General features: G+C 40.3%; 10 protein-coding genes, 1 long non-coding RNA gene and 1 pseudogene across 14 annotated transcripts; 4 read left to right on the top strand and 8 right to left on the bottom strand.

Moving 5' to 3' along the window:
- The first annotated feature begins 1723 nt into the window (after window positions 1-1723).
- pdcd7 (programmed cell death 7) lies at window positions 1724-7587 on the top strand. Its single transcript, XM_022212558.2, has 5 exons — window positions 1724-2873; window positions 3345-3483; window positions 4486-4713; window positions 5748-5835; window positions 6426-7587. The coding sequence occupies exons 1-5, from the start codon at window positions 1875-1877 to the stop codon at window positions 6568-6570; spliced, it is 1599 nt and encodes a 532-aa protein (XP_022068250.2). The 5' UTR covers window positions 1724-1874; the 3' UTR covers window positions 6571-7587.
- Window positions 7588-12755: 5168 nt separating this feature from the next.
- Window positions 12756-19251, top strand: ubap1lb (ubiquitin associated protein 1-like b). Of its 2 annotated transcripts, none has more exons than XM_022212563.2 (5): window positions 12756-12995; window positions 14574-15167; window positions 16875-17048; window positions 18490-18591; window positions 18709-19251. In XM_022212563.2, exons 1-5 carry the CDS (start codon window positions 12888-12890, stop codon window positions 18841-18843), a joined length of 1113 nt encoding a protein of 370 aa, XP_022068255.1. In that variant the 5' UTR covers window positions 12756-12887; the 3' UTR covers window positions 18844-19251. The 2 variants fall into 2 exon arrangements, with proteins under 2 accessions (XP_022068255.1, XP_022068254.1); XM_022212562.2 differs by having other exon boundaries at window positions 16872-17048.
- A 616-nt stretch (window positions 19252-19867) lies between these two features.
- kbtbd13a (kelch repeat and BTB domain containing 13a) lies at window positions 19868-21367 on the bottom strand. Its single transcript, XM_022212557.2, has one exon. The coding sequence runs from the start codon at window positions 21332-21334 to the stop codon at window positions 19868-19870; it is 1467 nt and encodes a 488-aa protein (XP_022068249.1). The 5' UTR covers window positions 21335-21367.
- A 1807-nt stretch (window positions 21368-23174) lies between these two features.
- si:cabz01068815.1 (solute carrier family 51 subunit beta) lies at window positions 23175-29194 on the bottom strand. 2 transcript variants are annotated; one of them, XM_022212552.2, is made up of 7 exons: window positions 29119-29194; window positions 28276-28350; window positions 28037-28078; window positions 27573-27956; window positions 24306-24428; window positions 23870-23960; window positions 23175-23766 (listed from the first exon to the last, which is right to left on the bottom strand). In XM_022212552.2, the coding sequence occupies exons 3-7, from the start codon at window positions 28074-28076 to the stop codon at window positions 23445-23447; spliced, it is 960 nt and encodes a 319-aa protein (XP_022068244.2). In that variant the 5' UTR covers window positions 28077-28078; window positions 28276-28350; window positions 29119-29194; the 3' UTR covers window positions 23175-23444. The 2 variants fall into 2 exon arrangements, with proteins under 2 accessions (XP_022068244.2, XP_051793691.1); XM_051937731.1 differs by having other exon boundaries at window positions 28037-28115; window positions 29119-29183.
- Window positions 29195-32228: 3034 nt separating this feature from the next.
- On the bottom strand, window positions 32229-40029 carry c2h16orf87 (chromosome 2 C16orf87 homolog). Its single transcript, XM_022212559.2, has 4 exons — window positions 39626-40029; window positions 36589-36688; window positions 33117-33296; window positions 32229-32998 (listed from the first exon to the last, which is right to left on the bottom strand). The coding sequence occupies exons 1-4, from the start codon at window positions 39689-39691 to the stop codon at window positions 32880-32882; spliced, it is 465 nt and encodes a 154-aa protein (XP_022068251.1). The 5' UTR covers window positions 39692-40029; the 3' UTR covers window positions 32229-32879.
- Window positions 40030-45325: 5296 nt separating this feature from the next.
- On the bottom strand, window positions 45326-64251 carry vps35 (VPS35 retromer complex component). Its single transcript, XM_022212560.2, has 17 exons — window positions 64119-64251; window positions 61588-61686; window positions 59090-59186; window positions 57828-57951; window positions 57040-57222; window positions 56465-56684; window positions 55171-55254; window positions 54500-54609; window positions 53684-53780; window positions 52243-52391; window positions 51593-51800; window positions 51182-51337; window positions 50821-50943; window positions 50557-50736; window positions 50081-50320; window positions 48257-48400; window positions 45326-46908 (listed from the first exon to the last, which is right to left on the bottom strand). The coding sequence occupies exons 1-17, from the start codon at window positions 64119-64121 to the stop codon at window positions 46729-46731; spliced, it is 2397 nt and encodes a 798-aa protein (XP_022068252.1). The 5' UTR covers window positions 64122-64251; the 3' UTR covers window positions 45326-46728.
- Window positions 64252-69336: 5085 nt separating this feature from the next.
- tollip (toll interacting protein) lies at window positions 69337-78324 on the top strand. Its single transcript, XM_022212551.2, has 6 exons — window positions 69337-69536; window positions 71484-71633; window positions 74305-74487; window positions 75461-75613; window positions 76285-76369; window positions 76516-78324. The coding sequence occupies exons 1-6, from the start codon at window positions 69504-69506 to the stop codon at window positions 76737-76739; spliced, it is 828 nt and encodes a 275-aa protein (XP_022068243.1). The 5' UTR covers window positions 69337-69503; the 3' UTR covers window positions 76740-78324.
- Window positions 78325-78387: 63 nt separating this feature from the next.
- Window positions 78388-100382, bottom strand: LOC110963996 (intestinal mucin-like protein; the record flags this gene model as incomplete). Its single annotated transcript, XM_051944880.1, has 20 exons — window positions 78388-78765; window positions 79692-79812; window positions 79901-79940; window positions 80033-80161; window positions 80493-80591; window positions 81264-81500; window positions 81944-81984; window positions 82650-82748; window positions 84492-84660; window positions 84746-84777; window positions 84889-85001; window positions 85290-85359; window positions 85445-85617; window positions 87043-87262; window positions 87768-87951; window positions 88103-88350; window positions 90086-90257; window positions 90780-91054; window positions 93035-94421; window positions 100197-100382. Coding segments are annotated over 20 exons (4197 nt in total), but the record flags the coding sequence as incomplete, so codon positions are not given.
- On the top strand, window positions 95003-97894 carry LOC127531502 (uncharacterized). Of its 2 annotated transcripts, none has more exons than XR_007938597.1 (3): window positions 95003-95203; window positions 96002-96117; window positions 97777-97894. It is a non-coding gene; the product is annotated as an uncharacterized LOC127531502 (long non-coding RNA). The 2 variants fall into 2 exon arrangements; XR_007938595.1 differs by lacking the exon at window positions 97777-97894 and adding an exon at window positions 96355-96472.
- Window positions 100383-101570: 1188 nt separating the features above from the next.
- Window positions 101571-104939, bottom strand: LOC127532959 (mucin-2-like; the record flags this gene model as incomplete). Its single annotated transcript, XM_051944879.1, has 2 exons — window positions 101571-102503; window positions 104637-104939. Coding segments are annotated over 2 exons (1236 nt in total), but the record flags the coding sequence as incomplete, so codon positions are not given.
- Window positions 104940-106214: 1275 nt separating this feature from the next.
- LOC127532958 (mucin-2-like) lies at window positions 106215-110840 on the bottom strand (the record flags this gene model as incomplete). Its single annotated transcript, XM_051944878.1, has 3 exons — window positions 108578-110840; window positions 106767-107865; window positions 106215-106292 (listed from the first exon to the last, which is right to left on the bottom strand). Coding segments are annotated over exons 1-3 (2559 nt in total), but the record flags the coding sequence as incomplete, so codon positions are not given.
- A 3227-nt stretch (window positions 110841-114067) lies between these two features.
- LOC110963995 (mucin-5B-like) lies at window positions 114068-135053 on the bottom strand (annotated as a pseudogene).
- Between the last annotated feature and the right edge of the window lie 7860 nt (window positions 135054-142913).

Genomic DNA, 142913 nt, shown 5'->3' with positions numbered 1-142913 from the left:
AAAATGATCTGATGTTTTTTTTGTTCTTTTAATCACTGCTCAACCAGAAGGAAGAACATGCCTCCAGTCTCTGGTTCATTTGAACTATCCATTAATATAAATGTCTTGTGTCAGTGTTGCTTCATATGATTCTGTGCTAATTTCCACTTTGTTACCACTTTAAGTTTCTATTTCATTTTTACTGCAGGATTCTAGCTAATGATGATGGCATGATCACCTCCAAGGAGGTATGACTAATAATTGAACAGTGAGGCATAGTTTTGGATTGCATAGGTTTAAACTTTGCATCTTAACCATTTCCTGTCCACCCAAAATTGTAAATAAATAAGTAAATAAATAAAAATCAATTACTTAACAAAAATGAAAACGATTCATTATAGTCCAAACAGTCCTGTTAAATGACTTATGTAGGTTGTGATCTACTATGTCCTTACAGATTAAACCAAGACATCAACATAAGATTGACTCCTAATTTTAAATGAGCATTTGGCCCATTTCAACCTTCCATGTTCCTAGTCATTTCAAGATTTGTAAAGTAGCATATGAGCGCTACATTGCCTTAAAATTCAGATAGATTTTTAAAAACAGCCACCTGTTTCCAGAAACCAAGTTTACTCTATGACAGCAGGTCACTTCAGAGTGTTACTCAGTCAATATGAGGGCAGTCTGATGTTGAACTTCAAAACCAAAGCCCTATAAAATGTATCCTCATTGTCATCCAGAGACATACTATTTTCATACATATCCCTTTGTTATCATAGGAGCTTTAGTAGAAATCAAATGTACAGTCTTGTAGGTTCTTAAAGACATTCCACCTCTCATCCAAGAGGCTTCTTCAGTTCTGACTAATGGAGAGTCACAGAATGCATACTCCTGCTCACATGTCTTACTGTCCCTGATTCACATCCTGGCCTAGGGTCTTTCTGTGTGGAGTTTGCATGTTGTCTTTGTTTAAACAGGGTTCTCCTTCCGCAGATATGCTCAGGTTAGTGGGTGATTCTAAATTGTCCGTAGGTGTGAATGTGAATGTGCTTGGTTGTCTGTCTCTCTGGTGTCGCTTCCATTCATCCTAAAACAGCTGGGATAGACTCCAGCCCCCATGTGACCCTACAGAGGATTAAGCGGTGTATAGAGGTGTGTTTTCTATAGACAAATCACACTAAAGTAAGTGCTGAGGAATAGTAATGGTAAAAATAATCCATCCATCCATTCTCTATACACCGCTTTATCCTCACTAGGGTCATGGGGGGTGCTGGAGTCTATCCCAGCTGACTCGGGCGAAGGCAGGGGACACCCTGGACAGGTCGCCAGTCTGTCGCAGGGCTACATATACAGACAAACAATCACACTCACATTCCCACCTACAGGCAATTTAGAGTGATCAATTAACCTCAGCATATTTTTGGACTGTGGGAGGAAGCCGGAGTGCCCGGAGAAAACCCACGCATGCACAGGGAGAACATGCAAACTCCATGCAGAAAGATCCCAGGCCCAGGCTGGGATTTGAAGTGCGGATCTTCTTGCTGCAAGGCGAAAGTGCTAACCACTACACCACTGTGCAGCCCCCGTAAAAATAATTAATGTTTTAAAAAAATGTACCTATATATTTTTATTTTAAAGAGAAGAGAAGGTAAATTATGCAATCTTCTAATTTATTTCCAAACTGAAATAACTGAGAATTGAGTTCCTCCACACAGAGCGCAGGGCTTCCGTCCAGCAGGTGGCGCTAGTGCATCTTTAAGTTGCGTGTCAAACGCCGTCAAGGAAGAATGACGTCACAGGAACATGGCGGTTATGGCTGTCAACATGTAATCACAGGACCAACTTTTCGCAGACGTCGCTGTACGGTGGGTTCAATGATTTGAAGATACAGCATGGACGGCACGTATCACCACGACCTGTCAGAAGCTCAGCAGCCCCCTGGCTTCAGCGGCGGCTACATGCCGACACCCTACCCCGCTAACAGACCGAGCGAACAGACACAGCTGGAACACACTGCTCTACCGTGGACACCTTCACCGGCGTTTGGCGGTCAGTCCTACGGAACTGTGCGCAATTTTCCCGCACCACCTCAACCAGGAGCGGGTTTCGGAGGGCCTATTTTTGACCCTCCGTACGAGTTTGACCCTTCCACCCCCCCTCCGGCTTTCGGCTTCCCGTTCCCCCAACACTTTTCTGGCAGGGTCCTCCCCCCTCCGGTAAACGCATACGGTAGCCCTAGAGTCTCAACGTTACAGGATTTCTCTCAGTGCAGAGCCGGACCTCCGCCTTCCTTTTCTGACTGTAACCAGAAACGATATGAGGACCGCAGTGAGGCAGGAGTCCACCTCAGCGGCCCCCTTGGTCCTCCCCCGCGACAGGACTGTGACGGCAGTCCGGGAGCAACAGTAGCACAGCTGGAGGGTGACAGCAACCCGCAGAGGAGACAAGACATTCAGTGGCTCCGGCGGTTCTTACCGAGCAGGAGGAAACCCCCCAGAAGCCCCCAGATCCAGCAGCCGCACCTCAGCTCTGTCCCCGTCCTCAGAGCGACTCTGTACAGGGCGGTTCAGTTGGTCTCACAGCTGGAAAAGTCTTGTCTCTCTCTGAAACAAAATCTGCACAACGACGGTGTGTGGAGCGTCTCCTATGAAACGGCTTTACATGTGAGGAGGGAGCTGCAGGACAACATGAAGCTCCTCAGTGACGCCGTGTGGTTAGATCGTCTGAAAGTGAAGTTGTCCCGTATTGTCCGGAGAAGGACCCGGCAAATGAGAGCCAGGAGAGAACTTCAGATGGAGCAGAAACATGCAGAGGAACTTAGCTCTGACAAAGATGCTGCCATAGATGTATGGAGGATGAAGAAGATCCGGCAGGTGGAGGAGAAGAAGAAGGTAAGAGCGTCTGATGACCACAAGCCAGTTGACACAGAAAAGTGTTTCTCCTGGGATGATTTCTAGATTTGGTACAAATATGCGGGTGCTCTCTGAAAAAAAAAACTACAGTTTTTTGCAGAAATGTGCTGCTTCCCGACGCCACAGATTACTGTTTGATACCCAATATTCACTCTTTTTATGTTTAAAAGTAAATCTTGATGTTGCCTAAATTTTTTGGATGTGGCCCCAGTATTTTGTCCCAAAAGGGCAGTTTACATTCAGGTAATACTGTGTTGCTTTTGTCATTCGGTTACAAAATATCATGTTAATGGCGTTTCTCCAATGTCTCCATCTTGCTAAACCATAATGATCCAAATGGCTTCTCTCATAACACCGCATACTGTGTGCATTATTGTTACGGGATAGTCGTGAAGCGCACTGTGAGGAGATAATGATGAAGATGCTTTTCTTCCCTCTGTGGTGACCCAGGAGCAGGAGCTGAAACTTGCTGCAGACTCTGTACTGTGTGAGGTGAGGAAGAAGCAGGCAGATGTGAAAAGGATGCAGGATGTCCTCAGATCCCTGGAGAAGCTCCGCAAGCTCAGGAAAGAGGCAGCATCAAGGAAAGGTGAGAGTCTCAGCTGTATTCAGCTGCCGGCTTCCTGTCTTGAGCCACACAGTTGCCGGTCTATCATGAAGGCATTTTACAAAACATGGCAGGGTTTATGCGTCAACAGAAGAAAAGTTTCAGATGTTCTCATAGTGAGGAAGAAGATGCGTTCTCTTTTCTGTCAGACTGCACCACTGAGGGATTCTTAAATGCTAAGTTGGGGCTGACTGCTGTTATAGTTCACATGCTGTGTGGATGGTAGGGATGGTTTGTATATTGTTTGTTTCTTTTTATTCACACAGTGGGCATGATTCTATACTAAAACTACGTAGAGACTGTTGGTCTGACTATTATGGTTTAAGAGTGTTTTCAACTTCTTGTGCACTGTACGTGGACAAGTGGTTTGAACAGACTGATAGATAATGCACAACAAAAGTACAATTAAAGGGGAACTTCGTTTTTTTTCAACCTGGGGTCTGTTTTCATATGTCATTTCATACATGTGAGTGATGGAGAAATGAATTTTTGACATAGCTCCAGTATTTAGCCAGGCAGGCAGCTTCGCAGCTCAGCTAGCGAAAAGTATGGGGCAGCTTGCCACCCCTGCGTCAAAGTCTGCCCTCACGTGCTTTTTTCCCACACTGACCGGCTTGGATAGTCTCAATGAGTGTCCCACAACATACTAGAGATGAGAAGTGAACGAAAACCTCCACATTACCTGGCGATCGCTATTTGTTGTGGTCTGTATCCAAATCTCAGGACGCTAGAAAGCAAATCTTGTTCCGAAATCGCGCGATAGCTCGCCCAGTTTTGGCATGAGCTATCGCGCCAAAACTGGGCGCTTTTAATAAATCATTAACAGTTTCCACCTGTTCACTCGTATACCTTCAACAAAGGCATAGTCTCTGGCCCAGGAATTTGGTGTAGAACTGATGATGTCAGAGCTTGTCGACCCTCTGGTCTTTAATATCGTGTAATGCCTGGTTTTGGTACCCATGCTTATCTCCCTGTGTGTGTCAGGTGTTGTCACTGAGCAGTGTGACCAAGTGTTTAGCGACAGACTGCTGCAGCTGAGGTCTGTCATGAAGAGGAGGACAGCAGTTTACTCAGCAGAGGAGAAAGCCCTGATGGTGATGCTTGAAGGAGAGCAGGAGGAGGAGAGGAGGAGAGAGCAGGGGAGACGTCTGAAGAAGGAGAAAGAAAGACAGCTGCAGAGGAAACGCAGTGTGGAGTCCATGCTGTTTGGAGGTAACAGATTGTCTAGTGCAGGGGTGTCAAACATGTGGCCCGCCAAAACCGGTCAGCTAGAGGGTCTAATCTGGCCCATGGGACGACCTTACAGTGTAAAAATTACAGAGAAGACATTAACTGCAAATTTGTAAATCTATAAATTTTAAATAATTTCCAGAATTTGACAAGTTGTTTTGATCATAATGTAAGATACTAGATTGCCCGTTGTTCTTTTGTTAGTGTCTCATTTTTGTAATATTTTGTCTTTTTTTTGTCTTTTGTGTGACTTTTGCTGTTTGTCTCATGTTTTAGTTGTTTTGTTTCCTTTTCATCTCTCTTGTTTGTCTTATTTTTGTCATTTTGTATTTCACTTTATTCATTGTTTTGTGTATCATTTTTGTTTTCTGTCTCGCTTGTGTTGTTAGTCTATTTTTTGTCATTTTGTTTCTCGCTTTTGTCTTTTTTGCCTAATTTTTGTCCTTTGTCCATTTTTTTGTTACTTTCTTTGTGTAGTTTTGTCTCTTTGTTTTGTTATCTGTCTCTTGTTTCATTTTTTTTGTCATTTTGTGTCACATTTTTGCAGTATTTTTGTGTTGTTTTTGTCTTCTTTTAGTCTGGCTTGTGTTGATCATAAAGTAAAATACTATATCAATCAATTTCAGATACCTGTGACTGAATGTTTCATTTCTTTGTAGACACTGTGATCTGTAAGTTTTAATGTGTAAATGATAAACTGAGGCATAATGTTGTTGAAATTGAATTTATTTTTCTCAAGAAATATTAGGTTGTTCATATTCTTTTGTATGATGATAATTCCTTAAATGTGAGCATTTTTAGAATGTACTTTTTTGCACTAAAACAAAAGTTGGCGGTGTGATTATTTATAGGTTATTATGCTGTGATTTTCCTGATCCTGCCCACTTTGGATCAATTTGGGCTGAATATGGTCCCTGAACTAAAATGACTTTGACAGTCCTGGTCCAGTGCGACTAAATAGCAGTGATGTATTATGCAACACTGGTACTGATTTGCTTTTTCCATTTCTTTTACAGAGGAGCTTCCAGCTGGTTGTGTCCTGCAGCCGTTCACAGAGTATTACAGCCAGGCTGAGCACTCCGAGTACGCTTTGATACAAGTCAGGTGTGTCTTCATTTTACTTGGTCATCGGGCAGCTACATCAGACTCAGTGATGCACATTTTTAGTTAGGGCTCCAAAAAATGGATCCACAGGAACCCTGTTTTAATTGTCAATGTTTTTTGCCATTATATTCTTACGTTTCTCCATAAATAAAATCCTTATGACAAGAAAGACAAAAAACAAGTGGACTGGTGGGATACAGATTCCACCAACTGCTCAGACACGTAAATAGACACGCTTTGACTTCACATTTGCACAAGTTCACGTTTGTATAAATATGTCTTCTGTCATTTTAATCTCTCCATTCATCTGAAACATTATTTCACTTCTCTTTGGCTCCAAAAGTTAACTTTTGCAACTTTTTTTAGTTTCATAAAATCTTATTTGCGACATCTTGTCAGAAACTGCTGGACCAGTCATCCACTCAGTCGCAATTATCTGCAGATTTTCCGAATCTTAAATTGTTAAAGAAATATCAATAAGACAAATCCTTTTCTCAGTTGTTTTTAATAAGACAAGTCTATTTTCAAATATATGCAGTGCTTAATTGAAACAGGCTCCTGGATACAAATGCCATGTGTCTTTCTTTTAGGAGAGAATGGGACATGTTTGTGGTTGCAGCAGATCATCCTGATGGTTCCTCCGTTCCTCAGAGCTGGATCCTGCCAGACCCCCCATCCAGCCGGGCCTGGGCCTGTGCCCTGCAGACTGCCGACACTGACCGTTCCAGCCTCTGACTTGTGTACTCTCTGTTAGCTGAAATACACTTGCTGTAAATAATACACCTTTTTATATAAACCCAGCTCTAGATGAACACCTTTACTGGCACTGGAAGTTTGTACACTGAACACACAGAAAGCACATTTCTATTTTGACTCACTGTATGTGGATTGCAGGTTTAAGCCTGCCATGAGCCAGCATTTCATGTGGCTTTCTCCTCCCTTTTTGCTATCTGTGTGAAGTCACAGTCTGTTTTACTTCACAAAACAATCTCCAAGCTATAACCTATAAGATGAAAATTTCATGCCTTGCTGATCAGTTAGACTGTGCAGTAAGACATTCCAAATAGGCCAAAATAGTCATATCAATGACAGCGCTCATCTCTCTGTTTGCAAATGTTCCACCAAAGCAATCCTCTGTCACTGTTCTGTAGGGGCACTGATGTGGCATCCTTGATTTTTCCCAGCATAAGATGATTGATTCATTGAAAGAAAAACAAAACACACGGCAAAGCTTTTTGTTTTCCTTTTTAGCAGAATGTGCTGCAGAATAGACTGGGGATGAAGACTAGAAGAGACAAAAGAACAAGCCCTTCTCCTGCAGTGCAACAGACCTGAAGAGTTTAGCATTTCAGTGTAAAAGCTTTGACACTGAATTTAAAACTTAGTTTTGCTCTCCACAGGATGTTAAGTTTGTGATCTGATCTGTTAAACTTGGTATAGTTTCTATTTAAAGGGCAGTTGCACACAACTAATTTAAATGGTTTCCAAGAATATTCAATGACCATCCATCCCCTGACATACTTTTCAGTAACTCTTTTCACAAAGTTGCTTGGAGTGTATTTTTTGTATCCATGATGCAGTTATAGTCAGGAGTACTGATTCACCAGTGACTCAACCTTTCAGATACAGGTTTATTTATACACCTACAATTACTTGAACACATTTATCACTCTAATTAATTCACTAAATGCATGACTTCCTGCTCCATTTTATACTTCTAATAAATTGGCATGATTTTGTAGAAAGATTTCACATTGATATCAAAGAGTCTTTTTTGTATATTCTTGTCCAAAAAGCCTACTTAAATGGACCACTATTCAGTGTTGAAAAGCAGTAAAAGGGGAAAGCTTCTAAGGGTGTAAATACTTGATTTGGTTTATTTAATTTTCACACACAAAGTTAAACAAACAATTCGCATTTCTTACATTAAAAATGTGAAGGAAGGTTGCCAAAAAACCCTCAAGGGGTTTGAAAGAAGACAACCTCCAAAAAAAAAATAAAAACCTTCTCAGGTAGACCATTATATAAATACATAAAAATATGACAAGTAACATGCCAACAGTTCATAAAGTTATACACAGGGTAAATATTACCTCTATAAAACATGCTTCTTGTAGACACTGCACCTGTACAAGTTTGTCATGACAGTAGGGACGATGTACCAATATGTCAATGCACCAACTTGCAACTTAATGAGCTGAAGCTGTTTTATACCTTATTAAATTCAGACTAATACTCTCTCTTTTAGCTCTGTTTTAAGTCTCCACAGGCTCCTGAGGAAAATATCTGTTTTGGCTAAATGCTGTCTTCTGCCCGTGATTGTCTGCTGATAATTGCGGAGAAGGTAGTGTGCTGGGGCTTTCAGAAAAACTATTAACAGATTAGACAAATTCATAGACAAACTACTTTCTGATGGTCAGTAAGGACTCAGTTCAAACAGCTCAACATTGCTGACATTAATAGAATCAACTGAGGAAATTACAAACGCAATAGATGACAAACAGTATGCAGTAGCAGTATTTATCAATCTCACAAAAGCTTTTGACAACAAACCATGACATTTTAATCAGTAAACTAGAACGGTATGGGATCAGGGGGGAGGTATTGCACTGAGTGAAAAGTTATTTAATGGACAGTAAACAATTTGTGAAGTTGGGGCAGAATTCATCATCGTGCTTGGACATTGCTTGTGGTGTCCATCGGTCAGTATTGGGTCCAAAACTGTTTTCAATATACATAGATGACATTTGCAAAATATCAGAGGCATTAAAATGAGTTTTCTTCGCAGATGACACATATTTTTTGATTTGGGGGGTGATTTACAGAAGGTACTGGGAATTGTGGAATGTCCAAACTGAAAAAGTGGCTTAGCATGATTATATTATCATCAAACTTAAGTAAAACTAAAGCCCTCTTTTTTGGCTACGGTAAAAGGGATACATATGCACGGATAAAGGTAGATGGTGTGGAAATTGAGAGTTCATGAAAGTAAGTTTCTTACATCAAACAGCTCCATCCGTCTTTCGGTCTATGGCCGAATGACAGAGTTGAACCCTTTCAAGGTGAACATCAGAGTTTAACTTTCAAGTTGAACTCTGATGTTCCTTTGCATGTCATGATGTTGTTGAAATGACTTGAGATGCCACAGGGTGCCTTGCTGTGAAAGCAGCTTTACAGTCTTCTGTCTATGTTGACGTCTTGGCTGCGTGGACAGACAGCTGCTAGGGTCACTGCAGGTCTCTGGATTAGTGTCCAGGTGGTTCTCTAAAGAACCTGCAGATTCAGACTGACTGCAGCTCCGACAGCACACAGGTACGCTCTTTAATTCTTATATTCCACCAGTTAGTTCTGACAGAAAAATATGAGTGATTGAATGAGAGTGTGATCCACAATTATTAAAAGTTTATTCGGTACACACAGTTGTAATGCTATGTAAAAGAGAAATGCCAACAAATAAAATACAATTTAGTAATTCAAAATCGTGCAAATATTAGCAGTAGTCTATAACACTGTTCACTGACCCAAAGCTCAAGAGCTTTCTGTTTAACTAGTCCTTAGAAAATATCTGATATTTGCTTGTACACTTATTCTGGCTGTGCGTTCTGCCGAGTCCCTTTCTACTTTTAAGAGACAATTGAAGACTCAATTGTTCAGAGAACACCTAGGCACTTAATCTGACTCCACCTTAGGGGTAGAATAAGTCAGGTGATCCAAAACCCAGCACTTATTTAGCGCTGACAAAGTTGAAAAAACAAAAAAAAGGGGGGGGGGGGGGGGGTTGGCAATTCTTCTGCAACTTGATGGCAACACCTTTGACCAATCGCACTTGAAGCACTTTTGCACTTACTACAGGTATTTCCTTATGTCTGAATTCTTGCTTGTGTTGTATGTCGCTTTGGACAAAAGCGTCTGCTAAATGAAATTGTAGAATTGTAGAAACGTTTAAAATTAATGACAAAACAATTTTACAAAGAAGAGGCTAACTTGAAACATTCACACCATCAAATATAATCCAGTAAATATAAATACAGTGGAAAAATGCAGAGTGAAAAGCTCAATGTACAAGAAAACAAGTTAAAAACATTAACATGATCAAATAAAGTGTGGTAAAAGAGGGAACACAAGATGAAGCTAACATGAATAAAAAAGTGATTTCAAGGATGCTGGTGATTCTGCAGGCTCATATATTCATACTCAGTATCATGTGCTGGTTTTCAACTGCTCTTTCCACATTTGATGTCACTGTATTTGTTCAGTGGCATTACTGTGTAAACATGCTTCAGAGAAAACAGGGTGAGATTAGGGAGCATCTGTCCTCTGTGCTGCCAGACATCTTGGACCATCTGTCTGCTTGTTGTTCCTTATATATATATATATATATATATATATATATATATATATATATATATATATATATATATATATATATATATATATATATATATATATATATATAGTTTGCTACTTAATGTTTATAGATAGCAAATACTGCATGGGAGCAACACCACATGTTGTGGCCTGCAATGTAATCATTATATATATATATATATATATATACATTAAACAGAAAAGATTAAAAAGTCAGAAGAATGTGACATATAGACCATGGTTTGAGAATTAGTTGTGTAGTGGCTATGTCCTCTGCTTAGCCCTACTGGTTGTGGATAGCTGGTCGAGAGTTTTGACGTGCACTCAGTTTTAAATAAACAAACAAATTCTTAAGAGTTGAAATAATCCCAATTTTTTATTGTCGATCTTACCCGTAACTAAAACTTGTTCATAAACAAAATAATAAAACGCAACAAGTCGAGCACAGTCGAAAACTGCATGCCTCTCTTTCTGTCCAACAACACCTGAACCAAATCACACAATCAAGTATCTTCATTCTGCCCAGGCCATCAGCCTCAGGTAAAGCCCCCTGGGGTCTTAGATGAGAAATTACAAAAACAAAAATAAAATGAAATATGGCTCCTACAAGTAGTGTGACTCACCAGATGTAGGATGCAGTTGTAATTCTGCCATCTGGCTTTGTTCTTACCTTGCACTATCTGAGAATTGTTTTTTTTAAGTTTGTTTTTTAACTGTGTGGTCCATTTATTATAGGCTTTTAGGTTCTTTCATAATTTAATTATTTGTCATAAATCTGGCTTAGTGATTATACTGCATAATGTTATTTCTTCTGTACGCTGAGCTGGGTACTGAATTCCATTCCTTCATGTTTTTAACATTTCTGAATGACGATAAACTGAATTGAACTGAAACAGCATCAACCTCCGAGCAGCAGTCTTCACCCCACAACTATCAAGTTTGGAGAGGATTACACAGCCCTACAATTTCATTTTGGTGGATTGTCCATTTTGATGACAGAGCTGGTTTGCTACTGCAAATGTTCCACTAAAACAATTCCACTCATCATTTTTTTAGGTAACATCCAAGCCACATTCTTCACTTTGCCTTGCCCATCTTCACTGATTGCTTTAAAGAAATACGAACAAGCCAGAGCCCCCTATAGCAGCTTGTCAGTGTGGTACAGAAGGTCACTCCGTTCTACAGAGCAGGCTGGCAAAGCAAGAGTAAGGAATTAGTGATTAATGAACAAGCTAGAGCCTGTTAAAGGGATACTTTGGTTTTTGTAAGCAGGGTTGAGTGAGTGTAATATCTACAGCTAATTGCAGGCAGCACATTCTCTTTTCAGTGAACCCGAGAAGATTTGGAAATGCAGTGCTTTAAGCTGGGTCACAGCATAGCTTATTTTAACCACATAAAAAAACGGTCCACCTAAAACATTAGTATTTGTTTAAGAGTACACTATAATTAGAATATTTTCACTGCTTTACCTTGCTCTCAGACAGCCCCTTTCCTTTGAAACTGTATTGCTTGTTGTATATTAGTTTGTCTTACTCAGATCATCTGTGTTGGTCTTGGTCCCAATGGTACAAGACCGACTTTGGCTAAATGTTCTGCATTTACACAGCACTTTTCTACCTTAGTGGTCCTCAAAGCTAGCCTAGCCACGCTAGACCCAGCTCTTAAGACACAAGGGTCTAGGAACGCTTGACAGGGAGGGAGGCGGGCTAAAAGTTTGTCTTTCAAATCACTCTGCAGCAATTGGGTAGGTATACAACCAATCACCGCAACGAATAGGCTCTTAGAGCACTGGATTGTGGCTAAGTCCCATTCGCTTCCCAACCAGCGGAGCCAACTGGTATATTAAGGATTTGCCATATCCCGTCGGCATAAGTCCAAATACGTCTTTCTTCTCAATGAAACACTTCAGTGCCGTCCTTTGTTTATCTTTCAAGTTGAATTTTAGCTTCAAATCTTTAAGGGCTGTGGCCAAAGCCGAGTCGAAAGATAACTGTTTATTGTGCGCCGGTTGTTTCTGTCAGAATCGTCGCGCCTCTGTCGTCACTTAGTTACGCCCGCCTTCTGACTCTACACTTCATGGTGATTCATCCGGCCAGTTTTAGGAGCATCCAACCTCGAGCCTTATGGAGGGTAACTAGACCCACCCTGGCAGAGAATTAAATTCGTTGCCGTGGGTTATATAGCGCAGCTAGGCTACCTCAAAGCGCTTTACAGAATTTCCTATTCACACACCAGTGGTGACAGAGTTGCCATACAGCGTTCTTGCCTGCCATTGGGAGCAACCTGGAGTTCAGTGCCTTGTCCAAGGACACTTGACCATGCAGAGGGGCCAGGCATCGCCAACTATATGCTGGACCACCTGAGCCCCAGTACTTGGTACAACCTGACTTAAAATAAACCGAAACTATCCCTTTGAAATGTCTCTTCCTTTCTTTAACATTGAGTGAAAAACCACTATCAAAAGGTCAGCTCCAGTCACCTCCAGCCCACTGCAGCTTGTTGACTGTGCTCAAACAGGGATCAACAATCTCTGTTTGATCATGGAAGCCCACAGTACAGCTCCACACCAGAGAGTTTTCTCTCAGCTGAAGTAGTCAGACTGCTGACATAATAAATCAAATGTTTTCCATCTGAGAGTTTGCCAACACTTTCTCAACTGTGTATTTGTCAGTGGACTGAGCAATATGGAGGGTGTCCCTCTGAAGTCCACACAAGCTGCTGTCCAACAAGAAGTCAAAGACGACATCACGGTGACTGTCCCCGATTACCTCACCATCCTGCGGGAGACAGAGGTGAGTGTACTGTCCCGTGTGTCTCCACAACTCCTTTCACACTCCATTCTGTTAATCTCACAGGAATTTCACATCCTGGTCACGTTTCTGTAGAAGTCACACTGGCAATGTAGTTAGGTCAGACCTAGTAACCTAATCTGAGTTTTTCCCCACAAGATGTTGACAGGAGAATTCTTCCAGCTGTTTAGAACTGTTCTCTCTGAGCTTGTTAAAAACCTACAGCATCAGACAGCAGCAGGATCCAAATGTGCTGGAGCTGAGAGAGTTGTGTGTATTCACACATCGAACAATGTCATTGGTAACTTTATGAAATTCTTAGAATTATAAATTAGCACTGAGAGAGAATGGAGAGCAGATCAATTCAGACCAAGACCTAATAAGACCTATAAGACGGAGTAGCTCTACACGTCTTTACATCAGACAGGTGAGCTGTGACTCAAAGAATCACAGTTCAGTTTACAGCTGTTTAGGACTATTTCTTTGTAGGTCATTACAAACTTGCAACATCAGACAACAATAGGATCCACGAGTGTCTCCAGAGAGAGAGAGCTTAGATGAAGAACAAGAAAGCAGACACAGTCAGCCTATGGCAAAAGATAATGAATTCAGAGTGTTGCTGATCTTGCCTCTGCCAGCAGCTGGTGTGCAGTAAAGGAAATCTCTGGACTTACTTGACACCATTTTTAACCGTGTCAAAATCCATCCCAGCAGCTTCCTTTGGTGTTCACTGCTAATCAACTTAACTAGCTATGTTGAGAAAGTGCTTGCATTGCTATTTTTGTTGTTCAGATTTGTATTCATATGCTATTGCTGAGCATGTGGTGATTTTAAACTGGTGGTATCAAGATGAAAATATTATTTGACTCTATCATTACAGAAGAATAAAGCTGGGTGTAAGGCTCTTTATTACAAGATACAGATTGAAGCTAGACATTGAAAATGAGCTAAGAGTGACGGTCTCACATCTGCAGCCTCGATCTGAGAAAATCTGCAGCCCAAGCAAGCCCACACCAGTCACGAAAAGAATTGTGAGATTTGAAGTGTTATTCGAAATGTTGTTTTTGCAGAGAATGTTTGCATGTTTCTGTTTATTACCAAAGACTTGCCATTTTTGTGCAGAGACTACATTTTGTGTCTGTTGAAAGGAACTGAAACTGATAGTAAAAATATAAGATTCATGTTCCAGAGTCACTGCTTCCACTCCAGTGCCTTATTCATTTATTTTAATTTTTTTTAGGAAGATTTCATGTTTTGCAGTTTCCTCAGTTCAGTTAAAATACAAATTTGAGAGATATATGCTGCAAAATCCCTTTTAATGCTTCCACTCTTAAAAATGATGTGTTCCTTTGAAGAGTTTTCAGTAAGGTGTCACAAACTAAACTTCATATAAATTCTACAGGAGTTTGCAAGCAAAAGATGTGTCTGAGAGTGTGTTTACGTTGCTGCATGGACGTAGGATTGGGCAGAAAATATTTTCTTCTGCCAAAGGGGGCTCTGCAGAAAAAGTTTGGGAACCACTGGTGTAAGGACATAAGGGAGTTGTTCATGTGACTAACATATTGTTTGTCCATGTGATAGTATGAATTCAATCTGGAGAACTGGGTGATAACTGGGTTGCAGAGTGGCTTCATCAACCAACAGCGGCCTCAGCCCTCCTCTTCATTAGGACTGCTGCCATCTTGTCCACCGTACTGGATGATGTTCTGCAGCCCACAGCAGAGCCGCATGGCCAGCCGCCACTGCTCTGACTACTGGGAACCCAACCCTCGACAGCGTTCTCACAGCCTCAATCCCGCTGTCCTGCGCACCAAGTTGTCATACTCTGACGATGAAGGAGAGGGCACTTCACAGAAAACCAAGACATGTGTGCCAGTGGGGGAGGAGCACCCTCCTGCTCCACATCAGCAAAGTCAGAGGAAAGCGCAGAGAGCTTTTGTCCCTGACCTGCTGAACCCGCCAGCCTGTCTGAGTAGCCTCCCACACCAACGCAGGAAAAACCTGCGTCAATGTTCCCTCTCTGTGCTCAACGTGTCCACGCAACGAGATCCAAACACAGACAGCCAGTCCAAGAGCCCTTCATTAAACAGAAGCTCTGACAGGAGAAGTCCCAACATCAGAGCCAACACTGTCGACAGGCTCCCCACCATCAACAACCACAACACAGCATGTAAGGTAGGGGGACGGACATGTTAATGTCAGGGAACAAGCTGTAATCCAAGCAGCAGACTTATAGCTTTAATCAGCAGTTGGACAATTTGGAGAGGATCACTGAGATCCAAACTAGATTCAAAACAGTTGATGAAAGAGTTTTGCTGTTTGTTTACGTCTATACTTTTGACTGAAACACATGTCAAACTGCATTCTCCCACATAAAACCCAGACAAACACAAATCCAAAGCAGACTGGTAGAAGTAAAGGAGTTTATTATGATAAGGATTTACCTCAAATTAAAGCGTATAAACAACCAAAATAGCAGGATTAACTAGATAATATATTAACTAACAAAGAGATTAGGGATGGAGATTGGAGGCTAATGGAATGATGGAAACTGAACAAATCACAAGGCTTGTGGACCAAAGCCTGAGCTAAAACAAAGTCACACACACACACACAAAAAACAGGAAAGCAGAAAAGAAACTTCAGACTGTGTGAACGTCAATAGGCTTATCACTGCCAAATTATTAGAAGTAGTAGTGATGAAAAAATTAACATAAAAAATGATTCAAAGTGCCAAGTAGGCTGACTCTCATATTGTACAGAGGGTTATAAAGTAGATGTGTACATTTTTATGTATTTCTCACCAAAAAGACAAACTAATTCTGAACCAATATGCAGAAATTCAAATATTTTGAACCTAAAAGCAACACAGCTGCTGCAGCTAAAGTCAGGATGGAAAACTGCAAAACATAATTATAACGAGCATCATGCATCACAAGATCATAGCATGAAATTACAGATGCCACCATTTTATGCTACTCACACAGAAAATGATTCAACAATACACAATCAAGTAATAAAAACTGTTGAGAATTCAGTAATCGCAGCTGCTTAGTGGTTTTAAATGCTTTTGTTAGTAGGAAAAAACAACAGAATGAAGATATGATAGCTGGGGGTCTGACCAGTATGAATTAATTAAAGAGTGATACATTCTGCAGAGTTTAGCTGTTCTTCAGCACACTGTATTTAGAAACAGTCAGTTGCATGTTCTCATCATTCTGATTCACAGCATGCTTTAGAGGCCTTTGGAATCTTCATTCATATGACCTCATGATTTGGAGGATCCAGTTAAAGGAGAGTTTCTGCTGTGCTGTCTGCAGTATAGATAGCTCCCACTCTGCTTCGCGGGAGAGACTATGAATACAGTGTAAAGCTCAGGGTATTACCTTCTCCTGATAAACCTGCACATCTAACCAGGAACAGACACACTCACCATAAATCCCCTCACTGAGTAACACAGCACTTTGACTATTTTTATTCACATTAGTATAAATTTAATCACTGAGGGCTCAGTTTCTCTCATGTCTTTAAATATCCTTAAGTTCTTGTATGAGAGTCAACACTGGATTGTTGGAAGTGGAAATCAATACAGACCATCTAGTTTTTTTCAGATCACATTTCCAAAATGTTTTCAGAGATCATCACTTTAAAAATAAGCTGTGTAAAGTCTGCCCCCCGAATCCAGACAGGTTATAAGAGGTTCATCAGGATTAGTGTGAGTGTTCTGTTTTTCGCAGGAAAAGTGCATGTCAGGACTTCAATGTTCCAACCTGCTGTTAGCGTTCCAGAGAATCTGAGCCATTAAAAACACATTAAGAGCCTTCTTTTTATTTTCAATAATCACACACTGTACACTCACTGCAGTCTTTTTCTTCTTAGAAGTCTCTCAGACCAGACTCCGGCACAAACATCCCTAGTGTGGACTCATCTGTAGAGCTCCTATCAGCTCTGAGCCCAGAGGAGAGAGAGCTACTGGGGGCCGTCACTGCTCGGGGCTATACCCTCCATACTGCCATTATTGCCTTACAAAGGACAGGACAGCAGACCCCAGATCAGGTCGGTGTCACAGAAATACACTATTCTAAGCCACCTTAAGCCAGACTGCAAATAGAGCTAAGACCTCCAGAGCTTACTGTGTTTTCCCATGACAGGGCTTTCTGTATGCTCAGAACCCAACAAATGTCAAACTACAGCTACGGCATTTGCCGCAGCACTAACATGTCGTCCTTATTCTGACAAATAGTGCTTATAGTCTGACTTCAGATCTGTCTCTCTGTCTTTCCCTCCTTGTCCGTCAAGATAAGCTGATCTGTCAGCAAAGTAATCACTGTAATATTAAATACTGACTAATAGAATGTATTAATGTACGTCCTGTCCGTTCACTATAAGTCAGTGTACTTTGAGCCTACTGGAGTCATCTCAGGGAGAAAACTAGACAGCGGACTAAAAGAAATTGATATTAAAGCTGTAATGCTGTACAGAGAAATATCCACAGGGTAAAATGCTTTTCAGTGCTCAGAGGACAGTGATGGAAAGTAGCCAAGAATAAGGATTTTCTTTTCAGTCCACTTTAAACTTCCACTCTATTACATTTCACTTAGGAATATTTTTTCTCTATCGATGGACTGCTTTCATCAGACGTTTCTATATATAATATCTTATGAATTCAGATTTTATGAATTAAAGTATAAAATATGTTTTTTATTACACTTTTTTCTTTGGAGAAATGCTTTGATTTCCTAAAAATACTCCAAAACGTGTGAAAATTTGCACACATACCAGGACCAGTGAAAAATTTGATATTTTAGGGGAATGGCACATGTGTGTGCCAAAATGGCTCGATAGCGCCCCCTGGAATATTATGAAAATTCAGCCCCCAGACCGCATTTCACCTAAAGCTACGAAATTTGATACACATATTTAACTCGTCAGGATACACAAAAAAGCCTCTTGCACCAATACCCAAAATCCAACAGGAAGTCGGCCATTTTGAATTATGATTCATGTTTTGGACAATTTTGTGTCATTTGTGGACATTTTTTAAAAGCTAAAACTCAAATAGGCTAACCCTGAGAGAGCTGAAAATTGCCCAGGATGTACACCAGGCACAGGTGATCAAAGGTTATCAAAATGCTTTGAAAAAGTCTGAGGGAATGAAAATGCCAACCCACGGAATGCGGCCATTTTGAAATATGATTCATACTCTGGATGATTTTGTGTCATTTTTACACTTACTGTTACTTAAAGAAACATTTTAAAATCAGGAGTTGTAATGGAGTGTTTTTACAGTATGGTAAAAAAAAAAAAAAAAAACATTTTTAAATACTTCTTTCATCACTGCCAGAAGGGTTAGTGGCCCAAGTCAGTATTATCTTTAACCTCAAAAAGTCAGTTTGTTAGCTGTATATTTCCAGTCCATTGGTAATAGATACATTTAATTTGTCCACTGTTCTCCTTTTGTTCCTGTATGAATGAATATTTCTGTGTGTGTCTGCAGATCTTGAGCTACCTGGTGGCATGTGACCACCTGTGTCAGCTTGGTTATGACATGGCTCAGGTCGAAGAGGCTCTGGAAATGTTTCAAAATTGTGAAACCAAGGTAAGACACGCAGCGAGCTACAACTTCACGTGAGCCTTTATTCTTCTCACTTTTCCTCTGATAAATCCACTTCAATCAAAAGAATGTATAAAGATGCAATGCTTTCCTCCTGTTGAGGCGGAGGAGTTCCTTCAGCTGCTGAATCAGTTCAATGAGATGGGCTTCCAGCAGAACGCCATTAAGGAGGTGCTGCTGGTCCACGAAAACCACAGAGAACGGGCCCTTGAGGAGCTCATGATGCGTATGGGCTGACAGCACATCATCACAACACAAAATATACACACAAACACACACACTATTTACCTTTATCACTGAATTACTGCAGACAATCTGACTGCAACCGAAAGTGTGTTTTTACGACAGAAACATTAGATGTCCAGGATGAAACCATATGAAAATACACATCGTTACAGCTGGAGGCAGAGAATGGTGGCGTTTTGCCCATGATGATGATGATAGCAATGATGTGACCATATTGCACATCTTTATTTATGTGTTAAATAATATTTTACTCATTACTGACCTAAAAGTGCTCATTACATTCATATTTTGTTTGAATACAAAAACATTGGACCAAACTCATGTTATCTGTATAGCTGAAGTGATGTGATTAGCTGTTGTAAATGTGAACAGATTCATTAAAGCTGTGATATGAATTCATGCCGAGGCAGTGTTTTGTTTTTTTATGTTAACAGCATGAATCCAAATATTGCTTTCCATGAAAATAGGAACAGTATCCATCGGGACCTGGTAACCAAAAATACAAAGCTTTAGTAAATATCATGTTAACCTGAACTCTTCACATCACTAGAATAGATCATTCTGGTTTGTCGCAACTTATTTTCACAGTTGTGTCTCTCATTTCTATCAGCTAACCAAAAACTGATGTGATCTACAAACACTGTGAGATGTATGATCTGACAGACAATCAGAAATAGATCATGACCAGCTAACATTTCAGGTAGATTAAATCTCTTCTCTGGAGTGTAAATCTTCAAGTGAAGCAGCTGCAATGTGGCCAGCAAATGCAGCTTGTACAGGAGAGCTAGTCAGTACAGCAGGCCATTGGACAAAGTAATTGGTTTGGGTAATAATTTTTTTAAATCATTTTTTGATTTATTTTTTGTATTGTTCTGTTTTTTCCCCATATATAGCTGTCTAATCTGGGCTTTTATTTAAACTTCTATAATGTTTCTCTTTGGACTTTGAAACACATCCGACACAATGGAATTGATGTGTAAGTAACAGCAAAACGTTCCCACAGATTATAAGAGCATTACAATGAAATTCTGGTACAGACACTGAACTCTCTGAGATTTTGGTTCTGATTCACATCCTGATAATTCCCCATGAGGGACACAGTGACTTTAGGCAGCCTCATTAGAAATGTATATATAGAGCCAATCCTGCCAAAACCTTTCATCTCGTGCTTTGGTTTCCATTTGTGACTCTCGATGGTGTACTCTGTGGTCACGTGCCTGCTGAGAGTGAACACCGAGTCTCCTCTGACCACAGCAGTCAACAGAGAGCCTTTGTTGTTCCCATACTGACCAGACATAGCTGTCCACTGACCTGAGCTCAGATTGTAACAGTCCATTAAACACAGTAAGAAATCATCACAAGGTCCATTGCGCAAAACATACAAATTATCCTTGTGGGCTACCATATAAATACCGTAACTGTGTTGGCGTATGAGCGTAGTGACCAGAAGCCAGCGGCCATGTTCAGGCACATACTCGTGTATATCTGTGGCCCCACTCCCTCTCCAGAGACATATAAAGATTCTGCTCATAGCTACAGCAGACACCACTGAGGCTGCAGGACAGGGAAGGGGAGAGACAAAGCTCCAGTTCCTGTCAAACGGCCCATACCTCTCTACAGACGATAGGGCTATCATATTGTACTCCCCTCCGACCGCATACAAGCTGCCCTCATGACCAATTAAAGTGAAATTGTAGCGTAGCTGCTTGGGGCCACAGATGGTTGACCATGAGTTAGCTGCAGGGTTGTAACAGAATCCATTCTCTACCACCTTCTTACTTACATCACGCACTCCTCCAATAATGTACAGTTTGTTGTCGAGGACGGCTACGCCTGCCATTGTGGTGCTGGTGCACACAGGCAGGTGTGTCAGGACCCTCCACTCTCTGTGTTCTTCATCCAGGTAGCAGACTGTCCTCTGGACGTCCTGCAGCAGCTCTGTGGACGGAGAGTGACTGCACATTGCCATGTAGCTACTCGGGAGGAGAGACTCGATGTAGTCTACCAAGTGGCAGGGTAAGGTGTGAACGTCCTCCCTCAGGTCAGCGTACATGTCTCTGATGAATAAGGCTGAACTGTGGAACAGGTCCAACACTCCGTAGGTTGCAGCCGTGTGGTACATGAGTAGACAGTTTTCAGAATTGATAATATTGATCAAGTGCTTGGTGAGAGCTGGTACCTGTAGAAAAGCTGTGCACTCTATTGCTTCCACGAGCTGGTCACTGTTGAGCATGGGTTGTTCCCCGTCCAGAACCTGCAACAAGACCGTAAACCCCAGAACGCCCACACATTGCAGCTGGATCTCCTCCTGTCTGCAATCTCTCATTCCTGACTGGAACAATGCTCTGAAGTACTCACAGTTGTCAGCTACAATGGCTTTATCCACAGTGAAAACACTTCCGTTAATGTTGACCCTCAGGGTGTCCGCTGCCTTACAGTGGTCTGACTGTTGGCTCAGGGCTGAACAGCTGCTGAACTCCATTACCTCCTGCTATAGATCTTCACTGTAGCTCCAGCTGAACTGCAAGCTCACTCCAAGAGAGGTTTGATCCACACCATGCACTGTGTTTCACTGCCAGTAAGAGTGCCTCCCATCCACAGCAGATTGTATCGGGCAGGGTATTAACTATTTGTTTTCAAAGCTCTAAGAACAGACTATACATAGCAGCCGGACATCTGATGCAGCTCAGGGGCGCTTTGATGACATGCAGCCGGAGCAGAAAGAGGAGCTGGATAATGGCATGGTAGCTGTATATGTGCTGATGATTCACTCTTTGTTTGTGGCTGCCAGCTGGGAACAGCTGAAGATTTGCCCTTGAGAACCAGGCGCAGACAATTCAAATGACATTTTATGCATGCTACAACTTCAGCCGTCATCGAAAATCTGAATGTGGGAAATGCAAGATACTTGTAACTGAGAACTTCTACAGCTACTGTGATTGCACACAAAATCTACAGTCTGCTTTAGGTGCCAATACAGTCCACTATAAGGTCTGAATAAGTGTGTAAAACTGTGTGCAAAATTTCACTGTCAAATTTTATTTATTGTTTGAAACACAAAATTACAGTGCAAACTATAATCCGTCCACCACCTATACATTGTTTGATCCTCATTAAGATCATGGGGAGCTGGAGTCTATCCCAGCTGACTTAGGGTGAAGGCAGGAGACACGCTGGACAGGTCGCTAGTCTATCACAGGACTACATAGAGAGAGAAGCAATCACACTCACATTCACATCTACTGACAGTTTAGAATCACCAGTTAACCTCAGCATGTTTTTGGACTGTGGGAGGAAGCTGGAGTACCCGGAGAAAATCCACGCATGCACAGAACATGCAAACTCAGAAACGCAGAAAGATCCCAGGCCCAGGCCAGGATGCAAACCAGTGATCCTCTAGCTGCAAGGCAACAGTGCTAACCACTACCCACTGTGCATCCCTTATTTAACATTTAAGCAATAGTGATAATTTCTAGGTATATTTTCTAATTGATTTACAGAATAAATGATCAAAACATTCAAGGGCTACAAATGTAGCTCTGAGGTGGACTTGGATCGATGTTCTAGAACTTGCCTGGGAAGTAGTCCAGTAATAGTTGTTTGCACATCCATAATACACCACAAAAGATTCTGCTACTTTTAATAAGACAGTTTCACGAAATTCATAGAAACGCTTTTTTTTTTTTTTTTTTTTAAATGGTTTTGATTTTGTCTTGCTGCTGTGTACTGTATGATACAGAGTTGATGAGATGGTATAAACTAGCCTGGTGTCTTGGATATAGGAATCTGTTTTGGTCCAGAGAAAAATTTAGACCCAAAGAGTGTCCTATGGAGCAGGTTTGACATAGCCAGGCTTTTCAAAACCTAAAATCCCAGTCAGAGATAATGTCACAATCTTTGGCTCTTGTTTTTTTTTTTTTTTTCATTTCTTATGTCTGTGTTTCCTCTTTTACACACACAGAGAGACACACAGACACATTTTAAAATGATTGAAACCCTGTGAGAGGCTCTATTCATTAGAAAGGTAATGTAAAGAAAAACTAAATGGAAAAAAATGTCAGCAGTTATTGCACTGTTCCAAAAAATAAAACTGAGAGAAAGCAAGAGTATCTCTTTAAGTTAAATCTTGGATTTAAATTGCTCCAGTGTGGCAAGAGGCATGAAAATAAAGACGTTCTTCCTCACAACTGAAGCCCTCTGATGCCTTCACATGCTGATTATAGAGAACTGGGTTTTAGGTTCAATGTCCATCAATCACAACAGAGATTAGGGTTCTAGAAAGACAATGATGTCGCCAAAGGAAACTAGAAACACTGACTGAGGCACTTTGAAATTATTTATTGATCTATGGACATTTGAGGCAACATTTGAGACTTCAAACAGTAACAAATTATTTTTATTCATGTATTTATTATTTGATTGATGTATTTACTTGTGAACTCAGTTAGTATTAGACCACATCAGAACATCTGACATATTCTTTCTGAGCGAGCTTTGTTTAATGATCTCATTCGCTGTTGTGTAGTGTAACTTTCCAGCCCATCAAAGTTGAGGTTTTTAGAAACACCTCAAGCAAAGCATCATACTCTGGGTTACAGGCTGAGGTCACTACTCTTTATCGCGTCCAGCTCAGCAGCCAACACCTCCTCCTGTTCCTCCTTCACTTCCTCCTCCTGCTCCTCCTCCTCTGTATTGGAGTACAGGCAAGAGGTGTTGCCATCTTTCCATGTGACTACAATGTCTCCTGATTTTGCGTCCCTGTTGGACATTGGGGACTGGTTTGGCTGCAGTCGCCTGTCTGATCGTGGAGATGCACTGTTGTCTGTGAGGGATGAAATGACTTGCAGTTCTTCACCGTCACTTTTCTGAGCCAGAGATGCTGCTGCCTTGTACTTAGCGATCTTCTTTCTGCTCCTGTGGTAGTTAAGAGTGGAAAGGATGTCATTCAGAAACATTTGAAATACATATGCCGCGTTCATTTTCACATCAAATGAAGTTGTTTAACTTCAGGTCATACTTGTTGGCCATGGCTCCCATTCCCAGCAGCAGAAAACCAATAAGAAGGCAGACGAACGCCAATCCCAGCAGCACAAACTTCCATATAGTTGCTAAACAGGGCACAGACAGCACAATAGTAAACATTTAGCACTTAATAACTGATATACTGTAAATATGATAGACTAGATCACAACACTCTGCTAGGAAAGAATTTGGGAATAAACAAAAAGTTAGTGAGTGACTAATGGTTTGGTCCACCATAATTAGGAAAAGATGATGTTGCAGTAAAAAAAACTTCCTCTAAAAGGCAAAACAAAGGTGACTATACTTTATCAGATGTGTTTTCAAAAGGTGTGTTTCGGTTTTATAAATTGAATAGAAATGGAACATACAGATAGTATTTCCTGAAATCACTTCACTTTTAGAAAAAGGATTTTAAGATCAGCAGCACGTACGGTCCTCTGTGCGGTAGAACCAGCGGAGATACTCCCTCTGCTCCTCCGTCATGGCCGGCTCATCTTCTGCTTGCTCTTCTGCGGGATCAAACTCTTCTACATCATCTGCTGCCCTCCTGAGCCCTGGATAAGAACACACAGCTGTTAAAGATCACAGTAAACATTCACCTGACTGTTCATCGTCATCAGCTTTATGCTCAGTAGTGTCTGCTACGTAATGTGTTTTTCCACGTTTGAAACATTATTTCAATTTAGTCCTAAGGCTGGTAAATCAGAGGGTTTTTGTTTGTTGAAGACCATGTTCACACTTAAGGGATTAAAACCAAAGTCACATCACAAGCAATTATCATACACTGTATTTCTGATGAAACAAAAATGTACCTTGAGCCACTACTTTTTGTCAGGTATATAAATGGCACATTTGTCATGGTTGTCAAAGCCACATTAATTCATCTTTTTGCCTCATTAGGAGAAAATAGGTAAACCAGTGATATCACCTAACAAAGTCCAGCAGACATAAACATGCAATAATAGCAATGAACTCAAAGATACTAAAATAAACAGTTTAGAGGATGCTCATAGCTCATAGTTCTCTGTGGGTTCAGCACTAAAACTTGTCCATCTTATGTAACAATTGATGCACTAATTTAAAAACATTTATTGGTGTTACCAGTGAATAGTAAAAAGTGTCTATCACTGCTGATGCATTGGCACACTCAAGGATCAAAATTACAACAAGAGAAGGCTTGAAATATTTCACTTAATGTGTAATTAATTTCGAACATATTAAAATTTGACTTTCTTATTTAAATAACGGAAAATATTAAATGTTTCATGATGTCAAACTCTTTTAAAGATGGACTGTGAATGAGGTCAATGCTTGTCTTCTCCCCTGACAGGCAGCACCACAGTCTCTATTGTATTGGAATTTAATTTTCTATTATATTGCTTTTGAGTCCGCTTGGAAGAACATCTTGTCTCGGGGTGATGCTAATCTCTCTTTTTTTTCTGTGCACACAAATGTTAAAAGGTGTGTTTTTTTGTCACATTTTATAACTTTTTGCGCAAATAGTTTATAGAGAGTTGTGGGGTGTGTTAAAGTTTGCATTATTTTGTTCTTAATCTGCAGGTCAAGAAGTAAACCTTGCTTTCCATAAAATTATTTGAAGCATTATTAATTCAAAAACCATGCTTTTTCTATCTATCTATCAGATCTGACTCTATTTCTAAAATAAAATGATAAAAAAAAGACTTGCTCCGAGCCGGAGACTGTATTGGAGGACCTGGAGTTGGTTGTTGGAGAACAATTTACAAATTAGAGAGTAGAGTGTTCTTCAACTCCACTACAGAAGTCTGTCTGTCTGTCTATCTATCTTAGTTTACATTCTACAGTTCACATTTTGTACTTGTGTTGTTGTATTTAATTTCGTTTGACACTATTCCTTGACAGCCAGTTAGACACTTTACACAACACTTAGACACTCTGTGTTTTGTACTTTGTATTCTTTTTTATTTCTATTTAACTACCAACCTTTGTATAATTGTGTAAATGTCACTGACCTTTCTTTATTGTGCTCTGAAAAAACAATTCCTTCCAGGATGAATAAAGCTTATCTTATCTTATCTTATCTTATCTTATTGTACTACATCACCCTAACAGAGCACTTTGCTCTCAGACTGCAGGTTTACTTGTGGTTCCCCGAGTTTCCAGCAGAAGAATGGCAGGCAGAGTCTTCACTTATCTGCTCCTCTGTTGTGGAATCAGCTCCCATTTTGGGTTCAGGAGGCAGACACTCTCTTTACTTTTAAGATTAGGCTTAAAACTCTCCTCTTTGATAAAGCTTATAATTCGGGCTGCTCATGATCACCTGAGCTGTTCCTTAGTTATACTGCTATAGATTTAGACTACTGGGGGATTCCCATGATGCACTGGGCTCCTCTCCTCTCCTCTCCTCTCCTCTCCTCTCCTCTCCTCTCCTCTCCTCTCCTCTCCTCTCCTCTCCTCTCCTCTCCTCTCCTCTCCTCTCCTCTCCTCTCCTCCCATACAGTTAAAGTAAACCAGATTTTAGAGTCATTAGCACCTTATAGACATCAGGTGTGTATTTTTTTTTTAAAAAATTTAAAGGGCCATTCTGTATAATGAGCACGATTACTTTTGGCACTTTAAGTATAATTTGATGCAAATATACTTTTACTCAGGCAATATTTTAAATTAATTTTGCTTAAAACAAAGTATATTTAGACAGTGGCATTACTGATTTACTGAAGTACCTGCTGTTTTTCTTGTCAATCTGCAGCTCAATGATATGTATATATGGTCTTTAATGGTACAACCCTGCTTTTCAAAGAACTATTTGAAGCACTGTTAGTTGAAAAAAACTAGGTTTTTCTTTCAGACCAGTAACAACATTGCTCAGTGTCTTTTTGTGTCATTTTTGTAATACTTTGTCTTGTTTTTGGTATTTTTGGCCATTTTTTGGCAGACATTTGTCTCATTTTTTTGTCAATTTATTTTTCATTTTTTGTCGTTTTGTGCTTCCTTTTTGTCTCCCTTGTGTTTTTTGTTTTATTTTTGTAATTTTGCGTTTCGCTATATTCGTTGTTTTGTGAAACGTTTTTGTCATTTTGTGTTTTTTTTGTCTCGCTTGTATTGTCCATTTTTTCTGCTTTCTAACTTTTTTGTCAATTTTTTCATCTCTTTCTTGTTTTGTTTCAAGTCATTTGTCTCATTTTTTTGAGATTTTATGTCTAGTTTTTGAAGTATTTTGTCTTGTCTTTGTTGTTCTTTTTTTTTTTTTTACTTTTGTCATTTTGATCATAAAGTAAAATACTATATTGTTCAGTTCCAGTTACCTGTGACTGAATGTTTTGTTCCTTTGTGGCTACTCTATGATCTGTAAGTTTTAATGTGTAAAGGATACCGAGGCTTAAAATTGTTGAAACTAAACTTATTTTTCCTCAGAAATTTCAGGTTGTTCATAATGTTTTGTAAGACTATAATTCCTTAAACGTTAACATTTTCAGAATGTGTCTTTTTGCACTAAGACAAAGGAAAAAATTGGAGTGATTTATATGTTATTACGCTGTGATTGAACTGGTCCAGCCCACTTGAGTTCAAATTGGACTGAATGTGGCCCCTGATTTACAATCAGTTTGACACCCCTGCTCTAGTTGTTTTTTTTTTTCAACATGTACAAGACCTTCAGTCCAGCACCGACAATATGTAAACAACACACTGCAGTGCAGAAAGTGTTAAAACAGACTTACTGAGTCTTTCCTGGCAGATGTCCCCCTCATCCAGAGATTTCCACTTTGACTGTTCGCTGCCCTGTGTTAGAATCAGATGCTGGCCACTGACTGACAATAGCATGGATGTGTTTCTGTTGATTAGTCTGCCCCTGTCGCAGTCCCACATGTGCCCTTTAACATCCACCTCCAGCTCATGGCAAGACTGGGTCCGGACCAGTTTTCCCTGCTGGGCTGACAAACATCTGAATGATGCCACACACATCAGCATGCCCTGGTCGATCCAGTTCCACTGCTGAGACTTTGAGTCCAGGTTGCACTTCCTTAGAAGGACTTCACCAGTGTCCACTGAGTCCTCCAGACACAGGCAGTGCTGGGTATTGTGGATCATGAATGCCTTCCCCCCTGCAGATGAGACAGTGTGACAATGTGTTGATGCTAATCTACGAACTCTGTAATGAATGTGTCTGAATGAACATGTTTACCCGACAGGAGGAGAAACAATAAGGCCCAGGCTTCTGACATATCTAAGGAAGACAGATCAGCAGTCACAGCAATGTCGTTCTTTTCAAAACAAAAAGGAATGTTCTTACTTCTCTGCATACATGAATTAAATATGAAGCAATGCAGATAAAATGTGTAATCTGCAATAGCGATATGAGGATGTTGTGTCAGCAGTATGGATTTTTGTCATAACCTTGTTTAGACATTAACGACACCTCACCTATAAAAGCAGGTGGTGGCAGCAGGAGGTGGTGATGAAAGTCAACTGTCAAGACAGTTTCCAGCAGCCTTCAATCTGTACAAGAAGGAATAGAAAGACATCAGTTTATTAAAACGTGATCTTACACTTAAATCAGTTTGTATGCAGTCTTTCATATTTTTAATTACGACATGACAACCTGTTATGCTATGCATGTGATCTGTGATCTCTGTTCATGTCAGAGTAAGTTGGAATCAGTTTGGACTGAAATGGAGCCTGTCCCAGCTGACTCAGGGCCAAGGGAGGGGACACAGAGAGTAAATCATTTATATTTGAATTCAAATTTCTCAACTTGAATACAGATTTGTATTTAAAAAAATTGACTTAGAATTTCTCAGCTTCAATAACTCCAAAATCGTTTTCATTTGAATCTTGTGATCTGAATTCATTAGATTGTAACTGAATTCCAATGAACTTGATTATGTTGACACTGAATCCAGCACATGCTCGGGAGTAGAGCTCTGACGCTCACTGGAAATTTAGCTCTCTATGTTTTCAAATTCAGTTCTAGCTTCAGATTTCTGTCACACTGAAACACACATCTGCTTTAAACACGATAACCAATGGAATGGCTGGCTTTCTTAGACTTTGTGTTTTGAAGTTCATGAAGCAGTTGCAAGTTTGTTCATCTGTACATGCACACACGTGTTTAAACTGAGCCACAATAAAGAAAAAATTAACAATGAATACAAAGGAAACGCGCACACGCAAAACATTTCGCTTAAAGCAAATATTAACTAACCACATTTCATTATCACATTATTTGCTTTGTTCTACTCCTTCATTATTTCTAAGTGTACTTACTTGTGTGATGTTTCGTCTCGGGTTCACATGAGAAGGACGGAGCATCTGACAGCTAAGTTAATGTAAAGTTTAAAGAAAAAAACTTTCCAAAGTTCATGGGGAGGAGCCTGAACACTGCTGGTGACTCCCTCTCTTCCTCTGAACATGAGAATGTGTAAAACTCGTAAACACAGAGACTGGTTGGCTTTTACTGCTGATTAATGACCAAAAGGTCTTCTCTATGCAGCTGTAAGAAAGCTGTTGTAAATCTGTTTTGTCATATGTGCTACAATGTTTTCTGTCCTTTGTGAGTTGATCATGTATTTGCACCATCTACACGTGATACTAAATAGAAGCTTATTTTCTCAACAGTGCTGCAGAGCCTTTAAAAGTAAGTTCAGACAATTACAATTCAGATCTTTGACCTGGTTGCCTGGTTACTGTTTATACAGCCTCAGAGCCACAGGTACATGACTCATCGGTCAGACGCCCGCACACAAGAGGACAGAGCTGTAACATCTGACCGCTAAAGGATTTTATCTTTATAGCAGAGGTTTGGAGAAGATGTCCTCAGTCGTATTTTAAATCAATATGGGACTACAAGAACGAGTGAGGGTTACATTCAGCAGTTAAAACTGTGAGATCAACCAATACAGTACTATTTTTTCTTTGTCTTACCTGGTTCTCTCAAGACTTAAAATGTGCAAGTGTAAATCTGCGCTCTGATCATATATAAAATGATTACTGATCTCCTGAAAAGAAAAAATGTGAAATGTTTTCCTCATTTGTCATCAAGACTAAATAATGCTAACCTGCTATATCTCAAAGAACATTTCAGGCTTAAGTATTTTGGGCATCATATTACCAAGGAACTGAAAAACACACAATTCTCCAGGACGATAATGGTCTTCTGATTTGAAATGCATGCAGTTTGATGCTAATTTAATCCAGAAGCCTTGTGTCGAGTCTACAGCACTTGCACTTCACAGACCTCTAAAGGTGTCCTGTGGAATCAAGCATCATGGATTGGAATTGTTTTCCACCACATCTCACAAGTATTTGATTAGATTGAGATCTAGGACCTTTCTTGAACTCTTTTTCATAGTGTAGCAGCTACTAGAAGAGCCTATGGCCATCAGTAAAGGAGAGTACATGGTCTACAGCAGTGTTATATACAGTTATGGAAAAAAATTAGTAGGCCACCCTTGTTTTCTTCTATTTCCTGTTCATTTTAATGCCTGGTACCACTAAAGGTATATTACCTGAACACTACAAAAAATGCAGCTGGTTCCATAAAACTTTATGTCCTATTTGACCTGATTGAGCTCAGTAGCATTCCCAGGGTATATAAGAGGCCATTTCATGTCATAAGCAGCACTGCACATGCAAAGGCTTATAGTAGTTTCCTGCTTACATTCAAGCTGTAGCAAAACTCACAAGTTGTCAGCTCTCATATAATACCTAAAACAAAAAATTATGTGAAGCCTATGAATCCAGACCTCCATCATGAGCTTCATGATCAGATCCATTGTTTGTTTGAGATGAAAATTCCACAGCAGGTGTTTCTCCTGTTTGTAGCTTTACTTGTGGGCAGTGAGTGTAGGTGAGTCCAAGCAGGGTTTTCATTTGGACTTTTATCTGCTCAACGTCGGAGAGTTAAGCTTGGTTGCAACTTGTAGTCAGAAATCTTCTTGTTTCTCTTCATTTCTTTTCTGTAGCATCCGTTGTCCTCTGTTGCTCCTTTTTCTTTCTCCTGTGTTGTTTGATTTGTGTCACCTCAACAACTTCCTTCAATAAATCAGTCAGCTTTGGTTCAGCTGCGACCATCTGGGTGTTTTATGTCTTCCTTGTCTTTTCCACACTGAGCTGGTTGAGAACAAATCTAGAAAAGGATTTGTAGCGACTGTCCTGGAATTTGACAGAGTTCAGATGTGACTTTGACATCAACATGTCATGTATGTTCTAGCATTTAGTTTGTTTTCCATCAGAGAGATCAGTGAGCTTGGTTTGAAGGAGGAACAAAGAGACAAGAAGACAAACGGAAAGACTGACAGTGAAACAAACAGTGTTGAAGATCCTCCATATTCACACTCAGTGTCCGGAGTCAAAAGCATTGCTTGTAGAAAAATCCCATCATCCGATCAGATCTGTGGTTGACTGATGTGGTTGACCAGTGTCCACCAGGAGGCAGCAGAGGACAGTGTGTCAGCTGCTAGAACAAAACAAATTCAATGCAAAACAGCCACAAAATGATGTAAGATAGATAAAAATGTGACAAAAACTACCTCAAATTTGCAAAACAACCAAAATGAAAACACAAAATGACCACAAAAAGATCATAAAAAGATGTGAAATGCCCAGCAATCAAAAACAACCAAAATACAATTCAAAATGACCACAAAAATATAAAATACCTTCAAACTGACAAAAAAAACAAGTTCAACAGCAAGCATCCTGACAACAGGACGGTTAAGCAAAATTTTAGTGAAATTTGTTTTTAATCTGTCTAATGACTTTCTCAACCATCACCACATCTTCTATCATGTATTCAAACCAATCACAGTACAGAAGCAGCACTAGTCCAGATTTTAAATAACTTGAGGTCCAATATAAATGTAAACCATCCATCTGCTTTGGTATTGCTGGATGCAAGTGCTGCCTTTGACACTACATCATTCCATTCTTTTGGACAAACTTCACTGTCTAATTGTTTTCACTGGTTTAAATCCTATCTCACTGACAGAGTTTATAGTAAGAACAAAAGATTCCTCATCTATGAGCTATAGAATGCATTATTGTGTTCCTCAGGGTTCAATTTTAGGTCTGAAACTAAACCTAATCATGAAATCAAAAGCCTTTATTGTATTTTAGCCAATGTTTTTTGAGAAGTTTCAGTGTGAAAAACAAAGAAACATGCACTCCTAACAGCCCCTTCCAATAAACTAACCTAAGATGTTCACTTAATAACACAGGCCGTTTATTTCATATAAGATAAAAAGCAGTATTTCTTTATTTTATCATTCTCTTAAATAGAACTCATTTCAGCTAAGTCTAACTAGGCCTTCAGAAAACTATATATTCACATCCACACCACAGTGACAGATGTGTGCATTTACAGAGCAGCTGGAAAATGACATCAAACATTGCCTTTATTACATGGTTCCATAAAGAACAGTGGATGTCATACAACATCTACATTATAGTCACATTTTTGTACAGAAAGCTATAGATGGGTGACAAATTAAAGAAAAACCCCACATAAGTTCTTCGTCCAACAGAAGAGCTTTATACAGATGAACTAGATACAGACGATATTCCCTCATTTGGTGTTTTTAATGATGCTGATTCACTTTTTTTTAAATATTATTCTATCCACTTAGCTATGGATAGGGGCACTGACATCTTGGAGACCACTCCCATCAGGACAGAAAGGTGTCATCACAGGATTAAGGTCCCATAGAACAATTTCTAGTGATCTGCAGTGACCTTTCACTCCAACAGGGAACTAGTGGACTAAAAGTGCACATTCCCCCACAGCACAACAGGGTCACCAGATCCCATCTCTGTTTTCTTTCATTTGTGACCCGTCTGCATGTCTATATATCGGTGGTTAATTTTAGGTCTTAAAGAACTGACTTCTTTCAGTTCTCTGAATCTTGTCCCATTTTCCAGTTTAAAGAAGCCCAAGTCAAAGTCCAGCCCCAGCCAGTAGTTCTCTCTTTGGTCATTCTCTTGCTACTTGTTCGGTCCTCTGTGCTCAGTTTCTCTGCTCAGGCTTTCATTTATAAGATGAGTCTTTGACCTAGGATCTTGCGGTTGATCTCAGCCAAAGCCACAGAAAACACAAAGGCCTTCTCATCAGAGAGACTGGCGTAAATATCCACTTCCTTCTCTTGTTTCTCTGTGAACAAATAAAAAACACAATTCATTACCAAAAGCCTCTTTAGCCAATAAGGATTTAAAAATGGATTTAACAATACAGACTAACATTCAGCTGAATTTAGTATCACTTATTTTACCTTTCTCCTCTTCATGTTTCTTCAGTCCCACTGTTTTTGGTCTGCCCCGTCCCCTTCGGATGGGATCTGACTGGCTATTGGTCCGAGGTCTTCTTCTGTTCTCCATGTCGTGAGTTAAAGGAGAGTCGATCCTCTCCCTGCGAATGCGCTCTGTCCTTCTCCGCTTAAAGTCAAGCTTGTCTAATGCAGGAAAGAAAGTGAATTAATAAAATATATCCATCTAGTTTCTGCGTTAGATTGGATCCAGGCTGACTGCAAGTTCTTCTTCTGGTGTGCCCATTGACTCCCTGGTTAGAAAAGCAACAGATGTCTTTCATTCAGAACCATAAGAGTGGTGAGATGTGGGGATGAGATGGTTACAGCTGCACATTGTCAAAGTAACATCAGTCATCAATTCCTAGGTTATCATTTATTTATATGTTCATTTGTTCATTCTACGTTTATGCATCATTGTTCCTAGGTTAACTATTTCATGTTTACGGAGTGACTTTGAAGTAGCTCAGCATGTTTGTGTGAAGGCTGCAGAAATTTCAAAGAAAAGGGGTCAGAGGAAAAAAGCTCCATCAAAACACAATGGTTGTCATCCTGTATGAAGCTCTTTGTCTTTGGAAAGTTGGGTATGGGATACGGAAAACTGATCACCGGGTTCAACTTACAATATTATCTTTACTGTCCAATGAAAATCAATTACAGATTTTTTTTTCATTATGTTGCATTTGTGCTTGTCCTTGGACAAACACCCTCAGTGACTACAGACCAGTGGCTTTGACTTCACATGGCATGAAGTCACTGAAGAGGCTGCTCATAACACTCAATCATTTAACCATCACTGGACCCCTTGCGGTTTGCATACAAGCCTCACACTGGAGTGGAAAATGCCATTATCTTTCTGCTGCACAAGGCTTATATGCACTTGGAAGAGACAAGCAACTCTGTGAGAGTCATGTTCTTTGACTTTCGAAGATCCAGTGGACTACTCGTTGATGGTAATGTCCCTCCAACCATAGGAAAATCCTTAGTTCAGGCCTTTCTGCAGCTAATGTGGCTAACATTAACATACGGTTTGATTTCATGCCCACAGGTCAGAGCTCTGTGGAAACTGTAAAGCTAAGTGACATACTGAGATAGAAGAAATTTTAGAACTGATTTAAAACCAATGACCAAGGACTGGGTGTAGGTTACTGTGCTGTCATGTCACCATTGAATCTTCTGTAAAAGCTAAACACGCCTGATGTCAGACCTTCACATCTGTTAGCTCCTCTCCGGCAAATTAAAGCAAAATGTAAAATCACTGCTGATAGGCAAAGTCAGAAGCGACAGAACGCCTTTGTCTCATACACTCATTCACATCTTTCCCAGCAATTTTTGTAGTTATTACATTATTGTACCAAGAACTAGTTTTAATGGCATAAACCTCTCGAGTTCAAATTGACCTGTGTATCATTATAAGTGTTTGGTTAACATTTCTTAGCTCCACATTACTCAGCCCAGCTTGAAGACACTTCATAGTGTCAGTCTGTGTCCTTTCAGACAGAAGTCACCACCATCTGCACTGTCTCCATTATGTTCAGACTCAGAGTTGACTTACTGTATTTGAGACTTGAAGGGAAGTTCTCCAACATATTCTGAGCTGAGAATTTTTGTATTGTTACCCTCAAGAAAGACAATACCTGGGAAGCCACTTAGAGAGTTCTACAGCGCCCTCCATAATTACTGGCACCCCTGGTCCAGATGTGTTCTATAACTTCTAATAAATTCAGTTTTTTTTCTAAATAATACAGGACCACAATGAAAAAAAGAGGAAAATCCAACCTTTAATTCAAGTGCACTTATTCAGTGGGTGGGGAAAAAAAAAATCACACATTAAGAAATAATTGTTTTACATCAAATCATGTATGCCACAATTATTAGCACCCCTGATGTTAATACTTGGTACAGCCCCGTTTTGCCAACAAAACAGCACCTAATCTTCTCCTACAATAGCCTAGCCACACTAGACCCAGGTCTGAAGACACAAGGCTCTAGGCACGCTCGACAGGGAGGGAGGCGGGCTAAAAGGTTGTCTATCAAATCACTCTGCAGCAATTGGGAAGGTGTACAACCAATCAGCGCAACGAATAGACAGAGTTCCTAGAGCGCCGGAAATCAGAGGATGCGGTAGTTCGGTGAAGCCTTATTTATACAGTCAATGGGTGAAGCTCAAGTACATTACAGACATGTTAACAGAAAGATTATTCAGAGTCGGTGCTAATGGAGCTCAACGACTGTTGTCGTTTTTGTTGTCGACCCTGGCAGAGAATTAAATTCGTTGCCGTGGGTTGTCTAGCGCGGCTAGGCTAGTTGTTTCCGGTTGTTTCTGTCAGAATTGTCACGCCTCTGTCGTCACTTAGTTACGCCCGTCTTCTGACGCTACACTTCATGATGATTCGTCGGCCAGTTTTAGGAGCAGCCAACCTCTAGGCTTACCGAGGGTAACTAGACCCACCCTGGCAGTGAGTTAAATTCGTTGCCGTGGGTTGTCTAGCGCGGCTAGGCTACTCCTACAGTACATTTTTCAACAATTTTCAATGTGAGAGCATGCTTCTGCAATAAAAACTGAACTTATTTTAAGGTTTTCAACACATCTTAACTCCAATAATTATGGAGGGCGCTGTATATGTATAGAAATAACTTCCACAGCCATGGAAGTTGAATGACCTCTGCTGGAGAAATTCAACAATCTGGATCTTTTGTAAACAACTTTGTCTGTGGCCTCACCAGACTTCATAGATGTGAGTTCTGACAAATCCAGGAATTGACACAACGTTAACAGGAATTGAACTTTAATTTGTTGCTTTCAGCTGTTTGTAAGAGTTTTTCTTTTGATGTAATCAAACACCAGCAGTTGGATCCATACGAGCATCCCCAAAGAGAGGGAGTTGTATTCATTCCCGTACAGCAGGATTCATTGATTTTGATTGATTTACGTACGTCTGAATAAAGCACATGTACCCACAGCCTCATGCATAACACAACACACTGTGTCTCCTCTAGTCCTTTGAATTTGCTGTTGCTAAAGGTCTTAATGTTCAAATTCATTGAAACAGCACGTATGTACTGCTACCACAAACAAAGCCAAAGACCGTCCAGATAGAAAAGCCCTGTGGAGGTAGATACCAGAACTGTTTCAAACCTCCTACTCACATGCACACTTAACTGCACTATTCCCATAACACCTAGATAAACAGATGCTACTCCATTTAAGAAACACATGGATATAAAGTATTGATTGGGAGGGGTCCAAAACCATTAATGTAGTAATATTAATAACGCAAAAAAAAAAAAAACAAGTAATAAAAATAGCATTTTATAATACCAACTACAACAACTTTGCTCTGAGGCACATCAGAACACAGCAGAATCAAATGTTAAAAGAAAAGTCAAACTTCATTTACATAAATTAATAATTAGCTTTATGCAAACTGAACCTTACCTGCTAATGCTGGAGAAGAGCGTTCGTTTAACTTAGCATTTAGCAGTTTTCTGCTAATAAACACATAACCACATGGGCAGGACTTGCACGCTACTGGAATCTAAAGAGAAACAAACAGAAAACATAAAGATGTTAGAATTAGCACATACAGAATTTACAAAAGCTTAACTGTATGCAGATTTCTGTGTTGGGGATTTAATGCTAAATGAATAAAACTGGCATTTTTCCCCATCAGTTCACCTATAATGGCAAAGTAAAAGCAGAGTCTTAGAAATGAAAGCAAACCTATTGAAAATACACTTGCAGGTTACGTGCTGGATCAAATAGCCAGTCAGCTGGCCTAAACCGTACTGAGGTGATTTGAGATTAGTGAGACTGCAGCATGAAGGAAAAGAAGCCAACAAGTGCTCAGCATATAATCACCTTCAAGACTATTTTAAAGCATTCCAAGTGACAACCGCACACAGTGTACGAAGCTGTTATGAAAGACCAAAAGGTGGCTGCTTCAAAAAATGTAAAATTCAAAAACATTTTTTGATTAAAACATAAATGTATGTTTTAGTAATTTTTTACACCTTCAATATGTTTTCACAGTGTGGAAAAAAGTATATAGAATGAAATGGGCACGTTTTAAATAAGAAGGCATACCCAAACGTTTGACTGGTACTGTGAAAAGATCAATGTTTCGCAAGTGTATCACTGATTTTAGCAATAATAATTACTAATAAATCCATTTGTTGTTTCTGCACTGTTCAAGAACCACACGTGTTTAAGTAATGTTAAAATAAAACTTTGGTTACTATGGTAACATGCATGAGAGGCCACACAAGAGGGCAGACATTGAACCCTGATCAGACTGTCAAACACAGTTTATATACCATATGTTGCGTTTGGAACCTTCATATAAATGGCATATAAAGTGCATTAAGTTCATTATAAATACAGAACAATACCACAGTAATCACTCCAGAATATTTCTGGACTAAATGCTTCATCTTCATCGCATCTCCATTTGTCTTTGTTCATAACGTTGAAGTTATTACTCCTCCGAGGAGACAGAGCATCGGCGCATTATTTGTGTGTCTGTCTCATAATAACTTCATTATAAACTTTTAGTTTATAAAAAAATTTAGTTTTCAGAAATAAAAATCTATATTCTTAAAATAAGAACCAGCAAAATTCCACCATTTATCAGACCCAGAAACTATGAAAAGACAAATAATCTGTGGATTTTTCAACTTTTTGAAGGTTCTTGCACTACTGTACTTATGCTTATGCTATGTGTGATACACAGGGAAAACTGAACTAAATCCAGGCTTTAAATCCTACAGTCCGACATTTCCTATTTTAAAATTCTATTAATTTTAAATTATAAACACGTATATGCCTATTCATTGATTCATCTGTCAACCAAAACTTATTTGAATTGAAAAACTTTGATTATTGTGTCAAATATTGCTGTTTGACAAAAATGTGATGAATCACAATTAGTTAATTACAAAGTCTGCAATTAATTACATACGTTTTTTAATCACGTCCCACCACTAATTGCAACACCGATGAGAGAAAAACAAAATACTTAAATGCCAGTTTCTTCCAATATTGCGCAGCTGACATTTTCTGCCCACGGTACTAATCTAGTGATACGTCGCATAATGACTCATTGTTCTTATGAATCTTCTTCTGCCACAGTACATAAATACAGATTTGCCAGATAAATAAAATACTCTGACTCACTGGATTTAGGATGTGGGTTTAAGTCTGCCATTGGCGACTCATTTCAGGCAGCTTTGTCCTGAATTTCCACTATCTGCGTGCTGCCATTTTCTTCACTACTGGAAGTAACACCCTCTGAGCTGGCAACTTGCCACACTGAAATTTAAAGTGTTGCTGAGGATACAACTGTGCAGGAAAGGTAGCCCTGCTAGTTCTGGTTTGGTAAAAAGTCCATTTTCATTACAAAACTTGTCTTCCTGCATGCAAATGTACCCCTAAAACAATTCCAACCAGAACACCTATTCTTGAATTAGTCCAACACATGACGACTGTGATTTGGAACAATGCAGAAGAACATTTAAAGTAAAATGCAGTGAAGAAATAAGCAGGAGAATCTGCATGTCCCAAATTCAATATCCTGGTAAAAATAGTAAGCGCTGAAACAAGAAAATCTGCAGATACGACAGTGGAATATGTATCAATATTGATATGGTTACAATACAAATTAATTAATATATGTATTTATAAGCAATTTAAATGTGGGAAATCAGTATAATTTATGGACATTACATATAGGTTGACGCGTCTCATGTCTCCACGTGAAAATACGATTTGCAATATTTTGGAGCTATTTAAAATATTGCCATTGGGTTATTTATGCCATTGCTTTTTATTATTACTATTTCTAGTTTATGTCTTTTGTCTTAATAATGTATGATTCATTCATAGAAGCATTCATCACTATTTTTACTTGAACAACTACAAACATCAGGAAGAAACAGAAGTTTCTTCATAGGAACAAAGAAAACCCTCCATGCTGCTGCTTCATCTCTTTTCTTAGTCCTACTATCCAAATTGTCGTTTCAATTTCAATTCAGTTTTATTTATATAGTGCAGATTCACAACATATGGAGCACAGAAAAGTACAGACATCACAAATTCTAAACAGCTTGTTGTTGTTTCAAAGGAATAACGACAACTTCAAGCTAAAATCCAGCATTTAAGTGTATTTATCGTTTGTGACGTGGAAAAAGTGGGAAAAAGTAAGCCATGATCGACAGTAATGGTGGAGTTAGCACTGCTAATATGTGGAAACAGACGGACATTTCTGAATTTGGCAGAAAGGACGGCTGTCTTTGCTAAATCGAAAAATAACTGGTTAAGTTATCTAATTTTGGAGTGGGGTCTGGTGTTTCTGTGGGGTGCCACTGAAGCCTATTTCCGTCTTCATAGCTAAGAGCTAGCCATGACGAGAATCAACAAAACACAGATACGAACCCCTCTGGAACAACCATCTACAATGAATGATGTTCTTCCTCACCTGTTGGTCGCATTCAGGGCAAGATTTAGTAGCCATTTTGACCTTCTTTGTTTTATTTGCCGACATAGTGCGTTTCTTCCAGGGGGCCAATGGCAACAGCTTTGCGGCAGCTACAACTTTTGTCTGCAGTTCATAGATGGCAGCGGATTTCCTTCAGCGTACACTAACATATGCGAGCGAGACACAAACGTACACCTCTGGTTTGCTCGATGACTTCACGTCTTTTCGATATACGTGCACAGTTCGACGTGAGCCAGACGATTACCGCACAATGCATGCCGGTTGCATTTTCTGCTGCACTCGCGACTGATGATACTGATGGGCTCCGACGTCACTCTCAAACGTATGCGAGGATAATCTCACGAGATTGAGGAGGTCGCCGTTTTTTGCATATCTATGGTTTTTGTTTTTTGAGATCTCCAGCGACTGCGCAGCCTCAGAGCACGATGTGGAAACATTCGGCTATCGACTGATCTAACAGCTGATTGGTTCAGATGTTCACTTAGCAATGTGTGGGTCAATAAATAATTGAGGGACTTTTGAAGTCCATGGAATTTATCTTGTACATATTTTTATTTAAAGTAAAAAAAAAGTTTTGTTATTATGATCATGTCTTTACAAATTCCATAATTATTTTTTATGGAAACCATCACTTATTCATAAAAATGACTGGATATTACTAAAGTGTCAACTAAATAACCATATGAATTTAATAATAACCACCTTCTAATTAGCTAAACAACAATAAAATGAGCTTATTAAAATTGTTTTGATTGTGTTCTTTTTAGTTGAGATAATCATGACAGATATTTCTTTTTTGGAAATATATCAACATATATGGAAAATAACAAATTGTATCTGTGTCCAAGAAATTACTTTCAACAAAGTTACTCATTACAAAAACACCTCTCAAGGAAGTGTGGTAATTCCAGATCACACCTGCTCCACATGATGTCATTTCCTCCTGAAGGAAAGACTGGCAAGACTCCAAGGTTTTCTTATTTACTATAAAGTAATGTGTGAGTCAAATGCGGATTTGCTGCATGTCAGCAGGTTTACTGCAACATCTTTGTAAATGACCTTCAATTTCAATTTTACTCAGTTGCATATATAATATTTTGATTTTAGGCCTGAAATCAGCCAAAAAGTCAACTGTGTTAAAAAAAAATGGTTTGAGAGATACCTCACATTTTAGGTAAATTGGAGACATTTAATTTGATTTGTCTAATCTTGAAGGTTTACTCTCTGAACAGAAGATATTTTGTGTAGTTGATGTTGATGTTTGGGTCATTCCAGAATTTGAAGACATTTGTTCTTCAAAATTTTAGAAAAATAACCCTTTCCTTTTACAATTTACTGCTACAGATGCATTGATAATAGCTAATAAACTATCAAAGGCTTGAATGGCTCAGCTTACAATTAATGGTGCAATTTTTACTCCATGTTTTATTAGTTGTTTGCTTACCTATTACTGATCGGTGCAACATGTCACAAGCAATTTGTATTGTTACTGACCAATGACTTTCTGTATTTTGGTATGTCCTCCAGAGGTGGTAGAGAACAACCAAGCCAAGATCCTGTGGGTATTCCAAGTCCACACTGAAACTGGTGGAGGGTAATCAACCAGACATTGTGGTGGTCAAGAAACAACTGAAGAAGGTAGTAATGATAGACGTACACTATCAGTCAAAGGTTTGGACACACCTTCTCATTTAATATTTTTGCATTATTTTCACGACTATTTACATTGTAGATTCTTACTGAAGGCATCATAACTATGAATGAACACATTTGAAATTATGTAGTAAAAGACAAAATGTGAACTAAGTCATAACATGTTTTGTATTTTAGATTTTATATATATATATATATATATATATATATATAGAGAGAGAGAGAGAGAGAGAGAGAGAGAGAGAGAGACTAATAAAGACCAGAAATAAAACTAAATGTAATGCAAGAAAACAAAGCAATATGAATTTAAACAGAAAGTGCTTTGCCTGAATCCATCGAGGGGGTTTTTAGTAGTGCTACCAGAGATTAAGGCTAATGACTGCCTTTTGTGGACCAGAATAGGGAAGTGGGCAAACAGACAAAATGACAGTGTGGAGCACAACAGCTGACAAGGGCAGCTGACACAGACACTGATGAGGATGTGAGACTTTTTATTTCCTCTAACATTCTATCTGAGTGATGATTTAACATGGAAATGTCACTGATTTCACAGCACAGCTGTTCTTTTTAACTAACGTGCATGGTGAGTTTGTCAGATGATCTCCTGGTTATAAAATCTGAAGTTTAGCTACAGAGCTGCAACCTGGAAATGGGTTCATGCCGGTGGTTAACATGGAGTGTTAATGGTATGCATTTGATTTCGTATTTTATATTCATTCTGACGTCTGACAACAAAAACAGAAAAATATGTGAATTGCAACAGTCTTTTCTGCTGTATTAAAATGAACTATATGTGAGCACAGAGAGCAACAAGATGTAAACAGTGACTATGATTAGGCTCCACCGAGGCAGACTGACAAGAAAGCACAGTAACCCACCCAGTCCTTGTTATTGCTTTCAAATCAGTCTTTATATTTGAATGTCTTTCAACATTACAGTTTTGACAGTGCTCTAAACTGTTGAAGACAGGAAAAACTCCAAATCTTCAATTTCATTTAGCAGAGACTTTCATTAAAAGTGATGTACATATGAGAGTAGATACAACACAAAGGATCCAGTCATGAGACAACAACCTGGATAAGTACCATAAAACGAGTTTAAGTGGGATAGGGCCTTGGTGTCTTGCTTTTTGGCAGTCTGTCAAGTGCAAAGGCTTTCAGTGACGAGCTGGGTCTTTAGTCTGTTCTTAAAGACTGAGAGGGATTCTGCAGATCGAACAGAGGGACTGGGAACCACTGTAGAGTAGAAGAGTCTAGCTATCGATCTGCTCTGTGTTGGTTGTATCAGGAGCGTTTCGTTGGCCGAGTGTAGTGAGCTGGAGGGAGTGTAGACCTGAATGAGAGAGTTCAGGTAGGAGGGAGCTGTTTTCATTATAGTTTTGAGTGCAAGTGTCAGAGTTTTGAATTTTGTGCGGGCAGCAACTGGAAGCCAGTGAAGCGTTCTGAACAGTGAGGTGACATGCTGTTTTTGGCTGGTTGAAAACCAGACATGCAGCTGCAATCTGAGTCATTTGCATAGGTTTGACTGTGCAAGTAGGGAGGTCTGTCAGTAAGGAGCTGCAGTTGTCAATGTGTGATATCATGAGAGCCTTACCAAGAGTTGTGCTGCATGTTCAGACATGAAGAGTCTGATCTCCCTGATGTTGTACAGGGCAAATCGACACGACCAAGCAACAGAGGCCATATGAGCCTTGGAGGTTAGTTGGTTATCGATCATGACACTCAAGTTTCTGGCAGACTTTGTGGCTAATGGTATCATTAGCCGCATTTGCCGTTTATAGTGCTAACAGCAAGGACTTTCCTGTTGTTGTGGTGACCCAGTGGGTCTTCATTTCAATCCGACCTTTATTTTAATCTCAACTAATCACTGAGGACATGCCTTCATTGTTCAAGTTAAGAGTACAGCCAAAGACAATAAACAGGGCAGTAAATAATGAGAACAGCAGAACACAGGTAAAAGCACTGACATTCAAGAGTGTAGTAGTTTGTGCTCATGGTCTGAAACTGGCCCACAACTACAGTGGTGTTAAATTTTAATGTGTTTTGTAAAATGTTCCATGTGTGTGCAGCACAGAAAGCAGCTTTCCTAAATTCAGTAAATTCATGCACAACTTTGAGGATTAGCCATTTTCTTAAATAAGCTGAATAATGACTTGAGGACCACTGTATCAGACGGGTCATATATTGTGGTAACTTGTCATTCAGTGCCTAGTAAATAATACCAAGCCCATATCTGTCATGTCTTACTGCAACAAATGGCCAGCCAACATAATCCAGCAAACGGGCAGGGACAAAAATGAGAAACAACACAGCTATTGCTAGCAAAGAGTGTTTATTAAATAACACTAATAATAAAAACAATATTAAGTAAGTCAGTAAGTGACATCGGTGATGTAATTGTGTTTGCATGGTCGTGGTGTTGTCAGGTGCAGAAAACCAAACCAAATGATGAAAGTGGCTACAGCCACAAGCAGGATGGAGAGAGAGCAAACGCTGAGGGTTGGACCTCTGATAGCCCAGTGATGCTGGACCCAAGAGCTCCAAGCAGGCAGGACCGCCGACCTAGGTGCAGCACCTCAATGACCTGAAAATAGACTAGAGAATACCAAATACATCCAACATGGCCAAAACAATATACTGAGTGTTAGAGAATTTTCTGCGATGTCTGGTGAGGAAACACAGGAGGTGAACTCAGGAACACTCAGGAGACTCAGATGGCTGATGTAGAGAAAAAATGCTTTACTGAATTCAGGAGAATTGATATAACAAGTGCATTGCCAGTATCAACTCTGAGGAGTCTCTCTCTCCTTGGAGGGTTTGTACTGTCTGAGAGAGAAAAGAGGCATGATCTAACCTTGTTATTGTTGCACTATCAGCAAATAGTTATCTGTCTGAGCAGTTGGTGTGCTTCTGTGTGTCTTCAATTGGGGTCAAAGGGTGACCTTCTGTATGTTGGTTCGAAATGACCTATTACCTACAATTTTTCCTTCACACTGAGCAGGATCATAACAATATGGCAAACAGTGGTCAGTCAAGTAATGAATCTTAGAGCTGAGTGGTAAAATGGACCAAGGGCTTTCAAAATGGAGGCAGAGGTGTATCTATAGATGAACATCATAATTTCATGCAGACAAGAAGACAACGACCCCCACCGATACTCACAACGACCATCATTAAGTAGTCAGATGAGTTCTGGTATTGGTCGTTGGAATAATAGCCCTGGACACACCTCACAGAGGTTAAAAGCTGAAGCAACACCAACCACCAGCAGAACTGAAGAAGCCTCTTGGATGAGAGGTGAAACGTCTTCAAGGAACTTTCTTAAAGTCCAGTGGATTGATTGAAACTACTTTGGATAACCATGACCTGGATGAATGAGAACCTACACAGATAGCCTTATGAGAGAAAAAAATGTTTTCTTTCTATGTAAATACCCAATTGTGTAGCCTGCTGAGAAGTATGACAATGTGAAATTTAAATGTGAGTTTCTGATTTAAATACCAAGACAGTTGTACCCAAGACACCTCACACTGACTGAAGGGAATGCATATTTATACAACTACATATTTTATTTTCTTAATTAATGGACATCACTTTGTAGAAATCTTTTCTCACTTTGACAAAGAAAATTCTATCCTGGATTCAACAGGGAGCCAATGAAGAGAAGTTGTTACTGTATATGTTATGTGACAAAATATGTTAAATGACAAAAGTAAATATCCTGAAAAGTCTGCAGATGCAAAACCTCTTACACCCATTTACAGGATTGATCCACTTGTGCTCTATCTGCCATTTAACATCTGTATTTAGACTGAATTTTTTTGTTTTGCAGGTGGACATGAAATCTTTTTCTCATATCTAGCCAATCACATAAATATGTAGTGTAAAGTTGTGCATAGGATACAGTGACATATGACCATACTATATTAAAATAAACACCTCAAAATATCAATAATTATATTTTCTTTGTCAGGCTGTATTTCATCATGCTTCATTATGTTGTGCGCAAAAAAAAAATGCAAAAGTGTACTGTTAATTTCATTTTTATTTCAGCAAATGACAATGATAATTTCCATTTAATCAGCATTTTAAAATCTGATTTACAAGTGAGTTGAAAAGTGAAAAGAAACTGGTCACTACTCCCTCCAAAAAAAAAAAAAAAAAAATCAGCAAGAGCCAAGAAAGAGAAATCAACAGATACTGTCCATCGCCATGGCAAACAATTCCAAAACCTTGTACACCATTATATATACTCTACAGCCGTTTGACAGCCAGGATGCAAGGAAGGTTGGAGAACTGCTGCATCCCCCTCAATATACTATCCCTAAGTGTTTTACTGATCAAAATGATGACAAATTCAGACACTGCAGTTACTCTCTGAATTTATCCTCTTAATGATAAAGAAAGCAAGAAAACTGGGCCTTTTGGTACAAGCAGACTAAAACATGCAAACACTGCACACACGCTGGAATTTTGAATGTGTCAATCCATTACTGAAATAAACCAATACATAAAATAAGTCCATAGAGATGCAGAGACAAACTTGATGTTTTTAAAGAGATGCTCTGCTAAAGAGTGAGTGGAAAGGATCTTTTAAAAATATGATCATTTCCCCACATATACAAATGACTACATCTGCATGGCTATTTGATTCTCAGCAGTCTAGCTAGGTTGGTAGAAATATTGGGGGGCATGCTAAATGTCACACATTTATTAACTGAATTTTATTACGGTCCTACAGACTAAGTCAAACAAGATTAAAAGATAGCATATTCTTAAACATTCATTGGATTGAAAAGGGGACAACATGGCTTGCATTCATTCTTGTGGGCAGAACTTGGGATGCTGATCTGGTTTGCAGTTTAGTTTGGCACAACCCGATTAAAATTTGTAACAAGCCATCCTACAGAACAGCAGATACTGATCATTCAGGTTTAAAACTAGGTCATATGAAACAAAGCTGTAAGCCCACTAGATTCTGTAGCCTTTACACACTCAGCTAATACATTCACTTCTCAGCATGGACAGAAAACAACTCGGTGAACACATATCACAGCTAGTGAGGCTACTATCAACAATGAAATGGTTCAGGTTACAGACAAATTGGTCAAGTGTGAATTCAGAAAGGAATGGTGCGTAAGACTTGCCACTAATGACACAGTAGTTACGTGCAGTATTGCTGACACATGCTTTCTAACATGTCCAACATGTTGCAGAGAACAGTTCTGCAAGCGACAGACAGCGAGGAGGAAATGATGCAGAGAAAATAACAAAAAAAAATAAAAATCAAAGACTTAGTTTTAGGACTTGACATTTATTTTTATTCCTGGCCTACAGGATGTTTTGTGTATTCTTGTATGTGCAGTATATATTCCTAATATAGTGAAGCATCTAGGGAGGGACAGTACATCCTTCCAACTTGTATTGGTTTTAAAGGACGAGGCCCTCATATGCAGGACCTTCAGATTCGGGGGACTCCCTCTGCAGACGGAGATGTTCCAGTGTGTTGTGGAAGTGTTTGTTGATCTGCTCTGTTTCTTCACTTGCCTCCAAGTTGGGAAGATCTTCCCGGATCTTTTGGATCAGCTGGTTTAATACCTGGACTGTCACCTGGGCGAGTGGAAGATAAGAAACACTGTAAGAGTTGGTGCTTAGAGTGAAATATTTACATGGATTTTATGGACAACATTTAAATCAAATAGAATCACTTGTCAATCATGTTGATGATGACCAAGTCCTGATATCAAGGACCTACTGGCTTCAAATGAGCCTGAGCACCAACTGAGGTTAAAGAAAGCCACAAAGCTCTGGACTGACATGCCTGGTGGTGTCAGAAGGAGTTTACTAAATATACTACTGAGTCTTTAAAATAACTACAATTCTGTGATGATTTTAATTTTTCTTATTCATATTTTCTTCATTATTTTATTAATGCAATTCTTTTGTAAAGCACTTTGAAACATAAAGAAAAGTGCTAAATAAGTCAAAGCTTATTATTTTTATTACTGCTTATCACTGTTGAAACAAACCTCATATGCTAACATCACATTAAACTGGTCCATGTGGTTGGTTTAGACATGGCTGTCATGAGACCATTCTAATGTGTCATGGATATTTTCAACAATAACTACAACTGTACAATTTGGACTTGTCACTAAAATGCATAGTCAACATTCTAAACATTCAAAGACAACTTCTTATGAATTGCAAAATGTCAGTACTATGCATACAAAGTGGGAACTGTTCTGGGCACTTTTAATTTGTGTGGGATTAAAGGCACTGACATGACCACAAGTTCAGGCCACACAGCCCTGCCTCTTTATGTTTTAATACAAAAAATAATTTATATGCATGTATTTTGAGGTTTCCAAGATTGTTATACAATCTTTATTTATGTTTTAGAGCCGCTAATTTATTGACAGCAGTAGTGATGCAGATGGACTGTAGCATCTTATTCTCAGTGATCAGTAGATCCACAAAAACTTAGCAGTAACTAACTACTGAAGAATTACTAAACCTTGCCGAGGACACCGCCTAATGCAGGACTGTTTTGTAGGACCACAAATAGTCTAAAAATTTACATATATATATCAAAGCAGAAAGAAATAATTTTTAATATCCTTGTATTCAGTGGAACTTTTTTTAGTGGCAATTTTCTTTTTCAGTGCCAAATTTTATTTTCAAATGACAAACTTCTTTCTCAATGACAATTTTTTTTTTTCAATGACAATACTGTCTCTGTTTTGGCTCCGTACATCAGAAACTTAGTGATGTAAACATGTGGCCAAGATGTAAGCTCTTTCCAAGGTAACATTGCGGAAGCAATTTGTGTCCCTGCACAGACCAGGTTTCTCATATGTATGACATTCAAGAAATCAGATGACTGCAAAATGAAAAAGACAGTAATGTTGTTACTTGAAAGCATGTCATAATGATTTGTCATAATCAGGTGTCCTACCGCATCGTTTTCCCTCTCGTAGAAGCAGACGTATCTGTTGAGGATTTCAATGAAAAGCTGGACTTGCAGCGATGGGTCCATGCACTGGTTGGCAATCTTCAGTGCTTTCTTTAGACACTCCATCACCCGCTTACCATCACGGATCTAAATACGCAACATCAGTTGTTAGCAATGACACATGGGGAAACAGATTAAAGTGCATCAAAAGAAAGAGGAAGTTCACTGAACTGTGTACTGACTACTGTTATTATTTTACTGTGAACAAGTACATATGTTATTAAAGGATGAAAAATGTAGCATAAAGGTGTTTCCTTCTATTCCAGGTGTCCGCATTTTCCACTACAAGTCTTTGGAGAGTTCTGGTGGTTTAAGATGCTGACCATGTCCCAGCTGAAGTCGACACCTGGTGAGTGAAAACACTCTGCCGTGGCCCTTTAGGCTTTTGTTGTGTCATGTCTCCATGTCAACAGGTGGAAGAGTTTTTACCCTTCACAATCAGCTTCTAGTGCTAGCTTGACCCTCGATGTCGGTCAGAGTAAGACCCTAAATTAATCTGCAGTAAGAGTGGGAAAAATAAAGGAGAGGGTGTTTACTGCGCCAGTGAAGCAGAGATGGTCTAATCCTGTGCGTGTCACTGTGGAAGAGCGTTTCGTAGCCCAGACGTCGGCAGTGAGTTTGCATCCAATTCATATTATCTCCTGAGAATTTGCATGCATCGTTGTTGCTGTTAACATCACACCATTTACCAAAGCAGACGCAATGGGTTCTGTCATTAACTCAGCCCACTGCCCTACCCTACCCCATGAACATTCAACATGGATGTCAACACATCTGAAAACACTGAGGAGGCAGCTAGAAGGCTGCACCACAACAGAGATGCAGGTGCAGATGTTATCACCCTCGGGTTCCTTGAGGCCAATGCCGTCCTGCTTTGTGGAACTCTTCAGCACCTCATCAACCTCATCCTGAGCCAAGAGGAGGTTCCAGTGCTGTGGAAAACATCCTGCATAGTTCCAGTACCAAAGAAGTCCTCTCTATCCGTCCTAAATAAATAATTACAGACTGATTCCCAACAGAAGAGACGGAATACAGGGAACTGGAATAACAACAACAAAGGAGATGACTTTAAGAGGACCAATACCATTTCTATTCTGAGTGAAGAGGTCGAGAGCCACAAATCACCGTGTCAACAGATGGAACTGGGGAGTTTTAAACTGAGGCTGTCTACTGGTAGGGACAGAGTGGGCTCCATTTCTTTATCAGTATGTTGTTGTAAGTGGGATTTCCTTCGCTGTCATCTGTTGGTGTAGCAGCATCAAAGCCAGTGACACACAAAAAAAAATAAAATAAACAGACAAAGAAGGCTGGTTCTGTGCTAGGGGCGGCTCTGAAGCTCCTGGAGTTGGTTATTGATTGGAGGGTGTTGGACTAACTGGTCAACATAATGTACAACACTTCACCTCCCCTGCATGGTGTACAAATCAGACAGCAGAGCGTTTCTAGTTGGAAGCCTCTTCAACGCTGCTGAAGTTAGGCCCGCTACAAAAAGTCAGAGACCCATCTTCTCAGAACTTCACACACTGAACTATATTTCTAACATGCAACTTTAAATTGCACTGTGGGAGTTCTATCTTACCTCTAAATATGTTTCAAAATGTTCTTCGGACGTACCTCATGTCAGCTCTATTTAAGTTATGTGTGTTTTGTGATTTCTCTGTAGGGATGCATAAAGTACTTTCTCACTCTCTCTCTGTCTGTCTTTCTTTTTATCTGTATACGTTAGCATACGAAGTAAACTAAAAGAATAAGACGACTCCAACGCACCTCTTCACCGTTTTTGTCAGTGCTGCGGCCAGACCAGAAGAGATGAGCACAAATGCTGACAGCTCTGCACTGGTCAGGCTTCTTCAGCAGCTTGGACGCCGCCAGCGCACACTGAGTCCTGAGAGGCTCGTGGTTTTCCTCACTGAAACATCGCATTCGCTCAAAGGTGCCGATGATCAGTGTGATGGCTGCCAGCTGGGCCTTGGAGTCGCTGATCTCGTCCTCATACAGGGAGAAGGCCTGACATGATGGATGTGTGGAGAAGTAAGAGAGGAAATGAGAAAAGTAAGGCTGTTAACACAAGGATGTAAAATGAGAGCTACAAGTTTCATTCTTTAGGACAGGTGCCCACAGGGTTTATTAGCTTAACTTTAGTCACTTTCACAGCTGTACTTTGGCTGATGTGGTCTGGATCAAAAAAAGTGTTGTTTTTATGACGTAGTCTGTGTGGACATGGAGAGATCGATTTGTTCTACCTGTGACATGAACTCGTATGCTACAGTCTCGTGGTTCTCGAAGCCTATCTCGCCTGCAGCCAGCGCCCCCTGCAGGAAGAGTCGCAGTGGCAGCTCGGCAAGCTCAGCCTTGATAAGTGCACTGATGGTCTGGTGGGCGAAGGAAAAGATCTTCTGGCATTTCTTTTCCCATTTGTCATCCTAATGGAGGGAAGTTTGGCATGATCATTATCATTAGATACACAGTACAGCGTGAACGATGGAGCGAAGAAACCCTTTGCTTACCGTTGAAGAGTTTTCCTTGTACCTAAAGGCTAGCTGGTAGGCAGCAAACACCAGAGGAGGCAGTGTGTAACGAATCCTTTGATTGCCACCAGCACCAAAGTGTTTCCGGGCCGTGTTAAGAATCTGACGCCAAATCACAATATTAATGTCAGTTAACAAGTAAGACCACAGCAACAACATTGCGTTCAATGAATCGCAAAGTCACAGTATGTGACAAGAAAGTTATTTAAACAAGGTTATAGTTGTATATCAGTCAACGTTATCCAAAGATTTTAGTAGTACTGTTTGTATTGTGTTTACTATACAAGACAAATGTGCAAAATCACTGGGATGACTTTTAAATGTAGAGTAAAAGACCCACAAGATACTGTTGATCAGGATCTTCAGAGTGGAGCAGATGGATAAAACGACCCACAAGGCTTTGCTCCTCAGCAAAGTCTTCTGGGTCTGGATCATCAGCTGGTTGGTCTGGCTGGTCCTGGATCAGTATGGATACCAAGTTCAAGATTGCATCCACCTAGAGAAACGAGTGGTTCAAGATTTTTGTTATTGCCAGCGAATCACATGAAAAGATCGAAACCAACAACAAACTGCTGCTAACAGCAAATACTGTAGCTTGAATATGCTTATTTTTCTGTGTCATATAGCTCCATTGTTGTTTAGAAATAATTGAAAACAGCGTAATGTGCCACACTCCTACAGTGGGTGAGATATTTTGTCATAACAAAGAATATGGGTACAGTAGTTGAACATGGAAACGTTAAAATCCAACCTGTTCTTGGGCCAGAATGGTGGTGTTGTAATCCAAGGTGTTGCTCAGCACATAGCAACTCATGCTTTTGCGTGACTCGTAGTCAAAGTATTCGAAGAGTGGTGGGAAATGCTTGAGCTGCAGCACCATCAGAATATTGTTGTAGGTATCAACTGGAATCTTCAACAGTCTAGTAAGTTCCTTCGACACTGCGCTGCTGGTTGCTATGCTATTCAAGGAAAGACAATAGAGAGGGCCAAAACCTGACACACAACTGTAAGAGCAAGCGAGGTGAACAAAACATTCAAATGCAAATTTCTATCTTTGCTTTAGCCTGTCTGATTGTATTTGTGATGAAAAGCGTTGAAGGATTACAGTAAAACAGAGGCTAAAGTACATACATACAGTTTACAACAGAAGTTAATACACCTTAAATGAAGAATTAAATATGAAATGATTCAAAACTGCCTCACCTTTCAGAATTTGCATTTCTTCTTAGATGAACAGTTTGGTACTTGCTCTCATGTCAAATCAAATGCTAAGTGTCTAAATTTACTATAGTGAAAATACAAGCCCCACAGTAGGAATTCAATGCAACAAAAGTCAGTCCACACTTCATTACTGTGATTCAAAGCAAAGGCTTGATCTAATTTCTACAGAACTGGACTTACTGTTCCAAGTTGAGCTTGTTGAATATCTCCACAGTGCTCTCCAGGACCTTGTCTACATAATCCACACGTTCAGGGTAGCATTTCATGGCCAAATTGATGAGAGAGACCTGAAGAGAAACCACGTCCTCAGATGGCATGTCCTGCCGAGACTGAAAATCAAAACATCAGATCATGGTCAGTCCGTTGTTTGTTTGGAACGTTGTCTAGCAGTCACATAATCTTAGGAGGAATACCCTGGTAAGGCAGTTAATGCTCTGGCAATGTTCTGAGACTACTGTACTGCTAGAAGATTACAAAGTCAAACATTTAGAAAGACACATGATGTGATTGTCAGTAGAATTTCTTCTCTAATTCTTTATTCTTTTTGATTTGAATTTTTTACTTGTTGCAACGTAATTACTACCTTATGCACCTTATTTACTGAAATTACACAAATGTAGATATGTTTACTTACAACTGAACCTTATATGCAATTTTTGCAGTACTTAAGCCATAGTTTTTTTTCCCCCATACGTGTTTAGCAATGTGTAATGTCCAGAAGGGAAACATCCATTACACCGCTGTTTTTATCATACAGCACTGAGGCAGTGATTATTACTGAGGGTGGGCAAACACAGCACACAATTTCTGGAGAATTAGAACTTCCTTCTGTACCCCTTAACCTCTTTTGCTGTTACAAGAGACAGATGACCTGATAATATCCATGAACTTGAAATGTTGCTCTGTTCTTCTTATACTTTGTAGAATTAATTAAAAGGGATTTTGAATAAAACATGTTCTATTTGACATATGTGTATATTCCCATTTGTTTTCTGAGAAGGGTCACATCTAGAATATTAACCTGGACAGGACTATGCTCCATAGGGCTGGACCCGAATATCCGAATATTAGTTCGCTACGGCGGTATCCGGATATTAATTTTGGTATCCCAATATTCGGCCCGCCCCCCTCCATCCCCTCCCCCATCGGACGTTATGGGGCGGAACGAATATTCAGATATTCGTCTTTAATAGGGCCCGAATATCCGGAGACCAGAAACCACTATTCGGGCCAGCCCTAATGCTCCATATTAAAATTCAAATGCTTTTTTAATTCAACAGTTCTTGACAGGGATCGAGGACTTCTAATTTCCTGACAGTCCCACTGAAAATATATATACTCCAATACTTTGTTTGGATCAAGAAAGGTCTTTACTCATGATTTAGGGGGAATGTTCAAAAAGGCTAACAGTCTAGTCACGTAGCTGCTATGACTTTCACAGGAAAGCGAGTCACGGTGTTCATAAAAGTTGTCCAGGCATAGAAAAAACACAGCATCCTAATAAGTAGCCTAATAACAATTTCAAATCCACTGACCTCTTAAACAAGACTTCAAACAGTATTTTGGAGTGTAGATACAGAATAAAATATCTTAAAGGCTGGACAAACGTAATGTAACCTACTTGAATGACAGTGGCCACTTGCTGAGAGAAGATGTCAAACAGTTTAATTTCAGTTGGAATGCCTGGGCCGTCTTCTCGATGAGCAAACAGAGCAAGTCTGAAAAACAAAACAGAAATTATTTAATGGACTTCACTGTGAGCGCAGTCAGGAAAAAATGCAACAAAACACTAATTTAAAAGTGTCATGCGGCTGAAATTAGTGGTTGTTATAAACTCTATTAAGACAAAAAAAACTTTTGACACCCCTGCCTTAGAGAGAAAGTTTGAGGTGATAAAATGTCCCAGTGTCAGCAGCCATGACGTAAGCTCTTTTTCTCCTATGCAGATGTCAATCCCACAGACACACACACAGTGTTATTTCTGAAGTGGGAGGGGACTGCAGCAGATCTGTAGTTTTCAGCGCTTCAGACACCAAAACAGCCTGTGTTGAACAGGTTCACAACCAGGAGTCATGGTGAAATTGACCATTGTAGTAGTATTTCAAGGTCAAAAACTGAGAAATACACTAAGACGACATGTAACACTGTCAATAATTTACTGAAAATGAGCCTTGAGTGACAAATGTCAGTGGTGTGAACAGTACAGGTTATAAAAGAAAGCTAAGAGCATCGGCAGTAATAGTGGGCTGTATATGAGGAAGTGAATGCATCTGAGAAGGGGGTTCAAGCTAATCAGGGTTGTTGCACTTGCAATGCTGAAGACTAGTTTAAACCACCATAGGTTTTTATGGAGGGTCACTGGGTTTGGACAAAATGGTATTAAAATCTGCAAACAGCTTCCATTAGCTTTGTGAATTTACAGAGAGTTAAACTGTACCTGTCGATGAGGGCAATGATGATGTTCTTGACGTTGACATGCTGATGCAGCTCCGCACAGGAACGCAGGAAGGGGTTCAAGGTTTGAAGGTGGAACTCGTCTGGAAAAACCTTGCAAGACAAGAAGAGATTATTTCAAGAGTGTAGGACTGTGCTTTGACTTTATGTAATCTATTCATCTACGAAACAAACGTTATAGTCAAGTTTTGAATGCGTGGCTAGATCATTTTACAAGCAGTGAGTTCCTATTATCACCACTGAACTTGTTTTATGGTACTTAAGTAGATATAGATATGTAGATATGAAACATTGCTTCAAATAGCAAGGTCAGGCTCCCATGTTTTTGCCATCAAAAGCAAAGCCTTGAAATGGGCGAAGTGTTATTTTGTTGACAACTGTGACAGAACATTAAAGACGGAGCCATAAAATTTGAAAACCTGTGGACTTCAGATGTTAAATCTGATGTCTTGTTGTTGTAAATCTGTATACCAACGACAGAACCAACAATATTATCAGTTACCAAATCACTGATTAATAGAGGATTGGTGGCAGCACGCTGATGACACATGGCCCAGACCCAAAAAATTCAACTGGTCCAACAGAGCATACTCTTAGTTAAAACAAACTTTAAACATTTTGCAAAAGTTAGAACAGCAAGAAGTAAACCTTCACCTGAATAATGCACTCCATTAGATATTCCTGAGCCAATGAGTCTCTACAGTTCACCACCTGTTCCAGCACTCCAGCAAGAACAATCTGAGGAGAGAAACACACAGAGGACAAACAACTTGGACAGTTACCAAAACAGCAAAATAAATGTACAGAAACGGTCTGAATATATGAGAAATACAGCAAATTATGCTAAAGATGAGCAAAACATCAACTCTCAAATCAAATGACACAACCTATGCTGAAACAAACAATCCTGAAACTGTTTTGACATGTATTTTTTTTCTTTATTTCTGCAAATAGTTACAGAAGTGCCCAAAAGTGTTGCCCCAGTACCCTTATACATCACTGAAATAATGGTTTGGTGCCTAAGAAAGGTTGATGATGAATACTCTTTTTTCATTCATAGCTGCATGATTTGGTGTGCCACAAAATTAAGCAAAGAGGCGGGAAAAAGAGTTGATGTATTGCTGACAAAATCTCTTGCACAAAATGCGACTATCAGTAAACCTACGTAGACAAGTACTTCATGTACTTTCTGAATTAAAGTGAGATCCATAGAGACCAAGAAAAAAAAACTACTCATGGAAGAGAAACAAAAAATAACGAGACGGGAATTTTGTTTAAATGCAAGTTAAAGCCACAGTCGGAACATCTAATCACATGGTTCAAGTCTCAATCTGAAAGAATCCCTTTTCTGATTCACTGTTGCTTCTTCGTACAGTGCCTATAAAATGGATACACTGCTGTCAATGTAAATTTATTTTGATGAAAAGTTTCCAAAAGAAAATCTTTTCATGTCATAGTCTAAACAGGTTTCTACAAAGTTACATCAGTTAGCCTAAAACGTCAAATTAAATTGACTCTAATTCAATGCTGTAGCAATAAAATGACAATGCATCAGGCATTTTCTACGTTAATTGCATGGTCCCTGATTAAATAAATAAATAAAGAAATAAATAAAGAAAGAAAGAAAGAAAGAAAGAAAGAAAGAAAGAAAGAAAGAAAGAAAGAAAGAAACTGGTGCTGCTGCCCTACTGATATGCTTCCAATGTAGCATCAGCGTTGACATTACGTAATAAGGGTGCACCAAATGTGACAAACTTACATAAAACCCAAACCCTGGGCATCTGCTAACTTTAATTCTTTAGATTCCCAAATTAATCTCTATTAAATGAAATTTTATTTTTACTAAAATCACTGGCAAAAATACCAACCAACTCTGTATTTCTGCACACAGCTAGCACCACTGTAAAGTTACGACTTCAACATGAATCTAACGAGTCAAAAGACAAACCTGTTTGTACTTTTCCACGTTGACACCCTCAAGCTGGCTGAGGCGGACTAGATTAGTTCCCACAAGAATCCTAAGTTCTTGTCTTTCCTTTTCTCTCTTCTCTCGATCTCGGCTGTGACCCTGATGCTGCATTCGAACCCATAACTTGTTCATTTCCGCAAAATTGAGAAGGACGAAGTCGATAGAGTCGTTGATATCACCAGTCATCTCTTCTGTTCCCCTGTGGAGCAAACAAAATAAAAGTTTAGGAAAGGGATGCATGTGAAAATACAGTGCCTGTAAAAAATATTAATCTTTCTTGGCTGTTTTCTCACTTTATTGCTTTTCAACACTGAATCATGGTCAATTTAATTTGAGTTTTCGGACACGAATTTACAAATCAAGAGTCTTTCATACCAAAGTGAAAACAGTAGTCATATGCTAAAAATTCATAGCACAGTCCTAATCACTTCTGATAGTAGTATCTTAATTTAGTAAACTAGAATTCCACTGCTAGTGAAATTGCAAAAAGCCGCTACTGATGCTGTGGGAATGTCCAGTGAATGAAAGACCCAAAGGAAGACAGCTTGACTTACTCTGACCGCTCTCCATCATCTGGCAGTATGTTGCGCGTACACTGCAGAAGGTAATTTCTGAGGAAGAGGCCCCTGAGTGGGTGCTGGACGCCACGACACATCTCTACCAAGTCTTTCAGGATGTCTTTGCGAGACTGGGGGAAGGAGCGGACGTACACCACACCCACTGTGATCAGCAGATAGCTGGGGGGACAGGCAACAGGCAAACATGTTTGATCTTACAGATGTTCATATCATCCCGCACTGACAGTACAAAAATGTAACAAAAGTATGTATTAAGTCTCACATTTTCTGTATATTTATGAGGAAACTGTCATGGGATTTGCATCATACCCAATTTCTTTTGGCGTGATCATACACATTTTTAAAAAAAATTAAAATAAATTATACCAACTGTATTCTTTCACTGAATTCACAGCAATTAGTTTACAGTAAGCTTAGACATCTCTAAAAATTAAAACTTAAACTAGCAATTTGGTTTAAATTTTGTAACTGCTGAAAAGTTGAGAAATTCAACAGATTCAAAATATCAGATAATTAAAAATAAGATGAAAAGACAAAGCGTTGCAGAGGGTACTGATATAGAAATGAAAAGAAATAAAAGAGGGAAACTTCCAAGGGGTGAATAGTTGAATATATGTACACTCAATCTATGTTAAACACTTTCAAACAGTCTTTCCTGTCTGGATAACTGAAAAGAGGGCGTCTTTCCAGCGCATTGTGATGACAACTACTGTGTGAAAATTTTCTTAAGCTACTATGTTTAATTTTGTGAAGGTGATACTCACAGTCTTGGGATGATGTTGCCTGCATACTGAACCAGCTCATAAAGATCTGCAACCTTGCGCCCCTTGGCAAATTCATCAGTCAGATAAACCTCAAGGTAGTGGAGTTCGTCAGAGATAGCCATATCTGAAAACGAGGGTTAAGGACCAATGGAAACCACACCAAACATTAACATTAGCAGTATGCAGCTTCTCTCTACACAATATCGTATTAAGTGCTAATTTTTCAATAAAAAAATTCCAAAAACCTATTTGTTTTTAAAACAAAATGTAGGCCAAAAATCTTCCTGTAGAGTCTCTTTTGACAGTCTTGTCCCAGAATATGGGCCACACAGAACCCGTGTTCGCATGTTAGTTGTGGGCAGTTTCTGGCATCTCATTCAGCTGCAGCACTGCTGTGTACAACACTGAGCACATCATTGGCACAGACAGTTTGGTTCTGACAGAGAAAGTGTCCAACACATAGGAAAGTTGTTTGTTTGTTGTTGTGCTTATACACCAGATCATTCTGTACTGTCTTAATAAATGCAATATTGTTTTAATACAACAATTGCATCCAAGCTGCAGAGATTGCTTAGAATGTTGGTCCTGTATCTGTCGACCTTACTGCTTAGTGGAGTAAAATAGTAAACAACTCTCTGCTTCTGTTTCTTCGCCTATTAAAACTAGTGCGATTGTCTCAAATCTTAGTTGTTGCTTGCATTGAAGAACAGGACTTTTCCAAGAATTTGATCTTTTCTCAACTGGTTTGCTTTATACATGGTTACAGCAACAGCTTTTTGGCAAGTGCACTGCCTCTCGTAAGTAAATGATATCACCTATTTCCTCTTCAAGGATGCAGCAGGCTGTATGTCACATTTAGTCAAAGTCAAGAGAAGATTGCTTACCCATAACAATACTCAAACTGCGCTGGCTGTTTCTCAATACCAAGTACGCAAGTCTATACTTGTGTACAGAATCAGAAGTACGAATTCCCGTTATTGTGCAACTGGAACACCAGCATACTTGATGATGTCACCACCTCCACTCATCTATTCCGATTATTTTTAGCAGGGGTGTCACATCGGCCAACAAGTCGGTCCATTTTGGCCCATGGGATGACTTTGCAAAGTGTAAAAATTACAGAGAAGACATTCACATTAAGTTGGAAATTTTAAATAAAAAAAATCTAACCCACCTGTTTCTAAAAGACAGCCTAGTAATAGTTATTATACAGTAAAAGTTTAGATGTGGCATAAATAAATAACCTAAAATGTCAAGGATACAGAGCTCATAGTAGCTCTTTGGAGAAAGCATGGAGGTCCTCAGCTCACCAAGCATGTTAGAAGCATGCTTTAAAGCATCCATCAACTTGTTCTTGTCCTGTAGATCACACAACAGAGTCAAGGTAGAAATACAGTACAAGTTCATCAAAACATTTAAATTTACAGAAACACATACACTTTTGTCAGTGTAAATTACCACCTCCACTCTGCTCGCCTCATTCTTCACAGACGAAGTCTCTCTCTGAGCCCGACCAACTCACTTTGGACCCACAAGCTAACAGATCCACACTCTCCTTGTTCTCCCCTCTGACTAAGGACGAAGTCTCTAAACTACTGCTGGACTCTAGTCCCACTATCTGTCCACCAAACCCGATACCATCCAACCTCTTGCAAATCATTTCTCCAGCACTTAACCCAACACATATCAACTCCTCACTTGCTACAGGTGTGTTCCGCACTGCATTTAAGCAAACTGGAATAACTTCAATGCTCAAAAAACTTACACTCTACCCAACCCAGGTTGAAAACGACAGACCAGTTTCACTCCTGCCCTTCCTGTCTAAAACACTTGAGCAAACTGTTTTCAACCAAGTCTCTAAAAACCAACCAATATGACCCACATCAGTCTGGTTTTGAACAGGGTCACTTCCCTGACACTACACTCCTACTGGTAACAGAATTATTGTGTTCTGCTAGAGCAGCTGGACAGTCTTCAGCTCTATTGCTGTTAGAGCTGTCAGCTGCTTTTGACAAGGTTAACCACCAAATCCTCCTCTCCACACCCACTGAGCTTGGCATCTCAGGATCAGCCCTCTGCTGGTTCATGTCTTACCTCTCAGGAAGATACTTCAGAGTATCCTGGACAGTAGAAGTGTCTGAACTGCACAGCCTATCCACAGGGGTTCCTCAAGGGTCAGTATTCGGTGTCCTCCTCCTCTCGATATACACAACCTCACTTGGTACAATAATTCACTCCCATGGTTTCTCATACCAATGCTATGCTTATGATCCTCAGCTCCTGTCATCCCCTCTATACGACCACACTGTCTCTGCCCGGCTCTCATCCTGCCTTGAAGAGATCTCAGGATGGATGAAAAAAATGCCACCTTCAACTCAGCCTCTCCAAGACTGAGCTCCTTGTCATCCCAGTCAGTCCCTCTGCACAACAAGACATCAATATCCATCTTGAATCAACTCAGCTCAAACCAACAAAGTCTGCCAGAAAGTTGAGCATCATGATCGATGACCAACTAACCCTTAAGGCTCATGTGCCCTCTGTTGCTTGTTCATGTCGATTCGCCCTGTAAAACATCAGGAAGATCAGACCATTCCTGTCTGATCATGAAGCATAACTCCTGGTCCAGGCTCTCGCATGTTAATTCAGTGTACACCACATTATACATTCCTTTTGCATATCATAATTTCTTCTCCATTTCAATGATTCAAAATCCTCAGACTTTCTGATCATTACCAGGTGTACCTAATGATCAGTTTTTTGATGTCCACTCTATATTTGCATGACAAAGACTCTCATTCCTCATTAATACATTGCAGGGATTTTTATCTTCCTTAACAAAGCTGGTATGTGGTAAAACAGCAGTATTTCTCCTTGGCAAAAGTGCCCTTAATAGACCCTCCAGAAAACGCGGACAAAAATCCTTGATTATGCGAATAAATATGCGGGGTTTTTATGCCATTTTATGCGGGGAAATTGTGGAAAGTTGCAAAGTATGCGAATAGTTGTGAAATATGCAAAAATATGCGCAATTCACCTGCCGTCTGGCTGCGGAGGGATGTGTCCTCTTATCAGACACTTGGACTGCTGCAGGGTTACTGGACTGACAGTCTGTGCTTTGGGACAGGGAGGAGCTCACAGCAGCACCTGCTGCTTGTTGAAAACAGTAACTGCAGAATGATGCGAGTTTTCCTGTCAGTCTCCAAAACGGCAGAAAAAGTCGTTAGATTTGTCGCTAGTCGCTTTTGACAAAAAAAGTCGCTAGGATGCTTTGGAAAGTCGCTAGATTTAGCGAGAAAGTCGCTAAGTTGGCAACACTGGCACCGTGCTCCACATCAGCTCATGCTTCTAGTGTGTGTGTGAATGCGCGTACTGATGACGTCAGGCCGGGCGTCACATAAAAACTCGCTCACAACTCCATTTATATTGGTTATAGTTTTCTCATTTTATGCGGAAATTCTGAAATCAAGCAGGACCCGCATATTTCTCTTTTTTTTTTGTGGAAATGTGAGATTCTTGCGGGAATTATGCGCTGTTTTGCGGGGATTATGCGGCCTTTTGGGAAATAACTGACCCCCGCATAATCAGCGGCATTTTGGTGATTAATGCCGGAATTCATGCGATCGCGTAATCGCGTTTTTCTGGAGGGTCTACCTTAAAGCTGGATAGCTCATCTCAAGAGACGCAGTAAACAAACCAGGGCTGAGGACTAATGGTTGAAACAAATTTACCGATAGTCTGATAAAAACTGAAATCATATTACCAAGCATCGTTTCATCTGGAATGACTGGACCTTGACGGCCTGCACTGCTTCATCCAGAAGCTTCTCCTGTTCATCCTGGGGAGACTGCTGTGTGGTTGGCTGTAATTGGAGGATGACAGTACAAGTTATATGATCTGACAATGCTGCAGAATAACACTTTTTGGAAATTATCAAACAGTATTTCATCATGTCAAAAAGAAATAATCAAAAGTATTTAGGTCTCTGGAACCATGTTTTTACATGTTGACATGTGTTTGAAAACACAGTATCCCACAAGCTAAATATTATGATGGTAAATACCAGACAGTATAAAGTCATGATACACGAGGAAGGTCCGTATGTGAATTTCATGTAAATATGACATACAGCTCCTGAACAGGAGACAAGAGCCAAGCGATTATGACACATTAGCGTTATATATATATATATATATATATATATCCATTGTCAGTCAAAAGGTTTGGAAAAACTTTTTCTTTTAATGCTTTTTCTTTATTTTCATAGTAAACAAAAAGTGTGAAATAAGTCAAAGCATATTTTTGATTCTTCAAAATAGCCACCCCTTACACACTCTTGGCATTCTTTCAATGAGCTTCATGAGGTAGCCACCTGAAATGGTTTTCCAACAGTATTGAAGGAGTTCCCAGAGATGCTGAGCACTTGTTGGCCCTTTTGCCTTCACTCAGCGGCCCATCTTATCCCAAACCATCTGGATTGGGTTTAGGTCAGGTGACTGTGTAGGTCAGGTCATCTGACACCACTCCATTGCTTTCCTTCTTGGTGAAATAGTCCTTACACAGCCCGGAGGTGTGTTTGGAGTCATTGTCCTGTTGAAATACAAATGATGGTCCAACTAAATGCAAACCGGATGGGATGGTCTGTCGCTGAAGGATTCTGTGGTAGCCATGCTGGTTCAGTGTGCCTTCACTCTTGAATAAATCCCCAACAGTGTCACCCACAAAGCACCACCACACCATCACACCTCCTCCTCCATGCTTCATGGTGGGAACCATGCATGTAGAGACCATCCGTTCACCTTTTCTGTGTTGCACAAAGACACAGGGGGTAGAACCAAAGATCTTAAATTTGGACTCATCAGACCAAGACATGGATTTCCATTTATCTAATGTTCACTCCTTGTGTTTCTTGACCCAAACAAATCTCTTCTGCTTGTTGCTTTTCCTTAGTAGTTGTTTCTTAGCAGCTATTAGACTAAAAACACCTGATTGGTTCAGTCTCCTCAGAACAGCTGATGCAGAGACATGTCTGCTACTAGAACTCTGTGTGGCATTTATCTGGGCTCCAATCTAAGGCGCTGTTAACTTGCCATTTCTGAGGCTGGCGACCTGGCAGCAGAGGTAACTCTTGGTCTTCCTTTCCTGGGGTGGTCCTCATGTGAGCCAGTTTCGTTGAAGCGCTTGATGGTTTTTGCAAATGCACTCGGGGATATGTTCAAAGTTTGCAATTTTCCGGACTGACTGACCTTCAGTTCTTAAAGTAATGATGGACTGTCATTTTACTTTTTTTTTTGCTGATTGGTTCTTGCAATAATATGGATTCTAACAGTTGTCAAATAGGGCTGTCAACTGTGTACCAATCTGACTTCTGCACAACACAATGCATCCCTGGGAACTCCTTCAAGAGTGTTGGAAAACCATTTCAGGGGGCTACCTCATGAAGCTCAAGGAGACAATGCCAAGAGTGTGGAAAGCAGAAATCAAAGCAAAGGGTGGCTATTTTGAATAACCTAAACTATAAAACATGTTTTGACTTTTTTTTCCACACTTTTTGCTTTCTACATAATTCCATGTGTTCAATCATAGTTTTGAAGCATTCAGTGAGGATCTACAATGTAAATAGTGATGAAAATAAGAACATTAAAAGAGAAGGTGTGTCTAAACCTTTGACTGGCAATGCGTATAAATTAACTCCAGTCTTCACACCCGAAGTGCTGATTTGTAACCAGATCACATCAGTTCGTTCGCGTCCGCATGAAGCGAATTCGTGCAAAGATACATAAACATACGTAAAACGACGCTCTATGGCCCTGTATGAGTTTGGGCAGAGTACAAACCTGCAGACACAAGTCCTATTTGTTAAGCCTGAGACGAAATCACAAGCAAAAAAAAAAGCAGAAAATATGACGCAGCAAAGCGGAAGAACACGCTAACAAGAGCTAGCGTTATTTGTCATTCTGACATCTGTTTAGTATTTATTGATTCGTTTGACTGCATACATAATACAGAATATCAGCTAATGGCTCGTGTTTTACAGATAACGTAAATAAAACAATAAATTAAATAACAACCGATCAACCCGCTTGGTTGCGTTCATTGGTTTGTTGCTGTTAGCTCAGCTGGCTACCGTCGCAGAAGCGGCAGGCCACAGTACAGCTGAAATACATGTGTGGTTGGAGATTAGCTGGAGTTAAAGCACCTACGACCAGTTGTTGACTGACACTGAAAACAGCCGGGTGTCCGCAGGAAACCTGCGGATGCACAGAATGATACCGTCTTTGTAAAAGCGCTTACCATGTTTGCTTGTTGTTTTCAGCAGAGTCGTTGAGCCCGACCTGTCATGTGACTCACATTAAGGATGCCTCCAGACCCAGTTACCGCGAGATCACAGGACAGGCGTGGCTCCAAGCACAGCACAGCACAGTAGGCCGAGATGAATCTAGCAGGATTGTTTCATGGAGTCATAGCACCATCTTGGCAACCTAACTCCAGATGATAGAAGAATGAAATGATCTCTGTCTGTCACCAGGTTAAGCAGCAATAACATTCAGAGTGAATGTTTTACAGTTATTGTTTTATACTTCTAGTGATGTTAATAATGTTGTAGGCATTTGAACTTGTCACAGCACAGACACAGAGGTGTATTAATGCTGGAATCTGACCCCTCCCTGTCCAGACATTGCACAGACCCCACAGCTAAATGTACTTAGCACCTGAGAGTGAAGCACAGAGCACTTTATGACATGACAATCACTTTCAAATTATTTTAACTTTGTCTTTAAATTATAGAACTTCCATCCATCCATCCTCTATACACCGCTTTATCCTCACTAGGGTCGCAGGGAGGGCTGGAGCCTGTCCCAGCTGAGTTGGACGAAGGCAGGGGACACCCTGGACAGGTCACCAGTCTAATTATAGAACTTCTTTTTAAAATTATAGCATTTGTTTTTCAATTATAGAACTTTGTTTTTAAATTCTAGATTTTTTAAATGATAGAATTTGTTTTAAGTTATTGAACTTTGTTTTTTTTAATTTATAACTTTTTGTCAGTTTTATTGTCTGATGTTCTGTTTGTTTTTGTACTTGTCTACGTTAATGCTGCTCTTTGTGCCCTTTTTAATCGCCCCCTGGGGATAAATAAAGTGTTTGAATTGAATTGGATTCCGAATGCTGCTTCTCTGTCATATTTTACTAAGAAACTTTATAGACCTCAGTCATCAAGTATTCCAACTTTGACCAGTCCAAATGTCTGCTGTGGAAAAATTTTAAAGGGGAAACTAAATTTCCTCCACAGTATGCATTTTCATAGTTTGTCTTTTATGCTATTATTTTGTAATGTTGAGATATTCAGTATGTCCTTGATCAAGTGCTAGGATTAGATCTAATTTAGGTTTATTTAAGTTTGCATAATTATCTAATAAAGGCTCAGTTTGACAAACTGTCCTCTCTGTTTTTGAAGATACAAATCACAGTTCAACAAGATTGATCATGTGCCACAGATGTTCCACATGCTGCCAACACTACCACTGCCCATTGTGTTGCTCAACTTTGTTAAAACTGTTAAAAAATCAAATAGATTTTGTGCAGTTTATCAGATATATCAATATGTTTACTTATGCATGTCTATCACTGTGTATCTCTCTCAGGAGGTAGTGAGATCTCAGGAGGTGGGAGTCACAAGTCACAAGTCACAAGACTAATTTCTTTGTGTGGGTGGACAAGGGAGTGTTGTTGCTTTTATTGACTTATCATTGTACTTAATAAATGTATCTGCCTCCAAAGATATCCTTGTGTTTTGCCTCTTTGCAATCTTTCAAGCCGTCCTGTTTGAGATCTAGAGACTGCAGAGACCACAGCCAATAATTTCATTATTATTATACCTAATAGTGACATCCATTAATCATCTATGCATCATTTAATACTCATTAGGGTAGCTGGGGGCTGAAGTCTATCCCACCTGACCTCTGGTGAACAGAGGGACACCCTGGACAGGTCATCAGTCTGTCACATGGCTACACACAGAGACAAACAAGCACATTCACACCTACGGACAATTTAGATTTATCCTTTAAGCTTCAGTGTACCGCCGGCGGTACACCTACTAATTTGCATAGGAATTTCAAGAATGTCCGACGGCTGCAAACGCGATTATACAAACACTATACACCGATGGAAAGCTTAGATTCTCATGAATCCGCCGGTATAAACCACTTTCAGATGCGATTACCACAGCGGGTGAGAAAAACACATTTGTCCGACAAAAACAAATATTCATCCATCCGTTCTCTATACACGGCTTCAAAGCACACAGCGCGACTCACATTTCCGGGTTTATTATTACACACACACAAAAAGATTCCACAAAAAACGGCTATAATCCAACCTTTTACATCAGATGACACAAGCCAGTAAACTATTTTGTCCAAAACATGTCCTGAAGTCGGTATAAAATCCCCGAATCGGTCATTTTCAAGGAAATGCACCTCCCGATGCGCGTCCAATATTCCCCGTATTTTCGTAATTTTTTTTATTTAAAAATAGAATATTAGCGATTTTTTGTACTGAAAACGGCTGGAATTGACTGAAGCTTAAAGGGTTAACCTCATTATATTTTTGGACTGTGGGAGGAAGCTGGAGTATCCAGAGAAAACCCACGCATGCACAGAAAGATTCCTCCAAGGAGTTTTTTTCTTACTGGGGACCACTATCTTTTTGAGGCCAACAGAAAGATTCCAGACTCAGGCTCGAACACGAACTGGGGATCTCCTACTTGTGAGGCAACAGTGCTAACCTCCAATCCCTATGCAGCCCCTAATGATGACATAAGTATGCTAATTACACAATTTGTCCAAATGCAAGCCTTATCAACCTAGGGATTATTGTTGTGATGAGTAGTATTCTGGGTGGAATGGACCTCTTAAGCTCAAACTTATTAGTTAAAAAGCACTATTTGGGTGGGAAAAAAACCCCTCTGAAATTATTGGTACTTGGACACATAGACTGTATAAGAAAGAACCAATGAAGAGAAGATTTTTTCACAGGTTGTTGTCAGAACTCTGGCTGCAACATTTTGTATCAGTTTTTTTTGTTGTATTCTGATCGAAAATAACTCCAAGGTTCCTTATAGTAGAACAAGAGGCCAAGGTGATGCCATTTCCTGACTATTGTTTATGAACGATACAGATTCTCAGTTGAGGGAAAATGCCTTTTTTCTGTAAACCTGGTGACCTGTACATTACTAATATAACTGAATAAAGTCACGCAGTTACAGTATCACACACTGTACACATTGTGTTGCCATGGAAACCCAACGTCCATTTCATTGACGATACAGAATTTGTATAAATGTGTTTGGCTCTGATTTGCTCTGCAGTCAGTTTCCACTGCTGGTCTTGCAGCTGATATGAGAAAACTGATCATTCTGTTGGCATTTATTACAGAGAATATTCAATCAGTAACATTAGTTTCCCTTTGATTTGGTCTCATTATGGGACAGTATCAAACCTAAATGTACTTCAATACAATATCATGTTTAAATTGGACTCTTAAGGCTTAACAGTTTTATTGTGCAGCTGTCAGGTATCAATAATCAGCTGCACTGATTGGTAAAAGCGTGATTGTTTGTCTGTATATGTAGCCCTGCGACAGACTGGCGACCTGTCCAGGGTGTCCCCTGCCTTCGCCCGAGTCAGCTGAGACAGGCTCCAGCACCCCCCGCGACCCTAGAGAGGATAAAGCGGTGTATAGAGGATGGATGGATGATTGGTAAAATTAATATTTCATGCTACACTGAACAGTTTTCTACCAGAATTCCTGTCTTACATCATTTCCTGTTGAAGCATTTTACTGTCATACATTTTATATTCCTCATTGTTCTCCATGAAAACAACCTGTTGACTGAAGCAGCAGAACACCATCAGTTCATTTTGTGCAGAAGAGACACACGACGCGTTGAACGCTCCTGTTTGTGTGGATGGACACAGAATCTGAAGCAGAAAATCTGAGTTAACTGAAACAGTTGATAACCACTTTCACCTTCTTGTATAATCCTGCATTTGAAATGAACAAATTATATAGACATTGGAAAGATGAAGCTGCAGATGTTGGGTGGATTAAGATTGAAAGGAAAATAGCAGCTCTGTTTAATATTATCCAGTTGCTCTCGCAAAAGTCTACATGTTAATTATGGCAGAACCCAATCTTACAACATTCACAGAGGGCATAGACACAAGCTCATGAGAGATTGGGAATTTCTCCCTATAAACAGATTTATTCTTTTGTGTGGAATAATCCATTAATGCGCATTGGAAAATCTTCCTTTCTGTGGCGGAAGGGTCTTGAACAAGGGGTGCCAATAATAGAACATTTATATCAAGATGAAATTTTATGACATTCAGTATGCTAAAAGAAATGTTTAATTTGACTGACAATGAGGATTTCTGGAAATATTTACAGATCAGGAGTCGTATGGGTTCAGTTTTTAGTCTAAATCAGATACAGAGGGATAATACATTGTAGGATTGGATGGATATACCAAGTCATCTTCAGTCAGCATCAGTGTTTTCCAAGAAGCTTTTGTCTTATCAAGGTACAGTATCTGTATGTGATGGATCTACAATCTGAGATTAATGAAGAGGCTTGGAAGAATATCATTTCAAAAATAGAATGAGCAACTAGAGATGCAAGAAACAAATTTATCCACTATAAAACCGTACATAGATATTATTTTACACCTTCAAGGTTATTTAAAATGGGCTTGTTACAAACTGATACAAGCTGGAAATGTGGAACAGACACTGGTACATATCTCCATTGTTTCTGGGAATGTCCTTTAGTTTTTCCATTTTGGACTGAAGCTGTCAAAAGCTTGGAAAAATGGACAGGCTTGTCTATCCCAATTGTGCCTCAGCTGTGCTTACTGGGTGACACATCTCTCATGCCCCCTGAGTGTATGAAAGAAATGTCTGGCTTGGTGGTCGCTGCATTTGTGGTGGCTGCCAGACTAATCCTACGGATTTGGAAGAGTCCTCACAGACCCAAAATTGAGGAATGGGTGAAATTGATGACTGAGGCCACTGCTTACGAGACATTAATTTCTAATTTTCATGATGTCCAGGATAAAACCAACAAAACATGGATATCTTTTATGTCATTTATTAGAAAACAAGACTCTGCTGTCATTAGAATACCTTGATTGTGCCACATTCTGTAATTGTGTTTTTCTTGTTTTTTTGTGATGTATTTTTATTATTATTAGTATTACTATTATTATTTGTACATGTTTTTGCTTTTGTTTTTGTTCATTGAAAAAGAAAAGTCAACAAAAACTTAAATGAAAAGATAACCACCTTCACGACACCTGTAAACTCTATCTGGGGCTTTAGTTTTGCCAGACACAAAGTCTGGATTGAAGGATTGTTTAACTGGTAGTACAGCCCTAGACTGAACTCCAATCTGTTCATGTAATTCTACTAATGACCTGCAGATGGCAGCAAAACCACTTCTCTCTGTCTAATCTGTTGTAAAACACACTAGTCGAAGAAGACGAACAAGGAAAAAGAAGAAGAGGAGGAGGAACAAGCCGCGATCATTTGTCGTTGTTTACTTTGCTGAAAAGCTTTTTGATTTAAGGAAATTCAAGACTCGACAGTGTTCTATCCAAGACCCTGAAAATACGACATGGCGACCACCATCAGTACTCAGAGGGGACAGGTAACGGCTCCGTGTTTGTTTATCATCATCTGACAGTTAGCTAACTTTAGTCCTCACATAACATACAGTTCCACACCTACAACATTCACCGTATCATCTGTTCTACACTGTCACTAGCGGCCTAATATCGAGGTTAGTCATGTCCCAGCTAACCTTAGTTTATGCTAGCTAGCTGACTGCTGCGTATGCACGGATTAAGCCAGAGACCTACAGTGACGTGCGGTGTTTCCTGTACCAATGGCTACCACACAAACCCAAAGCACAAGCTCTGCACCTCCCTGTGGCTATAAACTTGTTGAGATTGCAGGTCAGGTTTCCTTATGGCTCTTTATGTTGACCCAGTTACCACACAGACCAGTAGCCCTAAACTTGTGTTTCTTGATGCTGGAAGCGCTCTGATGTCTCCCCTGTCTTCCCATGCTTTGTCAGTAGAAATAACTTATTTTCCAGGTCATCAGTCACTTGGCTTTAGGAGCCTGTGATTACTGCGTCATTTCTTTCTTTTCTTGGTGTATTAAGCTCTTTTCAAAAAATGAGTAACATGACGTTATTGGCTCCGTTGATCCATTAAAGTGACAGCATTCTGTCGTTCAGACAGAGGCCACTTTTCCTTTAATGTTCCTCGTTCAGACATACCCCCAAAGAACACATAATATTTGTCATTTATGTGTAAATAGACAACACACCAAGTGATGTATAATGCATAATAATGCAATAACAAAGATCAAATCCAAGCTAGTACCAGCTTATCGAGGTTGATATGGATCCTGCTGCAGTCTGATGCTGCAGATATTCAATAAACAGTAATTTAACTGACTCCATTCCCATAGAATAATATCTAATACTATTTAATATACTTTCAGTTAAGCAATCTGAGGTTTGCTTAACAAAGATGATGTTGTTGGACATTGATTATGTTATAGAACTACCAGTATATTTAGATATCTATTCCTCAGCTATGCAGCTGTTACCATTTTTAATAATAAATATTGACATTATTTAACATTTGTCTATTATTGATATAAATATATTGTATAGAATTTGCTATTTATTTAGTTATACACTAGCACAGACTATTGTTCCATGGTTGTATTGCACTGTGACGTTTTTTATTCTGAGTTTGGAAGACTTTTTCTTTTTTCACCAAACGTGTGTTTACATCTCTGAGTTTGACTGTTAGTAAATCTATTGCTGATTTCCTGTCATATCTGGTTGCACAAACAAATGGAGCCTCATACTGTTTAATGAGTTGGAGTTACAGATCTGACAAAACCCAAAGTATTGACAACAGTAGTCAAGCTGCAGTGTTCCCCTGTAAATGATTTGTAACATTGCTAATCTCTTCCCAGCAATTTGATGGCTGAATACTTCTCATAGCTGATCTTTATCAATCCAGGAAATCTGTCAATATTTACTGTCACCTCTACAATGGATTTTTGCTCACCGCAGAGTGCCATCGATCTACTTCATCACTTCAGTTTGAATGCTGTTGGAGGCATGTCATTTGAGTCCTGCTGCTCCTGTATGTTAGCAGCATCTCTGCTGACAGACACTCTGTGGCCTGTGTTAGAAAGTGTTAGTTTAGAACTAGCACGAGCGTCAGGTAGCTAGGTTAAATGGACAGCTAAGAGATGCTTTTTTTTTTAAACAGCAATGCTGCAGAGATCATCAGCACATCTGCCACAGATAGCAGTTAGACAGCAGGAAGGTGCATTTGTTTTATGGACCCTACCGGGTTGTCAGTGATGACAGCTGGGATAGAGGGGAGTGGCTCTTTGAGGCCAGAGCTCCGAGGTGCTGTAGGCCTAACCTAACAAAACATCAATGGAGGAAACTACTAATTGAAACTACTGCTAACAGAGTATGATAAAGGTTAGTCCATTAAACATGTTTAGTTAGGTATCTCAGATTTTACCGGTATGTTTTCTCTTGTATGTGTGTATACAGGTGTACATCGGGGAGCTTCCCCATGACTTCCTGCGAATCACTCCAACCCAGCAACAGCAGCAGGTACAACTGGATGCCCAGGCAGCCAGACAGCTGCAGTACGGGGGCTCAGTGGGCACTGTAGGGCGACTCAGCATCACTGTGGTCCAGGTAAATGCAGCCCAGCTTTGCAGTGAGACGTACATTTTTTTTTCATTTGAATACTTGTACCAGTTTGAAGGAGTGACCAGGAGAATCTATGACCGTTCTGAGTCAGAGTCAGGATCTATTATTTGATTCAAAATTCTCCCTAGAGATTTATTTTGAACTTATCTGATCACATGAGTCACTGTGCATATGGTTGGCTAGATACAAACCTTTTTACAATAACTCAAGATGTAATGTAAGTGGACCGTTCACCGAACACTATGCTTCCACTCTAATCAATGATGGTGCATGCAGCAGGATTGTGAGCACCACATACGGTCGTCCTCAAAATGATTCATATCCCATGGAAAATAACATTCTTTCTTTTTTTAAATTCTTCATTAGTAAAAGCTGTTATGTTGGTTTTGTCTACTTGTTGCTATGCACAAATCCACATGAGTTGACTAAACTTCATTTGCATAATAACAGATATGGCCAAAAGTGATTTTTTTTTTTTGCTCATGTTTAGAATTATTCGTACCCCTGACAATATCTCAACAAAAAAGTCCCAATGTGTTCGTCTTTGTCCTATAGTTATTTCAAGATGTTACAATGGAATGAATACCTTTTGTGTTTACCAAATGTTACAAAATAATAAAAATAAATAAATAATATCATCTTTCCAGGAGAGTATAATTATAGGAAAAATGTTCTTCTCATTCTCAATTTCTGGTCATCATGTCCAAGAAGAAGGAGCTCAGTGAGGACCTGTGTCAACATCTTGTGTGTGTCCACAGTGAAGGAAAGGGTTACAAAGCCATTTCAAAGCAGTGTGATGTCCTTGTGGCAACCATCCAGGGCATAATCAACAAACACAAGAGGTCCGAGATTTCTACAAAGACAATTAAACAGTATATAAAAATAGCAAAATCTCTTTCCTGATGTACAGTGTTTCAGATAAGCTGGATTTCTTATCATAGCATGGCAACACCAAATTGTAAACTCTTTATTGCACATTTAAAGTCATCCCGTTCACTACCAAGAAGTGAATACACCTGAATATGAGTTGCAGTCAAAAAGTTTAGATATTACCCCTGTTGTACTCGAACAGAGCTCGGTATGGTCGTGCACATGCTTCCAATACCAGCAGGATTGACTCTCATGGCTCAGATCTCTCCATGACAAAGAGTGATCCACATCAGGAATCTGCAGTGTTACCATGAACCTACAGAAGCAGCACTGGGTCGAAGTCTGGGAGGATCTCTGTTAACAACTCCACCTTTATGTCGAGTTGCATCTAAGGCTGCAAGCCACAGTTCAAAGTGCAGTCTCTGAGTAGGAAGAAGGCATGTCAGGTCAGGAGCACACTGGGAACATGCTTATTGTTTTCTTTGACATTCACAAAATTGCGCACCGTGTGTTCTTCTCCCTTGGTCAGACTGTCAGTGCTGCACGCTATTCAAAGGTATTGACTCATGTGAGAGAGAACAGTCTGTGCAAACCACTTTATTTTATTTATTTGGCCTTAATGTTACCAGGTAAAAATATTTCGAGAACCAGTTCTCATTAGCAAACATGACCTGGCCAAGAGGCGCCAGCAGGAACAAATACACGTCAACTACAGACACAAATAGACATATAAACATAACAAAGAACACAAGTAAACAAGAAAGAAGCATGGGAGCATTTGGTTTTACTGATGTTAAGGCGGAGGTGGAGGTTGTGAAAGGACTGCTTAATAGAAGTAAGGCTGAGCTGTAGAGTGGAGTGAAGGGCCAACTGAGTATAAGATGGTATCATCGGCATACAAGTGGATCTGGGAACTGCCAGCAGCTTTTGCAACTTCATTAATGTAGTTAGAAAATAAGGTTGACTTTAAAATTAATGAAACAGACAGTTATATTCGTCTTAGTAGTTTATAAAAGCAAATCTTCTATGGCTGACTATTTGCTTTAGGTTGTAAACTAACTAATACGTACTAAAAAATGATAGAATTCAAACAAGCAGAAAAACAGAACTGAGCTGGCGGCCATCTTGAATATCTGTGTCAAGTTCAGTAACTATGAAAGGAAAAAGCAAAACAGAAGGTAAAACTGACTAAAGCTTAGTTTGACTTGATACACAGCTGAAACTTTATCAGTGAAAGTAGCTTAACCACACCTCCTTAACCCATGAAATATTAAAAACATGTGCGTTTAGTTCCACTAGAGAAGACTGAAAACGTGGATTTTTTTCCCCCTCCGATAGCAGTTGTTATGAGCGAGATACAAGCTGTCCACTGTAGTGACACAACACAACTTAACTTGGGTGCTTTATCACAAAAACACACCTGCTGACAGTATATTGTAAACGCACCAGTTCTTTGGTCAGTCCAACACAAACATCACTCCCTACCCGACCAACTCACCAGATCTGGCCTCCAGAGACTTCACTGTTCTGACACAGTGGAGGAGATCCAGTGTGCATCACAGATGGTCCTTGACACACTTGCAGAGCCGGACTTCCAGGAAGTGTTCAAAGCATGGCAGGAGCTCTGACAACGATGTTATTGTCACGCAAGGTGACTACTTTGAAGGGGTTGGCGACACAAATCCTAAACTTTTTGATCGAGCCTCACACATAGGCCAGCTGAACTGTGAAAACTGTAGCTTGAGTGCGTCACCAAACTGAAGCCAGCTTTCTTATTTCATTACAGGCCAAGCTGGCTAAAAACTATGGCATGACCCGAATGGATCCGTACTGCAGGGTCAGGCTGGGATATGCGGTCTACGAAACACCTACTGCTCACAACGGAGCCAAGAACCCTCGTTGGAACAAAGTGATTCAGTGCACAGTGCCTCCTGGGGTTGACTCTTTCTACCTGGAAATCTTTGATGAGGTGAGAAGATGGGAAAGGTGTGAGAGACCCCTAAGCATTTACTGTACACATGTGAAAACTGCTTATATATATTTATATAGAATGTTATTAACATATAATTAGACGCCTGTAGATTCAGCGTCATTATATCCTACAGCAAATTACAAAAATAGGCACTGATTTGAAATTTTTAAATTATTGTTCTTTTTTATTATTTGGCTAATTGTTAAAGAAGCAATTTTAGCTTCGAACAGCTATAGGTCCTTTGGACTTATGCATGTATTATTATTTTTTAAATCTATTAAATAGTCTTTCTCTACATTTCTAATTGCCGTCAGATTTCCCCAGTTCTATCGCACTAAATGAAAATTGCAAAAGTGTTTTCTCACAATGTAGATTTATTAATAATGTATAGAAAATGTATAAAGTCAAGACTGCTGGCCTCAATTAAAATGCTGTTGGAAATGTTTTTCATCAAGTATCTCAGTTTTATTTGTTTCTGACTAACTTGTAACCTCAGATAATTCCCACATTTTAAACAAGTCTAGTGACAAAACCACTGTTGCTCGATGAATGTAATCAACTTGTGGAATTAATCGATTAATCAATGACTGTGTTTAAAAAAAATCAGCTATGCAGTTGTGATGTCAGTATTTATTATACTTCACTCATAACATGGTTAAATACACAGATGAGCCAAAATGCTACTGCAGACACACAAAGTGAACATAATTATGTCATCTCACAACAGCGATGTGTGACGAGCCTGAGGCCATGTTTTTTGATTATTGTTGTATATTAAATGATCCCAGTAGTGGATCAAGCACTGCATGATCAGACTGGGGCTTGGGGGGGTTTAGAAGTTGACTTTAACTGCAAGTGATGATGAAACATCTGTTTTTCTTTGTACCTTTGTGAATCTTTGTATATAGTGAGCCGGAAACCTTCAAGTTTCATGTGGTTTTTTTTTTAATGTGTTTTTGCTGATGTCCAGAGAGCGTTTTCGATGGACGACAGAATAGCGTGGACTCATGTCACCATCCCTGAAGGCCTGAGGGAGGGCAACGTGGTGGACGAGTGGTTCAGCCTCAGTGGCAGGCAGGGCGACGACAAAGAAGGCATGATCAACCTGGTGATGTCCTTCGCTGTGAGTACATTTCCAGACAAGCAGAAAGTTGCTGTGAGATTATCAGCTTGAAATGGTTTGATAGACTTGTCATTATGGACGGACATTTTGTATAAAATCAATCAAATTGTTTTTGTTGTACAATGGATTTTTATATTTAATGAATCTTCATAAAGATGGCTTGAAATGTTTCACTTTTAATTTGCATTACTTTTTTAACACCTGGAATGGATGTTAAAGAAAAACGAATTTGCTTTCCTTTTTTTTTTTTTTTAGCATCCACTCCACGTGTTTAAATTTGTTTAGCTTGATTTGATCAGATTTTTTTTTTAAGCCTGAGCCTAAAAAAGAAGACATCATTTCTTAGCATTCATTAGCTCAAAGTAACAAATAAATGTAGACATTTGATCAACGATCTGACATGAGTCCCTGTTTGATACAAACACTGCAATAGCAGTAGCTTAATTGAAAGAAAATACACACTTTGTTTTGCATTTCTGTGTACAAGGGCCACACACGTTTTGCTAAGAGACATATAACACTGTTTTTATGTTTGCACATGCATGTCACAAAGGAGACATGACTGAGGAAAGTGAACTGAAATGCACCCCTGGTGACAGGGGAGTTTGTGGTCAAATACGTTCAGTACAGGGAGTGAAACTAATAATACTGTTTCTGTTTTTTTTGGCTAGTCCTTACCAGCAGGGATGATGACTCAGTCTGTTGTCCTAATGCCTTCTGTATACCAACAGGGAGTGGGATATGTGCCCATTGCAGGTAAGACACATGCACATCAATATACTGAAGCTCTTTTGTTCAGAATGTTGAATATTTTATGTGGCTGTGGAGAAGCCTTGTCAAAAAAGCAAAAATTTACATCTTCAGTCCGACTTTTGCATTAGAAGTATGTACTGTGTTACTAGGGGTGCCTGCAGTCTACAACCAGGGCATGGTGCCCATGGCAATGCCAACAGCCATGCCAGCTATCGGGGGCCAGGGGCCAGTGTGCAATGAGGAGGACCTGAAGGCGTTGCAGGACATGTTTCCCAACCTGGATAAGGAGGTAGTTCGCACTGTGCTGGACGCACAGCAGGGGAACAAAGACGCTGCCATTAACTCTCTGCTTCAGATGGCTGAGGAGCTCTAACTGCAGACCGCACTGGGAGTGGACATGCCAACATACACATCTGCATGCACACAGATCTAAAAATTAGCCTTTGCTCACAGAGAGGCTGCCCACCCTTTTACAAACATCCACAGTGTGACTTACCCTCACCCTGTAGCCATGTCTGAGCTCCCACCATCACCAGCTCACAGATTTGTGTTTCGACTCCCCTCACTGACTCCTTGTCAGCCAACCAGTACACAGTATGGACTGTCTGCCTCCGCACAGCTCAACTCCCACTGGATGATCAACTCCCTTTGATTTTAGTATATTTTTGTCTTAAAAATCATTGCATACCAATTCGGTTAAATATGCAAGTCATGACATGATCATAAAGGGTTGTATAAGAGTAGAGATTCAAACTACATGTTGGGTTGGCAGTAAGTCTTATTAGCTCACATAATTTTGTGTTTCTTAATTGTTTTAGTGTTATATTTTGCTATTCACGTGTTCATCCACTGATCCTATTGTTTAGTGCACTGTTTGAGCTGCAGCAAGTCCATCTTTCATTTATGTTGATCCTTTCAATAATATGCTTTGCGCCAGTGTGTAGTAACTTACAGTGAATTTTGGCTCTAGAAATTTTCATGCGACAAGAGATTTGAGGACAAATGAGTAACTAGAGTGATTAGAAGAAACCTGTTTAAAAGGAAATATTCTGTCTCTACACCACAGCCCTCTGCTCCGAGTCATCTTTCACCATGATAACAAAATTGCTTTGCGCTGTTTTGATGTAACTCCCTTTCAGTCTGTAAGGATATGAAGGCTCTATTCAATAATATAATACCCTTTGGAGTCACTTGTCCATTGAACTGGGAAGTTTTAAGATGCAGTGTGAAAATGGAGATGCTCTGAAGCTTGGCAGGATGTTGTCTCTTGAGTTCCATTCACTTCCATTCACTTTTGATTAGCTAAACATCAACTGCTGTTCTTAGAAATACTTTTCACCCCTCGAGCTGTGAGGCCAAAGTGACTAGACTTGAGATGAAATGCCCCCCCATCTCCTTGCTGTGGGGCCATCATCGTTAGAATCAAACATGAAGAAGAGGACAGATTTGTGGAGCTTGTTTGTGCTTCATGCTGGCTGTATCAGACAGCAGCTTCTATCCCCACGAGCACAGAGTGTTTCCCAGCAGCTGTAGTTGCATGTGTTGTAGTGCCTAAAGCTTTCTGTTATCTTCCAGGTTGTAAGTTTTGTTGTTAAAGCACTGTCTGCCAAAGGTCTCATTGAAGCAGGCTGGATGTTTGTCTCTTCAAAACTGTTGCTGTAGAAATTTTAAAAATATGTCAAGTGAATTTATAAGTCCAGGCACTTTGGTCTTAAATTTGATTTTAAGATTTAAGAATGTATTGACATTCTGGCAACTGCAAAGTTTTAAGTCAGAAGACGATAAGTCGTACAGATTATTTTTGGAGCAATGCTAACTCATCTGGTATCAGTTTGTTGTGAGAATGGAAAGCCTTTCTGTGAGGTTATGCCCTTCAAAATGTCGTACCGTCATTAAAGTATTTGTGAAACAAAATGTTTTGCTATTCTCTCAGAATACACAGGCTGCTCTGTTCTCCAGTTTGTGTGTGTGTGTGTTCTTTAACGTACATAATTCCCCCAAAAAGAATGCTCAAGCAGTCATTTGTATTGCAGAAATATTTTAATAAGGATCATCACCAAAAAAGCTGAAGAAAGTTTATATCAAAGTGGTCTGACACTGAAAAGGAGAACATGTTTGGCTATAAATAGTGAAAGCTGACAAAATGAAGAATACCTAAAGTTCCACCTGGTCTAGCATAAAAGCATCAAGTAACTAATCAGCGTCTCCTGCGGTGCTGTGGCTTGGACGTTGTTCCCGCTCCACATTCTGCTTTGCTGCAGCTGCACGTCTGCACCTGGGTGTAGGTGTGCTGGAGTTTGGATCCATTGCTGCAGGTTAGCTCCACCTGCATCTGACGAGTGCTTGCCTCCTGGCAACACTCGCATTGATGTATCATGGTGTTTGCTGCTGCGGAATACCTGCACAAACACACACAGTTGACAGCTCTTATCCTGTTTACTGGTAACAGTAACTTATCAACAGTGAGACAAACATGAGGGTGTACAGTTGAACAAAATAAAACAGAAACGACAGTGGATTTCTATCAGCATTTCTAGTCAAAGTTTAATTTTGGAAGCTTATGTTTTAGTAAATTTTACTTTGCAACAAAAAACATTTCACAAAACTGAAAGCATACCAAAGTCAGAATCATTAGGTCTCCTGATGCTAATACTAAATTGTGTATTCATATTGCTGGATAACAGCTTGCAGTGGTTCAGTGTAGTTTTCAGCAAGTTTCAGGAACATTTCCTGAGGAACCCCAGCCCATTTTACCAAGCTACTCCAGATGGACCCTGGTCTTTAGATTCCCCTAAAGATTTTCTATGAGAGCAAGTCAGGGCTTTGTGCCGGGCTGCCAATAACATTTAGCCTTCTGGAGGTAATTCTTCACCAGTAGCAAAAAATGGTTCGGGTTGCTGTCGTGAGAAAAGACAAAACAGCGGACCAGACCTTGTTTTGCCGCTGACTGTTTGAGAGTTTCTTTCAAAATCTTCTTATATTATTCCTTTCTTCACAAGTCCTTCCACCCTGACTAGATTCCCTGTTCAGACTGCATCTCCACAGCATTATGCTCCCATTCACTGTGGGGATATTGTTCTTTGGGTTATACACCTCTCCCTTCTTTGTCCAAACATTGGCAACATCTCTAAGGGCTACAGTGAGTATCAGTCCACATGTCATAAAACTCCTGAATCCTGAACTTTAGCAGGCATAGTGGCTGTGTGTTTGTCACCCAGCACTAACAGCCACCTTGAGAATTTTTCTTGCATTAGAAAACTGAATTCCACCTGAGACAACTGAACCTCAAAACTAAGCGTTCTTATAACAGTGCCGGCAGACTTACACAGATGAACTTCCACAATGCCCGGCACAGGATGTGATGTTGACCGCTTGTGTGCTCTTGCAGCCGTTCACCTCAATGACGGTCTGCTTACTCTGGACCTCACAGACACTCTGGACCTTGCCTGGAACACACAACACATGGGTTTGTCCTCTTGTACACTTTCTGTGCTTAAATGCATGAATGATTGAATTCTTATAGAAATAACTCACAGGTCTGGCAGCATCCATTGGCATCAGTTGATTCAGTGCCCTGGAGGAGAAACACATAATTCAAATAATGTGTTAGACATTGGGCAGTATGTGTTGAAGCAGTAGGCGAGGATAGAGATTTAAAGAACTTACAGGTTCACAGTCCAGGGGGTTGAAGGGAGGACAGGTGGTTTTGCTTTCCTTTGTGATCAGCTGTCCATTGATCTTCTCACAGGTATACTGCACGCACTTATCAGCAGGGGGTACATAAGTGCTGTTGACCTGTACCAACATAAAGAACAGAGCTTTGCCAGCTACTCAACTAGACAGTCATTATTTCTGACTCCTAAAAGCAACCCCGTTGATATTATATTTCAGGAATACAAAAAAAAGCATGAATGTATTTAAATGTGGGTGTATTAAACAGCTTCTGGTATTTTTATACTTTTCAAAAATGTAAAAAAAAAGAGGAAACTATTGAGTTCATTTTTTAATTGTTAGCTGGTAAAAAAAAAAGTGCATTTGTTGAAGGGATATTGCCACACCCAATGTCCTTTTTCTCATTTTTACGCCTATTAAATATAAGGAAACAACACAAAATTCCAATACCGACCTCAATGACATGTACTGTCAGGTTGCCAGATGTGAAAATACAGCTCTTCTGGACACACGCCCCACAGCATTTTCCAGCAGCAGTCTGGTATTCGTAACCCTTGAGACAGAGTAACAGGGACATAAGAAACAAGAAATACACATCTTTTCTTTTGTACGAAAATGAAGTGTGCAATGTGTCTGCACTTCAGTGTGCTGTGATGTTATTGGTCAATATTTATCTCTTGTTTGGAGTATCTTTTAGTTTACTCTTCAAAATGTATTATTTTGCTGTGTTATGGCACTGGGGCTTTTAGCTGTCAGGGCATCTGTGTGATGTAACTTTTTAAAAAGTTGGAGCTTTAGAAATAAAGATAAATCTCCTCTACTATTGTTCAGTGCTGTGAAAGATTCCAGTTTAGCTCTTAGAATACGGGCAAAAAAAAAACATAGTGAAAGGAAAAGCATAAACAAATATAAAGTAGGAATAATGTAAACCCATCTAAAATAGTATGCGTACAAGACAAAAGAAGAATGATGGATTATCTAACTTCAGCAATTTTTCAACTAATGATAACTACCTCATTCTAAATGTGACCAAGAAAAAGGAAATGGCTGTGGACTTTAGGAGGTCCAGCCATCCATCCATCCATCCATCCATCCATCCATCCATCCATCCATCCATCCATCCATCCATCCAGTATATCACATTACATGTTTCCCACAACAGAGAGTCCATTCGAGTCAGAGGTTGCGATGTTTGTTTGGCGGCATGTCCTGTAAGTGATCTCACCTCAGAACAGCTTGTGTTGCAGACAACAGGTTTGCAGGTAATGATGTTCAGACTGGTTGTGGGATCCATGTCAGAGCCACAGGAGCAGTCCATGCAAGGCCCAGGTGTGAAAGACCCATTTGATGGAGCTTTCAGTGTTGCTTCTGCACTCTCTTGTTCCAGTGACAGCGCTGTTGTTCTTCCCGTCACTGATGGAACTTCCAACGGTGTTTCTGATGTTGGTATCTTGGCACCAGGCTATAGAATTATAAGTCATGTATTAGTACTAATAATCAATCAAGTATTCTAAGGGAGAATTCAAACCTGCACTTCATTTATTTTGAGCTAGATGTAGTTCCAGACTGTTTCACATTCACACTAAAAACCAAGAGGTAGAAATAAGAAGTTTGACAGTAGGTCATACTGTATTTTACTTTTGAATTCTTCTGAATATTTCTTTACGTGTCTATTTAGTTGTTTTGGTCGGACAAGAACAAATGAAGACAAAGGTAATTACAGATATTGTTCAGGACAATTACACCCTTTGTAATGTATTAAGCAAAATAACATCATGACATACATGCATATTACCATTAACACTTAATGATTTTGAATGGTTATGTCAGCCGCTGATGCTTTGGGACTTTGATCACTATTCTACTGTATACTACTATGTTACTGTGTAGTGACGGTGTGGTTACCTTGTACTCTGTCATGTTGTAGACGCATACACCCTTAGGAACTGCGGAAAGCAAAACGAGACATGACTTAGTATAACACTGGCACTGACATAAATACTGACACTAATCTATTATCTATATTGTAGAGGTGTTGTAACAGACTAATCTGTGATTGCCCACAAACAATCTGATATCGATCTTCTGTCAGTGTAAGTATGAACGCATTTACAGATTACCTTTCTGTCTTTCCAGCCTGCATTGGTTGGTTAAAACCTGGTCAACATGTTTTTCCTACTGACACTACCTTTCCATTAACAGAAAAGGCATCAACAAAATATATGCCTCTGATATTATTCCCATGTATGATTATCTTGTTCAGTCTGTGCATGACGAGCAAGAACAAACACGTACACAGGGCAGAAAGCATTCATAGGTGTGAAAGAGAAAGGAGTGTCTGAGGTGTGTTGCTGCTTCTAACCTTCAGGTAAAAATTTTCCCTCCATTAAAAAAAGGATTTAAATATTCAGATGTAGACACCTATACAGATATGTGTGACTTACAGTACGGTGCATTTGACTTTCAGATAACTGGAATGCACAAAAAAGCCTGTTCCTTAAGAAGAGCCATCTTACAAGCTCTTTGTGCATTTGTTTCTTCAGGAATATAGCTCTGAATTCCATTTCTTGCACTAGCAGATAGGATAGGGTGATTGATTAAAGTTTCATACCACATTCATAGGACTGGCAGCAGGTGGTGTTCGCCGTGACGTTGAGCTGGAAGCCCAGCGGGCAGGTGATAGGAGCGGGACACAGGCTTACATTGCATTCTGTTGGAGACAAATGGATTGGGTAATTATGTGAATGTGGAGATATGCCTAATTTTGTTATGATCCTACTCCAGCTCCTGCCCTTCTTCCTCCTTTTTCCTTCTTTTCCCCATTATTGCTCATCTCTGTGTGTTTTGACTTGTCTTTCTTTGGCTCCCTCTGTCTGTCATCTCTCCCTCCTCTCTCTTTCACCCAGTCACTCGCCCTCTTGCTCTACCTTCACTCTGCCAGCTGATTACCCGAATGACTGTCAGCTGCAGTAATCACTGAACTCAGCTCACCTGTCTATGAACTCTCCACTATTTAAACCCCACTCAGTTGCTCAGTCTCTGTCGGATCATTGATTCTGTTCCCCAGCAAACCTACCACCTCTGGACTGCTTCAGTTTATGGACTCTTCTGCTTCCCCCCTTTGTGGATTCCCCCTCTTGGACTCAGTTGTGCTCCTGTATGTTTTTGGATTCCCTGTCTTTCCCCGTTGTAGTTTCCCCTGGCTGTGTCGTACAATCAGTTTGATCTAGTGATCATTGAGCAGCTTCACTGAAGCAGCGTTAAAGGAAGCAATGTCTTTGTCTTTACTTGTGCTGTATGTCAGATGAAGCACTAGATGAGGGGCCTTCTGACAGGCAGGCATGTCTGGATCAAATGCTCTGTTTTTTGAGAAATATAGTGGTGACTGAAATTAAAAATCCATTTCTACTTCACTAAGCAATCACATTACTGTGCTGATTCAGATTATCTTCAGTGTCTTCTCTTGCTGGTCTGAACGTTTGTGTCCACATCACTACTAATCAGGGCTCTATGAGCACTGTTAGCCCAGGAACTTCCTGTAACATACTATGAATTACAACTGAGCTTACAGCAGTAAAAAGTTCCAGACAAAAGGTACTTATTCAGTGACAATAATTATGCAGTATAGTTTTTTTTTTTTTTTTTTGAAGATCCATTCATGCACGCTGTAAACAGTTTGAGTTAATTGTTGAAGCAGGAGAATGTCATTCTCATGTCTACATGTTAAGTAAAGAGCCAGAGTTGCAAAAGCTCTGGGGTAAAATGTCATTGAAGACTGTGGTACCCTAACTTAGCATAAACACTGGAAACTTGGTAACAGCTAACCTGGTTCTAAACGGAAAAGCAAATAGCTGTATTTGCCAAAATGTTAACCTTAATGTTGTCCTTACCAAAAAATGTTGTTGCCTTGTCTGATAAGTCCAAAAATTCAGAATAAATTTCCCCAAATTTATAAGAAATTTCAAAATCTTCAGGAAGAAAATTCCTGAAAAGTTTCCCTCAAAAGATTTATTTTTTAAATAAAAAAATCCCCAAATTTGACAGCGAAATACATTGGATTTTGGTTGATTTTTTTCTGAATGTTCTTAAACATTTTTTAATTAGTTTTTTTGGCCAAAAAAATTTCAAAAATTTCCTAAATTTTTGACAATGTGGAAGTTTTCACTGTGAAAATATATTTTTTTCCCCACATTTTTAAAACGGGTCAATTTAACCCGCAGGACAACAGGAGGGTCAAATAATTACATTACTAATGTGGTTTGACAGATCTTGCACTTAGGTTGCTGTTTATCCAGATGCATGCCACATGCTAATATCAAGTCACAATGGGCTGTGATTCAAAGATCTACACCCGTTCTGTAAAAATACATCTGGTGGATAAATCTTTGTAACTAATTCTGTGTAATCATCAGCGTGACAGTTTTACATCCAGTTCTCTGACATTGCAACTCACCACATGACTGTGTTGTGCAGCAGCTGCCTGTTGTGTTGACCAGCTGCTGTCCGGGCTCGCTGCAGTTGGGGCTGTGCACCGATGGGCACTGAACAGGCTGACACTGGACGCTCATGGAATCCTGGTTGCACTCACAGATATTGCAGCCACTCGTCCATGTTTCACCAGGCTAGTTAAGTGAAACAAACCAGCTCAGACACAGAACACTTGCTTTTTGAGTGAACATAATGACATGTGTCAGGCAGACTTCTCACCTCTCTGGGTGTTCCATCAGGGCCAACACAATCTGAAATTCAAACACAGAGAAGTGGTTGTAGATAGGCGCGGCAGCTGTTTTTGTGAAACTGTTTCATTACCCTAAGAGACAAAGTTGTCAACGCCATCTCTGACCGCTTACCACAGGAGGTAACACATGTGTCATACACTGTGTTGAATAAGATGGTTCCATTAGGACAGAAACAACCCTCCTGAGTGGATGTGTTGCTATATGCTTGGAACTTCTGGTTGTATCTGATGTGAGAAATAGAAGTGCTGGTTACTTCAGTGGTGTGACACTTTACCTATGATGCAGAATTATACAAACTCATATCTATGTTTATGACAGTTTTCTATTTAAGTATTTACTGTATGAAAATCCACTTGAATCAAAGCTGGAGATCTCACACACTAATTAGAAATAACACAACCTCCGCTAGCAACTTTAAGCATATTATCATTCAGTGCTCAGTAGTGGTGTGTAAATGTTAAGCCAGCTAAAACAAAACTGGAACAAATCACACTGACTGAAGTAGTCTTTACCTGCTACTGCATGTTGGCTCTACAGAGGGGCCACATGCCATGTACACTTTATTGCCTGGACACTTGTGCTCTGTAAGATGGAAATATATTTATTATACATTTCTCAGAACTCCAAACACTGAAGTATTGTGCACACTGTTGACTTTGCATCTCACCACACAGCCCGTTGGTAGCGTTCCTCCAGTCAACACAGACTCCAGCATTAGAGCACTCAGTGGCATAGGACTCTAGGCTGGAGCAAGTGTTATTGCCGCTGTTGCAAGCGTCAGACAAACAGGCCTTCACAAATGATGCTGGGGATATGACTGCATTGCACGATGCGAATACACTAGAGAGGGGACATATAGGCCATGACAGCGTATTAGTATAGACATTATCAGACAACTCTGCATGCACATGGTGACAGGAAGAATGTAAACATCATCTAAGATCATTTAAAAGAGGGCCATAGCAAGCAATAACTTCATAGCACAAATGGTTAGGTTTTGTGTGATTAAGTAATACAGTATATTTTGAGGCCATACTTAGTAGTGATGCTGCATTGAACTCATAGACTTAACCACTTTGCAATTTCTAAAAATTTCTCAGGTCGCTTGGTGTAAATAGCATGGAAATTTTTAAAATGTCCCCTCTCATCACAGTTTCAACTCTTTCTGAGCACCCTGTGTATGCTCTTATAGAGTCAAAGAAAGCAGGCTCTTAGGAGGTCTCTAAATCATGAAAACAGCAGAAAACATAGACTGATCAGGCATAACATTTTGACCACCTGTCTAATATTGTGTTGGTCTCCTTTGCTGCTAAAATTCCTCTGACCCAGTGGGATGTGGTGGCAGTGAATTCTGTGGGTCCTGTGGGCTGCAGGGTGGGACCTACCTAGATCAGATTTATCCTGGCACATCCCACATATGCTGAATAAGATTTGAATTTGGAATCTGGGGAGCGTGGAACCCAGGTGAACACTTTAGCTCTGTCGTGTTCCCCGGGCCACTCCTGAGCAGTTTTTGTGGTGTGTGGAGGTGCATTGCTCTGCTGAGGGTGGCAACTGGCATCGAAGACTGCTGTTACCGTGGGAGGTTGCTTGACCTGCAAATGCTTAGCTGGGTGGTACATGTCCAACACCCACATGAATGTCAGGACTCAAGGTTTCCCAGCAGAACATTGTATTATAACAAGATGATCGATATTATTCACTTCACCTGTCAGTGGTCAGAATGCTGTGACTGATCGGTGTATGACCAATATCATGCAAAACAGATACACCTATGGTTTTCATCAACAAACATGTTGGTGGCAGAGATGTTCTACTGCTTCAAGTTGTATCACATCCAGAGCTGGAAAAATACCACAATGTCCTGACATTTTGTTGGGGTGATGCACGGTTTACCTGAGACATGCTAGGATGTTGGAAAGAAAAAAGGCTCAAAAAAAAAAAAAAAAAAAAGTTCAACAACAAAAAGGACCAGAAAAAAAAAGGCAAGTGACTTCACCATGCAGGTTGTGTCATCTCAACAAAAACATTTGAAAATTACAGTTATTCCACAAAGGTACACTCCAGTGTGTTACAACAATAAACAAATTAATGATAATAAGAGAAATAAGTGGAATAAATCCTAAACTTTAAGTAGTAGGCCACTGGACTTCTTTTTTAGCTTTTGAAAATGTTTCATGTGAAACTTGGATGAGGACCTGGACAACTGAGAAACTACACACAGGGGGAAAATAAAGTTTTGGAATATTTTGTGGTTTCCCTTACCTGCTGGTGAGGAGATCACAAATGTCAGATTGGCAAACGTGCTCTGTTGTTGAGTGTAGCGGTTCTGAAGAGGTCCTGGGTGCTGATGTAGTCACTGGTGGGCTTGTGGGGGTTACACAGGATGTACCCGGGACTTTCCACTGACCTGCAGACTCTGAGCAGCTTTCCACCTGGCCATTTGGAGAACGGCATTCATTGACCTGGGAGTTGTCGCAGGTCCCTAGTACAGGAGACACAGCAGAATGAAGACAAACAAACTCATACATGAATGAACTCTCTGAACACATTGGTTGATCAGCTGAAGAATTTCTGTGCCAGGTGTACAATTAAATGTGAGAAACAAACAGTGAAAAAGCCCAAGCCCATGCATCATGACAATACAGCAGTGTGACAAGGGATGTATATCTGTGTATGTGTGTGTTCTGTTCAGTGTGTGTCTAGGAGGGGTGAAAAGGGTCACTGAGGACAAGATCCAGGTACATACACTTAGCAGTGGTGGGCATTTTCAAAATCAGTGGCAGCAAAGAAATAAAGGAATATTAGTGAACTGAGGAATGGGCTACAATTCCTAAAAGTAGGTACAACAGACTCTTAAACAGAGCTCTTAAATACCCTTTGGTTACAAGTGGAGGTGATTTGTTTCTAACCCAGTTGACCCCATGATTTAGCTAACTAATTCACTGATTAGGGCTACAGGAAACAGGATAAGGGTTCTGGTAGCTTACCACACTGTCCCTCGGTGTTTCCTTCAAAGAGGGAATAAGGAAGGTCAATGCTAAATGAGGATCCCCTATAAATTACTTTTGCGTTGATTGCCTCTATTTCCAGTGTGATCACCATATCTGTGCTAGTGAGGCGCAGGTCAGCATTGCTATATGCAGGATAGATACGCTTCTGATTGATATATACCTGCAGGAGAAGCAAACAAGACAGATTACAGAAGACTGTGAAACAAAAACATCAGTTGCATTGCACTACTTTAGTCAGTGAGTACCGTCAGTGATATACTGATATGGTCACGCAAAAACAACTGTCGTTGTCAGTGTACGTCATTGCTTACCACATTGGCTTCTGTTCCTGAAGTCTTCGACTGAGTCAAAACAACCTTGTAGGACTGGTATGTAACAATGAGAGCTTTGGGACAGAATGTGCTGTTTGAAGAATCACAGTAATGGTTGTTTACTATAATACTTAAATTATATTTAGAAATAATTTCTTTGACCAAGTGGTAAGAGCAGTTCTCGTTGAAACTGTATGATGTTCCATCAAAAGTTATGTAGTGGGATCCACCCCAGACACTGCACACACCTGCAGGATTAAAAGACGCATGCATGGAAATTAGAACTAAGAACTGAAATAGGCAGAAAACATAATCATGTCTACCAAGATGGTAATGCTTAGCATTTTTCAGACACGAGATATGGAATATTGCTGATGTCATCAAATCTGTTAAAGATGGCGTTCTGTTATTTGGACAAAGGTCACTTTTTCGTTAAAGTTCCTTACGTCTTCATTCAGACACACCTTCACGTTGCTGGAGAGTGCCGCAGTACGCATGTGATATCCGGCATCCCAAGAGTAGATAACACACCAAGTGGTGTATAAGGCATAATAATGCAACAACGGACTAAATCTTCACTAAGAGCAGAATATTAAACTGTGCAAATAAACTGTTCAAAACTTAACCTGAGGAAGGCCGTGATGTAATCAAATGTTTAACTGATGCTGATGAACTGTGACACTGTGAGATTGCTCACCTGTTTGAGGTGACTTAGATGTTGATCTTTTTTTTTGTCAAGGATAATTGTAATTTTAACTAATTAATGGTGTTTCTGCTGTTGCTCCTTGCATCAATATATGCAGCTCTCTCTTTGGAGATGCTTGCATGGATCCTGCTGCTGTCTGATGCTGCAAGTCTCTAATAAATGCAGAGGTAATAGTCCTAAACAGCTGGAAGTGGCTAACTACACTGTGATTCTGTGTGCTCACCAGGCTGATGTGATGACAAGTAGCTACCAAGGGTGTCTGGCCATTGGACCCTGGCCTATACTGATTCGCTCTCCATAATTATTCTGAGATCATTTATAATTCTAAGAATTTAATGAGGTTACAAGGGCTGTTGTTCTCTTTAGAGATGCTCATATTGATCCTGCTGCTGTCTCATGCTGCAGGTATTTCATTTACATGGAGGAAATAGTCCTAAAACAGCTGGAAGCAAAAAAAACAAAACTTGAGCTCCTGTTAAAGTCTTGTGAGGGTATCACTGATGCATGCTTTTCAAGTCTGTTTTATTATTTTAGACATTTACATTTTTCCAGACATGAAATTGACACGTTAAACTGTTGTCAGATTAGTGCAGTGGAGTGCAAATCTGAAAGGGACTTTTGTTAGCAGTTAGTATCTATTACAGAATTGCTTGAATTGATATGGAAGCATGAAATGAATTATTAACTACTTAAACTATTTAATGTCAACATGAAATGATTGTCTCACATTAGCTGTCAGAAAATGGCCTTTTTTCCACTAATGGCTATTTAATCATGAAAGCAAATGTGCAATCGTAACTGCATTTAGATGAAGTATATATAGATTACACTGTACTATATGAAAACAGTGTCATATTTTGCACAGATGCTGCAAGCATGATTGCATCTCTACGGGTTGAAATGTATATGTGATAGCATTTTATATGTTACTCTGTTTTCAATGTACATGTAGACCCAAATACAAAACAAACATTTCTATTATTAGCACTATTCCAGTCATAAATTGTACCAGAAGCAAGTGAACCATAATTAATAAACACAATTAATGATAAATGTAATGCAAGCTGTACGTTGAAAGGGAGTTTTGGTTAGTGTTTTAAACGTAAATGTAATGCTAAAATCATACATACATTTTTTTTGCATTGAAAAAGTGCTTAACTACATTTTTAATTACAAATCTATAGTGAAATTGTGATTAGCATCTTGACAAGATTCTCTCCAAAAATGTGGTATGTTTGAATGTATGTTATATATGAAAGAGTGCATGAATAACTTACATTCACATTCATAGTGAAAGCAACATCCATTATCATCATAAACCTTGGAAACGTTGCGTCCATTGGAACAGATGGGTATAGGCGAGGAAGGACAAACAGCCTTTGCCTCTGTGATCTTGCCATTGGTGCACGTAGCTGTGGTGCAGTTATTTACTGTCCAGGACTGTCCATTCTGAATGGGGATAGAGAAGTAATAAATCAAGGGTACAATAAAGTGCAATTCAACTGTATTTCCATGAATTCATTGGCACAGGAAGGTGGACCAGAAATAATAAACTATCATACATCATCATGATCAATCACATTAGCTGCTTTGATCCCCTTTAAAGACAAGGTTTTCCTCATCATAATGTATTGATGGCTTGGTAATCATGCGGAGAGTTTCATTGGGTGTTTTCACCAAACACACAATTGTAAGAAAACAAGTGTTCCAGGCTGTCTACCGATAAATCAACTCATTTGGTGCCATGATTACAGTTGAAAAATCTGTAATCATTCACAGTTGAATAATAATCTCAGTCTGCCACATGAAAATGTGAGTCTCCTGGTTTGGCTTTGCTCTCTGTGCCAATACTAAACTAGAGGTGTAACACAGTTAACCAGAAAACTCCCCAATTTCTGAAACTAAATAAAATCTTCCAACTCTTTCCGAAACCCCACCATGACTAAAAATGAGTTTTATCTTTTACCACACCTTTCTTGGTGGATACACATCATTGCAGTCAAGCGTAGTTGATGTAGTTTCTGATGTAATGGAAGTAGAGTTAGGCAAAGCTGTGGTCAGAGGAATTGAGCTTGAAATTGTGGCCTGTGTCGTGGTGCTGAACACTGTTGTAGCAGAATGCGCAGTAGTGGTGGGTATTGGTGTTGGATGACATGGGCTGGATTTTGTTTGAACTTTACAAGACGCATTGCAATATGCAGTGAAACACCATCCGAAGCCATCAGTGACGTTGTACACCAAATCCCCTGTGAAAAAAACAGATAATTGATAAATGTTTATGACACAAATTCAATATATTACTGATTCATAAACCATAAGCAATGGTGAGAAAACCAATAACGTCTAAGGTACTATTTTCCAGCAACTGTGTATGATGTTGGGACTGTAATAGCCTAGTGACTAACACCCCTGACTTTGGAAAGGGAGACTGGTGGATAGAGCAGTTGCTTCAAATTGTTTCATCAGGAACCCGTCACTCATTTAACAAACTAACTTCACTAAATTAATTTAGCCAATTAATAAATATATATAATGATTACAAATTACCTTAATTTAGTAAGGCTTCATTACTTTCTTTGATTTTATTTTATTAATATGTTTTTCTGTTTATTACATGGTAATTACGTATGTTGGCACTGTTGTAAGTGCTGTTTATACTGTTAACAATCACAACTAATTATTACATATGAAAGATTGCATTTATTGACATTAGTATTACCATTTCAACATTTGATTTTATTGTTTTTTATTTTGATATTTTTATTTAATTCACTTAGTTTGATTATCAATACTATAATAATTTTTTTGCCATATCTATTCATTCTCCCGTTTCAAGCTCACACTCTCTCTCTCTCCTCAGAGGACAGTGCACTAATCTACATTCATGAACTGGAAAGTTACTCTAACCCTTACCCACATAACTATTTTCCCTACCTTCATCCTTACCTGACCTTTAAAATGCATCAACATTAAAATTTAACCACTGAGTTTATGTGAACTTGCAGCTGCAGTAAATGGTCACCCACTGAGCTTACCCACATGTATCTAAACCTCTAGTCAATGTTCTGGCCTTTTCACTGTCTGGGTCTGGGGAATAGTGAATGTTGTTGCTTGCTGTGTTAAATGTTTATGTCTATACCTGATATTATGTGTTACTTTGGCATGCTTCACTGACAAAAAAGAAGCAAAATTCATGAATTTGAAAGCATTTGAAAGAACACATTATTAAATGGCAAGCACAATGACTAATTTAAAAGCGTAATTTAATAAATCAAGAAAATGGTCCTTTTTCCTTCATGAAAACTTGTAGCCTTTGTACTACAAAGTATGAAAGTAATGTTAATTGTTAATTTTCTATTCTAAAATACTTGTATTAGATAGTTCTTATACACACAATGTCTTTTCACCATAGTGTCCTGCTCTGAAATCCAGTTAGTGCATGCATCACTGCTAGTAAAGGTTCCCCTGTCAGCGCTTGAATTTTTTTTAAAAACAATCACATTTCTGCAGTATTTCATTTGCTGGCATGTTGCTGTTGACTTTATCTCCTCTACCCTGCTGCACATACACAAAGATAGCCTTCATAGAGCTAGAAACAAATCATATTCATGTAGAGCAATTACATAGTTTTACTGTAAACAACTACAATAATAAAATTACAGTTTTGGGAATTACAATGCCTTACACAACTCATATTAATTAAAATGTAAACGCATTACCTTTTCAACAGTGTACTTGATGATACATTAACATATTATGTTCTGGGGATGACAAAATTTTGTGCTTGAGCTCAATGTAGGACTGAGTCTTATCTACAGGATTTCAGATATCAGTTCTAGAACTATTTAGTTGATGCTTATTCCTTCATAAGGATTTACAATTTAGCCAACTGTATTACAGTAAATACTGTACTGTATATGGTAGATATTGTATGCATTCTAGTGGTAATGTAAGTGATGTTAGCTGTACTGTATTAAAGTATGCATGAAACTTGCATAAAAATTAATGGAAAAAATGCTGCAGGGGGTGAAAATTGATATGAAAGGGACATAAACATTGCCAACGAGCTTAAACATTGGAAGCTAAAACAAAAAGAAAAAAAGGTATTGAAAATTTTACATTACAATTATACTCTAAAAAATAAATATGAAGGATTTCTGAATATCTTGTGTTGATGATAAAAAAAATGAGACAGAGGATGATGGTGACAATGAAAAATGACCTACCAGGGCGATGTGAAGTTCCGTTGACAATGCAAACACATGATGTGGAGGCTGTGGGAAACCGTGATGTAGAAACAACTGTGGATCTGGCTGGTTGTGTGGTTGCAATACTTGTGTAAACTGTTGTGCTGCCTGTAAGTGTCTGCGTTACAGGACCAATAGCAGTTGTTCCTCTGGCTGTTGTGCCTGTAACTACAGTAGTAGCCAAAATTTCTGTTGTGTGAAAAACAGATGGCTTTGTAATAACAGTTGGTATCTGTGAATGTCCTGTGATTACACCAACAGTTGTGCCTGAGGTTGTTGTAGTGAAACCTGCTTCTGAGGCTGTAGTTTGGTTGGTCACTGTGATTTCTGGCACTGATGTAGTGGTTTCAACAACAGTTGTGGTTGAGGTTGTTGTAGGACCAGTGGTGACTGTCTTTGGAGGTTTTGTTGTCCCAATCTGGACTGTTGTTCCTTCAGGGGTGGTTGTCTCAACAGGCTTGGTTGTGGTTCCAACAGTAGTACTTGAAGGTGCCTGAGTAGTTGTGGTAGTCACAGAAGGTGTTGATGTCACAACAGTGGATTCTTGGCTGGTCACTGTAATTTCTGGCACTGACGTAGTGGTTTCAACAACAGTTGTGGTTAAGGTTGTTGTAGGACCAGTGGTGACTATCTTTGGAGGTTTTGTTGTCACAACCTGGACTGTTGTTCCTTCAAGGGTGGTTGTCTCAAGAGACTTGGCTGTGGTTCCAACAGTAGTACTTGAAGGTGCTTGAGTAGTTGTGGTAGTCACAAAAGGTTTGGAGGTCACAACGGTGGATTCTTGGCTGGTCACTGTGATTTCTGGCACTGACGTAGTGGTTTCAACAACAGTTGTGGTTAAGGTTGTCGTAGGACCAGTGGTGACTGTCTTTGGAGCCGTTGTTGTCCCAACCTGGACTGTTGTTCCTTCAGGAGTGGTTGTCTCAATGGGCTTGGTTGTGGTTCCAACAGTAGTACTTGAAGGTGCCTGAGTAGTTGTGGTAGTCACAGAAGGTGTTGATGTCACAACAGTGGATTCTTGGCTGGTCACTGTGATTTCTGGCACTGACGTAGTGGTTTCAACAACCGTTGTGGTTAATGTTGTTGTAGGACCAGTGGTGACTGTCTTTGGAGCCGTTGTTGTCCCAACCTGGACTGTTGTTCCTTCAGGAGTGGTTGTCTCAATGGGCTTGGTTGTGGTTCCAACAGTAGTACTTGAAGGTGCTTGAGTAGTTGTGGTAGTCACAGAAGGTGTTGATGTCGCAACAGTGGATTCTTGGCTGGTCACTGTGATTTCTGGCACTGACGTAGTGGTTTCAACAACAGTTGTGGTTAAGGTTGTTGTAGGACCAGTGGTGACTATCTTGGGAGGTTTTGTTGTCACAACCTGGACTGTTGTTCCTTCAGGGGTGGTTGTCTCAACAGACTTGGTTGTGCTTCCAACAGTAGTACTTGAAGGTGCTTGAGTAGTTGTGGTAGTCACAGAAGGTTTGGAGGTCACAACGGTGGATTCTTGGCTGGTCACTGTGATTTCTGGCACTGACGTAGTGGTTTCAACAACAGTTGTGGTTAAGGTTGTTGTCGGACCAGTGGTGACTGTCTTAGGAGCCGTTGTTGTCCCAACCTCGACTGTTGTTCCTTCAGGGGTGGTTGTCTCAAGAGACTTGGCTGTGGTTCCAACAGTAGTACTTGAAGGTGCCTGAGTAGTTGTGGTAGTCACAGAAGGTTTGGAGGTCACAACGGTGGATTCTTGGCTGGTCACTGTGATTTCTGGCACTGACGTAGTGGTTTCAACAACAGTTGTGGTTAAGGTTGTCGTAGGACCAGTGGTGACTGTCTTTGGAGCCGTTGTTGTCCCAACCTGGACTGTTGTTCCTTCAGGAGTGGTTGTCTCAATGGGCTTGGTTGTGGTTCCAACAGTAGTACTTGAAGGTGCCTGAGTAGTTGTGGTAGTCACAGAAGGTTTGGAGGTCACAACGGTGGATTCTTGGCTGGTCACTGTGATTTCTGGCACTGACGTAGTGGTTTCAACAACAGTTGTGGTTAAGGTTGTTGTAGGACCAGTGGTGACTATCTTGGGAGGTTTTGTTGTCACAACCTGGACTGTTGTTCCTTCAGGGGTGGTTGTCTCAAGAGACTTGGTTGTGGTTCCAACAGTAGTACTTGAAGGTGCCTGAGTAGTTGTGGTAGTCACAGAAGGTGTTGATGTCACAACAGTGGATTCTTGGCTGGTCACTGTGATTTCTGGCACTGACGTAGTGGTTTCAACAACAGTTGTGGTTAAGGTTGTTGTCGGAGCAGTGGTGACTATCTTGGGAGGTTTTGTTGTCACAACCTGGATTGTTGTGTTTGTGGCTGGCTGTGTGGTTGCACTAGTTGTGTAAATAGTTGTACTGCCTGGTAGTGTCTGTGTTATAGGGGCAATAGCAGTTGTTCCTTGATGGGTGGTTGTCTCAATGGGCTTGGTTGTGGTTCCAACAATAGTACTTGAAGGTGCCTGAGTAGTTGTGGTAGTCACAGAAGGTGTTGACGTCACAACAGTGGATTCTTGGCTGGTCACTGTGATTTCTGGCACCGACGTAGTGGTTTCAACAACAGTTGTGGTTAAGGTTGTTGTCGGACCAGTGGTGACTATCTTGGGAGGTTTTGTTGTCACAACCTGGACTGTTGTTCCTTCAGGGGTGGTTGTCTCAACAGACTTGGTTGTGGTTCCAACAGTAGTACTTGAAGGTGCTTGAGTAGTTGTGGTAGTCACAGAAGGTTTGGAGGTCACAACGGTGGATTCTTGGCTGGTCACTGTGATTTCTGGCACTGACGTAGTGGTTTCAACAACAGTTGTGGTTAAGGTTGTTGTAGGACCAGTGGTGACTATCTTGGGAGGTTTTGTTGTCACAACCTGGACTGTTGTTCCTTCAGGAGTGGTTGTCTCAACAGGCTTGGTTGTGGTTCCAACAGTAGTACTTGAAGGTGCTTGAGTAGTTGTGGTAGTCACAGAAGGTTTGGAGGTCACAACGGTGGATTCTTGGCTGGTCACTGTGATTTCTGGCACTGACGTAGTGGTTTCAACAACAGTTGTGGTTAAGGTTGTTGTAGGACCAGTGGTGACTGTCTTTGGAGGCGTTGTTGTCCCAACCTCGACTGTTGTTCCTTCAGGAGTGGTTGTCTCAATGGGCTTGGTTGTGGTTCCAACAGTAGTACTTGAAGGTGCCTGAGTAGTTGTGGTAGTCACAGAAGGTTTGGAGGTCACAACGGTGGATTCTTGGCGGGTCACTGTGATTTCTGGCACTGACGTAGTGGTTTCAACAACAGTTGTGGTTAAGGTTGTTGTAGGACCAGTGGTGACTATCTTGGGAGGTTTTGTTGTCACAACCTGGACTGTTGTTCCTTCAGGAGTGGTTGTCTCAAGAGACTTGGTTGTGGTTCCAACAGTAGTACTTGAAGGTGCCTGAGTTGTTGTGGTAGTCACAGAAGGTTTGGAGGTCACAACGGTGGATTCTTGGCTGGTCACTGTGATTTCTGGCACTGACGTAGTGGTTTCAACAACAGTTGTGGTTAAGGTTGTTGTAGGACCAGTGGTGACTATCTTGGGAGGTTTTGTTGTCACAACCTGGACTGTTGTTCCTTCAGGGGTGGTTGTCTCAACAGAACTGGTTGTGGTTCCAACAGTAGTACTTGAAGGTGCTTGAGTAGTTGTGGTAGTCACAGAAGGTTTGGAGGTCACAACGGTGGATTCTTGGCTGGTCACTGTGATTTCTGGCACTGACGTAGTGGTTTCAACAACAGTTGTGGTTAAGGTTGTTGTAGGACCAGTGGTGACTATCTTGGGAGGTTTTGTTGTCACAACCTGGACTGTTGTTCCTTCAGGGGTGGTTGTCTCAAGAGACTTGGTTGTGGTTCCAACAGTAGTACTTGAAGGTGCTTGAGTAGTTGTGGTAGTCACAGAAGGTTTGGAGGTCACAACGGTGGATTCTTGGCTGGTCACTGTGATTTCTGGCACTGACGTAGTGGTTTCAACAACAGTTGTGGTTAAGGTTGTTGTAGGACCAGTGGTGACTATCTTGGGAGGTTTTGTTGTCACAACCTGGACTGTTGTTCCTTCAGGGGTGGTTGTCTCAACAGACTTGGTTGTGGTTCCAACAGTAGTACTTGAAGGTGCTTGAGTAGTTGTGGTAGTCACAGAAGGTTTGGAGGTCACAACGGTGGATTCTTGGCTGGTCACTGTGATTTCTGGCACTGACGTAGTGGTTTCAACAACAGTTGTGGTTAAGGTTGTTGTAGGACCAGTGGTGACTATCTTGGGAGGTTTTGTTGTCACAACCTGGACTGTTGTTCCTTCAGGGGTGGTTGTCTCAAGAGACTTGGTTGTGGTTCCAACAGTAGTACTTGAAGGTGCTTGAGTAGTTGTGGTAGTCACAGAAGGTTTGGAGGTCACAACGGTGGATTCTTGGCTGGTCACTGTGATTTCTGGCACTGACGTAGTGGTTTCAACAACAGTTGTGGTTAAGGTTGTTGTAGGACCAGTGGTGACTGTCTTTGGAGGCGTTGTTGTCCCAACCTCGACTGTTGTTCCTTCAGGAGTGGTTGTCTCAATGGGCTTGGTTGTGGTTCCAACAGTAGTACTTGAAGGTGCCTGAGTAGTTGTGGTAGTCACAGAAGGTGTTGATGTCAAAACAGTGGATTCTTGGCTGGTCACTGTGATTTCTGGCACTGACGTAGTGGTTTCAACAACAGTTGTGGTTAAGGTTGTTGTAGGACCAGTGGTGACTATCTTGGGAGGTTTTGTTGTCACAACCTGGACTGTTGTTCCTTCAGGGGTGGTTGTCTCAACAGACTTGGTTGTGGTTCCAACAGTAGTACTTGAAGGTGCTTGAGTAGTTGTGGTAGTCACAGAAGGTTTGGAGGTCACAACGGTGGATTCTTGGCTGGTCACTGTGATTTCTGGCACTGACGTAGTGGTTTCAACAACAGTTGTGGTTAAGGTTGTTGTAGGACCAGTGGTGACTATCTTGGGAGGTTTTGTTGTCACAACCTGGACTGTTGTTCCTTCAGGGGTGGTTGTCTCAACAGACTTGGTTGTGGTTCCAACAGTAGTACTTGAAGGTGCTTGAGTAGTTGTGGTAGTCACAGAAGGTTTGGAGGTCACAACGGTGGATTCTTGGCTGGTCACTGTGATTTCTGGCACTGACGTAGTGGTTTCAACAACAGTTGTGGTTAAGGTTGTTGTAGGACCAGTGGTGACTATCTTGGGAGGTTTTGTTGTCACAACCTGGACTGTTGTTCCTTCAGGGGTGGTTGTCTCAAGAGACTTGGTTGTGGTTCCAACAGTAGTACTTGAAGGTGCTTGAGTAGTTGTGGTAGTCACAGAAGGTTTGGAGGTCACAACGGTGGATTCTTGGCTGGTCACTGTGATTTCGGGCACTGACGTAGTGGTTTCAACAACAGTTGTGGTTAAGGTTGTTGTAGGACCAGTGGTGACTGTCTTTGGAGGCGTTGTTGTCCCAACCTCGACTGTTGTTCCTTCAGGAGTGGTTGTCTCAATGGGCTTGGTTGTGGTTCCAACAGTAGTACTTGAAGGTGCCTGAGTAGTTGTGGTAGTCACAGAAGGTGTTGATGTCAAAACAGTGGATTCTTGGCTGGTCACTGTGATTTCTGGCACTGACGTAGTGGTTTCAACAACAGTTGTGGTTAAGGTTGTTGCAGGACCAGTGGTGACTATCTTGGGAGGTTTTGTTGTCACAACCTGGACTGTTGTTCCTTCAGGGGTGGTTGTCTCAAGAGACTTGGTTGTGGTTCCAACAGTAGTACTTGAAGGTGCTTGAGTAGTTGTGGTAGTCACAGAAGGTTTGGAGGTCACAACGGTGGATTCTTGGCTGGTCACTGTGATTTCTGGCACTGACGTAGTGGTTTCAACAACAGTTGTGGTTAAGGTTGTTGTAGGACCAGTGGTGACTGTCTTTGGGGCCGTTGTTGTCCCAACCTCGACTGTTGTTCCTTCATGAGTGGTTGTCTCAATGGGCTTGGTTGTGGTTCCAACAGTAGTACTTGAAGGTGCCTGAGTAGTTGTGGTAGTCACAGAAGGTGTTGATGTCACAACAGTGGATTCTTGGCTGGTCACTGTGATTTCTGGCACTGACGTAGTGGTTTCAACAACAGTTGTGGTTAAGGTTGTTGTCGGACCAGTGGTGACTGTCTTTGGGGCCGTTGTTGTCCCAACCTCGACTGTTGTTCCTTCATGAGTGGTTGTCTCAATGGGCTTGGTTGTGGTTCCAACAGTAGTACTTGAAGGTGCCTGAGTAGTTGTGGTAGTCACAGAAGGTGTTGATGTCACAACAGTGGATTCTTGGCTGGTCACTGTGATTTCTGGCACTGACGTAGTGGTTTCAACAACAGTTGTGGTTAAGGTTGTTGTAGGACCAGTGGTGACTGTCTTTGGGGCCGTTGTTGTCCCAACCTGGACTGTTGTTCCTTCAGGAGTGGTTGTCTCAATGGGCTTGGTTGTGGTTCCAACAGTAGTACTTGAAGGTGCCTGAGTAGTTGTGGTAGTCACAGAAGGTGTTGATGTCACAACAGTGGATTCTTGGCTGGTCACTGTGATTTCTGGCACTGACGTAGTGGTTTCAACAACAGTTGTGGTTAAGGTTGTAGTCGGACCAGTGGTGACTATCTTGGGAGGTTTTGTTGTCACAACCTGGACTGTTGTTCCTTCAGGGGTGGTTGTCTCAACAGACTTGGTTGTGGTTCCAACAGTAGTACTTGAAGGTGCTTGAGAAGTTGTGGTAGTCACAGAAGGTTTGGAGGTCACAACGGTGGATTCTTGGCTGGTCACTGTGATTTCGGGCACTGACGTAGTGGTTTCAACAACAGTTGTGGTTAAGGTTGTTGTAGGACCAGTGGTGACTGTCTTTGGAGCCGTTGTTGTCCCAATCTGGACTGTTGTTCCTTCAGGAGTGGTTGTCTCAATGGGCTTGGTTGTGGTTCCAACAGTAGTACTTGAAGGTGCCTGAGTAGTTGTGGTAGTCACAGAAGGTGTTGATGTCACAACAGTGGATTCTTGGCTGGTCACTGTGATTTCTGGCACTGACGTAGTGGTTTCAACAACAGTTGTGGTTAAGGTTGTAGTCGGACCAGTGGTGACTATCTTGGGAGGTTTTGTTGTCACAACCTGGATTGTTGTGTTTGTGGCTGGCTGTGTGGTTGCACTCGTTGTGTAAATAGTTGTACTGCCTGGTAGTGTCTGTGTTATAGGGGCAATAGCAGTTGTTCCTTGATGGGTGGTTGTCTCAATGGGCTTGGTTGTGGTTCCAACAGTAGTACTTGAAGGTGCCTGAGTAGTTGTGGTAGTCACAGAAGGTGTTGATGTCACAACAGTGGATTCTTGGCTGGTCACTGTGATTTCTGGCACTGACGTAGTGGTTTCAACAACAGTTGTGGTTAAGGTTGTTGTAGGACCAGTGGTGACTGTCTTTGGGGCCGTTGTTGTCCCAACCTCGACTGTTGTTCCTTCAGGAGTGGTTGTCTCAATGGGCTTGGTTGTGGTTCCAACAGTAGTACTTGAAGGTGCCTGAGTAGTTGTGGTAGTCACAGAAGGTGTTGATGTCACAACAGTGGATTCTTGGCTGGTCACTGTGATTTCTGGCACTAACGTAGTGGTTTCAACAACAGTTGTGGTTAAGGTTGTTGTCGGACCAGTGGTGACTATCTTGGGAGGTTTTGTTGTCACAACCTGGACTGTTGTTCCTTCAGGGGTGGTTGTCTCAACAGACTTGGTTGTGGTTCCAACAGTAGTACTTGAAGGTGCTTGAGTAGTTGTGGTAGTCACAGAAGGTTTGGAGGTCACAACGGTGGATTCTTGGCTGGTCACTGTGATTTCTGGCACTGACGTAGTGGTTTCAACAACAGTTGTGGTTAAGGTTGTTGTAGGACCAGTGGTGACTGTCTTTGGAGGCGTTGTTGTCCCAACCTCGACTGTTGTTACTTCAGGGGTGGTTGTCTCAATGGGCTTGGTTGTGGTTCCAACAGTAGTACTTGAAGGTGCCTGAGTAGTTGTGGTAGTCACAGAAGGTGTTGATGTCACAACAGTGGATTCTTGGCTGGTCACTGTGATTTCTGGCACTGACGTAGTGGTTTCAACAACAGTTGTGGTTAAGGTTGTTGTAGGACCAGTGGTGACTATCTTGGGAGGTTTTGTTGTCACAACCTGAACTGTTGTTCCCTCAGGGGTGGTTGTCTCAACAGACTTGGTTGTGGTTCCAACAGTAGTACTTGAAGGTGCTTGAGTAGTTGTGGTAGTCACAGAAGGTTTGGAGGTCACAACGGTGGATTCTTGGCTGGTCACTGTGATTTCTGGCACTGACGTAGTGGTTTCAACAACAGTTGTGGCTAAGGTTGTTGTAGGACCAGTGGTGACTGTCTTTGGAGCCGTTGTTGTCCCAACCTCGACTGTTGTTCCTTCAGGAGTGGTTGTCTCAATGGGCTTGGTTGTGGTTCCAACAGTAGTACTTGAAGGTGCTTGAGTAGTTGTGGTAGTCACAGAAGGTGTTGATGTCACAACAGTGGATTCTTGGCTGGTCACTGTGATTTCTGGCACTGACGTAGTGGTTTCAACAACAGTTGTGGTTAAGGTTGTTGTCGGACCAGTGGTGACTATCTTGGGAGGTTTTGTTGTCACAACCTGGACTGTTGTTCCTTCAGGGGTGGTTGTCTCAACAGACTTGGTTGTGGTTCCAACAGTAGTACTTGAAGGTGCTTGAGTAGTTGTGGTAGTCACAGAAGGTGTTGATGTCACAATGGTGGATTCTTGGCTGGTCACTGTGATTTCTGGCACTGACGTAGTGGTTTCAACAACAGTTGTGGTTAAGGTTGTTGTAGGACCAGTGGTGACTATCTTGGGAGGTTTTGTTGTCACAACCTGGATTGTTGTGTTTGTGGCTGGCTGTGTGGTTGCACTCGTTGTGTAAATAGTTGTACTGCCTGGTAGTGTCTGTGTTATAGGGGCAATAGCAGTTGTTCCTTGATGGGTGGTTGTCTCAATGGGCTTGGTTGTGGTTCCAACAGTAGTACTTGAAGGTGCTTGAGTAGTTGTGGTAGTCACAGAAGGTTTGGAGGTCACAACGGTGGATTCTTGGCTGGTCACTGTGATTTCTGGCACTGACGTAGTGGTTTCAACAACCGTTGTGGTTAAGGTTGTTGTAGGACCAGTGGTGACTGTCTTTGGAGCCGTTGTTGTCCCAACCTGGACTGTTGTTCCTTCAGGAGTGGTTGTCTCAATGGGCTTGGTTGTGGTTCCAACAGTAGTACTTGAAGGTGCCTGAGTAGTTGTGGTAGTCACAGAAGGTGTTGATGTCACAACAGTGGATTCTTGGCTGGTCACTGTGATTTCTGGCACTGACGTAGTGGTTTCAACAACAGTTGTGGTTAAGGTTGTTGTCGGACCAGTGGTGACTATCTTGGGAGGTTTTGTTGTCACAACCTGGACTGTTGTTCCCTCAGGGGTGGTTGTTTCAACAGACTTGGTTGTGGTTCCAACAGTAGTACTTGAAGGTGCTTGAGTAGTTGTGGTAGTCACAGAAGGTTTGGAGGTCACAACGGTGGATTCTTGGCTGGTCACTGTGATTTCTGGCACTGACGTAGTGGTTTCAACAACAGTTGTGGTTAAGGTTGTTGTAGGACCAGTGGTGACTGTCTTTGGAGCCGTTGTTGTCCCAACCTCGACTGTTGTTCCTTCAGGAGTGGTTGTCTCAATGGGCTTGGTTGTGGTTCCAACAGTAGTACTTGAAGGTGCTTGAGTAGTTGTGGTAGTCACAGAAGGTTTGGAGGTCACAACGGTGGATTCTTGGCTGGTCACTGTGATTTCTGGCACTGACGTAGTGGTTTCAACAACAGTTGTGGTTAAGGTTGTTGTAGGAGCAGTGGTGACTGTCTTTGGAGCCGTTGTTGTCCCAACCTGGACTGTTGTTCCTTCAGGAGTGGTTGTCTCAATGGGCTTGGTTGTGGTTCCAACAGTAGTACTTGAAGGTGCCTGAGTAGTTGTGGTAGTCACAGAAGGTGTTGATGTCACAACAGTGGATTCTTGGCTGGTCACTGTGATTTCTGGCACTGACGTAGTGGTTTCAACAACAGTTGTGGTTAAGGTTGTTGTCGGACCAGTGGTGACTATCTTGGGAGGTTTTGTTGTCACAACCTGGACTGTTGTTTCCTCAGGGGTGGTTGTTTCAACAGATTTGGTTGTGGTTCCAACAGTAGTACTTGAAGGTGCCTGAGTAGTTGTGGTAGTCACAGAAGGTGTTGATGTCACAACAGTGGATTCTTGGCTGGTCACTGTGATTTCTGGCACTGACGTAGTGGTTTCAACAACAGTTGTGGTTAAGGTTGTTGTCGGACCAGTGGTGACTATCTTGGGAGGTTTTGTTGTCACAACCTGGACTGTTGTTCCCTCAGGGGTGGTTGTCTCAACAGACTTGGTTGTGGTTCCAACAGTAGTACTTGAAGGTGCTTGAGTAGTTGTGGTAGTCACAGAAGGTTTGGAGGTCACAACGGTGGATTCTTGGCTGGTCACTGTGATTTCTGGCACTGACGTAGTGGTTTCAACAACAGTTGTGGTTAAGGTTGTTGTAGGACCAGTGGTGACTATCTTGGGAGGTTTTGTTGTCACAACCTGGACTGTTGTTCCCTCAGGGGTGGTTGTCTCAACAGACTTGGTTGTGGTTCCAACAGTAGTACTTGAAGGTGCTTGAGTAGTTGTGGTAGTCACAGAAGGTTTGGAGGTCACAACGGTGGATTCTTGGCTGGTCACTGTGATTTCTGGCACTGACGTAGTGGTTTCAACAACCGTTGTGGTTAAGGTTGTTGTAGGACCAGTGGTGACTGTCTTTGGAGCCGTTGTTGTCCCAACTTCGACTGTTGTTCCTTCAGGAGTGGTTGTCTCAATGGGCTTGGTTGTGGTTCCAACAGTAGTACTTGAAGGTGCCTGAGTAGTTGTGGTAGTCACAGAAGGTGTTGATGTCACAACAGTGGATTCTTGGCTGGTCACTGTGATTTCTGGCACTGACGTAGTGGTTTCAACAACAGTTGTGGTTAAGGTTGTTGTCGGACCAGTGGTGACTATCTTGGGAGGTTTTGTTGTCACAACCTGGACTGTTGTTCCCTTAGGGGTGGTTGTCTCAACAGACTTGGTTGTGGTTCCAACAGTAGTACTTGAAGGTGCTTGAGTAGTTGTGGTAGTCACAGAAGGTTTGGAGGTCACAACGGTGGATTCTTGGCTGGTCACTGTGATTTCTGGCACTGACGTAGTGGTTTCAACAACAGTTGTGGTTAAGGTTGTTGTAGGACCAGTGGTGACTGTCTTTGGAGGCGTTGTTGTCCCAACCTCGACTGTTGTTCCTTCAGGCGTGGTTGTCTCAATGGGCTTGGTTGTGGTTCCAACAGTAGTACTTGAAGGTGCCTGAGTTGTTGTGGTAGTCACAGAAGGTGTTGATGTCACAACAGTTGATTCTTGGCTGGTCACTGTGATTTCTGGCACTGACGTAGTGGTTTCAACAACAGTTGTGGTTAAGGTTGTTGTAGGAGCAGTGGTGACTATCTTTGGAGGTTTTGTTGTCACAACCTGGACTGTTGTTCCTTCAGGGGTGGTTGTCTCAACAGACTTGGTTGTGGTTCCAACAGTAGTACTTGAAGGTGCTTGAGTAGTTGTGGTAGTCACAGAAGGTTTGGAGGTCACAACGGTGGATTCTTGGCTGGTCACTGTGATTTCTGGCACTGACGTAGTGGTTTCAACAACCGTTGTGGTTAAGGTTGTTGTAGGACCAGTGGTGACTGTCTTTGGAGCCGTTGTTGTCCCAACTTCGACTGTTGTTCCTTCAGGAGTGGTTGTCTCAATGGGCTTGGTTGTGGTTCCAACAGTAGTACTTGAAGGTGCCTGAGTAGTTGTGGTAGTCACAGAAGGTGTTGATGTCACAACAGTGGATTCTTGGCTGGTCACTGTGATTTCTGGCACTGACGTAGTGGTTTCAACAACAGTTGTGGTTAAGGTTGTTGTCGGACCAGTGGTGACTATCTTGGGAGGTTTTGTTGTCACAACCTGGACTGTTGTTCCCTTAGGGGTGGTTGTCTCAACAGACTTGGTTGTGGTTCCAACAGTAGTACTTGAAGGTGCTTGAGTAGTTGTGGTAGTCACAGAAGGTTTGGAGGTCACAACGGTGGATTCTTGGCTGGTCACTGTGATTTCTGGCACTGACGTAGTGGTTTCAACAACAGTTGTGGTTAAGGTTGTTGTAGGACCAGTGGTGACTGTCTTTGGAGGCGTTGTTGTCCCAACCTCGACTGTTGTTCCTTCAGGAGTGGTTGTCTGAATGGGCTTGGTTGTGGTTCCAACAGTAGTACTTGAAGGTGCCTGAGTTGTTGTGGTAGTCACAGAAGGTGTTGATGTCACAACAGTGGATTCTTGGCTGGTCACTGTGATTTCTGGCACTGACGTAGTGGTTTCAACAACAGTTGTGGTTAAGGTTGTTGTAGGAGCAGTGGTGACTATCTTTGGAGGTTTTGTTGTCACAACCTGGACTGTTGTTCCTTCAGGGGTGGTTGTCTCAACAGACTTGGTTGTGGTTCCAACAGTAGTACTTGAAGGTGCTTGAGTAGTTGTGGTAGTCACAGAAGGTTTGGAGGTCACAACGGTGGATTCTTGGCTGGTCACTGTGATTTCTGGCACTGACGTAGTGGTTTCAACAACAGTTGTGGTTAAGGTTGTTGTAGGACCAGTGGTGACTGTCTTTGGAGCCGTTGTTGTCCCAACCTGGACTGTTGTTCCTTCAGGAGTGGTTGTCTCAATGGGCTTGGTTGTGGTTCCAACAGTAGTACTTGAAGGTGCCTGAGTAGTTGCGGTAGTCACAGAAGGTGTTGATGTCACAACAGTGGATTCTTGGCTGGTCACTGTGATTTCTGGCACTGACGTAGTGGTTTCAACAACAGTTGTGGTTAAGGTTGTTGTAGGACCAGTGGTGACTATCTTGGGAGGTTTTGTTGTCATAGCCTCGACTGTTCCTTCAGGGGTGGTTGTCTCAACAGGCTTGGTTGTGGTTCCAACAGTAGTACTTGAAGGTGCCTGAGTAGTTGTGGTAGTCACAGAAGGTGTTGATGTCACAACAGTGGATTCTTGGCTGGTCACTGTGATTTCTGGCACTGACGTCGTGGTTTCAACAACAGTTGTGGTTAAGGTTGTTGTCGGACCAGTGGTGACTATCTTGGGAGGTTTTGTTGTCACAACCTGGACTGTTGTTCCCTTAGGGGTGGTTGTCTCAACAGACTTGGTTGTGGTTCCAACAGTAGTACTTGAAGGTGCTTGAGTAGTTGTGGTAGTCACAGAAGGTTTGGAGGTCACAACGGTGGATTCTTGGCTGGTCACTGTGATTTCTGGCACTGACGTAGTGGTTTCAACAACAGTTGTGGTTAAGGTTGTTGTAGGACCAGTGGTGACTGTCTTTGGAGGCGTTGTTGTCCCAACCTCGACTGTTGTTCCTTCAGGAGTGGTTGTCTCAATGGGCTTGGTTGTGGTTCCAACAGTAGTACTTGAAGGTGCCTGAGTTGTTGTGGTAGTCACAGAAGGTGTTGATGTCACAACAGTTGATTCTCGGCTGGTCACTGTGATTTCTGGCACTGACGTAGTGGTTTCAACAACAGTTGTGGTTAAGGTTGTTGTAGGAGCAGTGGTGACTATCTTTGGAGGTTTTGTTGTCACAACCTGGACTGTTGTTCCTTCAGGGGTGGTTGTCTCAACAGACTTGGTTGTGGTTCCAACAGTAGTACTTGAAGGTGCTTGAGTAGTTGTGGTAGTCACAGAAGGTTTGGAGGTCACAACGGTGGATTCTTGGCTGGTCACTGTGATTTCTGGCACTGACGTAGTGGTTTCAACAACCGTTGTGGTTAAGGTTGTTGTAGGACCAGTGGTGACTGTCTTTGGAGCCGTTGTTGTCCCAACTTCGACTGTTGTTCCTTCAGGAGTGGTTGTCTCAATGGGCTTGGTTGTGGTTCCAACAGTAGTACTTGAAGGTGCCTGAGTAGTTGTGGTAGTCACAGAAGGTGTTGATGTCACAACAGTGGATTCTTGGCTGGTCACTGTGATTTCTGGCACTGACGTAGTGGTTTCAACAACAGTTGTGGTTAAGGTTGTTGTCGGACCAGTGGTGACTATCTTGGGAGGTTTTGTTGTCACAACCTGGACTGTTGTTCCCTTAGGGGTGGTTGTCTCAACAGACTTGGTTGTGGTTCCAACAGTAGTACTTGAAGGTGCTTGAGTAGTTGTGGTAGTCACAGAAGGTTTGGAGGTCACAACGGTGGATTCTTGGCTGGTCACTGTGATTTCTGGCACTGACGTAGTGGTTTCAACAACAGTTGTGGTTAAGGTTGTTGTAGGACCAGTGGTGACTGTCTTTGGAGGCGTTGTTGTCCCAACCTCGACTGTTGTTCCTTCAGGAGTGGTTGTCTCAATGGGCTTGGTTGTGGTTCCAACAGTAGTACTTGAAGGTGCCTGAGTTGTTGTGGTAGTCACAGAAGGTGTTGATGTCACAACAGTGGATTCTTGGCTGGTCACTGTGATTTCTGGCACTGACGTAGTGGTTTCAACAACAGTTGTGGTTAAGGTTGTTGTAGGAGCAGTGGTGACTATCTTTGGAGGTTTTGTTGTCACAACCTGGACTGTTGTTCCTTCAGGGATGGTTGTCTCAACAGACTTGGTTGTGGTTCCAACAGTAGTACTTGAAGGTGCTTGAGTAGTTGTGGTAGTCACAGAAGGTTTGGAGGTCACAACGGTGGATTCTTGGCTGGTCACTGTGATTCTGGCACTGACGTAGTGGTTTCAACAACAGTTGTGGTTAAGGTTGTTGTAGGACCAGTGGTGACTGTCTTTGGAGCCGTTGTTGTCCCAACCTGGACTGTTGTTCCTTCAGGAGTGGTTGTCTCAATGGGCTTGGTTGTGGTTCCAACAGTAGTACTTGAAGGTGCCTGAGTAGTTGCGGTAGTCACAGAAGGTGTTGATGTCACAACAGTGGATTCTTGGCTGGTCACTGTGATTTCTGGCACTGACGTAGTGGTTTCAACAACAGTTGTGGTTAAGGTTGTTGTAGGACCAGTGGTGACTATCTTGGGAGGTTTTGTTGTCACAGCCTCGACTGTTCCTTCAGGGGTGGTTGTCTCAACAGGCTTGGTTGTGGTTCCAACAGTAGTACTTGAAGGTGCCTGAGTAGTTGTGGTAGTCACAGAAGGTGTTGATGTCACAACAGTGGATTCTTGGCTGGTCACTGTGATTTCTGGCACTGACGTAGTGGTTTCAACAACAGTTGTGGTTAAGGTTGTTGTAGGACCAGTGGTGACTGTCTTTGGAGCCGTTGTTGTCCCAACCTGGACTGTTGTTCCTTCAGGAGTGGTTGTCTCAATGGGCTTGGTTGTGGTTCCAACAGTAGTACTTGAAGGTGCCTGAGTAGTTGTGGTAGTCACAGAAGGTGTTGATGTCACAACAGTGGATTCTGGCTGGTCACTGTGATTTCTGGTACTGACGTAGTGGTTTCAACAACAGTTGTGGTTAAGGTTGTTGTCGGACCAGTGGTGACTATCTTGGGAGGTTTTGTTGTCACAACCTGGATTGTTGTGTTTGTGGCTGGTTGTGTGGTTGCACTAGTTGTGTAAATAGTTGTACTGCCTGGTAGTGTCTGTGTTATAGGGGCAATAGCAGTTGTTCCTTGATGGGTGGTTGTCTCAATGGGCTTGGTTGTGGTTCCAACAGTAGTACTTGAAGGTGCCTGAGTAGTTGTGGTAGTCACAGAAGGTGTTGATGTCACAATGGTGGATTCTTGGCTGGTCACTGTGATTTCTGGCACTGACGTCGTGGTTTCAACAACAGTTGTGGTTAAGGTTGTTGTCGGACCAGTGGTGACTATCTTGGGAGGTTTTGTTGTCACAACCTGGACTGTTGTTCCTTCAGGAGTGGTCGTCTCAACAAGTTTCGTTGTGGTTCCAACAGTAGTACTTGAAGATGCCTGAATAGTTGTGGTAGTCACAGAAGGTGTTGATGTCACAACAGTGGATTCTTGGCTGGTCACTGTGATTTCTGGCACTGACGTAGTGGTTTCAACAACAGTTGTGGTTAAGGTTGTTGTAGGACCAGTGGTGACTGTCTTTGGAACCGTTGTTGTCCCAACCTCGACTGTTGTTCCTTCAGGAGTGGTTGTCTCAATGGGCTTGGTTGTGGTTCCAGCAGTAGTACTTGAAGGTGCCTGAGTAGTTGTGGTAGTCACAGAAGGTGTTGATGTCACAACAGTGGATTCTTGGCTGGTCACTGTGATTTCTGGCACTGACGTAGTGGTTTCAACAACAGTTGTGGTTAAGGTTGTTGTTGGACCAGTGGTGACTATCTTGGGAGGTTTTGTTGTCACAACCTGGATTGTTGTGTTTGTGACTGGTTGTGTGGTTGCACTAGTTGTGTAAATAGTTGTACTGCCTGGTAGTGTCTGTGTTATAGGGGCAATAGCAGTTGTTCCTTGATGGGTGGTTGTCTCAGTGGGCTTGGTTGTGGTTCCAACAGTAGTACTTGAAGGTGCCTGAGTAGTTGTGGTAGTCACAGAAGGTGTTGATGTCACAATGGTGGATTCTTGGCTGGTCACTGTGATTTCTGGCACTGACGTAGTGGTTTCAACAACAGTTGTGGTTAAGGTTGTTATAGGACCAGTGGTGACTATCTTGGGAGGTTTTGTTGTCACAACCTGGACTGTTGTTCCTTCAGGAGTGGTTGTCTCAACAAGTTTCGTTGTGGTTCCAACAGTAGTACTTGAAGATGCCTGAATAGTTGTGGTAGTCACAGAAGGTTTGGATGTCACAACAGTGGATTCTTGGCTGGTCACTGTGATTTCTGGCACTGATGTAGTGGTTTCAGGAACATTCATGGTTGAGGTCTTTATTGGTCCCGTGGTAACCACTGTCAGAGGTTCAGAGGTCGAGGTTTTGTGCTCCGTAGGAGTTGTTGTGGTTGCAATTGTGGTTTTCAGTGGTAATGTTGTGCCTACATGAAATAAAAATCAGACATCTTGTCTAAGTAAGTAAAATGTACAACAATCAATCAACTATCAATTCTGATGCAACATTTTAGGTTTCTTTACCTGAAGTTGTTACCCCCCGACTGTGCTAAATGTAAAAGGTATCGTTGTCGGCCAATGGTAGTTGATGTTGAGCAGGGTAGACGATCCTCGTCACATTTCCATTGGCCCCGCACTGAGCTGTAATGCAGTTTCCTAGCCCATCGGTTGTGTTGTAGATGGTTTGCCCATAGTTGTATGTTTTTCCTTCAACCGTGCATGTACAAGCTGCAGATTGAGATGATCAACTTTTAATTGTACCAGCACCCCATGTGACAAACTAGTCTACCATAGCAGTCTTGAGTTTTCAGTGACTCTTCTCGCTCTTAATTTTTTTTGTTGAAGAAACTCATTATTGTGTCAGAAAAGCTAATAAATGTAGTTGAACTGTACCAATTCTGTTCTGATGAATGTTCAGAGATACAACCAGACGCTTGCCAGAAGCTTGTTGATTGCTACCAAATGTGCCTAGATGAAGTGAAAATGACTAAGGGAATCTTAACCAACAATACCATCACTGTGTGTGTAATTTTGACCCAGCAGTTTTATTTTCATATTTCCAAAAGTCTGATAATAAATTCATGACAGACAACATTCATGACATGTTGTTCATGTGATAAAAACACATCTGCTTCAAAAAATCCATCATAGAAAATTACAAGTTCCAGCAGTTTCTGAAGCCTCAAGACTGCCATGATTTATACTCACACAAATGACACAAACAACCACAGACACACACAGAGACACACACAGACACACACACACACACAGGCAGTACACATATTCGCCATCACCCCATAATTCCAGTCACTGAATAAACATGTTTCTGTTTTGTTTGTTTTTGTTTACAAGGTTCATGCCTTGGAATGGCTTAGTTTTCAGTCTACATTGTTGCTTCATTTGGAGTTCCTGGGTCAAAGCAGGAAGATTTTAATGTTATTGCTGATCAGCATATATGTGCATACTTGTTCACATAAATATATAAATAAATTAACATAAACACAGTCAGTGTAAAGGTGTACTTACAATTTACATCGTAGCTGCATGTTATTCCAGAGATTGTACAGGAGCTTTAAAAGAAAAGGACACTACGGTCATTTCAAGATCTCTGTAGTGGGGCAAATATTTTTTTCACAGCACTCTATCTATGATGTTGTGGCTATGAGAGAATCTGTCTGCAATAAAGTGATATTGCAAAGGGGTGTACTTACTCGTGATGTATACTGTATGTAATATTTTTTGTATAGTTCCGTTTTGTTATACTCCAAATTTCTAATTTATTTATTAAATAAAAAATAAAATAAAATAAAAATATTTAGTATCTATAGCAGCCATGTCAGGACGATCCATATAACAAAATACATACTGCCATTTATTGAATAACCTCACAGACAGCATGGCAGCACAGTCTATGTCAAAGCAGGCTCTGTTATAGAAGCTACCTTCCAGTCAGATACCAACAACATAGAAGTGCTGACAGTTGAACTCAGCAGTGCTGTTGTGACACTGTTGGTAACTGCTGTAAGTTACCAACAGCAGACTTCAACTTTCCACAACCTGTCCCTCTTAAGCATGATGAGTCGCAGACCATCACAGGCAATTTCAGCAGCCATAGTGGTCAGTGGGGCTACAGGGACAGTGATAAGGGAGGAAGCTTTAGAGAAATGGATTGATAGCAGCCAACAAAGCCTTATCCATAACCCAAGCTTCTCTCATCCTTAAACATTGTCCACTGGCAAACTAGTTAAGGAAGTCATCATGCCAACACAGTACTCTTCAAAAGGTGCTTTAATTACAGACGGCAGATTAGAATGGATCCACCAAAGAGTTGGAACAGGAGGTGAAATGAATAAGACCAAAAGCTCAGAGTGACAACATATTTGTCAAACTGGTCAAGAAGAGAGCTCATACCACGAGGATGCAGAGAGGAATACATATCTGGTCCTTTCAAATAAAATAGCTAAGGAGTAAGTCCACCATGTTTGAAGCTGACCCCTTCTCTACAGAGACATAAATTAGAGCCATGAAAGATATATCCAAAGAACACCCAAAAACATGGCACTCCCTCACTAAGTCAACTGATATTTCCAAGTGCAGTAAGAAAGCAGGGTCAACGATTGGGAAGTTTCATGGAGATCTGAAAGCTGTTCCCTGCCAGCCCAAAGCTACTGCACATCAAAAAAAAAAGGTGCACATCAATTACTCTTGAATGGCAGAAGCGGAGTCAACTCTCAAACTAAGACCAAATTGGATTGCATGAAATACAGAAGAGACCAAGGTTTCACAAGACCATTTACTTCAGAAGAGCAAGAAGCAGGCATCTCTCCCCTCAAACCAGGCAAGACAATGTGTTTAGACAATATTGCACCGAGCAGATGAAGAACATGTTAAGTGCTACTTGCACTCAGTAACAACTGTTCGAAAATTTGAAGACTTCCCAATATCTGGAAGAAAGCCCATTTCACTGCTGAAGCCAGGGAAAGATCTATCATTTCCTAAGAGCTACAGGCCAATCTTTCTTCTCAGCCACACCTACAAGCTCTCCAAAAACATTAGCCTCATTAAGTTAGTCCTGTCATAGATGTACACCTCATCCCAGAGCAGGCCCCAGCGAAGTCCATAACCAGCCAAGCACTCAACCTCACTTAGCACGTAAGAAAGGTTTTGAGAACAGAATAGTAACTGTTGTGTTTGTTGACCTCTGTCAACTAACACGTCACTTTTAAATCCAATATAACTTTAAATATGTCACTTTTAAATCCAACAGAAAAATTGTTGGGATATTTTAAAGAGAAAGTTTGAGGCGACACAACCCCTCCAGGAAAGACGAGGTTAAAAAAATGGTCTCTCAAGAATGACAAAACATCTCTCCAAAAATGTTATATTCTTTATGTGGAGAAAGATTTAGCCTGTCATTTCAAATAAGACAGACAGGCATGGTGCTGAAATAAATTAAACACTGAAAGGAAGACTTAGTTTTGTTCCATATAGTTCCTTCTGTTTGGCCTGGACTTTTAATATGGTGAATTGAAACTCTAGTTTTTAATTATATTAAGAGAAAATTCTGTTCAACTTAAAGGCAATGCCAATTTCTGTATGGCGATACAATATTGAATCATTTGACAATTAAGTGATATTGCACATGCTTGTATTGAGCTGTGTTGTATTTATGTAGAAAAATAACTGTTGAAATAAATATTTTAATTACTGATAAATACACAGTATACTGTATTCTGTTGCCTACTGTCTTTGTCACACTGAAATGAGGAAGTGAAAAAGTCATGTTAACTTTAAAACAATTGCTGGACATAAAGGTATTCTTCAGTGTATTCCGTGTCATAGATATTTGCAAAGTAACTGACCTAACTAATCTCATTTCTTCCAGTGATCAGCTGAAGGAGGTAGTGGAATCCTCAAATTCACTAAATTAATTTTGGGGAATCTAGTATGCAGGGAATCAGCAACATTACTTATAAACATGGACAAGTCTTTTCAGTATTTTTGCATATATGGTGTACTATACACAGACTGCCTCAAAATTAATCGTGCACTCTGTGTAACAATGCACATCTTTCTGTGTTAACCAGTCATCATCCATGTAGTTGTAGGAAGAAAGACAGAAGTAGACAGCAAATACTTCACATAAAAACAGACGTTTTCTGCAGATATGACATAATTAAGTATTTTCTACCACAAATGATTATGCCCGTTTAAAAGTGTGCACTACTTGTATTTCCCAATTTATGACAATGTCCACCCCATAATCTTCTAGTGAATCTGAATGAAAATCAGCCAAAATGTACTATCCTAACTAATTAAAGTAAGGATACAAACATTAAAAAATAAGTAATATATATCTGTATATATTTCTATGTACTCGTTAATAGTATTTACATCATTGCCCCCCGTGAACTAAGCTCTACAGGGGAAGGTGGCACTTGAACAACAAGACATACCAGTTGTAGCAGTTGTTTGATGGAGCCTCCTCTCCAATGCTGTAATGGATGCCCTTGTCATCATAGCATCCACAATGATCCCAGGTGACACACTTCATAGTGTCTTCATCAAAGTAGGGCTGGCTTGAGGAACACTGTGGATAGCATCCTGCAATACCATCAATTTTCAGTGTTAGTCGAATGGATGCAAAGCTTTTTTTTTCAAAATGCTTTACAAATTGTCTTTCCTTCACCCAATCACATATACTGGTGGCAGGAAGATCCTCACCTTGCCCAATTTGGAGTTCAATTTTTTGCTCAGGGATACGTCTACATATAGACAATAGGAGTTGGGGATCTATCCGCCAATCCTTTAATCAGTGGACAACCCACTCTACCTACTGAGCCACAGCTGTTCCACCAAGGATAGACCTTGAGGAACACAGTTCCTATTTTAGAATAAACTTTAAAAAAAATCATAAAGAAAACTGGTTCTGTTAATAGGTCTGTATTTCACAGACTTACTAATAAAAAAATACAACAACAAAAAAAGCAATCTCTTTTATGTTTTGTCAGATTTTTTTCGTCATGCCTGCGCCTAATATTGGCCCTGCACAGTTCTGTGGTTTTGGGATTGGGAATATCATATGCATGTCATAAAACGACATCAGAAGTACATGTGATCAACATTTCTTTTATCTCATGAACAATATGGCTGAACAGTTGACTCGACTTGCACTTTTTAAACAGAAATTCCACCAGTCTAGAACATTACATGCTAAATGCTTTATCTAATGTAACCTTCCAGATCAGTGATGAGCACAGAGCAGTTTCCTGATGGATTCCTACATGTCTTCATGCAGTTAGCGCCACAAGGTTTGTAATGCCACTCACAGCCACCAGGGGAGTTATAGTAGTCACAGAAAACAGCTGCAAATGATAGAATAAGTCCTTATAAGCTCTGGTGAAAAAGTCAATGACAAAAGTCATTTGGCCTGTGATACAATTACTGATTTTGGTACAGCATCAAAGAGTGCCCCTAATCCCCAAATCCTGTAGTTCCAATTTTCCTGATATGGTTATTTTCCAAACTTACGGCACAGGTTTGGAGTTCTCCAATTAATGCAGGCCCCGGCTTGACTACAAGCTTGGCATAGGCAGCCACAGCAGTGCAGAGACACTCACAGTCCCCACCATTGTCACAAGCACAAGAGTCTCTCACACAAGAATCATAGTATGGACCCAGGGTCAACCTTGACACAGAATAATGTACTTATTAGCAGAAAAGTAAAGGTTAAGGATAACAAAAATTCCATCCTGTGTCAGCAGTAGCACCAGAGGCACTAGTAGCAGTAATCACAAAGTTACTCAACTGGTGCTAATTGTATAAATATTAGGGAGACACTGGAGCTAAAAGATCAGTAGTTAACAAAATCCTAAGAATCCCGCATTTGGGATATGGATATCTAGTCCAAATATTTGTCCATTTGGCAAGTAATGGCTATGATAACTCTGATAGACCAAAGCTTCAAATAATCAATGACTAAGTGCTTAGTGTCCAGAAATGTGCACAGGCATTTAGAGGAATGTTGCCAATCTGAAACAATGGCAAACAAGCATAACTCTGGTGAAGCCCAAAAATTGAAATGTAATTGGCCTTATCTAGTTTTATATGTAAAAATAGTGGTATAATAGAAAAGAATTACAAAGTATGATGTACTTTTTATTAATATATTTTCTAGCGTTAATATTACACGTTGATGAGACTCATTGACAATACTATGCACAGATATGCTATAATATGCTGTCCATTTAATACTGAGTGAAATATTTATTTGTAATTACTTACTACGTTCAGTTTTTTAAAAAATACCTCTTAGACAATTAACATATTTTACATTAAACAGACTGCCACTTCCTATAAACAGAAGTGAGTACAACCCTTTATGACATTATTTTGAAATTTATTTATTCAAAATTCTATCATTTTACAGTAACTGCATATTTCTAAGTTAAGAACTAGGGTATTTTTCTCCTCTGTGGATTTAAAAAAAAAAAATCCATTTACTATATTAAAAATGCACGTCTGTACTCCTTTCATTTCTGAGATTCAGATCATTTATCTTTTCCATATTTCCATCTTTACCTTCAACATTATTTCTAGTGAAGTCACTCATCCTGTGCATAGAGGATACCAGTGTTGTTGTACTTTTAGACAAATTTTACAGCTACACTTTGCTTCTGGGTTTATATTACTCTGTAAAATACCACAAAGGTTTTCTTCAGATACAGGTCAGGTAACATATTTGACCAGGTAATAATTTTCACTTCTTTCTTCTTAGAAACTTTTTAGAGATTCTTCGCAGTGTGCTTTGGATGGGTATCATTCTGGAATTTTCTTATTCTGTCAATTTCTGCAGACTGGGAGCCATCTTGTCAGTCAGTAATGCAGTATGTCCACAGGCATCAGTGGTACTGTGGATATACTACTCTTTCTTGGTCTCATCCTACTAGAGAATGAGCTTCCAATATCCATCAAGCTTCTTTTCATGTTCTTTACTAAAATTTCATCTTGCAGTTTTTTTTTGACAAAGCAAAAACAAAGTTTTTTCTTGGGCACCATCAATACACAGAGACTGATGGTATAAAATGTCCTTTACAATGTTGGGATAGTGTCACAGTGTGCCATGGCATAGGCCCCATCTTTGTGTTTTACTGAGGTATGAAAAAGTTATAAAAATGTGTATGACATTATTTTTATGTAGCTACAACAGCAAAAAAAATCTTCTGGAGATGCCCTTCTCCTATATTTACCCAGTGTTAAAGACAGAGAAGTAATAAAATGTAAAACATTCCGCAAAGACCATGGCAGACAAAGCGTTGGTGTTTCTGTATGTGAGCATGTGGATATGTGAATATGTTCGCCATCACTATGGTTACCTGTGAATGACAGCTCTGGAAGGTGGTACTTGTGATGATGCTACACTGTTTCTGAGACCATGCTGCCCGGTAAGCCATTAGAGGTACAGGGGTCACTGACCATTGCAGCATTTGGGCAGCTGCCTGACACTTTCCAACTGTTGCCAAATTGTAGAACGTCTTCCACTTTCTCCTGTGAGCGTGTGGTGAAGTCATTCCTACCATTACCATCATAGTTTCCACACAGACCACAGACTTGACCCTGAGAGACAAGAGAAAAGCAAGAGCAGAATTTATTGCCATTCGTGGATGGTGAAGATAGACAATAAGTGGCCTAATCTAGTCAAAGTAAAATTTACCATAAAGGCTAACATAACAAACCTTCCCTGTTCCATTTGTCACATGCTCATAGAACTAGAGTTATGTCCAGTAACTACTATTTGTCATTGTTTTTACCACCCTTGGAGTCATACACTCCAATGCAAACAAACAGGCTTAAATGGCTGATTAGGGGGCTGTTCCTGTAGGTGTACACGCACAATTTTCCGGGAGAATTTGAAAGTATGTTACAATTTGCATCAATATGTTGTTAAAATGTATTGCAAGCTTCTTTGTGGAACAAATGTTTTGATGTTCCTGTGAAAATTCTGCTAATGTACATGACAATAAGCTAGTCTGAAATGAACTGGATTAACCAAGTATATTTAGCATGTAAAGCTTGTTGCCAATTAAGACCAATACAAACTTGATTACTTACCTGGAATTGTGAGCTGGTTGTGATGAAAAGACTGGTCTTCTTGTCCCACACAAGCACAAGTCCAGGCTTGATTGTCACCACCAGGTAAATACCCATTTTTTGCACTTGAGTGGAGTGCTGGATGCTCCCCTTTGTCACCTGGAATTCCTCATCATCAAGTTGGTATTCATTATCCTGTGGGCATCAATAACAAATAACCAGACATTTATTTCTGTACCATTTAGGCGAGATGGTACAAATAAACACTTGCTCAGTGAACCTTAAAAGTTAAATGCTATTTTGTGAAAGGGAACTCTGGTTCCCTAAAAGCTGGGGTAAAAAACCTGCCACTGACTCTCACTTTAGCTGTTTCACACACAGCTGCAAACTGTTCCAGTGCGTGCCAAAGGTAACGGTCTATAGGTAACAGTACCATGTTGTCTGCAAAAAAGCAGAGACTCAAACCTGACGTTCCCAAACTGGACACCCTCCTTACCCTGGCTGCACCATGACATCCTGTCCATGAACACTACAAACGGGACTGGAGACCACGGGCAGCCCTGGTGGAGTCCAACACCCACAGTTTCTTCAGGCTCTGTCTCCTCAGCAAAGGATGTGTTGACCCGCTTTAAGGAATTCCTTGAAGTACTCTTACCACCACCCAACAATGTCCCAAGTATGGATCAACAATTCTTCCCCCACAGTTTGGGACAAGCCCTGCCTCCACTTCCTGAAGTGCTGAATGGTTTGCTCAAAGTCAACTGAAAGTGTTTCTCTACAGCCTCTCAACTCCTCTCACACACAAGTTTTAGCTTCTGCAACAGCTGCAGCACTTTTGGCTGACTGATATATGTCTGCTGTATCAGTAGAACCTTGAGCCAACAAGGCTAGATAAGCCTCCTTCTTCAACCTGATGGCCTTTGTCACCACTGGTGTCCACCTGGTGGTTTTCAGGTTGCTGCCGTGACAGGCACCAGAGAAAGAAACAAGGGTGGACTCTGGAATTAACATGATTTTCAACGTGCAATGACTGATCAAAACTCATACCAAAGTTTCTGAGACTCCTCCTTAGGGGAAAAGAGAAGAACCCCATACACTCAGCCACATTAGAGGCTATGCTCTCTGGACCAATAATTGAAACCTCAGTTTTTCTGGATTAAGCTATAGGTAATTGTTTGTCATCCAGTCCTTAACAGCTAGCAGACAGGTATGCAACACTTTCAACTTTTCTATCTGTTCAGGTTTAAATAAGAAACACAGATGTATGTTGTCAGCATGGCAGTGGTACAAGATGTCTTCACATTTGCACATAGCCTGATGTAATGGAAGGAGATGTAAAACGACTAATATTGAGCCCAAGACAGATTCTTGAGGCACACCACAGGACAAGATAGCAGTATCAGAACTGTAGGGACAAAGTGACACTTAAAAATTCATCAGAAAGATAGGAGGAGAACTAGTCTAAAGCACTGCCAGACACACCTACCCATTGGCTAAGTGTCTCGATCAAAATCCTGTAAGCAGTGTCAAAAGTGGCACTTAGACCAAAACTGAGCATTCACCTGCATCAGAGGACATTACTATGCCATTGGTAATTCTTAGACAGGCAGATTCTGTAGAATGCAATTTGCAGAAACCAGACTGAAATTTATCTAAAATGTTATGTTCCTTCAGGGCATCAGTGAGCTGATTCACAGCTACTTTTTCAAGAAGGCTGGGTAGTCTGAGCTGCTGCTTGGTGCATAAGCATCAACAACAGTCAGAGTTTGAGCCTCTTGTTTTCTAGGGAAAACTCCAACAAGGTAGCGCTCAGATGGGGCTTGTGAGTGTTTCTGTAGCCAGCCAGTGCCTCTCATCCTTGGCAACATTGGAGAGGGTCCAGTCCCTGTCCAGTACTTTTGGTTTCATAACCCTTGCCGTGCGTGAAAGTGAGCCTAACTAGTCAGCATCGCTCCACTTCCCACACCAGCTGAGGTTCATTCACCACCGGTGGGGTGGACATTACATGTCACCACAACCAGTCTACACCATCAATGGTCGGCTCATCTATGTGCCTTGCCCCTGTCCACTAACTGATCTGCATAGCACCCAACCCCAGTTTCCATCCCTGAAGGTAGTGGGCCCACTGGGTAGCGGCCCAAAGTTGCTGTTTTGGGCTGTGCCTGACCAAGCTCCACAAGGCAAGGCTCGGCCACCAGAACGCTTGCTGGTGAGCTCTCCACCTGGAGCCAGGCCAAGATTTCCCTTTGACAGCTGAGGAGACAGCTTTCCTTTTATCATTTTAACTGGGGTTTTGTGCAGCATTGTGGACATAATATATGTATATTTATAGTGATATTTGTGAAATTTGAGCTTGATATATCAAATATGTTTTGTTATATAAAAACCTAATTTAAATTGCCCTTTCGACCCACAATTAGCAATTTTCATGCCTTGACATATATTTAGTGGTAATCTGAGGTATTTTGTGTGCAAGACTTTGGTGATACACCTATTCTTATGATCGTTGTGGATTGGGAATAAACTTGACCCTCAAGACCAAATTAACCAGCTGCAGAAAGTTAAAGTGTGAATGCAAGTGTATTTATACTAACTGTTTAAGCATTTTTAAGCCTTCAAGCATTTCTTCCAAGCATCGGTTCCAAAAGATAGAAGGGTAATGCACTGAACTGATGTGTAATGTCTAAAAATACAATCTGTAATATATAATATCTGAGAATGATGTTATTGCCTGTGTATTAGTTATATTTAAAGAACCATTTTATAACTCTGTTGAACTTATTAGGATATCTAACAATGTTTTTGTGGTACAGCTTTTTATACCTGTTTATCAGTAATAAAAATTTGAAAAAAATCATTTATTTTCCTTTTTATGACCAAGTATTGCATATTTAAAAAGTATTCTGTATGTTTTATTCATAATATTGTGATGTGCAACTACATATGGTTGAGAAAATATAACTAGTTTATCAATTAATTTGTTAATGTGTGCTTAAAGATGAACTTTTTACGATGGATTTCTTTTATATTTCAACTCTACCATAATCAGATTTTTAGATCTACTTGTCCAATATTGCAGATTCTGAATTGTAGGCATGATGAGGACAGTAAAAAAACAGCAAAAAAAATTCACTCTTTATATTTTTAATAGTTCTTAAGATACTGTTGTTTAAACATGGTCTCAAATTTACAAGGAGCTAGAAACATGCTGCAAGTGGGTCGACGGGCAATTGAAAAAAAGATTATTTTGGAAAGTACTTGACAGAGCACTCGAAACTTTAATAGACATCATTTGAAATATCGACAGTTTATGATTAGTTTCAAGCAAATCAGAGATGGTCGAGCAGAAGCCCCCTTATGATTTCAGATGGAACAACCCTAAAATTATTCTTAAAATCTATGCTCCAATTCAAGTCAAATTTCAATTTAATGTGACTCATTTTTGTTCCCCTACTAGATACATCATTTTAAAATTGCTCGACAAGGTCTATCAGTCATGACTGAAAAAGTTTAGCAATCAGAAATTAATAACTTGCTGTCTTTACTTCAATATTAAATTGATATTTGGATCCAGTGCTTGTGGCAGAACATGTGCACAGTGCATGTTGTCTTTACCTGCAAAAAGATCTTGATTGTCTTGGAGCACGTGGTTCCTGTGTTTCCACATGGTACATTCTCAGTGTTAATTCTGAAGGTTCCATTGCTCTGATCAGTGCCACAGTAGTCCTGGGTAAAAGACAGTTATAGATGCAGTTACTCCAAGTTATAGTCTTCAAACTTTTAACGAAAACAAGCTTCATTATTGACAGCTACTGCTCTGCATTTTTTTCTTCTTCTTTCTTTTCATTTTCACACAGTGGATGCCTTTCTATAAATGCGTTTTTGTTGGCTGTGGCAGATATGTTTTAAATATTGTAGAGGTATTAAATAAAGAAGGAGCAGCCACTGAGCTTTTTGATGAAGAAGTGCAGATGGCAGACTGTACACCTTTTATTACGTCAGTAAATTAACCAACTTTATTGTTGCATTCAAAACTACTCAGACTGTGGGCAGCATGCAGAAACAGGTTTGTTTAGCTGCACAGTAAACAGATGCACGAGTTGCCCTTCTGTTGTGTTTCTAATGGATTGCCTCCTCAAGGACTGCCTTTTTTTATCACAAATCCCATTACCCTGGTTGCCACAATTTTTTGCCAAGTCAGCCATGACTTAACATTGAGACATCTAAAAGTTTACGACTTTAAACTTTGTACTTGTGTCTAGCTTCCACTTTACCTGGAGGAGTGTGTATTCACACTGTCCATTGAAGTCGAACCTCTTATCATCAAATGTGATGTAGTGACCATCGCCATAGATTCCACAAACTGCATCACACACATTTGTGGTACATCTAAACTTCCTTTCACTGCAGACACTAGAGAGACACACACACCAAACACAAATTATCGAACACAATTCGGAATTATTAGTAATATTTATGCACACTGAAATATAAAAATGCACTCTACTCTGTTAATATAGTACGTGTGTGCCTACCACCAGGCACCAGGACCGTGGTCCTAATAAATCTTTAGCGTGTGGTATTACTAGAAATTGGTGAACTGTTGCTTAAATTTGTCTACTACTACTTGTTTATACTTCCTGTAATTCATTGAAAATAATGTTATCACTAAGACCTGATTTAATCAAAGATAAACAAAGCAAATGTGTCAACTACTTCTACACAGCATGTCTATTTGAATACATGAAACAAATGATTAAACTATCTACAGTCAGTGCTTTTCTTTTTGCATACTTTACAGTGTTGTAGATTTCATTTTTTAATTAATAAAAATCAGCATTTCAGTGGAAGGCAGGTTTCTAGAATTTTTTTGTAAATTTTATAAAAACCTAAAACTGAAGTGTCTCACTGACAAAAACATTCAGACCCCCAATTCAGACCCTTAATTTGGCTTATTTCACACCTGGAATTGGGCAAACTATCCAGTTCTTTCTCACTGAACTGCCATCCTGAGGTGTCTCCACAGATGTTCTGTAGATTTAAGTGTGGGCTTTTGGCTGGGGAATAATGAGGTAATAATGACAATAACAACAACCTATTTTGTGCATGTCAGGGCTACACTAACTGGACACTGGCTGACACAGCTGTGTACTTGGATGTTGAAAGGAATACATATTTATTTCCTGTTTGGGCTTTTTGGTGGTGGATGTTTCCTGTTAAAGGTGTCCACATTCTGAGGCCAGAGGAGCTAAAAGGAACCGACAGAGAAGCTAAAGGATCCGCTGGTCGGACCCAGAAAAAACAGAACATTTAGAAAAGAATTTTACAAGGTGTTGGGAAACCAACAGGCAGAGCGGAAAGCAGAACATCAGTCCGTCCTGTTGTTCATATTATTAACTGTTCAAAAGAGTCGTATTGTCTTATAATAAAAAGACTGAGAAGTAATACTTAGGCTTGTGACATCCTAAAACAACAAAACCTAATGGGGGGTCTATATGTTTTGCATAGTATTTTATATATTGTTTATATACTGATGAAAATTTGTCTAACCTATAACCAGCTAATGGTTTTGACTGAAGTCTTTTCCTTCCTTCTTACACACACACACACACACACACACACACACACACACACACACACACACACACACACACACACACACACACACACACACACACACAGTGGTGAGTTTGTACAAACCAGGTGTTGCAGTCCACCATCAGTGTCTCTCCAGGCTGGTAGAGCTTTGAATTGTGCACACATGGACAACTGGTCTCATTAATACAGCCTCCTTTTCCATCTGACAACAGGCCATCCGGGCACCTGCAGCCTGATATACATTCTGTGCTGATCTGTATCCAATCAAAGTAGAGGGCAAGAAGATTCAAAAAAGGTCCGCTCATGCATTTCTATGTGTCTGACAGAACTGGCGTAGCTTTGCTGTACTTACACAAGGCATGTCCAGGGTACTGCAGCTCTTCTGGCACTCAGTCCCAGTGGTCCCTGGTTGAGCAGTGGAGCAGTTGACGTACACCATGGGAGCAACACAACCTTGTGACCCTGGGAAACAAATACCAAAACCAGATTTTGAGAACTTCATTGGTATGATGAAAGGTATTATGACCATGTCAAAATTTAAGATGTCTTATGCACAGTTTCATTCACAATTCCTTGGAATTTAGCGTGAACAAAAATTTTTCGGACTAAAAACTTCATTAGCTGGAAGAAATGTATGTGCATTGTCAATGGCAATGTAAATGGATTGTCAGTGTGACGTGTATTGTAAAGGGTTTAACAAAAAATGTTTTCATAATTCACAAGTGTAGATTAACCATGTTAGCAATCTCCTGATGGTATCTGAATTATAGAAATTTGAATATTTGTATTTGGAAACTTACCTAGTTGTGTTCCTCCCGAACAGCTAAGAACTCCCTGTCTGCAGACACTGTAAGAACATGTGTGGGTACGTCAGAAACACTGTTAATTTCAAATAGTATGCTAAAATCATTCGATACCTGACCTAGATAGACACACAAAACTCCACCCTGTAAATATTGGATGCACACCAGATATCTGAAAATTCAAGTTAAGCTAAAAAAAAACTTTAATTCATGACCAAATACCTGCAATATTATTAACGTTGTCATCGTGACTATCTCAAAACACCTCTGGAAAAAATTATTTCCTTTGCTGTGGCTATTTGTACAATAATAATGCCGGTTTTTCATCTTCACGTGAATTTTCGGACTTTTTAGCAGCGTCTTCTTCATGTCCATCATGTCCATAAACCAAGTCTTAGATAAACACTTCCCGTGCCACCGGAATGGTTACAAAATAAAAGCTCGAAACATTAACAAATACGCCTTCAAAATAAAAGCATGGAGGGAAGGTTATTTTAACACTAGCAAAACAAAGTGTTGCCAAATTGATGAACTGATCAACAAACTTCTATAAGAGTAATTTACACACAATTCGGCATCTATACATAACATGCGCATGCATAACGCATGCCTGTGCTCAGCACAAGGTCATTTTTTATTAAAGATTTCATCCATCGGAAATGATACATAGACCGAGCAGCCTTGGCGGACTACTGCTCTCTCTGAGTGCTTTTCTTGTCAATGTTTTTTTGTGTGTGTGTGTCTAGGAAAAGCAGATAAAAAAAATTACATGCTCTACTTCACTGGTAAGTTTATGATGTTTTCCAGTGGGCAAATCTTGTGAGGTACAGTCATTTTTTTAACCAACCCCGTAGTTAATTGACATCCTTTCCTTCATTCAGGTTATTCATTGCTGCATAGTAAATACACTAAATAGCAAGTATGTGGAAATATTTTAGATAATTCTGATAAAAGCAGCTATGAAGTCAGATTAGGTGTGAAGCGAACATTACATTAATTCAACTTATGTATATTTGCTTTCTGTACATACAAACAGTAGGGAAAAAAACTTCAAGATTTAGTTAAATTGTTTTTAATTTAACTAAAGTGTAAAGATAAAAACTTCATGTTATGTTTCACTCATTACTCTGATTGTTTTAATGAATATCTGTTTCATTCAGAGTAAATTATTTAAATGCCTCGACTGACCAATCAGGAGTTAAATATCCTGCAGGGCAGGAACTGCTCACAGTTCAAATATTTTACCTCTGAAGAACATTGGTAATAATGGTGTTTTTTCTGTCTCTACAGCCCAGTGCCAGGAAAGCTAACACTGATGAATTTCATGACTGTATGCACTTAAATGTACACTTTACCATATCCTAGAATGACAATGTTAGCATAGCACCAACCACAACACTTGTAGCCTGCTCCCATTAGATCCATCACACTGACTTAAAACACATTTTGAGAGTGACTAAGCTACAAATATAGCTAAAAGACCTGTACTACTACCATACATGTAAACCATCATTGCAGTTATATCTAAATCCTCAACAATGAAGAGATTATCACTGATTAGAAGCATGATCAATTCCAATCTTCTTTCCCAGGACAAGTGATTTTTGCGCTTGGGAAAGTGAAAGATAAATTCACTTGTCTTCACTTGCATCAAAAGGTTTATTTCAAGCCTTGTATTTTGTTTTTACCATGTGGTGCCACTTCTGCTGATACTCTGTCCAGAAGGAATAGTGGTGTCTCTATCATAGCATGGACAGTTTCCACTGGACACACAATGGCCCTCTTCATTCATGTAGGTTCCTTCGGCACAGCCACATCCATCCACTGGGGTGATGTTAGCCTGGCAGGAATGGTCAGTCTGGCTGAGGGAACGGCAAGTACGATGGCAGCTGGTCATGTTGTAGGCATACACTGTTTCTGCTGGACATGTTTTAAATTTACCTGTTGGGAAAGATGAGTGGCATTAAGAGAGTACCTCTTCCACAGGAATCTTATGGCTCGTTTTGGTACAGTAAACTGACATGCTCCCCTCCAAAAATATTGGAATAGTATTTATTTTTGTTGTAGACTGAAAACATCGGGTTTGACATGGGACAAGAGATCAATAATTCATCTTTTATTTCCAGGTATTTACATCTGGATCTCATACACAACTTAGTACCTTTTGTTTGAACACATTTTTCATACTGTTGGAGAGGAGTGTATATCAGTGCTGATGACACTAGATATATCACAACAAAACCAATAATTTTGCTTGTCATGTGATTAATTCTTTTCTTCTCATTTTTACCATATTTATAATTTTGCTCTACAAGTGCTATGAATTTTGCAAAATCTCATAAAGTGTGCTTATATTGCTGGTGTAGCATGTGAACAACTGTTTGTTACAAACCCAGAATCTCTCTTGTACAAATGTAAATTATAAAAAACATTCTCCTTTAAGTTTTACTCACCACAAATGGTTGTCCTCCAGTCACTGAGGTGGATTCCTGCCGCTGAGCAGGCGAAGACGTATGATGAGACTGCAGCACACATGCAGTCTTCACTTTTTTCACAGTTACAGCTGTCATACATGCAGTTCTTTGGGAAGACACAGTAGGCATGGAAAGATTACCAGGAGGTTAGAAAGTTTGTTTGTCATTGAAGATCGTGTGGGCAAACTTACATCTTTGTATGTTTCAGGCCGAACGACAGAGTGGCAAGGAGCAAACACTCCCTTGGGATCAGTTAGTTTGGAGCACCAGAACTGGGCATAAGTCTCTGAGACACAAAACCATGGAGAAATGAATGAACAGCACATGAAAATGACTAAATGAACCTAAAATGTGGAATGGTAGCATTTTAAATAAAACTACATGACATTTCACATTTTACATGACATGATATGACATCTCATTAAAGGTAAGACTCTGTTTGTACCCTTGCTGATGCCCTGGCTACAAGGGTTTTCAAAACGTGCAGTGATATCAGGGCAAATGGCTTTGGTTTTCCAAGTATTGGCGAATGCTGCAGCGGTGCCCTCCACCAGTCCACTCTGCCCCACGAAGTCATCATTCATTTTGTCGTTGAAGTTTCCACACAAACCTGTTGGATGAGATGGCACATAATTACACAGATACAAACATTTAATGACAGCTGAAGAGGTCCTACCTAAATGCAAGATTTAGTGGCACATAATTGGCAGAAGCCTATTCCATACACTGAAACAATAATGTAGAGGTATACCAGAGGTTGCTCCTTTGAGTGACGTATCAGCTGAAATGAACACCTGCATCACTGGCGACAACTGGACCGTCAGTTGAATGCCCAAGTTGGTGGTTACGTGGATGTAGAAAGAAGACTGCTGAAAGGCACTCAGCTCAGCTGCAGCGGTCAGAAGACGTTAAAAAATGAGTATTACATCCGTTTGTCCAGCCAGTCACAGGAAATATGCATGTGATGATGATGTGTGCACATAAAGCTTGAGACTTCTAAGATTGTAGCCATTCTCATGTTTATCTGCTGATCTTTGCTAGGGTTTATATGCATCAATGTACATCCAAGTCATCAGTACTAATTCAAAATTCTAATCACGTTATTTTTTAGTTCTGCACACACTGAAAAACTATGAACTGACTTTGAAGCCTTTTTTCAGTTTGTTTGTAGTATGCTGTCTTTGTTCTGTAATATGGAAAAAAAAAACATTTGAAGTAACTCACGTGTAAACAGTGGAAGCTGAGAAGGAATCTGGTTTACAGTGACCTTTCCAGATGCCAGAATTCGTACCTGCAACTTTGTAGAAAGATGCATTTTATATTATACTCAAGCATGAGTTTATCAGTATTCACAAATACTTCTTGGATTTGGTTTAAAGTCAGACCATGTTGGTGAGGACAGAATAGTATCAATATTATCTGGTACGACATCAGTCAGAAAACTCTAATACCATTGAATTTGTGATGTAAGAATAATCATTTTTGGCACACTTTTCCAGGGTTGTTTGAGCATTGTACTGTAGCCCCTTTCAGATATGTGACATGGAACATTGCTGGTTTATTGAATCCATATAAAGGATGATATTCTGTCATTAAGCTTCTGTCATACATAGGCCTCTTATCCGTTAATGTTCCTCATAGAGCGCAATCACGTTGCCAGAGAGCACTGCGTTACGCACCTGATGTTTGTTATTCACACAAGACCAATCAATCCACCAAGTGATGTAAAAACATAATAATACAATAAAAGACTTATTTGAAACTAATAGCAGCTGATCAAAGTCTCCAAAGTGAAAGTAGAAGTCCAGGATTCAACCCCCTGACGACTGCAATGTGACAAAATATGAAATTGCAGCTGATAAACTGACTCTGTGTGATAGCTCACCTGTCTGAGGTGAAGAAAATTCACAGCTACTGGTATAAATTATAGTTAAACCTAATTAATGAAGTTACTTCTGTTGCTTTATGTGTAAATACATGCAGCTCTCTCTCTCCTTGGAGACACTCATGGATGTTACAGCTGTCTGATGCTGCAGGGTTGTGATAAACTAAGAAGAAATAGTACTAAACAGCTGGAAAATAAACTGTGATTCTGTGTATCACAGCTCATCTGCCTAATCTGAAGATATGTAGACCTATGCAGTGTGACCTGCTGTTGGACCCTGATCTTGACTGATCTGCTCTCAGCAATAATTTATAATTAGAAGAATTTTGCTAGCTACCAATGCTGTTGTTCAATGTACAAATGTGCACCAGTCTCTCTGTGGAGACGCTCATATGGATCCTGTTGCTGTCTGATGCTGCAGGTATTAAAAAAGTCCGAGCCAACAGTTCCAAACAGCTGAAAGAAACAAACTTCAGCGCCTCTTAACATCTTGTGGAGGAAAACACTCGGATTGCATTCTTTATTGGTGAGTGTCATTATTCTTTAGTTAGTGTCTGTTTTCATAGCAGTAAAGTGTTATTATTATAATATTGCATTTTGTTGTCTAATAGATTTGAAATTGTAGAGTAATTTGAGTGAAAAGAGTGTGATTCTGGTACCCAAACTGTGTATTAAGTGTCTCTGTGTAATGTCTTCTGAAGTGATGGAAACACAATTGGATATAGATCTCTATGTCTGGAGCTTACCTTAGGACTGCTGTATAAAACCAGAGTTACAGCTCTCAAGCATGTCCTCGTGTCAGCCATACCGCACTTCTCCAGGTCCGCCAACACAGTGTACAAAGTTCCATTACTCGGCTGCAACACACATTTAGTCAAAGGAAGTCAGCAATCACAAACATTAATCTGATTTGGGACAATTATTTCTGTTCACTTATGCACTCGTATCATATAGCCATTCTCCATGTCGATGGATTATCGATCCATGCTTCTAGCTGTGTGTACTACCTGAGCCAGAACATAGGTGCAGTCCCCATGGAAGGTGTAGACTTTTCCATCAAAAGTGTTGATATGTGCCCCTCCTTCCACAGAACAGGTTCCTGGACAGTTCTCCTCCTCACACTTCCACTGACCACTGTCACACATGCTGTCAGGACACAAACGTACACACACATGTAAACATCATAATACAGTTCTATATACATAACTTGATCATTTATGGGTCATTCCATCTTCAATCATCACAAAATGCTGCTCGGCCATTAATGATTTGCTGGAAATTTTTATAGCATAAAATATTCATGTTTAGAAAGATATTTGTAAAAGTTTAGCTTGATATATTAAACTCTTGTGGTTTTTAAAGAAGACAGTTGACACAGCTTTGGCTATTGAAATGTAATGAAAAGTCTCATCTTTCAGCACACATTAGCATAGAAACTGATCATCAAATTAGTGATGACTGAATAAAAGGCCCCTCATGATTCGACATGGAATAGCCCTGATATGGTGAAAATTATGTCAATAGTATAATCTCACCATAATTATGATATAAAGCTTTGGACTGAACTAAATATATCAAGGGGAATTATTTTGCCTGGAATCCTGCATCATTTCCTGTCAGAACTCATATGTTTGCTAGAGTGAAGAGACTTAAATACGCAGATTATGAGGAGAAACATATGAGCAATAGAAGCCCTTCATATGCTTGCTACCTGTAGCTACTTCGGAAAACTATCCAAGCAAGCCACATTTGCACATAACGTGTAGAAAGGATTAAGCAATACATGTGTTCCTTGATTAGCTTCTCTACTGTTTTTAGTAAGGCACATTCAAATTAGTTTGGTGCTTATGATTGCACTTATATTTATTTGTATTTAGAAAATCTTTATTTTACCAAGATCCGCAGCGGTAGGAGAATGACTCTCCTGACTTGTAAATTTTGTTGTTGTGCAGACATGGACACTGAGTGACTGGAACACAACCACCGTGACCAATGTCATCGAAAACCATTCCTGAGGAGAAGAAGCAAAACAGCGATCATTATGTTTGAGTTTGTGCTTGGGAAAGGAATGGCATTGTGTATATTTTGCATATAGTATATAAAGTGCAAAGTGTGTGCGTGGATACCAGTAGGGCAACTGCATCCATCATGGCAGTGACTGTCACATGTCTGGCTGGCCTGGGGGTTGGAGCAAGTGTCAGGACAGGAGCTGCTACACTCCAAGAACTCCATGTTGTATGGACATTCTTTGTCTGCGGAAACAAGTTTGAATGATGCTGTACTACTGACAACTATACAATTCTGATAAATGTAAGGAAAACAACACAAATTACACAAGGCCAGAACATTCAAATTGACAGGTTATGACTTCTCTTACAGCAAAAAGTTTCATTCCTCCACTGCTGAGGCTTGCCACCTGCATGGGTACACTGCCTGGAAAACTCTGAGATGGTTTTGCACATAACGGAGTCAGTATTTTCTGTGGAGTTGCACGTATCCGCCATGCAGGCTTTACTGAAGGATCCCACATCAAGTAAGTTTTGGCAACTTTGGAATGGTGCACTGGAGAGGGTCTGGTCACACAATTGCTGAAAAACATACTTCAGTGTAAAAGATACAACCTAAGAAAATTCTATGTGTTATGCAACAGTGTGAACACTGCCAGTGCCACAAACTGGACAATGGATTATTGACATAGAAATAGTAGAGAATCTTAGATCTAAAATCTTCATTTTACATGGCATAACATCTAGTGTTGTGAAATGCTTCAAATTCGTCAATGTTACGGATTATTTCCATGTTTACATGAAGATTACTAACTACATACAGGTGACTTCTCTGATGCTTTCAGCGACATACAAAAATCACAGCTAAAGCACAAATAGAGGCAAGCAGTAGTGGACTGGACCCTGTGATCTGTAGGGGAATGTTCAAGCCACCTATACTGTGTGATGGGGAGGTACTGCAGGTCCTTCAGGAACATGAATGAACTTCAGCATGTTTTGGACTGTTACTCTTATCTTATGTTATCTTATCTTATCTTATCTTATCTTATCTTATCTTATCTTAAGTATTGTACTGATCTACATCTGTTAAAAAGGTGTAACTACTACCTTAAATGCTAAAGTTGTGGCACATATAAGACAGTATAGCACTTCTTACCCTTTACATGTGTAACCTCACAAAATGACAAACTATGCTCGGAGTATGATGAAGAGTAAGGAGTTACCTTATCGCCACAGCTCAGGTTCGGGTTCTGATCCGGCACCTCACAGCTCTCTGTGGGCCCGTTTACCTTGTGGGTCTCTGCATAGTCTGCCACAGATAGTGGAGCTCCTGCAATGCAGTTAATCACACAACAATGGTCATTGTGATTTTTCAGCCCAGAATCTTGTGCTTACATCAAAATCTGCAGTATTTTTGCAGAAAAAATGCTTTTTGGATTGTGTTTTTGGGTCAGTTTATTACAAACTATAGGAAAGTTAATTTAGGGTCGTGCAGAAACTGAAGAAAGAAAATAGGAAAGAAAATGTCACAATGTTCACATGCATGCTTCCAGTTCTTCTCTTCCTGAGTAAATTAAATTGACACAGGACAGCAGAAATTCATGTGACTGACAGGAATGATGTATTTAACTCTCCAAATCAATACAGTTCAGTTTTAATCTTGAACTGGTTCTTTTTTGAACAATAACTGGCCTGGATTTGAAAAGATTAAGATGGATAAAATAAATACAGCCTCTTATAGTGGGAATATTGGTTCTGTTCATTAATAATTTATTCACTGATTCATGAAATCCATTTTTGTTGTCTGTATTGTTTAGCTTTCTTTTCTTTTCTTTTTTTTTTAACAGAACTATAATCTACAGCATATTATCCCAAACTAATACCAAGCAGGATCTTACCATCTTTCAGGAACTCATTGGATACACCATCAAAGTTTCCACAGAGTCCACATGTCTGGTTGTGATACTTGTGACCTATTTCAATCTGTGAACACATCCCAGATATACAATAGTTACTCTCAAAATCACAAGACAACAGACAATTAAAGCCCTACACTGGCTACTGATTAAACACCTGAAAGCTCATCTCCATTTATTAAGATGAGATGTTTAGACATTTCATATATATAATGAAAATGAAGAAAATAAAAATAAAAATAATGATAAATAAAGTTACCACCCAACCTCAGTGAATCGAATTCTGTTAAGTATGGAAAACTAACAATATCTAATCAGAAAACCCATTAATCACATCTATTTTTTTAAAGTAATGTGCTCAGTCACGTTTACTGAAAGGCTTGACTTATTTATATTGCGTGCGAATCTCTCCAGGACAAATCCCGCAAATTCATACAGTGAGTCATTGCTGTTGTGCTGTGAGCTTTGTTTAATGTTTGTCGAGCTTCTCCCTATTATCTCAGCTATACAGATCTGTCTTTTGAGCCGCTGTAACGGTGAACTTTCCCCACTGTGGGATCAAGTTTATCTTACCTTATCTAATCTCAACGCCACCTTTTTTCATCACACTAAATAGTGTGTCACCAAAGTGCAATACTGTGGCTCTTGTATTTGGTTTTAATAGCATTTGGACAACAATGGAGTTCTATGGCAAATAAAGATAAGCTGCATCACCTGCAGAGGCACAGGCAGTACTTGTTATTGAGATAAGTTAATGGTGCCTTTAGGCCTTTTTCCAGGTATTTGTTGATAATACTAAAATGATCAGATAACAGCAGTTGTTTCCTTCAAATCAAACATCTTGAGACTGAGTGTTTCTTTAGACAAATATACATACAAAACACTAATGGATTATAGATTCAGGCTGTGCTGAGGTGTTTACAGGAGGCTCAAAACTTGGGAGAGGCATGTGTGCATATGTCAGAGAAGGCTTCATACATCAAGAGAGTCATCCAGGTTCCAGATCGCCTTGATTCCCAGCTTAGCCTCAATAGAGATACTGGATGTGGTTGCTTTGACAAACACCCCAGATGAGATGTGTGGCAGAGACACCCTGCAACAAATATACACAGTTGTATGACAATGAAACATCAGGCAGCAGCTGACACAGGAAGTCAAATTCTAAAAAGAAGAATAATACAAAAGTGATCATTCTTACATGACTGATAATGAAAACTGTAAAATTAAAGACAATCACAGAAAAGCAAAGAGCTTGTTTTGAGGAGAATTTCACTACACCTGGAAAGTGGGAAGACAGCGGCTGTGGGACAGGACCAAACACTACTCATTTCAGGCTTCAGCCATCATCACAGTCAAACAAAAATGTATAAATTCTTGAATTCTCCTTTGTATTACTGCTGTGGTCAGTTGGACATAGCGCACCTGATACCAGGTTATCATTACTTATTCAGTGACTGTCTTAACAGCGTTAGTAGCTGTCAATGACTAATGAGACCTTCACAGTCACTTAACATTCACCCCACGAAACATTTATGGAGACATTTGAAGACTGAGAAAGCATTACAAAACAGTCTCTAGAAAGTTATACCATCATGCTGTGACAGCATTCATTATTAGTTTTTGGATGAACTTGTCAATTACATCACGGCTCAAGCACTGCTGTCATTAGAGCCATCAGATGACAAAACAAATGCTAACATATTGTGAAATTAATGTAAATTTTTGCAGAGATTGATCATTCCACTCAAATTGTTGATATTTTCATTTGCAATTAAACAAATTGTGTTCAATTTGAAACAAATCTAAACTAAAAGCACTTTTGCTGCTGGTTTCAAACTTTGAACCTCAGTGTGTGTCTACACAAGCCGCTCATCTTGTAGCTAAACTGGCTGAAACATGCCTTACAAAGTCTAAAGGATCTTTGGAATTGTGAGCAAATGGTTTTTGCACTTTGAGTTAATAGCAAAAGACAGATTTCTCCTTGATCACTGAGTATACTCATCTGCTTATAAAGATAATGAGATGTGGTTGAAAGCCCCTGAAGGCTTTTTTTGGTCAGCTCAAGGTACACAACAGCTGGGGGCGGCTGTGGTCAGGTGGTAGAGCGGGTCGTCCAATGATTGAAGGGTCGGCGGTTTGATTCTGGCTCTCGCCTAGTCATGTGCTGCATGGCGAAGTTTCCTTGGGCAAGATTCTGAGCCCCGAATTGCCTACCAGTGACTGTTCCACTGGTGTATGAATGTATACTGACTGATGTTGCAGGTTGATTAGCAACCTGCACATTAGTGTGTGAATGTGTGTGTGTCTGGGTGAATGGAAGCAATTGTTGTAAAAGCGCTTTGAGTACTCTGATGAGTAGAAAAGCATTATATAAGAGCAAGTCCATTTACCAATATATGCACTACTGAAGCACTGAATGAAAATCAATATAACAAGAAAAAAATGAAAACAGTGTCTCAGACGACAGCTCAGGACATCATTAAATATATCTATTTGTAACTGACTGGTCTTGACTTAACTTACTTTTTGCCATTTACAGTCACTGCGCTGCTAGTGATCTGCACCACGGAACCTTGCAGCTTCATGGTAATGCTGGTGATGGTGGGGATGCGTTTGTCTAAACTGCGCCTCATCTGAACGTTAAAACTTTCATAGCTGCCCTTGCAATGTGAGACCAGGATGTGGTTACAGGGGGAAGCCAGTTGGAAGAAGTCTCCATCCAAGGTCTTAAAATGAGACTGCCCCCAAGTCGTACACACTCGGCCGATGTGAGATGCGTTAACTAGTAAATGTAAAAAAGAAAAAAAAAGTCCCATTAAAACATAATTCTGAAATGACATGAAAAATTGAGCAAGAAACCATATTAGGCATTGGCACAATTACCTGAACTGAGGCTGATGGTGTTTAGAGAAGGAACAACGTTTACTGTGGAAAACAAAAAAAAAATCATGTTGAATTCATTTGAATGCAGGAAAGAAAATTTTTCCACAGATTTTTAAAAAAGTTAAAATAACTAATCCCTAACAGGAAATGTACAAAATACCCAAACATGATATAAACAATCCAAAATGAAATTAATGAAATTTAATTTTTCATTTTTTAACCAAATGAACCTCTATTCAAAGAAACATAAAGAAACATACATTCTTCTCTAGGACCTATTACAATCTTAGTGTATCTGCTGAAGCTGTAAGGAGTTTTCAGGTCATCATTTACCAGTCTGAGAGAGTGAGCCGGCCAGCAGCACTAGTGGGATGAGCCATAATGTCGTTTGAAGTCCTGCAGCCCCCATGTTGGTCTTGAGGACTTGCATACCATGAGAGGACTCACCTGGAGGACAAGTCTCTTTATAACCTGCCAGTCAAGGCGGAGCTACATTGCACACAAGATTGTTATTTGTGTACCCAACAAAAATGCCACCATCGCCATCACAGCATCGAGCAAAATATATAGCAAAAAGAAGGGTTTCATCTTTTATGATACAAAAGCTTTTGGCAAGAGACTCTTAGTCACCAGGGTTTGTACACTAGAACAAGGTAGAAAAAGTTGAAAAAAGTGATAACTTTAATATGGCATAAGAGCTTGAAATGTTCGTTAGGCGAAAGCTTATCTGCAGTCATGTGGCTGAAGGTTAATAAAGATCCGGTTTTGGTTTAGTATTGAAAAGGTTAGGGCTGACGTAAATCATTTCTTTTTTCAACATCTGAGAATAACCTTCAGACCCGAAACTCAACAAAGTGTTTTAGTAACTTAAACTAAACAGTATCGACCTTTGCTTAGTCCCTGACTTTAGCTATATTTCAAAGACCAGTGTGTTAGTTTTAGTGGATTTATTGGCAGAAATAAAAAAAAATTCAATTCAATTTCATGTTATTTATATGAAATATCATATAGAATGTCATTCAAAAGATACGGGAGGACAAAACAAAAACAATGAGAGAGAGAAAACACAAAGTTAGTGGTATATAAATGTGTAAAGAGAACAAGGAAAGGACAAGAGAGATGATCACTGGATCATGGAGAAATGCCCTAGCAGTCTAAACCTGTAGCAGCATAACGAAAAGATAATTTAGAGTCTCCTGAGCAGCCCTAAATAGAGACTTTATCAAAAAGGAAAGTTTGAAGACTTATCTGAAAAGTAGAGATAGTGCCAGAATGCCTGCCTCTGATTTCACAGGAGAGAAGTCTCACAACTGAAGTTCCTGTCTGTCTTTCTGCTTTTGCAAACTTTAGAAATGCTATAAAGGAGCTTGGCCCTTAAGACCTTTGTATATGTTTGTAAAGATTCTAAATCAGACTCTGGATGTTACAGAGAGCCTCTTACTGGTTCCTGCCAGACCTCTGGCTGCAGCATCTTATATCAGCTGGAGGTTTTAAGAGAATTATTGCGACATCTTGATAATAAGGAATTACAACAATCCAGCCTAGAAGTTAAAAATGCATGGAGTAGTTTTTCAGCATCACTCGGAGACAGGATGTTCCTAATTTTGACAGCATTATGCAGGTGAACGAAGGCCATCCTTAGAGACTTATATGGTTAAAAAATAAAAGTTAAAAAATAAAGAGGCAAAGGCAATAAAGTCAAAAGTCAATCATGGATCTTATAAAAGTTAGAACTGCATTGCAGATGAAGATCAAACGGAAAAACTCACCTTGACTGCAGTTAACTTTTGAGAGTGATTGAAAACGGAAGAACAAATCCAAAGTCTTCAGGAGATTCAGCAGTCTTCTAGAGCTGACTCTTATCTGTCCTATATATTTTCTATGCAACACAGAAATCATCATAGTAGTACAACAGAAATACCAGACAGATTGCTGTGGGTTATGGGACTGACAAAGTTTATTCTCATTTACTTAACTGAATGTAATTCACTCTGAGTTTGTTAGGCTGCTGCATTTTGGCTGATTTATCATTCAGATGGTATAATGAATCGTATGCTACAGATCCTTTTAGTGTGCTATTATAGTCTTGTGGGCATAAAAATGCTACATTACTAAACAAAGAAATGCGAAAGGCTCAATGTATTTCCATATATGATGTAATATATCAACCGAGCTTCCTCCATGTTAGACACAAAATGACACTTGTCGTGAAAATTTTGTACAAATAGCTCAAGTTTGAAGATATTGAACTAAAGCACAAAGGTATGCAGGTCTGAGTCTCCATCTTTCCCATCTTTCCCCTGTGTGTGTTTGTCTGTTTGGTTTACTATCAAAATCACACAGTAAATTGTTTAAAATGTCACTGTCCAAGTTACTTTTCCATTTGAACATCAGTTCCTTTGAGTATTGGAACAACCCTGTGGGCTCCAGTATCAGATGTAACATCACATGACGGACTCACACCTGCACTTTTGTGGCTTTCCATACGAAAGACATAATCAATGCGTTTATGCAGAGACTTGAAAGATATTATCAAAATGCTAGATGTCGATAAATAAATAAAAATGATGCACAGCTACCAAGCAGTCTGAATTAAATCCTGTTAATGGAAAAAAATAACATAACAATCCCAACCATATCTAACTTCAACACCACATTTCTTATCAATGACTTATTCAATTCATAAGGCGTCTTAATATTCAGCAGTCCGCACCCATCAGTTTGGAAAGTGAACACAATATAGGACATTGTTCAGATATGTAAACATTCCACGTGTTGCTCTAAGGAGGGTTAGGATTGTTGAGTTTGTGTTGATCTGGGAAGCCTACATAAAGCCACAGTGACTCAGCTCACTCTCTCCAGGATATGCATCCTGTGGTGCATCTTTAATAAACGATGTTCTACCTTTCTAACTAGAGTATTTGTGTAATGCCATTAAATAGTTGCAGTAAGATAAGTTCAATGGGGTTTACATTCCATTAATAAACTGTGGAAACACAGAAAATCCTGTGTTGTTTTGTAATATGTTCATAAATTCTGTTCTAAGAAGTTGAATTCCATGCACAGCAGCTTATAGAAGGTTTGATTTTTACTTTCAGTTTTACATGAAGATTTTTTAATGATAAATGTATTTTTAATTAACTTTATTTCATCATACTAGAAGACCAGAGAGGTGTGTTAATGATGTGAAATCACTGCTACCCTGTCAACAGTCAGTAAATAGTCAGACAACTGACTTTGCTCCCACAACTCACATCAGGTGACCTGAGCTTCAAGTAGGCCTGCATCCTTCCAAATCCATCTATCCGTCCATGATCTATACACCACTCAGTCTTTATTAGGGGTTGCATAGGGCTGGAGTCTATCCCAGCTGACTTAGGGTGAAGCTAGGTCACCAGTCTATCACAGGGTTACGTAAATAGACAAACAATCACACTCACATTCACACTGAATGACAATTTAGACGTACCAGTTAACCTCAGCGTGATTTTGGACTGTGGGAGGAAGCCGGAGAACTCAGAGAAAACCCACGCATGCACAGGGAGAACATGCAAACTCCATGCAGAAAGTTCCCAGGCCAGAACATGGACCGGCTGTCTTCTAGCTACAAGGTGACGGTGTTCACCACCGAGCCACTGTGCAGCCCCCTGTGCCATCCAGTCTCCACAAATAATTTGTTTACAACTAAAATTCATTCTCAAATTGAAGAGAACATAGTTTTGAGATAAAAGTAATTTGTGACCTGTGACATGACGAGAAAGGCAGCCAGTTTGATGCAGGAGGGGAGGTTGGTGGCATAAACCAGTGACTGGGCTTTCACTCACTGCTAGACTAAAGACCATCAGTCTTAGTCTTAACTTTTGCTTTCTGTCCTTTGCTTTGAATTTTCATTTGCTTTTTGTTTTAATTTAGGAACAGAAACAATATAGATAGGAAAATATAATTTGCTTGGTTAAGATTAGACCACAAAATTATTTGGTCAGGGCCAGAATAATGTCATGTTTGGGTTCAAATACAACCCTTTCACTACATGTTTGAAGCTTCACCTGCAGTTATCTGGGTCACAATACATTTAATGTATCAGTTGGCCAATGATTGGTTGGCTGAAAAAGAATGGCAGCAGAGCAATAAAATACATGGTAAAGACTTATTGATTAGAAATGTATTTGTAATATGTTAGAGACTCAAAAAGTAATTGAGAATGCAGTTTAGTCATATAGGAACACGATACTGGGTGGATACTGGGTTGAGCTTGCCTTAGTCTTCGTGAATAATCTGAAACTACCAGCGCAGTTATACTATACTTTTGTCTGTTTGAGAATGAAAGCCTGTTGGTGAGGGTTTTGTTAATTCTGTTATAGATAAGATTGAAACTCCAGTTTGTTTGAGGACTACCATGCACAGACAGGACTCATGCTTTCTCCTGCTTGATCTGTATTGTTTTGACCGCTGTAACTATATGTCTATTTTTGTATTTAAAAGTCTAGCAAAGGTAAGCACAAAATGTGCACATTGACTCTGTAGTATCTGCATTATCTGTATATTATGTTAGTAGGAGCAGTAGTACTAGAAGTATTCCTTAAAAGTAATGTCAATTTATTAAAAATATAACATGTAAAATAAGCGATTGCACCAGTATTTGCTCCCATCAGGTCAGCATTTAGTAGAGCTTAACTGATTTTTGTTGAAATCAGTTTTCCTTCTGTCATTTTGTGTGTGTGTGTGTGTGTGTGTGTGTGTGTGTGTGTGTGTGTGTGTGTGTGTGTGTGTGTGTGTGTGTGTGTGTGCTCAGGTGCTGGCTATACTTGTGGGGACCAAATGTCCCCACAACTGTAGGAAAACCGAAAACAATGGCACTTGTGGGGACCTCATTTCGGTCCCCACAAGTTTAAACAGTGTTTTCTTGGCCATGTTGTTGTTACTGAAAAAAGTAAAAGTGCAAAAACGTTTCTTTAGGGTTAGGCATTGTTTTGGTCTGGGTTAAGGTTAGGGTAAGGGTTAGGGGTTAGATATGAATGGAAGTCAATGGTAGGTCCTCAAAAAGATAGGACTACATAGTGTGTGTGAGTGCGTGCGCATGCATGCGCGTGCTTGTGTGTGTAAATTCTTTTCCAAAACCCCATGTTAAACTGACTATAATTTAATGTCAAACAGCAGAGTTTACACAGGGGTTGTTTTTTTTTATAAGCATGCACAAGCATACCTATAAAAATATTGTTTTTGTAGGCAAGAATATGATGGCTCTGCAGTTCTACAGTACAGATCAGATCACTTCTCAGGGGTCGAAACAAAAACAAAGCAGTTCAGACTAGAAATCGTTAAGTTGCAGGACTAGTGTCTGATTCATAGCGGTTCAATTTAAGAGTTTAGTCCTCTGAGGTAAGTGGGACTGTTTGAGTTTGAGCGTGTTTTGTGAAGATAAACTTTACTTTATGTCGCAGGGCCACACATACAGACAAACAATCACACTCACATTCACACCTATGGACAATTTAGAGTGATCAATCAACCTCAGCGTGTTTTTGGACTGTGGGAGGAAGCCGGAGTACCTGGAGAAAACCCACGCATGCACAGGGAGAACATGCAAACTCCATGCAGAAAGAACCCAGGCCCAGGCCAGGATTTGAACCAGGGATCTTCTTGCTGCAAGGAGAAAGTGCTAACCACTACATCACTGTGCAGCCCATGTGGGTATCAAATTTCTGTAATTTTTTTAATTTTGAAGTCGATAAAAATAAAACTAATTGCACAACTACTTTCAAGTCGCCAGTACTATCAAGTTTATCTCTTAAGATTTGGAGACAATGTCAGTACATGCAAGCAGTACAGTATTTAGTACAGTTCTACAACTTAAATCATTTGATCTAAACCCATCAGTGAGTCTTGAGTCTCCATTTTCAAATACGACAAACTCAAAGCTCCTCAATCTCTCTACACTTGCAGATAACCCAAACTGTTTCCTCAGTGAAGTTTGCAAAAGAACATTTTAACTCTGAAAATGTTTTTTCTGTGGTTTTTGGGAGAGAGTTGTTGAAATTATCACCTTTCACAGTGACTATTTCTATGTTGATTGAGACATTTCAGTGTCTGAGTCAGGACAGTCTGACTCAACCTTAATTTGATGCTAAGATTTTTTTTTTGCCAGTCTTAAATATCTTTATCACATTGGCTGACATTTTAGCTCCACAAACATGTCTGTCATGTCATATCTGTCATTGCAGAACTGAAGGTATTCCTTTAAGAGTTACGAGTACCAGCTGCACAGTTCACATTATATGACTTGGCATTACTTTTTGAAAGTTACAAGAAAGCAAGCATTTGCACAGCTTTACTTCCAGAAATGGAAGTCAGGGTGAAATTGTTAGTTTTAAAATGAAACAGTGATAACCTTTGTCTTCATTTTATTTGGAAATTTGAATTCGTAATTCAGGGACGTGTGCAGGACAGCTTACTAACTCGATGTTAAACATGTCTAAGGCACCGTGATTTACTGTAAAAGGAGAAGAGTTTGAGAAACAGAAATACAGCTTGGTTGGTAGGTGGTGGATTTAAAAAAAAAGCTGGAAAAGTACAGAAATAATTTCTCACGCTTTGAAAACTTACTTGTGATTCATCACTTTGGTTTGTCAGTAACACCCATTTGCTTGAATGATAAAATTTAGTAAACATCTTGTTAAGCAGGAGTCACATGAATACCTGTTCTCTTCAACCCTTTAATGTGAAAGATATCATTTGGAGATGTGCTGCACTGTAGGGATTAGACTGGGAGTATTTATATGTATTACTGTGTTCTAGGCGCTGTCATTTGCCTCTCTGTCATCATAGCTCTGTCTTGATTATTCTGTGAGAACTTTATCTCACAAGTCCTCGGTAAATACTCAGAGTTAGGAAGCAAACTGGAAGCAGGATGTGGCTGCAGCCTGCATGTACGGAGATGACAGGCTTTGACGCAGCTGTTTGATTAATGGACTCTGACTGACTCAGGAGTATTACCACAGGTCAAGGTGAAATGCAGTGTGAAATACAGTTTTATATTTGACTAACAACCACACTGTGATAGAATCGCTTTGTTCTAATAAAACCCATACACAAACACATTCGGTTTCCAAGCAGTACCGAGAACACAGAAGAACAGTTCTCCAAATTACTAACTACTCCATATTACTCCAAATCAATTACTCCAAATTGAGTTCAGTTAACGTCTACCAGTTAATACTGTAAAATATAAACCTGACAAAAGTGGGCTTTTTAAATCTGTTTTACTGTAGATGATATAGTATGAAAAGTCAAGTGAAGCCCAGTTAATGTTGCAATTCGTCCAAAGTTGAATTACAATTTCAGGACGTACAGTGAGACTTCCAGATGAAAAAAATTTAATTTCTTACACACAAAATACATATCTATAACCCATTTGAATTGCACTTTTACCCAGCTGTTTTCCAGCTATGTATACTTGTGAGTATATTTAAGTGCAAAATCTATTTGCATCTGACACTTTTACTAATTTAAAAGAAATTCAATCATTCACATTTAACCAGGATAGCTAACACAACCCTCTAGCTTGTCTTTCATTGGGGCAGCAACTTGAATCACACTTTTCAGGTTATGTA

Source organism: Acanthochromis polyacanthus, chromosome 2 (genome assembly GCF_021347895.1).
Source record: "Acanthochromis polyacanthus isolate Apoly-LR-REF ecotype Palm Island chromosome 2, KAUST_Apoly_ChrSc, whole genome shotgun sequence".
In the NCBI taxonomy this organism is placed as follows: Eukaryota; Metazoa; Chordata; class Actinopteri; family Pomacentridae; genus Acanthochromis; species Acanthochromis polyacanthus.
The sequence above is the reverse complement of the archived record's forward strand: the minus strand, read 5'-3'. Positions and strand labels throughout refer to the sequence as shown.

Coding starts and splice junctions, on each gene's coding strand:
- pdcd7 (XM_022212558.2), top strand. CDS start 1,875: ATGGACGGCACGTATCACCACGACCTGTCAGAAGCTCAGCAGCCCCCT. Junction 3,484..4,485: donor AGAGGCAGCATCAAGGAAAG/GTGAGAGTCTCA, acceptor TGTGTGTGTCAG/GTGTTGTCACTGAGCAGTGT. Junction 4,714..5,747: donor GGAGTCCATGCTGTTTGGAG/GTAACAGATTGT, acceptor TTTCTTTTACAG/AGGAGCTTCCAGCTGGTTGT.
- si:cabz01068815.1 (XM_022212552.2), bottom strand. CDS start 28,076: ATGTCAGAAGCCTGGGCCTTATTGTTTCTCCTCCTGTCGG. Junction 23,961..24,305: donor GTTCTACCGCACAGAGGACC/GTACGTGCTGCT, acceptor TGCCCTGTTTAG/CAACTATATGGAAGTTTGTG. Junction 23,767..23,869: donor ATGGGAGCCATGGCCAACAA/GTATGACCTGAA, acceptor TAACTACCACAG/GAGCAGAAAGAAGATCGCTA.
- c2h16orf87 (XM_022212559.2), bottom strand. CDS start 39,691: ATGTCGGCAAATAAAACAAAGAAGGTCAAAATGGCTACTAAATCTTGC. Junction 36,689..39,625: donor GCCCTGAATGCGACCAACAG/GTGAGGAAGAAC, acceptor GTTTCTCTTTAG/ATTCCAGTAGCGTGCAAGTC. Junction 32,999..33,116: donor GAAACATGAAGAGGAGAAAG/GTAAAATAAGTG, acceptor ATTTGTTCACAG/AGAAACAAGAGAAGGAAGTG.
- tollip (XM_022212551.2), top strand. CDS start 69,504: ATGGCGACCACCATCAGTACTCAGAGGGGACAG. Junction 75,614..76,284: donor ACCTGGTGATGTCCTTCGCT/GTGAGTACATTT, acceptor TTTTTTGGCTAG/TCCTTACCAGCAGGGATGAT. Junction 76,370..76,515: donor GGGATATGTGCCCATTGCAG/GTAAGACACATG, acceptor CTGTGTTACTAG/GGGTGCCTGCAGTCTACAAC.
- kbtbd13a (XM_022212557.2), bottom strand. CDS start 21,334: ATGGAGTTCAGCAGCTGTTCAGCCCTGAGCCAACAGTCAGACCACTGT.
- ubap1lb (XM_022212562.2), top strand. CDS start 12,888: ATGGAGGGTGTCCCTCTGAAGTCCACACAAGCTGCTGTCCAACAAGAA. Junction 12,996..14,573: donor CCATCCTGCGGGAGACAGAG/GTGAGTGTACTG, acceptor TCCATGTGATAG/TATGAATTCAATCTGGAGAA. Junction 15,168..16,871: donor ACCACAACACAGCATGTAAG/GTAGGGGGACGG, acceptor TTTTCTTCTTAG/AAGTCTCTCAGACCAGACTC.
- vps35 (XM_022212560.2), bottom strand. Junction 54,610..55,170: donor TAATGGAGTGCATTATTCAG/GTGAAGGTTTAC, acceptor TTGTCTTGCAAG/GTTTTTCCAGACGAGTTCCA. Junction 51,801..52,242: donor AACAAGCTCAACTTGGAACA/GTAAGTCCAGTT, acceptor TTCCTTGAATAG/CATAGCAACCAGCAGCGCAG.